Source organism: Pan paniscus, chromosome 20 (assembly GCF_029289425.2).
Source record: "Pan paniscus chromosome 20, NHGRI_mPanPan1-v2.0_pri, whole genome shotgun sequence".
In the NCBI taxonomy this organism is placed as follows: Eukaryota; Metazoa; Chordata; class Mammalia; order Primates; family Hominidae; genus Pan; species Pan paniscus.
Genome location: NC_073269.2, coordinates 11,029,978 through 11,151,873, shown reverse-complemented (window position 1 = coordinate 11,151,873; position 121,896 = coordinate 11,029,978). Strand labels below are relative to the sequence as shown.

Genomic DNA, 121,896 nt, shown 5'->3' with positions numbered 1-121,896 from the left:
GGCTAGTCTCAAATGGGGGCTCAGCCTAGCAAAGTTCTGAGTTCACCTCTGCTTAGAGACTCAAACTGGAATTGGGGTTCAGTCCAGGTCAGCACCACCGTGGGGATAGGGGATAGAGGCCAGAGGCTTAACCAGAAGGATTAGCAACCCGGTAAGGGGTCAGGTCCAATCTGGAGTCAGGGCTAGTCCAGATCGGTGGCCTAAACCAGAGATTAAGCCTCAGTGTGTGGTGTGGGGGACGAGGGGGTGTCAGAGTTTCAGGCTGAAGTTAGGACTCAACTTGCAGAGAGGGAGTTCACCTGGGGTCAGAGTTCAGCCCGGAGTCCAGTCTAGCCTGGAATCTGGGGGTGTGGCTCCAATTGCCTCACTCTGGAATAAAAGGCTTAGCCTAAGGCTGGGGTCTCAGCCTGGGGTCTTAGGTCATCCTAGGGTCAAACTTTAACCTGAGGCCAGCTTTAGGCCTCTCTGTGGACCAGGAAGATTAGGAAAACAGGTCAGGCCTGAACAGATGCGTGTGTTTACCAAAAGCCTCAGCTCTGGCTGGTAGCCACATCCCTGGGGCAAGAAGAGGAAGTCCGTCCTTGGGGATACTGGGAAAGGTAGTTTATTTAATGCTTTGTGGCCCTTGTCTGCTCCCGCTGCATTCTGGGTAATGTAGTCCCGGACCGTTAAGAGTGGGTGGAGAAATTCCGCTTCAAGGTCCATGACAATTGGTTAGATAAACTGCTCATTAAATCACATCCGGACAATCTTTATAGCGATTGGTGACAGTGAGCTGGGGGTTAAGCGTTATCGGCTCTCCCATTCGGAACCGATGCTGTCCGTCGGTGACGCAAGGAGGCGGGCTTGCGGAGAGGCAATTGCTGATTGGTTGGCGGACTGGAAACTCCGAAAGGCCGGGCCCCGCCGTGCGGCGATTGGCTCATCGGTGGGCGGGCTTGGGCGCCAGAGGCGGAGTCGGGGAGGAGGTGGCTCCAGAGATGGCAGTGAGCGAGAGGAGGGGGCTCGGCCGCGGGAGCCCCGCGGAGTGGGGGCAGCGGCTACTTCTGGTGCTGCTGTTGGGTGGCTGCTCCGGGCGCATCCACCGGCTGGCGCTGACGGTGAGGCCCGCCGCGCGAGGGTCTGGGGTCGGGGGCGCAACTTTGTCTCGAAGAAGCCCCCTGGCTTGGAGTGGTCTCGTCCGCCCTCCCCCGTCCCCGAGGCGGTGGAGTGGTCCGGCGCCCCCCTTTTCCGGGCCCGGAGTGGTCTCGTCCCGGGATCCCCTTCGGTCCTCCGGATGGAGTTGCCGGGCCCGCCTCGCTGGGGTCGGCCCCCTCCCTTCGGGGGCGGGGCTCCATCTCTTGGGGACTACACCCCCCTTCCCCCCAACTGGGTCTTAGTCCTTTAAATTCTTGGAATCACTTTTGGGGCGCTAGAGACCCTGGAGCCGCACAGCGGGGTCCTGGGGGGCTATAGAGTGGGGTCCTCTGGGCACTTAATGGGGTTTGGGGGGTTCTGTTGAAATGTTGCTGGGAGCTCCCCTGGAATGTAAAAGTTCTTCGGGCAGGTGAAGGCCAGGCACGCCGAGGTGAATAACTGTTCTCCGGGTGGTGCTCACCCCAGTGGGGAGACTTCCAGGTGCCGCAGGATCTCTGTTCCTGGGTTCTCAGAACAGAGGTGGGAGAATGCAGGACCACCCTTCCCCTGCAGGGAGGAAGTTCCTCTCAACTTTCTCTTGTCATCCTCTGGGCCTGTCCTAAATAGAGGGGTACCAGGAGGCCCTTCTGGAGGTCCTCGTGCCAGACCCCTGGGGCTGGGCAGGCGGAAAGAGGTCTGAACTGCCTCTGCCTCCTTGGTCTCCGGCAGGGGGAGAAGCGAGCGGACATCCAGCTGAACAGCTTCGGTTTCTACACCAATGGCTCTCTGGAGGTGGAGTTGAGCCTCCTGCGGCTGGGCCTCCGGGAGGCAGAAGAGAAGTCCCTGCTGGTGAGGGACCTTGAGGAGTTTGCTGGAGGAGAGCACGGTGCAATCCCCCGGTTCTGGGTTCCCAGCTCTGCCGCTACCCATGTGATCTTGTACAAGTCCCGTCATCTCTCTGAGCCTGTTTCGTCATCTGTACCTGGGAGTAATGATGTCTTACACAGGATGTGCTAGGCACTTTTCTTAAGACTTGGGGGACAGGCGGGGCGCGGTGGCTCAGGCTTTGTAGTCCTAGCACTTTGGGAGGCCAAGGCGGGAGGATTGCCTGAGGCCAGGAGTTCGAGACCAGCCTGGGCAACATAGTGAGAACCCCCGTCTCTACAAAAAGTCTTTAAAATTAGCCGGGCGTGGTGAGGTGTACCTGTAGTCCCAGCCAGTCGGGAGGCCGAGGTGAGAGGATCGTTTGAACCTGGGAGTTCGAGGCTGTAGTGAGCTATGATCCTGCCACTGTATTCCAGCTTGAGAAACAGAATGAGGTCCACCCACCACCCTAACTCTAAAAAAGAAAAAGAGCGTGTGGGATCTAGCTCATGTTAGGTGTTCAGTAAATGTGAGGTTAGGTTTCTATTGCTACTGAAAGGGATAGCTGGGAGGTCTCTACTGTCCCTCACACCCTCCCCCTTTTTTTTCCACCCACCAGGTGGGGTTCAGTCTCAGCCGGGTTCGGTCTGGCAGAGTTCGCTCCTATTCAGTGAGTGGAGGGCATGGGGAAGACGGGAGAAGGGGCTGGAGGGAGGGGGTAGGGTCTGTCCTCTGCATCTGTAACCCAAGGGCCCCTGTTCTTTGTCAGAGGCAGGAGCAGGAAGATCCCGTGGGTGGACAGGGAGGGAGACAGGGTGGAGCTGGACCAGGAGAGGAGTAACCAAGACTCCCTCCCTCCTGCCCACCCACCAGACCCAGGATTTCCAGGACTGCCCTCTCCAGAAAAACAGTAGCAGTTTCCTGGTCCTGTTCCTCATCAACACCAAGGATCTGCAGTGAGTTGGGGACCGGGGGCTCGCTCAGATCCTTCGTCTGCGTTTCCCTGGTGTGATGCCCACACGCACCTGGGCTGATCAGGTGGGATGAGAAGCAGAGAGAGGAAGCCACTTACTTTTTAGTTTTGCCTTCAAGTCTTCTGATTGTTGGAAGGAAGGAGAGAGGGACTCCGCGGGTGTTGGTGTCTCAGGGCAGAAGACCCGGATACAGAGCGTTGTTGTGAGAATGAATAACAATTGTTCGCACATGTTGAGTGCTTCCGGTGTCCCGGCTTTAATACATTAACTCATCCATTCCTTATCCTGTGATCATCTCCGCTCTTCAGACAAGAAAACTGAGTCCCAGAAACTGGGATTCTGGGGCCAGGGTCTGACAAAACCATGTTGCTTTTCTGTAGATAAAATGTTTTCTTTTTAAATAATATACTTAGGGCCAGGCAGTGGCTTACGCCTGTAATCCCAGTATTTGGGAGGCCGAGGCAAACGGATTGCTTGGGCCCAGGAATTGTAGACCAGCCTGGGCAACATGGCAAAACCTTGTCTTTACTAAAAAACCAAAAAATGTACAGGAATTAGCCAGGCATGGTGGTGCACGCCTGTAGTCCCAGCTACTCTGGAGGCTGAGGTGAGAGGATCTCCTGAGCTGGGGAGGTGGAGGTTGCAGTGAACCAAGTTTGCACTGCTGCACTCCAGCCTGGACGACAGATCAAGAGCCTGTCTCAAAATAATAATAATAATAATAATAATAATAATGTAGGGCTGGCCATGGTGGCTCATGCCATTAATTCCAGTGCTTTGGGAGACTGGCTGAGCCAGGAGGATCACTTGAAGCCAGGAGTTCAAGACCAGCCTGGGCAACATAGGGAGACCCCTGTCTCTATAGAAAATTTAAAAATTAGCCAAGCATGATGGTGTGCGCCTGTGGTTCCATCTGCTCCGGTGGCTGAGATGGGAGGATTGCCTGATCCCAGGAATTTGAGGCTGCAGTGAGCTGTGATTGCACTACAGCGCTCCAGCTTGGGCGACAGAGCAAGACCCTGTCTCTAAAGAAAAGAGAAAAAGAGTAGATTGATGTCATGGGAAATGACGAATAACTGCTGATGCAGGCAGCACAGGAAGGCGTCAGCCGCCTTGACCGGTGGGAACCAAAGGCTGAAACTCAGTGATAACTGACTCGGCTGGACCCCGCCCCTCAGGGAGGACACGCAGAGGGTCCAAGGGGCCACTGAGTCCTTTGCCGGTGCCTGAGCCAAGTTCAGCCCCCCAGCCTCATGCCCCACCCCACCCTCACCCCAGGGTCCAGGTGCGGAAGTATGGAGAGCAGAAGACGTTGTTTATCTTTCCCGGGCTCCTCCCGGAAGCACCCTCCAAACCAGGGCTCCCGAAGCCACAGGCCACAGTCCCCCGCAAGGTGGATGGCGGTGAGTCAGGCTGGCTGTGCAGACGGTGGTGGATGGGCAGGTCTGCCCTTTGCACTCCCCATCCCGTTTTCCCACTGCCCCTCTATCCATCCATCTCTTAAAATCACTGCCCGGTCTCTTACAGGAGGGACCTCTGCAGCCAGCAAGCCCAAGTCAACACCCGCAGTGATTCAGGTTTTGGGGAGGCGGGGCAGGAGGGAAGATGCACACCCCAGGGCCCTGCGGGGACCCAGAACCAGCTGATGGAGGGGCTCTGTCCCTTCAGGGTCCTAGTGGGAAGGACAAGGACCTGGTGTTGGGCCTGAGCCACCTCAACAACTCCTACAACTTCAGTGTGAGTGTTTGCAGCGCCTGCGGCCCTTCCGTCACCCCAGAGCATGGGACCCCCAAGCTGAGCCCTCCTGCAGCCCTACCGTTGCCCCAGAGCACAGGACCCGCAAGCTGAGCCCTCCTGCAGCCCTACCATCGCCCCAGACCATGGGACCCCCAAGCTGATTGTCGCCCCAGACCACGGGTCCCCCAAGCTGAGCCCTCCTCTCTCCCCGCCCGCCCAGTTCCACGTGGTGATCGGCTCTCAGGCGGAAGAAGGCCAGTACAGCCTGAACTTCCACAACTGCAACAATTCAGTGCCAGGAAAGGAGCATCCATTCGACATCACGGTGAGCGGAGTGGAGGGCAGCAGGGCCAGGGAGCGCCCCCTGCAGGCCACTGCGGGCCCAGAGCGCCTCGCCCCGCTTAGCTTCTCCCAGCCCTCCCGGGTGCGAAGTAGGAGCTGTTATACCCATTTGAGAGACGGGGCCAACTGAGGCTCAGAGTGGATGAGTGGCCCAGTAGAAAGTGAGAGAGCTGGAGACCCCCACTCGCTGCTCTCCCAGGCCAGCGGTCGGGCTGTGCCCCTGACGCCGCCCACCACTGCCCCCGCCGCCGCCCACCACTGCCCCCTCCGCAGGTGATGATCCGGGAGAAGAACCCCGATGGCTTCCTGTCGGCAGCGGAGATGCCCCTTTTCAAGCTCTACATGGTCATGTCCGCCTGCTTCCTGGCCGCCGGCATCTTCTGGGTGTCCATCCTCTGCAGGAACACGTAATGCCCCTGCCCCTGAGGGTCCCCCACGTCCCTTCACCAGACCTCCATCCCTATGCTCTGCTGATGCCCCGCACCCCCATCGCTCCCTGACCCTCCCACCAGGTACAGCGTCTTCAAGATCCACTGGCTCATGGCGGCCTTGGCCTTCACCAAGAGCATCTCTCTCCTCTTCCACAGCGTGAGAGCCTTGGACTGGGGAGCAGCGGGGGGTGGGCTGAAAGGACCAGCCGGGCCGTCCCCCAAATCTCTGCAGACCCTGGGCTTGTGGGAGGGCCATCCGCCAGCTATCCACGTGTCCACCCGTTTTACCAGTGTGGCCAGTCGCCCATCCCCTCTGTCCGCCAGTCCTGCGGGGCAGCTCTGTCCACCACTGTCCCTTGGTTCAGCTGTGACTGTCCGTCTCTGATTGTCCAACCATTCACCCCTCCAGCTGTGACTGTTCCCTCCATTTTTTCAGCCCCGATTACCAGTTTTGAGTCCCACCCACCGTCCTCGTTATTCAACTTTCTGACCACCCATCTGATGGTGACGGTCCGTGTTCCTAATCCCCCACCACCACCACCAGCCTCCCACCCCTCTGTGCGCCTCACTGTCCGTCTGTCCATCCACCCCCAGATCAACTACTACTTCATCAACAGCCAGGGCCACCCCATCGAAGGCCTTGCCGTCATGTACTACATCGCACACCTGTGAGTGTCCCCCACTCTGCTGGGCAGCTGGGGGGAGGCGGGCAGGGGAGGGTTGGCCCCCCACCTCATCATCACGCCCTCCCCTGCTCCTTCAGGCTGAAGGGCGCCCTCCTCTTCATCACCATCGCCCTGATTGGCTCAGGCTGGGCCTTCATCAAGTACGTCCTGTCGGATAAGGAGAAGAAGGTCTTTGGGATCGTGATCCCCATGCAGGTGCGGATGGAGCAGCCTCCGGAGCAGGGCGGGGAGGGCTGCACAGGGCAGTGGGGGTAAAGGGGAGCGTGCCAGGCAGTGCCCACCCACGCCCGCCGCCTGCGCAGGTCCTGGCCAACGTGGCCTACATCATCATCGAGTCCCGCGAGGAGGGCGCCAGCGACTACGTGCTGTGGAAGGAGATTTTGTTCCTGGTGGATCTCATCTGCTGCGGCGCCATCCTGTTCCCCGTGGTCTGGTGAGGACCCTGCCCCCGGGCTGAGGCTCTGCCCTGTGCACATGGGCGATGTCCGCGCTGACCGTACCCTGTGTCTTCCACTTGTCCCAGGTCCATCCGGCATCTCCAGGACGCGTCTGGCACAGACGGGAAGGGTGAGGCCCTGCGCCTGCGGGCCCTCTGCTCATGGCCCCATTCCTCCTCCGGGCCCTTCTTTCTGCCCCTTGGATGCCCCTCCTGGCCTCTCTGCCCAGCCCCCAGGCCTCTGCCTCCCTGGATGCCCCAGTCTGGCCTCTCTTTCCCCCGAATGCCTTTATCTGGCCTCTCTGCCCTGTTGGGTGGCCCTTCCCTCCTCTCTGATCTCCCCCTTCGGCCTTTCTGCCCCACCTAATGTCCCCTCGAGACTTGCTGCTCCTTGGACACTCCCTCAGATGTTCGGTTTGTCACCTCTCCCAGCCCCCAGTCCCCTCCCCTCCCTCCCACCCTCAGTCTCCCCTGACCGCCCTCTCTGTGCCCACCCTCAGTGGCAGTGAACCTGGCCAAGCTGAAGCTGTTCCGGCATTACTATGTCATGGTAGGAGCCCGCCTCACTCACAGCGGGTTTGGGGGGATTACCGACCTGCTGCACGCCCACCCCAGCCCCTCAGCTGCTGCCCCATCCCGAGGCCCCCATCCAGGCTCCCCAGCCCGCAGTCCTGCAGTCTAGCCCCATGCCTGCCCGTGCCCCTACAGTCCTGGCCCCACACCTGCTCGCACCCCTGCAGGTCATCTGCTACGTCTACTTCACCCGCATCATCGCCATCCTGCTGCAGGTGGCTGTGCCCTTTCAGTGGCAGTGGCTGTACCAGGTGAGCCCAAGGCCCAGGTGGGACGGGAGGGCGGCCACGGTGGGGGTGGGGGTGCGCCTGACGCCCCCACTCTGCCCCGTCCCCCAGCTCTTGGTGGAGGGCTCCACCCTGGCCTTCTTCGTGCTCACGGGCTACAAGTTCCAGCCCACAGGGAACAACCCGTACCTGCAGCTGCCCCAGGAGGACGAGGAGGATGTTCAGATGGAGCAAGTGTGAGCTGGGCACCATGGGCAGGGCCGGCGGCTCTGGGGGTGGAGTAGGGGGTGGGCAGCTCTAAGGGCAGGGTGGGCAGGGGGGAGGGACTGTAGCAGCCCTGGGGGCAGTGTTAGGGCAGAGCCTGCTGTTGAGAAGGGATGGAGGGGAGATGGGGGGCAGCCAGGGCAGCTGTGCAGGTGGGGACCGGACAGCTGTGGAGTACCTAAGGCCAGGCTGAGCTAGGGGTGGGGTTAGGGCCGCTAGGGAGACACCCAGGGCCGCTCTGGGGGCGGGGGTGGGCGGGGCCTAGGTAGTTCGGGTAGAACGGATGGGGCCTGGGCTGCTATGGGAGTAAGGTGGGCAGGGCCTGAGTGGTTACGGGTAGAGTGGGTGGGGCCAGGGCTGCTGGGGGCGGGGCCTAGGTGGTTGGAGTAGAAGGGTAGGGCCTGCGCTGCTGTGGGAGTGAGGTGGGTGCGGCCTGGGTGAGTCTGGGGTAGAGTGGGTAAGGCCAGGGCTGCTGTGGTTGGGGGGAGTGGGGCGGGGCCTGAGTGGTTCCGGGTAGAGTGGGTGGGGCCTGCTGCCGTGCAACGCTAGACGCCTCCTTGCTGTCTGCCCCCAGAATGACCGACTCTGGGTTCCGGGAAGGCCTCTCCAAAGTCAACAAAACAGCCAGCGGGCGGGAACTGTTATGATCACCTCCACATCTCAGACCAAAGGGTCGTCCTCCCCCAGCATTTCTCACTCCTGCCCTTCTTCCACAGCGTATGTGGGGAGGTGGAGGGGGTTCATGTGGACCAGGCGCCCAGCTCCCCGGGACCCCGGTTCCCGGACAAGCCCATTTGGAAGAAGAGTCCCTTCCTCCCCCCAAATATTGGGCAGCCCTGTCCTTACCCCGGGACCACCCCTCCCTTCCAGCTATGTGTACAATAATGACCAATCTGTTTGGCTACGCCGTTGTCTTGCCTTTTTGGGGGTTGGGGTCTACACGGAGGTTGTGTTTACAATGTAGAAACCTGTTTTCGCTGTGTGTGGCGGGGGCGCGGGCACAGGGTCCGTGTCTTTGTATATTCAATAAATATTCATTCAGTAACCGCTGCATGCAGGGCCCAGAGCCAGGCGCTGGGACGGAGCGGTCACAAAGACCCACCTGGTCCCAGCCCTAAAGGGGCTCCCAGTGCCCAGGGTGGGGGTCAGGCAGAGGGACATGTCACCTGGCAGTACCATCACTGGGCCATCAGCGCCGTGACGGGAACTGCACAGGGCTCTGACCCGGCCTTGGGGGTCAGGAAAGGTCAGTAGAAACATGGCGGAAGAGCTCATGCCCAGGTGAGGGAACCGCGGGCATGAAAGCTGGGGGCGAGGGGAGAACGGGGATTTGAAGGCCCCCAAGTGGCTCAGGCTACAGAGGAAAAGAAAGAATAGGCTGGGCGTGGTGGCTCACGCCTGTAATCCCAGCACTTTGGGGGGCCAAGGCGGACGGATCGTTTGAGGTTAGGAGTTTGAGACCAGCCTGGTCAACATGGTGAAACCCCGTCTCTACTAAAAATACAAAAATTTGCCGGGTGTGGTGGCAGGTGCCTGTAATGGCAGCTACTCAGGAGGCTGAAATGGGAGAATCGCTTGAGCCAGGGAGGCAGAGGTTGCAGTGAGCAGAGATTGCACCATTGCACTCCAGCCTGGGCAACAGAGCAAGACTCCATCTCAAAAACAAATAATAATAATAGAAGCTAACCGGGCACAGTGACAAGTGCCTGTAGTAGTTCCAGCTACTCGGAGGTCAGTGCAGGAGTATTACTCAAGCCCAGGAGTTAAAGACCAGCCAGGGCAACAAGCGAGACCCCATCTCAAGAAAAGAAAAAATAATACGAGGTAACACAGAGTGATTGCTATGCCACGCTGTCTATTAAGGCTTCTGTGGATTTTAATTTGTTAAAAAGCCTGTGAGGCACAGAGAGGGTAAGAAACCTCCTTGAGGTCACACAGCTCATGAGTGAGTGGGAGACTCCCAGCTCAAAGCCAGACACTGACTATATGCATTGCTGCTCCATAGCTAGACTCCCTGGGACCAAATCTCTCAGCCTGTTGCCATTTGCTGTGTGACCCTGGATCACTGGCTTACTCTCTCTGTTTCCTTGCATATAACATGGGGCCTCCTAAGTTTGTTGAGTATCACATACAATAGCAGGCACAGCACCCAGCTGCACAGCCTCGACCTGACTTCTAGGGAACCAGCCCTGAATCTTGAGGGGCGACTAAGGAATTGGAGATCTGCTTGCGTGCACACTTAAGGGCATGTTCCCAAGATGGGTCTCCACCCCCCACCCACCTGCCCTTCAACTAGAGCATCCAGAATGCCTTTTGGAGCTCGGAGAAGCCTTCCTCGCTGGAGACACAAGCATGGGACAGCGGCAGGGAACAGGGCTGGGGTGAAGGCTTCCTGTAAGCAGAAACAAATATAGCTGGGGCCCAGATGAATAAATAGCCCGGTCAGACAAAGAAGGAAGTGGGAGGCATTGCAGACTGGGGAAGTTACATGAACACGGCGGGGAAGGCTGGGATGGCCCGCGAGGCTGGGGGGGGCAGGAGGAGGGCGAGAGAAGCTGGCAGAGGCCTAAGGACAGGCAGGCACATGGGGCTTCATCCAGGGGTCCACAGGAGCCATGGAGGAATTTAAAGCAGGGAGGAGCATGGCCAGAGAGACTGCATGTGCATGCTGCAGTCAGCTGAGTCATGGTCCCCTCAAAGATGGGCACGTCCAGCCTGTGTGGTGGCTCACACCTGTCATCCCAGCACTTTGGGAGGCCGAGGCAGACGGATCACTTGTCAGGAGTTCAAGACCAGCCTGGCCAACATGGCGAAACCCCATCTCTACTAAAAATAAAAAATCAGCTGGGCGTGGTGGTGGGCACCTGTAATTCCAGCTACTCGGGAGGCTGAGGCAGGAGAATCACTTGAACCCAGGAGGTGGAGGTTGTAGTAAGCTGAGATCGCACCACTGTACTCCAGCCTTGGTGACAGAGCGAGAGACCTGTCTCAAAAAAAAAAAAAAAGATGTGCACGTCTGAATCCTCAAGACCTGTGGATATGGTATGTTCTGTCACACGGCAAAAGGGACTTTGTGCATGGGATTAAGGCTCTCAAAATGGGGGAGATTATCTTGGATTATCTGGATATGCCCAATATCGTCACAGGGGTCTTTATAAGAGGGAGGTGGGAGGGTCAGAGTTAAGGAGACTCAGTGACAAAGGCAGAGACTGCAGTGATTCCAAGAAAGGGGCCACGAGCCAAGGAATGCAGGCGGCTCCTAGACACTGAAAAAGGCGAGGAAATGGGTTCATCTGTTTCCTCCAGAAGGGAACACAGTCCTGTTGACACCTTGATTTTAGACGTCTGACCTCCAGAACTGTAAGATAATAAACATGTTGTTTTAACGCACCGAGTTTGCAGTCATCTTTTGCTGCAGCAGTTAAGAACTCATGCAGTTTAAGGGCACGTACTCTATAGGGCCCAGCTCTCTGAGTTCAGATTCCGGCACTTACCAGCCGCAGGATCTCGGGCAAGCAGCCAAAGCCTCTGTTTCTTCATCTGTAAAATGGGGCAATGATAGCACCTACGGCATGTGGCGTAAACAAGGGTTAAAATATGTGAAATAGATAAGTTGCTGCCACCCGCATCTTATAGGCGTTTGTGAGCGTCAGTGCGCTCATGATCGGTCAAAGGAATACAAAGGTAGGGTATTTGTTGTTGTTGTTGTTGTTGTCTGAGACAGTCTCGCCCTGTCGCCCAGGCTGAAGTGCAATAGTGCGATCTCGGCTCACTGCAACCTCCACCTCCTGGGTTCAAGTGATTCTCCCACCTCAGCCTCCCGAGTAGCTGGGATTACAGGCATGTGCCACCACGCCTGGCTAATTTTGTATTTTTAGTAGAGACGGGGTTTCACCCTGTTGGCCAGGCTGGTCTCAAAATCCTGGCCACAAGTGATCCACCCATCTCGGCCTCCCAAAGTGCTGGGATTATAGGCATGAGCCACCACGCCGGGCCCAAAGGTGGATTTTAGAAAGGAAGGAGTCCCCAAGCCAGGCATGGTGACATGCACCTTGTAGTCCCAGCTACTCAGGAGGCTGAGGTGGGAGGATTGCTTGAGCCCAGTAGTTTGATGGCCAGAGTGGGCTATGATGGCACCACTGCACTCCAGCCTGGGCGACAGGGCCATAGCCTGCTTTTAAAAGAGTAAAATAAGGCTGGGCGCGGTGGCTCACGCCTGTAATCCCAGCACTTTGGAAGGCCCAGATGGGCAGATCATTTGAGGTCAGGAGTTCGAGACCAGCCTGGCCAACATGGTGAAACCCCGTCTCTACTAAAAATACAAAAAATTAGCCGGGCGTGGTGGCTGGTGCCTGTCATCCCAGCTACTCGGGAGGCTGAGGCAGGAGAATTGTTTGAACCCAGGAGGCGGAGTTTGCAGTGAGCCAAGATCGCACCATTGCACTCCAGCCTGGGCGACAGAGCGAGACTCCGTCTCACAAATAAATAAATAAATAAAATTTAAAAAATAAATTAAATAAATAAAAGTAAAGCGTCCCCAGCTGCTGCAGAGTAAATGGGCTGGTAAGGAGGAGGCTGGGGCAGAGGTGAGGGCAGAGATCACAGGTGTGGAGAGGGAGGATAAGCTGGGAGATTCCAGGCAGGGGCTTGGCCAGCAGGTGAATTCTGGGAATGAGAGGAAGGAAGGAGTCCAGCTTGGAAGCCTGGTGGGGCCGTCACCCAAGCAAGGCTGGGGTAGAAGACACGGGTATTCGCAAAAATAAAAATACAGTTCATCAGGAGTTCGAGATCAGCCCAGCCAACATGGTGAAACCCTGTCTCTACTAAGAATATAAGAATTAGCCGGGTGCGGTGGCGGGCGCCTGTAATCTCAGCTTCTTGGGAGGCTGAGGCAGGAGAATTGCTGGAACCGGGCAGCAGAGGTTGCAGTGAGCCAAGATCGTGCCATTGCACTCCAGCCCAGGCCGACAACAGCGAGACTCTGTCTCAAAAAACAAAAACAAAAACAAAAAGTACAGTTCAAGGGTACTGAGCGCTCAGTATGCGCAGGGCGCTGGGTTAAGGATTGTTTCCTGGGTGCCACTTAGGACTTCCACTCCAAGACTAGAAAGGAGGCTGTAGGCTGTGGATCTCCAGTTGATAGATTAGGAACCGAGGCTGGGAGGAGGGGTTGGACCTTCCCAGGGGCCCTGCAGAGCTGGAATCAAAACCCATTGCTCTCCATTTTCCCAGGGCGGGAGTCTATAGGGCCCCAGCTTGTTTCTGCTGAGTGTACCAGAGGGAGAGGAGGGAAAGAGCCATTGTTGCCAGGCAGATAGATTGATTCAGTCAGTCAGGTCAAGGTTAACTTGAATTAATCAGTAATAGGGTGGAAGAAGGGGATGGCCTGGCTGTGGGTTCTGGAGAAAAATTCTAGGAAAGCAGCCACCTCAACCTGGAATTAGACGATGGGATAGGGGTTTCCCAGCTGCTCCCAGGCCTGGCTGCCCCTTTGTTGGGGAAGGGGAGGGATGGGATATAGGGGACAGTGAGTGAACTCAGGCAGGTGTGAGCCGGGGGCATCTGGGTCCCCCACCCAGAAATCATTCCCACTTCCTTCCTCTTATTTTCTTTCTTTTTCCTGTCTTGCTCTGTCATTCAGGCTGGGGGGCAGTGGTGCAGTCATAGCTCAGTGCAGCCTCTAACTCCTCCTGCCTCAGCCTCCCGAGGAGCTGGGACTGCAGGCACGCTACCATGCCCTGCTAATTTTTTTTTTTTTTCAATTGTAGAGACGAAGTCTCACTGTATGTCTCAGGCTGGTCTCGAACTCCTGGACTCAAACGATGCTCTCACCTCGGCCTCCCAAAAGTGCTGGGATTACAAGCACGAGCCACCGCACCCTGGCCCCTTCTCATTTTCCCCTTGCATCCCAGCTAGGATTGCCAAACAGAATACAGGACGCTCAGTTACATTTGAATTTCAGATAAATAACAACTACTTTTTCAGTATATGTAGCTTCCAGATAACCCACGAATGGTCAGCCCAGTGGCCGCACTCTCCCTCCTTGATTCTGGGAATGCTGGGCTGAGTGGGCCTCAAAATGGAAAGTACCCCAACACACACCCAGACCTCCTTCTCTCCCTCCCCTGCTGGCTCATCCTTGTGCACCATCCCCCTCCCAAACCTCTGGACACCAATGCACATCTCCCAGAAAAAAGTCACGAGGTTCTGAAGAATTCCCGGTCTCATCTCCCTCCCTCCCTCCCAGTAGGCCACCATCTGCTCCAGCCTCCAACCCCCTCACTTCTCATCCTGCCCCTCCCCTCTGGTCACTTCTTGGAGGTCAGGGTAGGGCCAGACCCTTTCTCGGTTCAAGTGATTCTCCTGCCTCAGCCTCCCGAGTAGCTGGGATTATAGGCACCTGCCACCATGCTCAGCTAATTTTTTGTTGTTGTTGTTTGTTTTGTTTTGTTTTGTTTTGAGACAGAGTCTCGCTCTTGTTGCCCAGGCTAGAGTGCAGTGGCACGATCTTGGCTCACTGCAACCTCCGCCTCCCAGGTTCAAGTGATTCTCCTGCCTCGGCCTCCCCAGTAGCTGGGATTACACGTGCCCGCCACCAATCCTGGTTAATTTTTGTATTTTTAGTAGAGATGGGGTTTCACCATGTTGGCCAGGCTGGTCTTGAACTCCCGACCTCAGGTGATCCGCCCATCTCAGCCTTCCAAGGTGCTGGGATGACAGGTGTGAGCCACCATGCCTAGCCAGCTAATTTTTGTATTTTTTAGTAGAAACAGGGTTTCACCATGTTGGCCAGGCTGGTCTCGAACCCCTGACCTCCAGCGATCCCCCAGCCTCAGCCTCCCAAAGTGCTGGGATGACAGGCGTGAGCCACCACACCTGGCCCCTCTGAGCCTGGTGGCTTCTAGGCATCCTGGTTTCTTTAATTGTCACAACAACCAGAACTATCTTCAGTCGCATTGTTTAGTTGGATTAACCGAGGCTCAGAGAAAAGAGGAACCCAGGCTTGCCGCTAGACAGAGGCCAGACAGGAATTCCTTCTCGAGGCTGTCAAACCACAGTGCCGAATGCTTGAGTCTAGAATGAAACCAGGAAATGGGATGGCTTGAGGAGAAAGTGGGGGATAGAAGATGGAATGGGGCAATTGGGAGATCCAGTTTTTTTCCTTTTTTTTATTTTTATTTTTTTTGGCAACAGGGTCTCTCTCTGTCATCTAGGCTGGAGTGCAGTGGTGCAATCTCAGCTCACTGCAACCTCTGCCTCCCGGGTTCAAGCGATTCTCCTGCCTCAGCCTCCTGAGTAGCTGGGATTACAGGCACCCACCACCACGCCCGGCTAATTTTTGTACTTTCAGTAAAGACGGGGTTTCACCATGTTGGCCAGGCTGGTCTCCAACTCCTGGCCTCAAGTGATCTGCCTGCCTCGGCTTCCCAAAGTGCTGGGATTACAGACGTAAGCCACTGCACCTGGCAAGGGGATGCAGTTTCAAAAGCTGAACCCCAATTCTGGAGAGCAAGCAGGTATTTTCATTCTCTCTCCTCCGCCTCCTCCTCTTCCAAAGAGTGTGTCGCAATCAGTGCAGACAGACGCCAGGTTTGTTCTCATGCTCCACGCCTCCCCCTACCCCTGGCACGGAAAAGAATGTGGTTTACAGGAAATCAGAGAAAACTCCCCATTAACCCCTTCAGTGGGGTTTCAGAAACTGCCTCTCCAGGGATAAGGGGGCTCCACCCACAGACCCTTCTCCTGCCCTCACCATCCACCTTGTATGCCTGGGCAGCAATGCTGCAGAACATCAGAGGAACGCCAGTTAAAATGACACCGGCTGCCGGGGTGTGGTGGCTCACATCTGTAATCCCAGCACTCTGGGAGGCCGAGGTGGGCGGATCACCTGAGGTCAGGAGTTTGAGACCAGCCTGGCCAACATGGCGAAACCCTTTCTCTACTAAAAATACAAAAAATAAAAAATAAAAATAAAAATAAAAATAAATTAGCCAGGTGTAGTGGCGCATGCCTGTGATCCCAGCTCTTTGGGAGGCTGAGGCAGGAGAATCACTTGAACCCAGGAGGCAGAGGTTGCAAGTGAGCTGAGATGGCGCCACTGCACTCCACCCTGGGTGACAGCACAGGACTCCATTTAAAACAAAACAAAACAAAAAAAATGACACCAAGGTACCAGTTTTCACCCATAAGGCTGGCAAAAATCTTCAAGTTTATCAACATGCCCTTGTGATGAGGCAGTGGAAGAAACTGACAATTCATTTCATGCAGGGCTCATAAGTGTGCAAATCAATACAACTTCTGTGCAGGGGAATTTGGCAATATCTAGCAAGATTACCAATGCATTCAGAGATTGACCCAACATATTTCCTTTCATTGCAACGACAACTCTATGAAGTAGGTGGTAAGGGTTTCCTTTTCCATGAACAAACTGAGGCTCAGGGCGGTAATCAGTAGCTTACCCAAAGATCACAGCTAGTTTCAGAGCTAGAAAATAACGCAGGTTCAAGCTTATTCACTGCAGAGAGCCTGGTGTGAAGCCACAGATGTCAGTCTCTCCATCAAGAAGAGGCTGGTGGCTGGACACAGCGGCTCACACCTGTAATTCCAACATTTTGGGAGGCCGAGGTAGGTGGGTCACTTGAAGTCAGGAGTTCGAGACCAGCCTGGCCAACATGGTGAAACCCCTTGTCCACTAAAAATACAAAAATTGCCAGACGTGGTGGTGCTCACCTATAATTTCAGCCATTCCGGAGGCTGAGGCAGGAGAATTGTTTGAGCCCGGGAGGTGGAGGGTGCAGTGAGCTGAGATAGCGCCACTGCCCTCCAGCCTGGGTGACAGAGCAAGACTCTAAAAAAAAACAAAAAACCCAAACAAACAAAATATCCCCCCAAAAGTAGCAGGCTGGTTACTTTCTCACAATATAACAAGAGGCCTGTAACCTGTAGGAATGAGGAAGTTCTTTGCGCACTGAGGTGAAATAGCCTCTGAGGTATATAGTTCATGAAAAAACAAAACAAAACGAAACCCAAGATTTAACTGAAGAGACCAGGAAGAATAGTATGTGCTATGTGCTGTCCACAGGGCACGGTGGTTCACACCAGCACTTTGTGAGGCTGCTACGGGAGGATCACTTGAGCCCAGGAGTTCAAGACTGGACTGGGCAACATCGTGGGACCCCCATCTCCACAAAAATAAAAAAATTATCCGGGCATGGTGGCGGCCACCCGTAGTCCCGGCTACTTGGGTGGTTGAGCCAGGATGATCACTTGACCCCAGGAGGCTGAGGCTGCAGTGAGCTGTGATTGCACCACTGCAATTTAGCCTGAGTGACAGAATGAAAAAACATTTTTTTAAAGGAAAACACAAAAAGAATATGCTGTCAACAGGGATGGGAGGAAGACCACCTTTACTGCTATACACATTTGTACCTTTTAGATGTTGATCAATATGAATATATTATACACACAGACACACACACACACAGACACACACACACACACAATACAATTTAATATCCTAAGAGGATATTGACATAAGACAGGTACAAAAGCTCTAGAAATGAGGACTTTCCTCAGTGATGACTTTTTTCACCACCAAAGTCACTCAGGCATCCTGACAAGGGTAAGTGAGGGGAGCCTCCTTGGAAAATAAACTCACTTGGATAGTGAACTCCTACACATACCTCAAAGCCCATCTGAAATGTCCCCTCCTACAGGAAGTTTTCCCTGACCCTCCAAGAAGCAGAGTTCTATTTCACTGGGGAAAACATTTCTTCTTCTTCTTTTTTTTCCCTGCCCTGCACATGAGCTAGAAAACATTTCATGAGACTGGGAGTTTCTGTGCTGGGCTCTGTCCCTCCCCCATTCTACTTCCCCTCCCTCAGCATGGAAGCCTCTGGAAGTGGGGCTCCGACTCCCAGCCTACAGAGAGATTCCTAGGAAGGGTTCGACTGATAAACGCATGGCCAAAAGTGAACTGGGGATGAGGTCCAAGACATCTGCGGTGGGGGGTTCTCCAGACCTTAGTGTTCTTCCACTACAAAGTAGGTCCAACAGAGAAAGGTCTGTGTTCACCAGGTGGCCCTGACCCTGGGAGAGTCCAGGGCAGGGTGCAGCTGCATTCATGCTGCTGGGGAACATGCCCTCAGGTTACTCACCCCATGGACATGTTGGCCCCAGGGACTGAAAAGCTTAGGAAATGGTATTGAGAAATCTGGGGCAGCCCCAAAAGGGGAGAGGCCATGGGGAGAAGGGGGGGCTGAGTGGGGGAAAGGCAGGAGCCAGATAAAAAGCCAGCTCCAGCAGGCGCTGCTCACTCCTCCCCATCCTCTCCCTCTGTCCCTCCGTCCCTCTGACCCTGCACTGTCCCGGCACCATGGGACCCACCTCAGGTCCCAGCCTGCTGCTCCTGCTACTAACCCACCTCCCCCTGGCTCTGGGGAGTCCCATGTGAGTGGTTATGACTCTACCCACAAACAGGGCTGCTTCTGGGGTGGAAGCAGACATTTGGGGGTCCAGGTCCCTGTAGAATTCAGGGTGCATTTGGGTGTTTGTGGATTCAGGGGTTAGCAGGTTGGGAATGATTATATATATTTGGGCTGCCTGTGAGTTTGGGTGTTTGTGGTTGGGTGTTTGTGGAATCCAGGTATCATGGAATTGGAATTTATATACATTTGGGCTGCCTGTGAGTTTGGGTGTTTGTGGAATCCAGGTATCGTGGAATTGGAGTTTATATACATTTGGGCTGCCTGAGAGTTTGGGTGTTTATGGGTTGGGTGTTTGTGGAATCCAGGTATGGTGGAATTGGAGTTTGGGATGTTTCTAGAATTGAGGTCATCTGTTGGTTTAGGGTGTATGTGGTGTTCATTGATGGTGCGGTTGGGGTGATTTGGAGACTCGGAGGTTTGGACTTTACAAGATTTGGGAGTTTGCAGCTCGGGGACTTGCAATTTTCAGTGTGGGTTTAAAGATTGGCTACTTCGGGTTCATGTATAGTTGGGGCATTTGGAATTGATTGTATTTATTAGGACTGGGGTGTTGGAGGTTTAGGCTGGGTTTGGGGTGCTCTAAGATTTGAGGTTTAGAGGTTTTGGCGTATGTGGGTTTGGGTAGGTAGAGTTGAGGGTGTCCAGGAGTTTGAGTGTTTACATATTTGGAGTGTTTAGAGAGGTAGAGGTTTAGGGTTTGGGGCATGTGTGGGTTTAGGCGATTGTGGGTCTGAAAGTCCAGAGACTTGGAGGAGTTGCTGACGCTGGTTGGAAGGTTCAGGGGTTGGTGGGATGTGTGGCCCCTCGTTGCCCAGGCTTTCAAAGGCCAGGCCCAGCTGGCTGAGAGTGGGAGTCATGGTGGCTGCTGTCCTGCCCATGTGGTTGAGATGGTGGCAGTGCCCAGAGAAGATGATGGCATTGGCAAGTGTGCCGGCAGTCACTGGATCCTCTCCAGGACCAGGGGCTGGGGCACACAGCCTGCCAGGCGCTGACTCCAGTGAGGACTGGCGTCTCACATCCCTGGAATGACAAGCCCACTCCCGTGCCCCACTCCGACAGGTACTCTATCATCACCCCCAACATCTTGCGGCTGGAGAGCGAGGAGACCGTGGTGCTGGAGGCCCACGACGCGCAAGGGGATGTTCCAGTCACTGTTATTGTCCACGACTTCCCAGGCAAAAAACTAGTGCTGTCCAGTGAGAAGACCGTGCTGACCCCTGCCACCAACCACATGGGCAACGTCACCTTCATGGTGAGTGCAGACTGGCGCAGGACCCGGCTGACACCCACAGCCACGCCCACTCCCCCTCCTTCTGAGCCCCTCCCCTTCTGTCTTCTCCCTTTCTAAGCCCTGCCCTTCCCTGAGACTCCACCCCTTCGGAGTCGCCTCTCCTTCTAAGCCCCTCCCTTCTCTGAGACTCCACCCCTTCTGAGTCTCCTCCCCTTATAAGCCCCTCCCTTTTCTGAGACCCCCACCCCTTCTGAATCCCCTCCCCTTCTAAGCCCTGACCTTCCCTGAGACCCCACCCCTTCTGAGGCTCCTCCCCTTCTAAGTCTCTCCCTTCCCTGAGACCCCACCCCTTCTGAGGCTCCTCCCCTTCTAAGCCCCCTTCTCTGAGACTCCACCCCTTCTGAGTCTCCTCCCCCTCTAAGTCCCTCCCACTGAATTCCTTTTCCAAGCCCCTCCCCCTCGAAGTCTCCTCTTCTGAACTCCACCCCTCTTAGTCTCCATCACTTTCTAAGTTCCCTCACCTGAGTCCCTCCCCCTTTCTGAGCCCCTCCCATGTCAGCCCCTTCCCTTTCTGAGTCCCCGCCCCTTCTGAGCCCCTCCTCCTATAAGCTCTCTCCTCCTTGTGAGCTCTTCTTTTTGAGTTCCCTCCCTGGTCCCCCCTCTCCCCTCGCACCTCCTTCACATGCCCCTCCCTCCCCAAAACGGCCACCTCGGGAGACCAAGAATAATGGGCAGGCAAGGAGGGACCCAGCCCAAGATCCGGAAGCTGGACCGTGGGCATGGGGCCTTGGAACAGACCCCTGACGATGCCCTGCCCACGCCTAGATCCCAGCCAACAGGGAGTTCAAGTCAGAAAAGGGGCGCAACAAGTTCGTGACCGTGCAGGCCACCTTCGGGGCCCAAGTGGTGGAGAAGGTGGTGCTGGTCAGCCTTCAGAGTGGGTACCTCTTCATCCAGACAGACAAGACCATCTACACCCCTGGCTCCACAGGTGAGGCTGGGGGCGGCTGGAGAGGGCGGGGCACCGGCGTGGGCGGGCTAGGGTCTCACGAGGCCTCCTTGTCTCTCCCCAGTTCTCTATCGGATCTTCACCGTCAACCACAAGCTGCTACCCGTGGGCCGGACGGTCATGGTCAACATTGAGGTACCAGCCAGAGGGGGCCCCAGGGGCAGCAGGGGCACAGGCTTAGGAGAGGCAAAGAGATCGAGAGAGACAGAGAAAGACACACCGGAAGGGGTGCAGTGGCAGAGACACAGAGGCAAAGAGATATGCAGACACACACCCACACAACACACACACATACAGCACACAACGCGCACACACACAGCACACAACACACACACAGAGGCAAAGAGATATGCAGACACATGTGCACACACAATGCACACACACAATGCAACACACACAAACACACAACACACAGGACCACACAACACACACAACACAACACACAACACAATACACACAGCACAACGTGCATGACCACACCACACACAACACACACAACACAATACACAACATACACAACCACGCAATACACACAAAACACACACAACACAACATACATAACCACACCACACACAACACACAACCACACAACACAATCACACACCACACACAAACACACACAACACACAACACACCCAACACACAACACACGCACAACATACACAACCACACAACACACAACCACACAACATACACGACCACACAACACAGTGCACACAAACATAGCACACACAACACACAACCCAACACACAACCACACAATACACCATATGGCGCGCACACACACACACACACACACACACACACACACAGGCTGAGAGACAAGGTGGAGATCCAGGGAGACCCCAGGGAGCAGTGCAGGTGTCCGTGGATTCTGCTTTCAGTTAAACCCCTGATCACTTCACCTCCCTGAGCCTCAGTTACCTTATCTGAATATCGGGATCATGATGGATAATTGTATGTCATCTATTCTACCGACGGCAGCCAGAGGACGCCTGTGAGCACCTGAGTCAGGGCCCATCCCTGCTCTGCCTACAGCCCTCCATGGCTCCCACCTTCCTATGCGTCAAAGCCCAAGTCCTCCCTGCAGTCCACAAGGCCCTGCACACCTTGCCCTGTCCCTTCCCTGCCCTCCCCTCCTCCCTCTCTCCCCCTCGTTCACTCTTCTGGAGCCACACGGGCCTCCTCCCTGTTCCTCCAACACCCAGGTGCAGTCCTGCCTTGGGGCCTTGGCACGGGCTGTGCCCTCTTCTCAAGAAAACCCTCTTCTTCCAAATATCCACACAGCTCGTCCTCTCTCCTCCTTTAAGTCTTTGCTCAAATGTCACCAATGTCTCAATTTTACAATGAGGTCTCTCTGAGTAACCTATAAAGTCGCAAATACCCACCCTGAGCGTCCCCCCTCCCCCCTACACACACTCCTCCTTCCTGCCATGTCCTGCAAATGAGATTTATTCATTTGATAATTGCTTCTCCCCTCGCCTCGCCCCCTATTGAACCTAAATCCCTCCAGGAAGGAATTGTTATGTTTGTTGAGGGTTTTATCACCTGAACTCAGCACAATGCTGGTATATAGTTGGGTTTAATAAAAAACTTACTGGAAGAAGCGAGAAGGATGGGAGGAGAGAAGGGGAAGGAGGGTGTTCTCATAGAATTATCATGAGGATGTGTTGAAATCATACAAGGCTAGGTGCAGTGGCTCACACTTGTAATCCCAGCTGTTTGGGAGGCCAAGGCGGGAGGATCACTTGAGCCCAAGAGTCTGAGACCAGCCTGGGCAACACAGCCAGACCCTGTCTCTACAAAAAAGAAAAGTTAAAAACAAACAAAAAAACAGCTGTGTGTGGTGGTGCTTGCTTGTGGTTGCAGCTACCCCAGGAGGCTGAGGCAGGAGGATCAGTTGAGCCCAGGAATTCTAGGCTGCAGTGAGCCATGATCGCACCACTGCACTCCAGCCTGGGTGGCAGAGTGAGACCCTGTCTCAAAAAATAATTGGGGCAAATGCAATGGCTCAAGCCTGTAATTCCAACACTTCGGGAGGCAGAGGTGGGAAGACTGCTCGAGGCCAAGAGTTCAAGACCAGCCTGGGAAAGCTAGGGAGACTGCATCTCTACAAAAAAATGTAAAAATTATCTAGATTTAGGGATTGATGTGGTCTGTGGGGAACAGAGACCACACATCTCTTGTAAAGGCACAACAGTTGCCCAGCTCCAATTAGATGTCTCCTGCTAACCAGAGTACACTATCCACAGAAATTTCCTTGTTTCCAACAGAAGCTAGAAAAACAGATTTTTGGCCAGGTGCAGTGGCTCACTCCTGTAATCCCAGCACTTTGGGAGGTGGAGGCGGGCAGATCACGAGGTCAGGAGATCGAGACCATCCTGGCTAACACGGTGAAACCCCGTGTCTACTAAAAGTACAAAAAAATTAGCTGGGCATGGTGGTGGGCACCTGTAATCCCAGCTACTCGAGAGGCTGAGGCAGGAGAATGGTGTGAACCCGGGAGGCGGAGCTTGCAGTGAGCCGAGATCTCGCCATTGCACTCCAGCCTGGGCGACAGAGCAAGACTCCGTCTCAAAAAAAAAAACAAAAAACAAACAAACAAAAAACAGATTTTTATGTGTTTTAATTCCTAAAGCCAGCTCACGGCCTTCAGATATGCCACTTGCCTGATCCCTGTTACCTCTGTACAATTTCTTTTAAACTTATTTATTCATTCATTCATTCATTCATTCATTATTATTATTTTTGAAACAGGGTCTCATTCTGTTGCCCAGGCTAGAGTGCAGTGGCACAATCACAGCTCACTGCAGCATTGACCTCCTGGGCCCAAGCTGTCCTCCTGTCTCAGCCTCCTGGGTAGCTGGGACCACAGACATGCGCCACCACATCCAGCTAATTTTAAAAATTTTTTGTAGAGATGGAGTCTCCCTACATTTCCCAGGCTGGTCTTGAACCCTTGACCTTGAGCAATCTTCCCACCTCTGCCTCTCAAAGTGCTGGGATTACAGGCTTGAGCCATTGCGCTCGCCCTAATAAATTATTTTTTGAGATGGGGTCTCGCTCTTTCACCCAGGCTGGAGTGCAGTGGTGCAATGATGTCTCATGATGTTTAAATGTTGGCAGCAAATGAAATGACACTACTAGTTATTAGTATTCAGAGAGACGCTGAAAAAATGAGCCCCTACTCATACAAACTATGTCCCAAGCCAACACAGTAGGTGCCATTATAATCTCCTGTTTCTAGATTTGCACATTGAGCACAGAGAGGTTAGGTAACTTGCCCAGGGTCACACAGCTTGTAAGTGGCACAGTAGAGATTCAAAGCTAAGGTTGACTGACTCCGGTCCTTGTTCTTTTTTTTGAGACAGACTCTCACTCTGTCTCCCAGGCTGGAGTGCAGTGGAGTGATCTTGGCTCACTGCAATCTCCGCCTCCTGGGTTCAAGCGATTCTCCTGCCTCAGCCTCCTGAGTAGCTGGGATTACAGGTGCCTACCACCATGCCTGGCTACTTTTTGTATTTTTAGTAGAGACAGGGTTTCATCATGTTGGCCAGGCTGGTCTTGAACTCCTAACCTCAGGTGATCCGCCCGCCTCAGCCTCCCAGAGTGCTGGGATGACAGGCGTGAGCCGCTGTGCCCACCTGGGTCCCTGTTCTTAACCACAGTAGACACTGTGCACACAGAATGTCCAGACACAGGTCAGGGAGAGCTGAGAGGCTAAGCCCAGCCTCTGAAGAGCCACTTTATCCTGTATCCTTCCCTCCTGCCTCCCACAGAACCCGGAAGGCATCCCGGTCAAGCAGGACTCCTTGTCTTCTCAGAACCAGTTTGGCATCTTGCCCTTGTCTTGGGACATTCCGGAACTCGTCAAGTATGTCGGGTTCTTGAGGAGGGGGCTCAGGGCTCCCCTATCCCTGAGGAGAGGGAGCAGGGGGGCTCTGAGGCCTGAGAGACCACTCATCCGCCCTCCTCACAGCATGGGCCAGTGGAAGATCCAAGCCTACTATGAAAACTCACCACAGGAGGTCTTCTCCGCTGAGTTTGAGGTGAAGGAGTACGGTAAGAGGAGGAGGGGCTGGGGGGAGGCAGTGCCCAGAACGCCTGGCCCAGCGCCGGCCCCACCAACGCCGTCTCTCCCCCAGTGCTGCCCAGTTTCGAGGTCATAGTGGAGCCTACAGAGAAATTCTACTACATCTATAACGAGAAGGGCCTGGAGGTCACCATCACCGCCAGGTGAGGGACTGGGGGTGGGGCCAGGTAAGAGCCAGGTAAGGGACCAGGTGAAGACCAGGTGGGGGACTGGGGGGTGGGACCAGGTGGGAGGCTGCAGGTGGGGTAAGGTGAGGGGCTGGGGGTGGAGTCAGGTGGGAGGCTGGAGATGGGACCAGGTGGGGGGCTGGGGGTGGAGTCAGGTGGGAGGCTGGGGGTGGGACCAGGTGGGGGGCTGGGGGTGGAGTCAGGTGGGAGGCTGGGGGTGGGACCAGGTGGGGGGCTGGGGGTGGAGTCAGGTGGGAGGCTGGGGGTGGGACCAGGTGGGGGGCTGGGGGTGGAGTCAGGTGGGGGGCTGGGGGTGGGACCAGGTGGGGGGCTGGGGGTGGGACCAGGTGGGGGGCTGGGGGTGGAGTCAGGTGGGGGGCTGGGGGTAGGGCCAGGTGAGGGGCTGGGGGTGGGACCAGGTGGGGGGCTGGGGGGTGGAGTCAGGTGGGGGCTGGGAGTGGGGAAGGTGGGGGGCTGGGGGTGGGGCCAGGTGAGGGGCTGGGGGTGGGACCAGGTGGGGGGCTGGGGGGTGGAGTCAGGTGGGGGCTGGGAGTGGGGAAGGTGGGGGGCTGGGGGTGGGGCCAGGTGAGGGGCTGGGGGTGGGACCAGGTGGGGGGCTGGGGGGTGGAGTCAGGTGGGGGCTGGGAGTGGGGAAGGTGGGGGGCTGGGGGTGGGGCCAGGTGAGGGGCTGGGGGTGGGACCAGGTGGGGGGCTGGGGGGTGGAGTCAGGTGGGGGCTGGGAGTGGGGAAGGTGGGGGGCTGGGGGTGGGACCAGGTGGGGGGCTGGGGGTGGGACCAGGTGGGAGGCTGGAGGTGGGGCCAGGTGGGGGGCTGGGGGTGGGACCAGGTGAGGGGCTGGGAGTGGGGAAGGTGGGGGGCTGGGGGTGGGGCCAGGTGAGGGGCTGGGGGTGGGACCAGGTGGGGGGCTGGGGGTGGGACCAGGTGGGGGGCTGGGGGTGGGACCAGGTGGGGGGCTGGGGGTGGAGTCAGGTGGGAGGCTGGGGGTGGGGCCAGGTGAGGGGCTGGGGGTGGGACCAGGTGGGGGGCTGGAGGTGGGGCCAGGTGGGGGGCTGGAGGTGGGGCCAGGTGGGGGGCTGGGGGTGGGACCAGGTGGGGGGCTGGGGGGTGGAGTCAGGTGGGGGCTGGGAGTGGGGAAGGTGGGGGGCTGGGGGTGGGACCAGGTGAGGGGCTGGGGGTGGGGCCAGGTGAGGGGCTGGAGGTGGGGCCAGGTGGGGGGCTGGGGGTGGGGCCAGGTGAGAGGCCAGCAGTGGGTTGGGGGCTCCAGTCTTCAGCACGGGCAGGAGAAGCTGGGGGAGACCCCATTCTCCAGGAGGGATGGACCTGAAGCCCTCCCTGTCTGTCCCGTAGGTTCCTCTATGGGAAGAAAGTGGAGGGAACTGCCTTTGTCATCTTCGGGATCCAGGATGGGGAACAGAGGATTTCCCTGCCTGAATCCCTCAAGCGCATTCTGGTACCACAGACAGAGGCCGCTTTGATCCCTGCCCCTGTCCCCGCCTCCTCTGAGCCCGCTCCCCTCTCTGAGCCCTCCTCTCCCTTCTCAGATTGAGGATGGCTCAGGGGAGGTTGTGCTGAGCCGGAAGGTACTGCTGGAAGGGGTGCAGAACCCCCGAGCGGAAGACCTGGTGGGGAAGTCTTTGTACGTGTCTGTCACCGTCATCTTGCACTCAGGTGAGGCCCAGTCTGAAGGCCAGGCTCAGGACCACCAAGTGGGCCGGTCTGAGAGGGGAGACCAGGTCAAAAGAGAAAGCCTAGTCTAAGGAGGGAGGTTCAGAGTGAAAGTGGGGTCCAGTCTGATGGGGTAGGCCCAGTCTGAGAGGGGAGGCCGAGTATGAAGATGGAGTCCAGTCTGATGGGGGAGGCAGGGCCAGTATAAAGGTGGGGTCCGGGCTGATGGGGGCACAGGCCCAGTATGAAGTCTGTGTCCAGTCTGATGAGGGAGGCAGGGCCAGTATAAAGATGGGTCCAGTCTGATGGGGGAGGCAGGGCCAGTATAAAGGTGGGGTCTGGGCTGATGGGGGTCACAGGCCCAGTATGAAGCCTGTGCCCAGTCTGATGGAGGAGGCAAGGCCAGTATAAAGGTGGAGTCCAGTCTGATGGGGGGCACAGGCCCAGTATGAAAGTGGACTCTACTCTGAGGGAGGAGGCCTAGTCTGAAGTTGGGGTCCATTCTGAGGGAGGAGGTCTAATCCCGAGGGGTGGCCCAGGAGCCTACACTCACAGCTGGTCCCCTCAGGCAGTGACATGGTGCAGGCAGAGCGCAGCGGGATCCCCATCGTGACCTCTCCCTACCAGATCCACTTCACCAAGACACCCAAGTACTTCAAACCAGGAATGCCCTTTGACCTCATGGTGAGACCCAGGGCGGGAAGGGGTCCCACTCCTCCCTTTGGGGACACTGGCCACACCCCTGAGCCTGCCTGAACTTCCCCCACCTGCACCCCACATCACAGGTGTTCGTGACGAACCCCGATGGCTCTCCAGCCTACCGAGTCCCTGTGGCAGTCCAGGGCGAGGACACTGTGCAATCTCTAACCCAGGGAGACGGCGTGGCCAAACTCAGCATCAACACACACCCCAGCCAGAAGCCCTTGAGCATCACGGTGCGTCTGGGCCCAGCCTCAGAACCCCATCACTGGGAAGACGGTACAGGGGTTCTGGTGTTTGCACAGTGGGGTCCTGCCATTTGCGTAGAGATATTCTCATCTGCATAGAGGGGTTCTCTCCTGCGCAGTGGGGTCCTGCCATTTGCATAAAGATATTCTCATCTGCATAGAGGGGTTCTCTCCTGCGCAGTGGGGTCCTGCCATTTGCATAGACATTCTCATTTGCCTAGAGGGGTTCTGTCCTGCACAGTGGGGTCCTGCTATCTGCATGGAGGGGTCCACAGTTTGAGGAAACAGGAATCTTCCTCTTGCATGCCCTGCTCCTTCCACTTACATGGAGAGGCGCTCCATCCACGCACAGTCTTTCCACTCCCATGGGGGAAGGAGCCTGAATCTCACAAGGAGGGTTGTGTAGTGTTTGGGACAGGCCCATTGTTGTGAGGTGGTCTCAGTTCTCCTGGCTTCTGTGCACGTGGCTCTGTTGCCCCTCACTGGGAGGGAAGCAAGTCTCACGACAGCTGCGGAGGTTGCAGATGGCCTCCCAGTCCCTCTGCAGCTCCCAGGCTGCGCACCCCACTTACCCCTCCCTGTGCTCGCATGTGCGTGAATTTCCGGTGGCTGCCATGACAAATGGCCACAGCCTAGTGATCTAAAGCAACACACATTTATGGGTCTATAGTTTGAGAGGTCAGAAGTCCTGGCTCTGGGGGAAAGTTCGCTCCCTTGCTTTTTCCAGTGTCGCCAGGGCACCCTAAAGGCCTGGCTCATGGCCCCTTCCTCCACCTTTAAAGGCAGCAGCATAGCATCTTCCAGTGTCTCTCTTTCTCTCTGTCTGTCTCTCCTTTCTCCCCTGCCCCTGCTTAATAAAGACCCTTATGATTACATATTAGCTCCACCTACATAATCCAGGATAATGATTCCATCTCCAGATCCCTAACTTAATCCCATCTGCAAAGCCCCTTTTGTTAAGAAAGGCCACCAATTCCCAGGTCTCAGGGATTCGGGTGTGGGTATCCTTGGGCGGCGACCAAGCAGGCATCCCTCTTTCCCCACCCAGGTGCGCACGAAGAAGCAGGAGCTCTCGGAGGCAGAGCAGGCTACCAGCACCATGCAGGCTCTGCCCTACAGCACCGTGGGCAACTCCAACAATTACCTGCATCTCTCAGTGCCACGTACAGAGCTCAGACCCGGGGAGACCCTCAACGTCAACTTCCTCCTGCGAATGGACCGCGCCCACGAGGCCAAGATCCGCTACTACACCTACCTGGTCCGTGGCCACCTGGAAACCTCAGCCCCCGCCTCCTCCTTGTTTCTTCCGCACCCCCGGGACTCCTTCCCCCATCCCGGATCCCTCCCTGTGTTCCCTCCCACTCACCCTCCCCAGCCTGATGCCAGCCTGTCCCCCCAGATCATGAACAAGGGCAGGCTGTTGAAGGCGGGACGCCAGGTGCGAGAGCCCGGCCAGGACCTGGTGGTGCTGCCCCTGTCCATCACCACCGACTTCATCCCTTCCTTCCGCCTGGTGGCGTACTACACGCTGATCGGCGCCAGCGGCCAGAGGGAGGTGGTGGCCGACTCCGTGTGGGTGGACGTCAAGGACTCCTGCGTGGGCTCGGTAAGTGTGCCCTGGGCTCGCTCGCCCCCTCTCCCTCTCCCTATTCCTCTCTCTCTCTCCCTGTCTCCTCTTTCTCTCTCTCTCCCTTTCTCCTTTTCTCTCTCCTTTCTCTCTCTTCTCTTCCTCTCCCTTTCTCTCCTCCCTCTCTGTCTCTCAACTGTGTCTCTTTTTATATCTCTTTCCCTCTCTCTACATCTCTCTTTCCCTCTCTCTTTATTTCTCTTTCCTTCTCTCTCTCCCTCTCTCGATCTCTCTTTCTCTCCATCTCTCTCCTTTTCTCTCTCCCTGTCTCTTTCCCTTTCCCTCTCTCCCCTCTCTTTGTCTCCCTCTCTCTTTCCCTCTCTCTCCCTCTCTCTCTCCCTTTCTCTCTCTCCCTCTCTCTCCCTCTCTCTCCCTCTTTCTCTCTCTCCTTCTCTTTCCCTCTCTCTCTCCCTCTCTCTTTCCCTCTCTCTCCCTCTCCCTTTCTCTCTCTCCCTTTCTCTCTTTCTCTCCCTCTCTCTTTCCCTTTCCCTCTCTCCCCCCTCACTCTCCCTCTCTCTGTCTCTCTGTCTCTCTCCCTCTCTCCCTGTCTCTCCCTTTCTCTCTCTCTCCCTGTCTCTCCCTTTCTCTCTCTCTCCTGCCCTCTCTCCCTCTCTCCATTTCTCTCTCTCTCTCCCTCTCTCCCTGTCTCTCCCTTTCTCTCTCTCTCTCCCTGTCTCTCCCTTTCTCTCTCTCTCCTGCCCTCTCTCCCTCTCTCCATTTCTCTCTCTCTCCCTCTCTCTCCCCCTCCCCACCCCCACGGCTCCCCCCAGCCTTTCTGTCTTTCCACTCTAGCCCAGCACCCCCTCCATCCCAGGCACTCCTCTCTCCCAGGGCTGACTTCTTTCGGCGTCTCCACCCTCCCCACAGCTGGTGGTAAAAAGCGGCCAGTCAGAAGACAGGCAGCCTGTACCTGGGCAGCAGATGACCCTGAAGATAGAGGGTGACCACGGGGCCCGGGTGGTACTGGTGGCCGTGGACAAGGGCGTGTTCGTGCTGAATAAGAAGAACAAACTGACGCAGAGTAAGGTAAGGGCCAGTGACCCAAGGCTGCTGAGAAGAGGCGGAGGCACGGAGCTGGGGCTGGGGGAGGTGGGTGGGACTGGAGAGGGCAGTGCAGTGGGGGGCATGCGCTGAAAGCAGAGATCGGAGCAGACCAGACACAGGGATGGTTGAAGCTGAAGATGGGAATGAGGTTGGACATGGGTTCCAATTGGGGATGGTCCTGAGAATTGGACTTTTTTTTCTGTTTGTTTGTTTGTTTTTGAGACAGAGTCTCTCTCTGTCACCAGGCTGGAGTGCAGTGGCGCAATCTCGGCTCACTGCAACCTCTGCCTCCCAGGTTCAAGCGATTCTCCTGCCTCAGCTTCCCTAGTAGCTGGGACTACAGGCGCCCATCACCACACCCAGCTAATTTTTGTATTTTTAGCGAAGACAGGGGTTTCACCATGTTGGCCAGGATGGTCTCGATCTCTTGACCTTGTGATCCACCGGCCTCGACCTCCCAAAGTGTTGGGATTACAGGCGTGAGCCACTGCGCCTGGCTGAGAATTGGACACTTTCAACTGGGGCCCTGAGAGGCTGGTGGCAGCACACCCAGGGTCATTCAGTGGGGAAGGTTTCCGGAGTAGGGACGAAGATGGAGATGGGGTTGGCTTGGGATCAGGAGTGAGGATGGGAATGCAGATGGAATCAGAGGGGAAATGGAGATAAGATTTGGAATGGAGGCCAGGTGCGGTGGCTCACGTCTGGAATCCCAGCACTTTGGGAGGTCAAGGTGGGAGGATCACTTGAGGCCAGGAGTTCCAGACCAGCTTGGGCAACATGGCAAGACCCCATCTCTACAGAAAAAATTTTTAAATAGCCGGGCATGATGGCGCATGCCTGTAGTCCCGTCTGCTCAGGAGGCAGAGGTGCGAGGATTGCTTGAGCCCAGGAATTTGAGGCTGCAGTGAGCTATGCCTGCACCACTGCACTCCAGCCTGGGAGACAGTGGAAAATCCCAACTTAAAAAAAAAAAAAAAAAAAGAATGGAAAGAAAGGAGAAAAAAAAAGAAGAGAGAGAGAAACAGAGAGAAAGAGCAGGAAAGGAGATAAAGAGGAAGGGAGGGAGGGAGTGAAGAATGAAGGAAGGAAAGAAGGAAGGAAGGAAGGAGGGAAGGAAAGGGGGAGCAAAGGAAGGAGGAAAGGAGGAATGGAGGGAGGAAGGGAGGGAGAGGAAGGAAGGGAAAGAAAGAAGACAGAAAGAAGAGAAAAAGAAGGCCGGGCATGGTGGCTCACTCCTGTAATCCCAGCACTTTGGGAGGCCAAGACAGGCAAATCATTTCAGGTCAGGAGTTCGAGACCAGCCTGGCCAACATGGTGAAATCCCGTCTCTACTAAATATACAAAAATTAGCTGGGCATGGTGGCATGCACCTGTAGTCCCAGATACTCGGGAGGCTGAGGCAGGAGAATCGCCTGAACCTGGGAGTTGGAGGTTACAGTGAGCGGAGATCACACCACTGCACTCCAGCCTGGGTGACAGAGCAAGACTCCATCTCGAAAGAAAGAAAGAGAGAGAGAGAGAAAGAGAGAAAGAGAAAGAAAAAGGGAAGGAGAGAGAGAGAAGGAAGGAAGGAAGGAAGGAAAGAGAAAGAGAAAGGAAGGGCAGAAGCAGGAATGAGGGAGATGAGAGTGGGATGGGGTGGGGTCATTTGGGAAGAGATACACAGGTGCATATGTGGGGATCCCAATTGTCAGCCTGGCCTCCCTGCGTCCTGCCACCCCTATGCCCCCCGCAGATCTGGGACGTGGTGGAGAAGGCAGACATCGGCTGCACCCCGGGCAGTGGGAAGGATTACGCCGGTGTCTTCTCCGACGCAGGGCTGACCTTCACGAGCAGCAGTGGCCAGCAGACCGCCCAGAGGGCAGGTGAGGTCGCCACCAGGGGCCGGTGCAGGGACAGACAGCACCTCCACCTCCCAGATGCTGGGAGCAGAGCTCTGGAATCCGGGGGCCTGGGTTCAAGCTCCGCCTCCACCACCACCTAGTAAATCCCTCCCCTCTGAGCCTCAGTCTGCTCTTCCATCAAATGGGAGCAGGAACACCCCCACCTCACACGATCATGAGGGGTGAACCGAGGACACCTAGTAGGTGCCTCATCCATCTTCTTCTCGGTCCGCCTGCCCCGCAGAACTTCAGTGCCCGCAGCCAGCCGCCCGCCGACGCCGTTCCGTGCTGCTCACGGAGAAGCGAATGGACAAAGGTGGGAGCCTTTCCTACCCACTCCTGCCCCCGAGCCCCACCCTAGGACACCCCAGCCCGGCCGTGCAGGAGCCAGAGAGGGAGGAGGGGAGGCCCTGGCGGCGGGGAAGTCCTCCCTGGGGTCCGTCCCGCGTCCCTCCTGCTGCCGGCCACCGGCTGAGGGTGCGGCCCGGGGGAACGTGCTCCCGCAGTCGGCAAGTACCCCAAGGAGCTGCGCAAGTGTTGCGAGGACGGCATGCGGGAGAACCCCATGAGGTTCTCGTGCCAGCGCCGGACCCGTTTCATCTCCCTGGGCGAGGCGTGCAAGAAGGTCTTCCTGGACTGCTGCAACTACATCACAGAGCTGCGGCGGCAGCACGCGCGGGCCGGCCACCTGGGCCTGGCCAGAAGTAGGTCCCACCGGGCGGGGACGGGGGGGGGCCGTCTGATGGGGGCGGAGACTCCTGTCTGAGGAGGGAGGATGCCCTGTCTGGGGGGGGTGGGGCTGGAGGAGGCCGCTGTCTGAGGGGGGAGGAGGCCCCTGTCTGAGGGGGGAGGAGGCCCCTGTCTGAGGGGGGAGGAGGCCTCTGTCTCAGGGGGGAGGAGGCCTCTGTCTGAGGAGGGAGGAGGCCGCTGTCTGAGGGGGGAGGAGGCCCCTGTCTCAGGGGGGAGGAGGCCTCTGTCTGAGGAGGGAGGAAACCTCTGTCTGAGGGGGGAGGAGGCCCCTGTCTGAGGAGAGAGGAGGTACCTGTCTGAGGGGGGAGGAGGCCGCTGTCTGAGGAGGGAGGAGGCCTCTGTCTGAGGAGAGAGGAGGTACCTGTCTGAGGGGGGAGGAGGTACCTGTCTGAGGGGGGAGGAGGCCTCTGTCTGAGGGGGAAGGAGGCCTCTGTCTGAGGGGGGAGGAAACCTCTGTCTGAGGGGGGAGGAGGCCTCTGTCTGAGGAGGGAGGAGGCCCCTGTCTCAGGGGGGAGGAGGCCTCTGTCTGAGGAGGGAGGAAACCTCTGTCTGAGGGGGGAGGAGGCCCCTGTCTGAGGAGAGAGGAGGTACCTGTCTGAGGGGGGAGGAGGCCCCTGTCTCAGGGGGGAGGAGGCCTCTGTCTGAGGGGGGAGGAGGCCCCTGTCTGAGGAGAGAGGAGGTACCTGTCTGAGGGGGGAGGAGGCCTCTGTCTGAGGGGGGAGGAGGCCTCTGTCTCAGGGGGGAGGAGGTACCTGTCTGAGGGGGGAGGAGGCCTCTGTCTGAGGAGAGAGGAGGTACCTGTCTGAGGGGGGAGGAAACCTCTGTCTGAGGGGGGAGGAGGCCTCTGTCTGAGGGGGAAGGAGGCCTCTGTCTGAGGGGGGAGGAAACCTCTGTCTGAGGGGGGAGGAGGCCCCTGTCTGAGGAGAGAGGAGGTACCTGTCTGAGGGGGGAGGAGGCCTCTGTCTGAGGGGGGAGGAGGCCTCTGTCTGAGGAGGGAGGAAACCTCTGTCTGAGGGGGGAGGAGGCCCCTGTCTGAGGAGAGAGGAGGTACCTGTCTGAGGGGGGAGGAGGCCTCTGTCTGAGGGGGGAGGAGGCCTCTGTCTGAGGGGGGAGGAAACCTCTGTCTGAGGGGGGAGGAGGCCCCTGTCTGAGGAGAGAGGAGGTACCTGTCTGAGGGGGGAGGAGGCCTCTGTCTGAGGGGGGAGGAGGCCTCTGTCTGAGGGGGGAGGAGGCCTCTGTCTGAGGGGGGAGGAGGCCCCTGTCTGAGGAGGGAGGAGGCCTCTGTCTGAGGAGAGAGGAGGTACCTGTCTGAGGGGGGAGGAGGCCTCTGTCTGAGGGGGGAGGAGGCCTCTGTCTGAGGGGGGAGGAGGCCTCTGTCTGAGGGGGGAGGAGGCCTCTGTCTGAGGGGGGAGGAGGCCTCTGTCTGAGGAGAGAGGAGGTACCTGTGAGGGGGGAGGAGGCCTCTGTCTGAGGAGAGAGGAGGTACCTGTGAGGGGGGAGGAGGCCTCTGTCTGAGGGGGGAGGATGCCCCTGCCTGAGGGGGTAGGAGGAGGCCTCTGTCTCGGGGGGAGGAGTCCCCTGTCTGAGGAGGGAGGAGGCCTCTGTCTGAGGAGGGAGGAGGTACCTGTGAGGGGGGAGGAGGCCTCTGTCTGAGGAGAGAGGAGGTACCTGTGAGGGGGGAGGAGGCCTCTGTCTGAGGAGAGAGGAGGTACCTGTGAGGGGGGAGGAGGCCTCTGTCTGAGGGGGGAGGATGCCCCTGCCTGAGGGGGTAGGAGGAGGCCTCTGTCTCGGGGGGAGGAGTCCCCTGTCTGAGGAGGGAGGAGGCCTCTGTCTGAGCGGGGAGGATGCCGCTGTCTGAGAGGGTAGGAAGAGGCCTCTGTCTGTTGGGAGAGGAGGCCCCTGTCTGAGGGTGATGCTGATGAGGTGATGCCCTGCCAGCGTGAGGTAGAGAAGACCCAGGTCTGAAGAGGGGAGGATCAAGTCAGAGAAGCGTAGATGCCCATCTGAGATGGAGGAGGCTCCCGTCCGAGGGGAGGGGACACTTCTGTCTGGAAGGGACAGAGGCCTTCAGATGAGGAGCCAGGAGGCCCAGGCCTGAGGGAGGAGAAGGGCCTAGTCTGATGGGGAGAAGGGCCCTTGCCTGAAGGCAGAGCAGTTTCCTGCCTGGGAAGGTCATCCCAGCCCCGCCCATCAGTCTGAATTGGACATCACCAGTGCCCAGGACATTGGAGGTCTGAGGGAAAAGTCTAGAAAGATGATGGGGCTGGTCACACACTAATTACCAATGGGAAAGCTAAGGTGAGTTCCAAGTTTGGCTTCACCAGAGAAAACTAATTTGTGTGGCCTTCCAGAAAGACCTGCCAAACTCGATGAGTGAACAGGCAGCCCTTCTTCATTCATTCATGCATTCAGTTTTTGAATAAGGTGAGACTTCAGATCTCATGTCAAATAAGTCTTAAGTGAAACAAAGAGAAATTTATCTTATAATAAGAGAAAATTGGCCGGGCATGGTGGCTCACACCGGCAATCCCAGCACTTTGGGAGGCCGAGATGGGTGGATCACTTGAGGTCAGGAGTTCAAGACCAGTCTGGCCAACATGGTGAAACCCCGTCTCTACTGAAAATGCAAAAATTAGCCTGGCGAGGTGGCAGACACCTGTAATCCCAGCTACTCAGGAGGCTGAGGTGGGAGAATCGCTTGAACCTGGTAGGTTTAGGTTGCAGTGAGCTGAGATTGTGCCACTGCACTCCAGCCTGGGCAACAGAGCAAGACTCCGTCTCAAAAACAAAACAAAACAAAAAAAGAAAGGAAAAAGAAAATTGGCCAGGCACGGTGGCTCACACCTGTAATGCCCACACTTTGGGAGGCCGAGACGGGTGGATTGCTTGAGTCCAGAAATTTGAGACCAGCCTGGGCAACATGGCAGAACCCCATATCTACAAAAATAAAATAAAATAATTAGCCGGGTGTGGTGGTGCACACCTGTAGTCCCAGCTACTCAGGAGGCTGAGGTGGGAGGATCGTTTGAACCCAGGAGATGGAGGCGTCAATGAGCCAAAATCACACCACTGCACTCCAGCCTGGGCAACAGAGCAAGACCCTGTCTCAAAAAAGAAAAAAAAAAGAAAGAGAGAGAAAAGAAAAGAAAAAGAAAAAGAAAATGAAAAGAAAAAATTCAAGCAAATTTAGAATGATCTCCTTCACAAAGAGGCGATAGTGTGAGGGCCACTGGGAAAATTAGACAAAAAGTCTGGTCTACTGAAATATGGTTTACATCCACATGGATGGTGGGTTTTATTTTTCCCCAGAATTGTGTAATTCCTTTAGCCCATTGGGGGTCAGAAAAAGAATGGCTAAATGTTACTATCCCAAGACACTCGGATTGATTATTCCAGAGTATGAGTAAATTCAGGTATCTCTTTTAGGAATTCCATCTACTTTGGGCTGGGCTTAGTGGCTCACACCTGTGATCCCAGCACTTTGGGAGGCTGAGGCAGCAGGATCGCTTGAGCTCTGGAGTTTGAGAGCAGTCTGGGCAACATAGTGAGACTTTGTACGGATGAAAACTTTTTTTTTTTTTTGAGATGGAATCTTGCTCTGTCACCCAGGCTGAAGTACAGTGGCACAACCTCGGCTCACTGCAACCTCCACCTCATGGGTTCAAGCGATTCTCCTGCCTCAGCCTCCTGAGTAGCTGAGATTATTATTATTTTTTTTTTTTTTGAGATGGAGTCTCCCTCTGTCACACAGGCTGCAGTACAGTGGTGCAATCTTGGCTCACTACAACCTCTGCCTCCCGTGTTCAAGTGATTCTCCTGCCTCAGCCTCCCAAGTAGCTGGGATTACAGGCACCTGCCACCACATCCAGCTAATTTTTGTATTTTTAGTAGAAAAGAGGTTTCACCATGTTGGCCAGGCTGGTGTCGAACTCCCAACCTTTGGGGATCCGCCCGCCTCAGCCTCCCAAAGTACTGGGGCTACAGGTGTGAGCCACTGTGCCTGGCTGAAAAATATTAAAATATATATATTTTTTAAGGGATTCCAGCTACTTTGTTGTTATGGAGATCCAGAACCCAATTAAAGCCTGTCTATCATGTTTGAGGAAAGTGCAGTTTGAGTCAAAGCCTAGTCCAGTCCAATTTCATTTACTTGCTGGTAGTGTCAAGCTGTTTTTGTTTATTTATATTTTTATTTAGAGGCAGGATCTCGCTCTTTTGCCCAGGCTGGAGTGCAGTGGTGCGATCACAGCTCACTGCAGCGTCAACCTCTTGGGCTCAAGGAGTCCTTCTGTCTCATCCTCGGCCTTCTGAGTAGCTAGGACTACAGGTGCATGCCAGCATGCCCAGCTAATTTTTAAATTATTATTTGTAGAGAGAGGGTCTCAGTGTGTTGCCCAGGCTGGTCTCAAACTCCTGGGCTCAAGCCATCCTCCCACCTTGGCCTCTCAGAGCGCTGGGATGATAGCACCACATCCAGCCTATCGAGATTTTTTTTGTGTTTTTTTGTTTGTTTTTTGTTTGTTTTTTGTTTGAGAGGGAGTCTCGCTCTGTCGCCAGGCTGGAGTGCAGTTGCACAGTCTCGGCTCACTGTAACCTCCGCCTCCTGGATTCAAGAGATTCTCGTCCCTCAGCCTCCCGAGTAGCTGGGATTACAGGCGCCTGCCATCACGCCCAGCTAATTTTTGTATTAGGTGGTTTTTAAAGGCCACTGCTTCTTCAGTGTTCTGCACCAGGTCTGGGAATGTTCTCAGCTCACCTAGTCACGTTCAGAATGGACAAATCCCTCAGAGGAAGCAGACACAGTTTCTCGGGACCGTGATCCTCTAGAGGCACGTGCACATGCTTGCTTTCTTTTATTATTATCTTTTTTTGAGACGGAGCCTCACTCCGTCACTGAGGCTGGAGTGCAGTGGCATAATCTTGGCTCACTACAACCTCTGCCTCCCGGGTTCAAGCGATTCTCCTGCCTCAGCCTCCCGAGTATCTGGGACTACAGGTGCCCACTGCCAAGCCTGGCTAATTTTCATATTTTTAGTAGAGGCGCGGTTTTGCCATGTTGGCCAGGCTGGTCTCGAACTCCTGACCTCAAGTGATCCACCCGTCTCGGCCTCCCAAAGTGCTGGGATTACAGATGTGAGCCACTGTGCCTGGCCAAATGCTTTCATTTCTTTAAAAATCAAAGGGAAAGGAATGACTATAATCCAGTCTGCATTGTATATGTCCTTATACCAGTACATTTGTGGGATATAATTTTTAGTTCTTTTTCTGGAGAAGAAGTTCCCAAGGCAGATGTGTCTGGGGCTCGTGAAAATTCATCCTGAAGTCCTCCATGTCCGGGATGTATTTCACTGCTGGGAATCCCTCCTGGGCAGAGGTAGGATCTAAAGGTGTGACCGCTGAGGAAGTAGGTCGGCTCTTTTTTTGTTTGTTTTTTGTTTTTGTTTTCAGATGGAGTCTGTCTCTGTCGCCTGGGCTGGAGTGTAGTCGTGTGATCTCAGCTCACTGCAACCTCCACCTCCTGGGTTCAAGTGATTCTGCTGCCTCGGCCTCCAGAGTAGCTGGGATCACAGGCGCGCACCACCACGCCCAGCTAATTTTTGTGTTTTTAGTAGAGATGGGGTTTCACCGTGTTGTCCAGGCTGGTCTCAAAGTCCTGACCTCAAGCGATCCCCCCACCTCAGCCTCCCAAAGTGCTGGGATTACAGGGGTGAGCCACCGTGCCCAGCCTTAATTTTTGTATTTTTAGTAGAGATGGGTTTCACCATGTTGGCTAGGCTGGTCTCCAACTCCTGGCCTCAAGTGATTCACCTGCCTTGGCCTCCCTAAGTGCTGGGATTTCAGGCATGAGCCATGGCAACTGGCCTGCTCTGTTCTAAATGCAGATCTAAACCCCCTGCAGGTGACCTGGATGAGGACATCATTGCAGAAGAGAACATCGTTTCCCGAAGCGAGTTCCCAGAGAGCTGGCTGTGGAACGTTGAGGACTTGAAAGAGCCACCGAAAAATGGGTAAGGCCGGGGTACCCCCGATACAACCCAACCCAGAGTCAGACCGTTTAATTTGCATGCACCTGTTATCTCTTGTCTTCTCTGGAATCACAGTGCAACCCCACAGCCCAACCTAGAAAAATCAGGAATCGGGTGACCTACATGGAGGCACCCCCAGACCCTTCCAGCCTGTCCCTCGGGGTCCCTCTGCACCAGTTCTTCCCCTCTACCACCCTGCTAGATGACATCTCCTAATGCCCCAACCTCTTCTCCATCCAGAATCTCTACGAAGCTCATGAATATATTTTTGAAAGACTCCATCACCACGTGGGAGATTCTGGCTGTGAGCATGTCGGACAAGAAAGGTGAGAGAGGATGCTGGCTGGTCCCCGGGAGGCAGGGACCCCAGGGTGTCTGAGTGTCATCTCATTTTATCCAAACTCAATCAACCCTATGTTTCTTGGCACTTTATTCTCTGCCCTGGTTACCACAGAGGTGTTGTTACCAGGAACTGTGGGAATCCTTAGTTCTTGTCTAACTTGGAAGAAAGAATTCAGCCAAGAGTCACATAGCAAGGGTTAAGTAGTAGAGTTTATTGAAGGAAGAAACAGCTCTGGGCTGGTCCCCCTGGAAAAATAGTAGTAGCAATGCTTATTTAAAGAGACAGGGCCAGCCTCGATGGCTCACACCTGTAATCCCAGCACTTTGGGAGGCCGAGGCAGGGGAATCACTTCAGGTCAGGAGTTCAAGACCAGCCTGGTCAACGTGGTGAAACCCCGTCTCTACTGAAAGTACAAAACAATTAGCCAGGCAGGGGGTGGCGGGCGCCTATAATCCCAGCTACTCGGGAGGCTGAGGCAGGAGATTCGGTTGAACCCGGGAGGTGGAGGTTGTGGTGAGCTGAGATTGTGCCACTGCACTCTAGCCTGGGCAACAAGAGCAAAACTCCTTCTCTAAATAAATAAAAAGTGACAGTATGCTCTGAAAGACGACACAGACATGGCTGCTCAACAGAACGAGCCAGCAGCAGATACTGCTGGTAGACTCTTTTTATGAGACTCTTACATGATTTTTCGTGAAGGGGCGTGAGTGGGTGTCACTTGTAAGCACGTTTTGGGAGGTCTCTTTGGGCGAGCAGGCTCTGTGGCTACAGGTACTAGCATGCATGTGGCATGTCTCGTTAGCATCGAAAATCTCCACCCAGGGGTGTGTTTTTTACTATGATAATGAGCAAAAGACAACTCTAGGGTGTTTTCGGAGCAGTGCACATGCTCATCATCGGGGAAAATCCCTAGCAAAGTTATTTCCAGCTAGGACCTGATAAGTCCCCTTCAGGGCCAGAGGACCCCAACCACAAGGCCATGTGTGGCTAAAGTAGCCGTCGTCCTTTTCGCTGACTGCCAGTGAGCAGTGCTGTCAGTAGGCAGCCTGTCTGGGACTTCTTTTCCCAGAAAGCTCCCCTGCCTGCTCGTTTCCGCCTATCTGCCTACTTTAACAGTGTCAAAAGCTAGACAGGGTGGGGGTACAGTCTCTAAAATTGATGCTTTTCTTTCTTTCTTTTTTTTTGAGAAGGAGTCTCACTCGGTCATCCAGCCATAATTTATATGGTTTATTATAATTTATAATAAATTTAATTATAATATTTATTTATATATTCATTAATTGTAATATATGTTTATAATTATAATATATAATTATATATTATATAATATATTTCATATCTACATATCACATTACATATGCAATATATTATATATCACATATTACATATATAATATATTATATATCACATTACATATATAATTTATCATATATTACATATATAATATATTATGTATTACATATATAATATATTACATATTACATATATAATATATTATATATAATATATTACATATTACATATATAATATATTATATATTACATATATACATATTACACATGTAATATATTATGTAAACATATAATATGTATTATAATTTATAAGAAATTTAATTATAATATAATTTAATGAATTATAATAAACCATAATTCATTATAATTTAATACATTATAATAAACCATAATTTATTATAATTTAATTGTGTTATAATGTATAATTATAATTTACTACTAATATGTCATTTGTTATTGTTGACATGTTAACATATATAATGTATATTTTATTAGATATATAATATAAATGATGTATCATTTATTATTGATTACATATCTATAATTATACCATATCATAACTTATTACAAAACATTCTATTTAATTTAAATATACCCAAAATAGTATCATTTCAACATTTTGTAAAAAGTTGCAAAACCACAACCCACTAATAATGTGACTATAACCTTTTAATATTTGATAATAATCTACTAGTATATCAAAATTACTGATGATATATTTTACTTCTGTTTGCACTAAGTCTTCAAAATCCAGCATGTATTTTACAATTCAGTGCATCTCATTTAGGATACTAGATTTTCTTTCTTTTTTTTTTTTTGAGACAGGATCTTGCTCTGTCACCTAGGATGGAGTGCAGTGGTGTAAACAGGATGCTAAGTTTTCTTTTTTTAGTAGAGACAGGGTGTCGCCATGTTGGCCAGGCTAGTCTCAAACTCCTGGCCTCAAGCAATCTGCCTTCCTCAGCCTCCCAAAGTGCTGGGATTACAGGCGTGAGCCACCGCGCCCAGCGCAGGATGCTAGGTTTTCACTGGAAATACTTTGATCTGTATTTTAGGTTTCATAAAATTTACAGTTGAAAAGGTAGATTCTCAGGCCAGGTGCAAAGGCTCAAGCCTGTAATCCCATTACTTTGAGAGGCTGAGGCCGGCAAATCATTTGAGGTCGGAGTTTGAGACCAGCCTGGGCAACATGGCAAAGCCCCGTCTCTACAAAAAAAAAAAAGAAAAGAAAAGAAAAGAGAAAGAAAAGGTAGATCCTCATACTCAAGTAGTTGCAAAAATACTTAAACATTTTCCACTCAATCAATCATCATTTTTAAAAAATTAAGATTTAATTCACTTACTATATGTCACCCTTTTAAAAGTACAATTCAGGTCGGGCACGGTGACTCACACCTGTAATCCCAGCACTTTGGGAGGCCCAGGCAGGCAGATCACCTGAGGTCAGGAGGTCGAGACCAGCCTGGCCAACATGGTGAAACCCTGTCTCTACTAAAAATACAAAAAATTAGCAGGACATTGGGGTGGGTGCCTGTAATCCCAGCTACTCAGGAGGCTGAGGCAGGAGAATTGCTTGAACCCAGGATATAGAGGTTGTAGTGAGCCAAGATCACGCCACTGCACTCCAGCCTGGGTGACAGAGCGAGACCCCATCTCAAAAAATAAATAAATAAAAAATAATAAAATATATAATTCAGTGGTGTTTCATATATTTAAAATGGGCATCAGTTGTTTGTTTTGTTTCATTGGGTTTGGTTTCACAGACAGGATCTCACTCTGTTGCCCAGGCTGGAGCACAGTGGTGCGATCATAGCTCACTGCAGCCTTGAACTCCTGGGCTCAAGCAATCCTCCTGCCTCAGCCTCCCAAAGTGCTGTGATTACAGGCATGAGCCACCGCACCTAGCTAGATCATCAGGTTTAAAGTTTAAGTCTGAATTAAATTAAATACATTTAAATACAAGTACATCAAATAAAAGTACAAATCCAGTTTCTCACTCAGGCAAACCCCATTTCAAGTGCTCAGCGCTCCCCCACAGCTTGGGGCTACCATTTCAGACAAGCAGATATATTTTGGAGATTTCTCTTCCTCCCTACACGTAGATCTCTGAGTCAAACTACAAACAGAATGTAAATCATTAAATAGTGGTAACAACGGCCAGGCGCAGTGGCTCACGCCTGTAATCTCAGCACTTAGGAGGCTGAGGCGGGTGGATCGTGAGGTCAAGAGATCGAGACCATCCTGGCCAACATGGTGAAACCCCATCTGTACTAAATATACAAAAATTAGCTGGGCATGGTGGTGCGTGCCTGCAGTCCCAGCTACTCGAGAGGCTGAGGCAGGAGAATTGCTTGAACCCAGGAGGCGGAGGTTGCGTTGAGCCGAGATGGCGCCACTGCACTCCAGCCTGGCGACAGAGTCTTGCTCTGTCTCAAATAATAATAATAATAATAATAATAATAATAAATAATGGTAACTCCCAGCCACCACCGTCATCATCTGTCATTTGTCGCCATTGACAGCGTTTAGTTCATGGGCTTCAGCAAAGACAGGCTGAGTTAGGGAGAGCTGCGGAGCGAACTAAGAGCTGAGACCCAGGAGCCTGGCCTTGTCCACTCCCCGACCTTGACACTCCGTGTTCTGTCTCTGCCCGGGCAGGGATCTGTGTGGCAGACCCCTTCGAGGTCACAGTAATGCAGGACTTCTTCATCGACCTGCGGCTACCCTACTCTGTTGTTCGAAACGAGCAGGTGGAAATCCGAGCCGTTCTCTACAATTACCGGCAGAACCAAGAGCTCAAGGTGGGTCCCGGGGTGGCAGAGGCTTCTTGGAGGCTGCAAGGGGGTAGGTAGCCTGTTGCACACACACTTGCCCGGATCCTTTCTCTCCCTGGCAGGTGAGGGTGGAACTACTCCACAATCCAGCCTTCTGCAGCCTGGCCACCACCAAGAGGCGTCACCAGCAGACCGTAACCATCCCCCCCAAGTCCTCGTTGTCCGTTCCTTATGTCATCGTGCCGCTAAAGACCGGCCTGCAGGAAGTGGAAGTCAAGGCTGCCGTCTACCATCATTTCATCAGTGACGGTGTCAGGAAGTCCCTGAAGGTCGTGGTGAGTGCTCGGGGCACCCACAAACCCTTGTCCTTCAGAGAGGGCTCCTGGTCTTCGTACTATTGACTCAGGTTGGAGATCCAGGCTCTGAGACACTAAGAATCATAGTGTCCAGCTTAGGAAATTTGGAAGTCCCAGAATTTCAGAAGCAGAGCCAGGATTGAGGTAAAGTGAGTGAGATGACCCCAGGCATAGAATTTTAGGGGGTGCCAAAAAGCTCGTCAACCATCACCAATCAATAATTTTTTTATAGTCGATTTAAAATTATTTATTTATTTATTTATTTTTTATTTATTTATTTTTTTTGAGACAGAGTCTCACTCTGTTGCCCAGGCTGGAGTGCACTGGCACGATCTCAGCTCACTGCAATATCCGCCTCCCGGGTTCACGCCATTCTCCTGCCTCAGCCTCCCGAGTAGCTGGGACTACAGGCGCCCACCACCACGCCCAGCTAATTTTTTTGTATTTTTAGTAGAGACGGGGTTTCACTGTGTTAGCCAGGATGGTCTCGATCTCCTGACCTTGTGATCCACCCACCTCGGCCTCCCAAAGTGCTGGGATCACAGGCATGAGCCACCGCGCCCGGCAATGCTAGGGTAATCCTAAGGACAGTGCCCTGCTGACCATCTGTGTGTCTGTCTGTTCTTTTATTCATCCAACGACTCCCCCCACCTCTAACACTGCGTAGCCGGAAGGAATCAGAATGAACAAAACTGTGGCTGTTCGCACCCTGGATCCAGAACGCCTGGGCCGTGGTGAGTCGGCTGCAGGGGGAGGGGCTGAGGGGCTGGCAGGGTAAGGGGGGTAAATGACCTGGGTTTAGTGAGGTAGGATAGGGCGGGAGGGAGCTAGAGCCATCGGTGTCTCTCACTCACCCTGCAGAAGGAGTGCAGAAAGAGGACATCCCACCTGCAGACCTCAGTGACCAAGTCCCGGACACTGAGTCTGAGACCAGAATTCTCCTGCAAGGTGAGACACCCTTGACCCCGACCCCATGGGTCCCAGGAGGGCATGGACGGAGCCAAATTCCATCTCATTCTGGAGGTGTTTAACCCGCACCTTTCTCTTCCCCTTCAGCTAGAACAGCCCATCTGTGATCTGTTTTCCCTCTTTTACATTTTTTTTTTTTTTTTTTGAGACAGAGTCTGGCTCTGTCACCCAGGCTGGAGTGCAGTGGCGCGACCTCAGCTCGCTGCAAGCTCCGCCTCCCGGGTTCACACCATTCTCCTGCCTCAGCCTCCCGAGTAGCTGGGACTACAGGCACCCGCCACCACGCCCGGCTAATTTTTTTGTATTTTTAGTAGAGACAGGGTTTCACCGTGTTAGCCAGGATGGTCTCGATCTCCTGACCTCGTGATCCACCTGCCTCAGCCTCCCAAAGTGCTGGGATTACAGGCATGAGCCATTGTGCCCGGCCTAAAAATTTTTTTAACCATACAGATATTATTTGCTATGATCGGTTTTATAGAAGCCTCCAGATAGCATTTAGTTCAGCAAAGAGCTTTCGCTGATACATCAGTTTATTTTAATTTTTTCTAGACCTTCTGTGCTTCTTAGATGGGAAACCAGCTTAAATGAGACTCAATAGCCTGTAATCCCAGCACTTTGGGAGGCCGAGGCAGGCAGACCACCTGAGGTAGGAGTTTGAGACCAGCCTGGCCAACATGGTGAAACCCTGTCTCTACTAAAAGTACAAAAATTAGCTGGGCATGGTGGCACATGCCTGTAATCCCAGCTACTCGGGAGGCTGAAGCAGGATAATCGATTGAACATGGGAGGCGTAGGTTGCAGTAAGCCGAGATCAGGCCACTGCACTCCAGCCTGGGCGGCAGAGCAAGACTTCGTCTCAAACAAAAACAAACAAACAAACAAACAAACAAAAAGACAAGCAACATAGTACAAGAGCAGAAATTCTGGAGGTCATTTCTTGCCCCAGGAGGGAAGACTGGAGAAAGAAAGGGCCTTGCAACCTGTAAGCTATAAGGCTTTGGGGCAAGAGCCTTGGTTTTTTCACCTTTGGTAGGGGAAGAATAATAGTGTCTACCTCCAAGGGTTGGTGTGATGATTTTTTTTTTTTTTTTTTTTTTGAGGCGGAGTCTCACTCTGTCGCCAGGCTAGAGTGCAGTGGCGTGATCTCGGCTCACTGCAACCCCAGCCTCCCGGGTTCAAGTGATTCTTGTGCCTCAGCCTCCCGAGTAGCTGGGACTACAGGCGCCCGCCACCATGCCCACTAATTTTTGTATTTTTAGTAGAGACGGTGTTTCACCATATTGGTGAGGCTGGTCTCGACCTCCTGAGCTCAGGTGATCCACCCACCCCAGCCTCCCAAAGTGCTGAGATTACAGGCTTCAGCCACCGCGCCCAGCCTCGTTGACTATTAAATGAGACACTCTGGTATTCTCTTAGAACAGTCCGGGAAGTAACATTAAGCGTGATATAAGTATTCCTGAATATTGTTACTGGAATTATTTTACTGCTGGTGAAATGAGACCCAAGGACCAGGGTGCCCCTGTGAAGCACCTCCCACTCCTAACAGTGCAGACCCCCGAACAGCCACTCAGCCATGCAGCCTCCCCTCCCCGCAGTCACATCCTCCCCAGCCCTCGCCTGTCCCTAACCCCTTGGCCCTGGCTGGTTGGGAGGCTGGAACCCTTTTCACGCCACCCCAAGGTGGGTCACCCACCTGGCTTGAGCAACGTCCTCTTCCCACCTGCTGCAGGGACCCCAGTGGCCCAGATGACAGAGGATGCCGTCGACGCGGAACGGCTGAAGCACCTCATTGTGACCCCCTCGGGCTGCGGGGAACAGAACATGATCGGCATGACGCCCACGGTCATCGCTGTGCATTACCTGGATGAAACGGAGCAGTGGGAGAAGTTCGGCCTAGAGAAGCGGCAGGGGGCCTTGGAGCTCATCAAGAAGGGTGGGCTCCCTGCCCCTCTTGGAGACCCCAGGGACCCCTCTCCGAGCACACCCCTCCCCTAAGATCCCACCTCATCTCAAGACCACGCCCTCCCCTGAGGCTCCACCTTCTCTCCTAGCCACTCCCCTCATTTGAGGCCCCACCTCTTCTCAAGGCTACGCCCTCTGAGGCCCTGACTCCTCCCAGGCCAGGCTCTTCATGAGACCCCGCCTCTCCTCAAGGCCATGCCCATCCCCTGAGGGCCCCCCACCTCTTCTCAAGGCCACGCCCTCTGAGGCCCTGCCTCCTCCCAGGCCAGAATCTCGAGACCCTGCCTCTTTTCAAGGCCACGCCCATCCCCTGAGTCCCCACAGCTTCTCAAGGCCACACCCTCCTGTGAGGCGCCACCTCCTGTCCCAGCCACTCTCATCTGAGGCCCCACATCCTGTCCAGGCCATGCCTCTTCCCTGAGACTCCACCCCCTCTCTGAGAGCCCTCCCCTCCCTGAAAGCCCCCCACCCTCAATATCCTTCTCCTCTCTGAATCCCTTGTCCTCTTGAGAACTCTTCCACCTCCTCGTTCTGATCCCCCACCCTCTTTGAGTCCTTCCTTCTTTAAGGTCCCCTCCTCCCAGAACCCCTCCGCCACCCTGAGCCCCTGTCCCCTCTCTGCACCCCGCCCCTGCCCTTTCTGGCGTGCCCCCTCTGCTCAGCCCCGGCTCTTTTGGGGGTTCCTCTCTCTTCTCTGCAGGGTACACCCAGCAGCTGGCCTTCAGACAACCCAGCTCTGCCTTTGCGGCCTTCGTGAAACGGGCACCCAGCACCTGGTGAGTCCCAACAGCCAGCTCAGGCCATGCATACTCCCCACCCTCAACCCCCAGCAGGGCCTGGACCCTGGCCAGGGGTGGTCCCTTAGGCCAGCCTTGCCCAAACAGCCCTGGACCTGCAGAGTCCAGGCAAGCGCTGGCTGAGTGGCCGGCGGTCATTAAGCATCCTTAAGCACAGACCGCATACAACAGCTGGGTCCTGGGGCCTGGGAAGGCAAACCAAGCAAACTGGGCCAGGCCCTGGTCCCTCCCCCCCGCTCATTGGCTGGTTGACATGGCAGTCTCTGGATCTCAGAGCCGATTGGCTCATGCTCTGTGTCCACTCCAGGCTGACCGCCTACGTGGTCAAGGTCTTCTCTCTGGCTGTCAACCTCATTGCCATCGACTCCCAAGTCCTCTGCGGGGCTGTTAAATGGCTGATCCTGGAGAAGCAGAAGCCCGACGGGGTCTTCCAGGAGGATGCGCCCGTGATACACCAAGAAATGATTGTAAGAGGCTGGGATTTAGGGCAAAACGGAAGAGACGGGCTCCTGAGTCTCACAGGATGAACACGAGAGAGACCCCCACCTCCATGTGCCCACTGCCCAATTCCCTTTGCAAAGATTGGGCTGGGGGGTGGGGGCAGGGAGATAAATAAGCCAGAGGCGTCACTCCAGCTTTGCAAAAACCAGAGACCTGCGAAGCCCAGCGCAAAATGAAGAGGCACGGCCCCTCGCTCAGAAATTATGAAGAATTTCATTAAACCAAGTGCAGGGGTCCTGCCTGGGAATCCCTTTCTCACATTCAATCCATCAACACCTGCATTCTCCCGTGATGTTATAAGAATCACCTCCTTCTCTCCATCCTTATGGCCAGCCCCTGGTCCAAGCAACACTCTCCCCGCCCCTCCTTATTTGGAGACCTTGTAGAAGCCACCTCCTGGTCATCATCCTGGTGTCCTCCCACTTTTGTTGGCTCTCAGACACTCACCACATAGCAGCTGGGGTGATTTTTTCAAATCCAGCTGGATCAGTTCTGTGGCTCTTAAACATAAAACTCCTTCGAGCACTGGTTCTCGAAGTGTGATCCTCAGACCAGCAGCAGCAACAGCACCCATGACTTACTAAAAATGTGCCTTCTGTGGCTGGGCTCGACGGCCCATGCCTGTAATCCCAGCGCTTTGGGAGGCCGAGGCAGGAGGATGGCTTGAGCCCAGGAGGTCGAGGCTGCAGTGAGCCATGATCATGACACTGCACTCCAGGCTGATAACAGAGTGAGACCCTGTCTCAAAAACAAAACATATTCTGAGACCGGACCCCTGACTCACTGAATCAGAAATTCTAGGGGCAGGACCCAGGAATCTGAGGGGTGTGAGTGTGCGTGTGTGTGTGTGTATGTGTGTGTGTTTGAGATGGAGTTTTGCTCTTGTCACCCAGGCTGGAGTGCAATGGCCCGATCTTGGCTCACTGCAACCTCCACCTCCCAGGTTCAAGCAATTCTCCTGCCTCAGCCTCCTCAGTAGCTGGGATTACAGGCGCCCACTCCACCATGCCCGGCTGATTTTTGTATTTTTAGTAGAGACGGGGTTTCACCATGTTGGCCAGGCTGGTCTCGAACTCCTGACCTCAGGTGATCCATCCACCTTGGCCTCCCAAAGTGCTGGGATGACAGGCATGAGCCACTGCGCCCGGCCTAGGAATCTGAGTTTTTAAAAGTGCCCGCATTCCTCCAGGTGATGCTAATGTGTGCTTGAGATGGAGAATCACTGCCTCAGTCTCACCTTTCAGGCTTCCAGACTTCCAGCCTTTCTTTTCTTTCCAGGCTCCATCCATTGATAGGAGCCTTGCTCTATTGTTCTACAGGGCCTTTGCACATGCTGTTTCTGCCACCTAGTATGCTAATCCCTGCCGTCTGTGAGAGTTGACTCCCTCAGGGACACTTTTTCTGACCTCCCCAACTGGGTCACACTCCCACAGTTCATTCTCGCTGCTATGTCCTCTTTCCCTTGCACAGAACTCATCCACTTATAAGTATATATCTCTTGGCTGGGCGCAGTGGCTCATGCCTGTAATCCCAGCACTGTGGGAGGCTGAGGCAGGTGGATCACCTGAGGTCAGGAGTTCGAGACCAGCCTGACCAACAGGGGAAACCCCATCTCTACTAAATACAAAAAAATTAGCTTGGTGTGGTGGTGCATGCTTGTAATCCCAGCTACTTCGGAGGCTGAGGCAGGAGAATTGCTTGAATCCAGGAGGCGGAGGTTGCAGGGAGTCGAGATTGCGCCATTGCACTCCAGCCTGGGCAACAAGAGCAAAACTGTCTCAAAAAAAAAAAAAAAAAAAGTGTATATCTCTTGAGGAGCTGGATGGACCATGTCCATCTTCCCTACTAGACAAAAGCTCTGTGAGGGCTAGAGCCTGTGTCTGGTTTTACAATGGATCAAACCGTTGTACCCATTGTACATTGCACATTGTACATTGACATTTGCAGAAGGAACAAATTGTTGCATGAATTAATACTAAGAAGTTTGACCTTCCTAGGGTAGCGGGGTAACACCTAGAAGAGACTCAGCCCTGCCCAGACCCCCTGATTCTGAATCTGCAGGGGGGGATGACTGCCATGTGTGGACACACCGGTGACCCCATCCTTGCTTTCTGCTCTCCATCCCAGGGTGGATTACGGAACAACAACGAGAAAGACATGGCCCTCACGGCCTTTGTTCTCATCTCGCTGCAGGAGGCTAAAGATATTTGCGAGGAGCAGGTCAACGTAAGTGCCCTCCATCTTCCCACCCTACCCTACCTTACCCGATGCAGAGCACAGCCACCTTGAAGAGTGAGAGGTTGCCTTCAGGGAATTTGCAGCTCTCCCAGTGCAATAACAGACATCACTGCAGTCATGTTAATAGCTAACATGTTTTGAGCACTTAACTCATCTAATACAGACCCCCCCTCTAATAGTTTCACATGTTAAGTCTCATAATCCTTTTAGCAGCCTGAAAGGTAAGTCACTCTTATTATCCCCAGTTTGCAGATGAGAAAACTGAGGCACAAAGAGATCAAAGGTGGGGATTCTTTCTGTCTGCCTTACAATTTTCAGAGGGTTTTCAGCCCATTTCCAAAAGTGCTTTCTACATCAGTGCTACATGATCAGTACAGTTGCGTCCTTGCTGCTTCCTTAAAGAAAACTTGGGATACAGAGCTAAGACTATTTCCTTAGTCCAGAGGATCTTTCAGGTGATTTTCAAAGGGATCCGTGACTCCAAACAGGAAACGGTGAACACTGTTGGCTCATCACTGTCTCTTTTTCCTCTGGTTTTGATTCTGAAGCAGGGAAGCTTGGAAAGATGGGCCACTGAGAGTCTGGAATGCCTTTGTCTGCTTTATTGTGGTTGTTTGTTTGTTTGTTTGTTTGTTTTTTGTGATGGAGTCTCACTCTGTCGCCCAGGCTGCAATGCAGTGGCATGATCTCAGCTCACTGCACCCTTCGCCTCCCGGGTTCAAGGGACTTTACTGTTTCAGCCTCCAGAGCATCTGGGATTACAGGCACCCGCCACCACACCCGGCTAATTTTTGTCTTTTTAGTAGACATGAGGTTTCACCATATTGGCCAGGCTGGTCTCGAACCCCTGACCTCAGGTGATCTGCCTGGCATGGCCTCCCAAAGTGCTGGGATTACAGGCATGAGCCACTGCACCCAGCCTAATTGTTGTATTTTTAGTAGAGATGGGGTTTCACCATGTTGGCCAGGCTGGTTTCGAACTCCTGACCTCAAGTGATCCACCCACCTTAGCCTCCCAAAGTGCTCGGATTACAGGCATGAGTCACTGCACCTAGCTGATCGTGGGGTTTTGAGTGGGTTAACATTTAGCTTTCCAAGTGGGAAGCCCAGGATTCTACCCCCAGCTAGTGGCTTCTCCCCACTTAGGAAAAGAGATGGAGGGGAGGGGCCAGTGAAGAGAAAAACAAACACAGGGCTGTTGCCTCTAACACCCAAGAGGGACCAAGGCAGAGAGAGAGAGAGAGAGAGGGAGGGAGGGAGGGAGGTAGAGAGAGAGAGAGGAGAGGTGGGGGTGGGGGACTGTGGGGTCAGACAAATCTGACTTCAAATCCTGACTCACAGGCACTTCCACCCTTGAGCCTCACTCAGGATGTGCATCTGTAAAATGGGGATAATAAATAACGATCTCTGTATTTTTAGGCCTCTGAGTTGTCCCAGATATAACACACATGTGACCCAGATTATACAAAAATTGATGGGGAATTTATGTGCAGGCACCAAGGCATCAAATAGAGATGAAGGTGGCCTCAGGGACTCTGCCAGGATGCTTTGCTCCCCTCTCCCGTGATCTTCATTCCGTTCTTGGCCAGTAATTCAGTTCAGGCAGAATATGGCTGCCTTCCTTAGAGAAAATATCAGATCAAGGTTAGGGCCACCATATTCCCAGGGAAGGACTCTGATTGGCTCAGCCTGGGTCAGATGACTACATCTGGACCAATCAGCTAAGGACAGGAAGTAGGTCTCAGTGGGCAGACATGGCTGTTTCCACTGTGGCCACGTGAATGGAAGGGAGAAGTTCTTACAAAAGGAGTGGATGTCAGAGAGGCAAATGGGCAGGAATAAAAGAGATTTGTTTCTGCTACAACATAGCAACATTGTAGCAGAGTATAGCACAGGCTGTGAAACCAGACTCCTGGGGTCAAGAGTGTGCTGTAATCCCAACTACTCAAGATGCTGAGGCAGGAGAATCGCTTGAACCAGGGAGGTGGAGGTTGCAGTGAGCCTAGATTGCGCCACTGCACTCCAGCCTGGGCAACACAGCAAGACTCCTTTTCCAAAAAAAAAAAAAAAAAAAAACGTGTGCTATAACCAGCTTGCTGGAGCCCAGTGTTAAATTTCCAGGAATTTTTCAAGCTGGTCATTAAATACAATTATTATTAGAAACTAAGTATTAGGCCAGGCACAGTGAGCCTGTAATCCCAGCACTTTGGGAGGCCAAGGCCAGCAGATCACCTGAGGTCAGGAGTTCAAAACCAGCCTGGCCAACATGGCAAAACCCCGTCTCTACTAAAAATACAAAAATTAGCCGGGCATGGTGGAGGGGGGCGCCTGTAATCCCAGCTACGCAGGAGGCTAAGGCACAAGAATCGCTTGAACCCGGGAGGCGGAGGTTGCAGTGAGACGAGATTGGGCCATGCACTCCAGCCTGAGCCAGAGGGAGACTCCGTCTCAAAAAAAAGGCCAGGCGCGGTGGCTCACGCCTGTAATCCCAGCACTTTGGGAGGCTGAGGCGGGCGGATCACGAGGTCAGGAGATCGAGACCACGGTAAAACCCCGTCTCTACTAAAAATACAAAAAATTAGCCGGGCGCGGTGGCGGGCGCCTGTAGTCCCAGCTACTGGGAAGGCTGAGGCAGGAGAATGGCGTGAACCCGAGAGGCGGAGCTTGCAGTGAGCCGAGATCGCGCCACTGCACTCCAGCCTGGGCAACAGAGCGAGACTCTGTCTCAAAAAAAAAAAAAAACCAACAACAAAAAACCCAACCAACGAACCAAACAAACTAAGTTATAAAACTTACAGTTAAATAAATTATATTAAACACAAAGGTTAGAAACACTCAAACTCATCGCTTCCTAAACGCCTTACTCCCATAATCTATACTCTTGGGGTTACTTATGTCTGTTGGATCTGTATAGTGAAAATACTATATAATACTGTGGTACCGCAAAGCTCTTCCCAACTCTACATTCAACGACACCATATTGGTAGGTTGAAATCAGTGATGGAAGTATTTACATCATGGAAATGAGAAAACAGTACAAATCATGTCTTCCCCCATCCCCAGAAGGCTGTGTTTGGATCCTAACTCTGCCACTTACTTCCTAGGTGGTCTTTGCAAAATTACTGCATCTCTCAGGGCTCAGTATGCTCATCAGGTTTTATGAGATTAAATGTGTGGGTATCTGAATGACACAAAGTAAGTGTGAGCTATGATGATGAAGAAGATAAAGATGATGACGACGATGATGATGGTGATGATGATGATGACTGGATGACGTGTTCACAGTGGTGTACTGAATCTGGCACATACTAGTTTATGAGTAACAATTTGGAGAATGTCTCCCCAAGACTTTGTTCAGTGACGTCACATTGACACCGTGAAATTGGCCCTGGTGGGAGTATTTACACCACAGAAATTGTAAATCATTATAAACCAAGGATCCCTCAACCCTCCCACTGGAGAGCTGGCTGTTAAACGTTTACCAGCCCACCATGGGGTACGTGGATTTCTCCAGATACATAATAGATATGCAGCAACAAGGCAGCTCATGGTGGCTAAAATATCTGGGAAATTCTCAAAAATGGACAAATCTAAGACAGTTATGTCCCAAGGACAGAAATCCCTGATGCTCAGGAAGTGCTGCTCGAATGATCCTTACTAATGTGACAGCAATGCCCACATGAGCAGAGAATCTGATCCTCTTTCTCATAGAGCCTGCCAGGCAGCATCACTAAAGCAGGAGACTTCCTTGAAGCCAACTACATGAACCTACAGAGATCCTACACTGTGGCCATTGCTGGCTATGCTCTGGCCCAGATGGGCAGGCTGAAAGGGCCTCTTCTCAACAAATTTCTGACCACAGCCAAAGGTGAGGGTTGGCCTGGAGGGGTGAAGGGAGATGCATGGCTGAAGTTCAGGGCGGGAGATACTGAGCTGGGATGCATGGCTTTTAGCTGAGCTGGGACGGATGACCCTAAGCCAAGCTGAGATGGATAGTCCTAAGGTATCAAGCTGGGATGCATAACCTTGAGCTGAGCTGGGATGCACGGCTCTAAGTTTTCGCAGGTCCTCATTGTAAACCACACGAGAAAGTTTGTTGCGTCATTTATTCAACAAATGCGTATTAAGCATTCATTTTAAAGGGAGAAGTGAGAGTTGATGAAACAAGAGAGGTAAGGCAGGAGCCAAGTAATTGAGAGCCTCGAATGTCAGCCAGGACACCCAAACACCAGGAAGTCTAGCATGCATCTCTTTCTGAGCTTTCTCTGAGCCACCCCCAGGCTGGACAGAGCAGTGAGCACTGGGGATGGGGTATCTTCTTTGCAGATAAGAACCGCTGGGAGGACCCTGGTAAGCAGCTCTACAACGTGGAGGCCACATCCTATGCCCTCTTGGCCCTACTGCAGCTAAAAGACTTTGACTTTGTGCCTCCCGTCGTGCGTTGGCTCAATGAACAGAGATACTACGGTGGTGGCTATGGCTCTACCCAGGCAAGTGGGCCCACGGCCCCTAGGCACATGCATCCCTGTCTCCTGCGGCTTCCCACTGGCCTCCTAGAGAAGACACTGAGGCCCAGCGAGGCAGTTCTTCATTCCCACGAGCCAGTGTGATTGCAGTGGAGTTGAGAATCAGTTTTTCTTAGTTGCAAACCCATCTATAGGTGCTAGAATACAATCTGGATACTCCAAGCTGTGTGTTGAGCCTTCTTCTTGCCCCAGGTGTCTAGATCATGTTCTCAGGGCCCAGGTTCAGGTCTAAGCCTCTCTCTCCACCTGGTGGGCTCTAGACCAGGTTCCCAGTTCTATCTCACGATCTTACCCTGTCTTGCTGGTGGGTTCTAGACCATGTTCCCAGTTCTACCAGGCTCCCAATGTCACATTGCCTCACTGGCGGGCTCTATACTATGTTCCCAGTTACCCTGGGGCATTACGCAAACCCTCTTCTAGGCCATGGTTTCAGTAACTTCAGGCTTCAGCAACTTCAGGCTCCAGTTGACCTCCTTTCTTTCTGGTGGTCTGTCACTCACGTTCTCAGTGTTACAGTGTCACTCTTGGGTTGTAGATTATATGCTCAGTATCCTCTGGCTACAGGTTTATTCTGTTCTTCATGAGTGGGTTCTAGACATATTCTCAGTGTCTCCAAGCCCTGGTCTAAGACTCTCTCCTCTTGATGGGTCTAGACCGCATCCTCAGGGTCGCTAGACATTCAGTCTTACATTTGGACTTTCTGATGGATTCTAGACATGTTCTCAGCATCTCCAAGTCCTGGTGTAAGTTTCTGTCCCTCGGAGAGTTCTGAACATGTCCTCAGAGTCCAGTGACCTCCAGTTATTACCCCTGCACTCTCTAGTAGGTTCTAGGCCACATTTTGATGTCCCAGCTCTGATTTGAACCTCTTTATCCCCCATTGGATTCTAGCCACTTTCCCAGGCTCCCAGATCACCATCTTTCTCTCTTGTGGGTTCTAGGCCACCTTCATGGTGTTCCAAGCCTTGGCTCAATACCAAAAGGACGTCCCTGACCACAAGGAACTGAACCTGGATGTGTCCCTCCAACTGCCCAGCCGCAGCTCCAAGATCACCCACCGTATCCACTGGGAATCTGCCAGCCTCCTGCGATCAGAAGAGGTACAGTCACCCAGCCAAGCCCTCCTCACTCTGGCTGTCTCCCCCTACACTAGCCAGGGTTTACTGGGAAGCAAGAGGGAGGGCCAGGTGACCATCACAGGCAGCAGAAGGCTTAATTCCCAACATGCTCTCTTCTCTCTTTTCACTCTGCAGACCAAGGAAAATGAGGGTTTCACAGTCACAGCTGAAGGAAAAGGCCAAGGCACCTTGTCGGTAAGGAACAGAAACCCACACCTGCCTGGCCCATGCCCCTCTGCCCCAGAGGGACCATCTCCTCTTGTCCCCAGCAGTCCTAGTGCTGTGGGCTGACATTGTATCTCCTCTCCCATCTTACCAGGTGGTGACAATGTACCATGCTAAGGCCAAAGATCAACTCACCTGTAATAAATTCGACCTCAAGGTCACCATAAAACCAGCACCGGAAACAGGTAAAAGGAATCAAGGCCTTATCTGTCACCTTCCTCCTACCCCTCTTCTAATGTCTTCCCCGCTCCTGAATCAACACACAGGTATACCCTCTCCCATCTTTCTCTCTTCTGTGTTTCTAGAAAAGAGGCCTCAGGATGCCAAGAACACTATGATCCTTGAGATCTGTACCAGGTAAGAAGCTAGGTCACCGGGGTTCATCTTGGCCATCCCTCTATCTCTAGCAAGAATTCTTGCAAATAATATCCATGATATTCAGTACTTTCCAAGTACACTGTGTATCTGATACTGTTCTAAGTATCCACCGTGAGGTAGACAACACAGACAGTCCTTGCTTTGCATGTTAATGTGAGACCACAGCAATGACCATGTAAGTTGAGACTGTCAAAGCATCTTAGTAATCAATGGAGGAAAGTACACAATCATTCCACGACCTTTAAAGTTTTCTTTTTTTCTTTTTAGAGAGATAGGGTCTTGCTCTGTCAGCCAGGCTGGAGTGCAGTGGCACAATCATAGCTCACTGTAACCTCAAACTCCCTGGCTCAAGCGATCCTCCTGCCTCAGCCACTCAAGTAGCTGGGACTACAGGCGTGTGGCCATGACACCTGGCTGATTTTTATTTTTTATTCTTTCTAGAGGCAGGGCCTCACTGTGTTGCCCAGGCTGGTCTCGAACTCCTAGCCTTGAGCATTCCTCTGCCTTGGGCTGCCAAAGTTTTGGGATCACAGGCATGAGCCACTATGCCCAGCCTAAATGTTTCTATTACAACATTTAAAATTATCATACTGCCAGTTATAAAGATACAGGGAAATGGCCAGGCGTGGTGGCTCGTGCCTGTAATCCCAGCACTTTGGGAGGCTGAGGCGGGCAGATCACGAGGTCAGGAGATCGAGACCATCCTGGCTAACACGGTGAAACACCGTCTCTACTAAAAATACAAAAAAATTAGCTGGGCATGGTGGCGGGTGCCTGTAGTCCCAGCTACTTGGGAGGCTGAGGCAGAAGAATGGCGTGAACCCAGGAGGCGGAGCTTGCAGTGAGCTGAGATCACGCCACTGCACTCCAGCCTGGGCGAAAGAGCAAGACTCTGTCTCAAAAAAAAAAAAAAAATAGAATAAAATAAAATAAAGATACAGGGAAATGAAATTCATAGTAAGATGAGTATTTGACTACACCATAATTTAAAACATTAGAACATTGAGATGCAAGGTGTATTTGTTTTTTGTTTTTTTTTTCCTTTGTATGACACTTACGGAGAGTACTTTAGTTCAAAAAATGCTTGCCTTCTTCTCTTTGTATAATTTACAACATGGAGTAAACATCTTTTCTATGCCTTAGTACCTTGTCTTGCTCCTTTCTAAGTTTGGATCAGCTTCCAATATTTTATCCTTTGAGCTTTCCATGTCACAAAATTCCTCCAAGAGTTCCTTTAAAGTGACTTGTATTCTATAATGTCCCTTCCTCTGGGACATCTTCATCCTTTTTGTCCCCATGACCCTCCTTATTTATGCTAATACATTTGCCTTCCCTGAGTTCCTCTACGCTACCTATCTCTCAAATGGCAGCAGGGTCAACATCCCCATAGTCTGCTATTCTTTGATAACTCCATTTATGCTCTCTTTGAAGTTCACTTCTGGCATTATCACTTTTCATTTCTTTGCTGCATTTTTATCTTTGTTGGCCAGTTCCCTCTTTTCGTGATACATTGTTGTAAAATCTCATGGGAGTTAACCACCTGGAGACAGGGAGGCAACAGAACTACACACTTTGCTGTCTGTGCATAAATTGAAGAGCAGAAGCTCAGTGACCAATCACTGATGGACTTTGAAAGGAGTGACAGTAATTGGCCCTCAATTATGATGCTTATCTTTTATTTACATCGTGATTTCTAGACTGAAGAGTTAGCAACAAAGTTTATACCATATGCAACTACTTGTGATCAATATACCAAGGTACTGAAAATGAACCATGTCACTGGGCTACTAGTGTTATTTAACTGAATCATGCAAAGTGAGGGCTGCCTGTATTCTTGCCTTTGTTTTCTAGAACTGAAGCATGGAGGGTCAAATAATGCATCCAATGTTATTTAGAGCTGGAATTTGAATCCATGCATTTGGGTGCAGAGTCTGAGCTCTTAATCACCTCGACCATTACATTACCTTGCTTTTTATTTCCTTTGGGGAAATGTTTCCTAAAAAATGTAACGCCCCTCTGTGCTGCTATGTGGGAATCAGAAGTCTCAGTGCCTGATCAGACCTCCTTGTCCAGGAACAGACCCTTGGGGCTGACCCCCTCCTTGGGACCCAATGCCCTTCTTTCTGCACTATCCAGGTACCGGGGAGACCAGGATGCCACTATGTCTATATTGGACATATCCATGATGACTGGCTTTGCTCCAGACACAGATGACCTGAAGCAGGTATGAAGAGCTCAGGAGCTGGGATAAGTGGAAAGGAGCCTGGGTTCTGGAAGAGGCTGCAGGGAGAGAGGGGTTCAGGAGGGATTTTTCACAGGCTCCACCTTTCCCCAGCTGGCCAGTGGTGTTGACAGATACATCTCCAAGTATGAGCTGGACAAAGCCTTCTCCGATAGGAACACCCTCATCATCTACCTGGACAAGGTAAGGCTGCATCATCCTCCCCTGGGAGGCTTCCAGGGGCACCCTGACCTCTATCTGGCTGGTCTTTCTTTTCCTTTCAGCTTTTGTCTCTGGGTCAGACTAGCCCTGGGCCAGAGGAGACAGGGTCTGTGCTGCTGAGTTGTAGGGGAAGGAGCTTGTAAAATAAAGGGGTCAACCCAGCATCTTCTATAAACATCTCATCTTCTGACCATTTGCCTCCTCCAGCTTCTTATCAGAGTCTTAAACAACCATTGAAAAAAAGCCCCTTTGGTTTTTTTGTTTTTTGTTTTTTAAGTGCTTTGTAGAGAGCAAGGTCTTGCCTCGTTCCCTAACCCAATCCTGAGCTTTGTTTCTTTGTTTGATCTATTTCTCTCTTCTGTTGTTTTCTTTCTTTCAGGAGACAGGGTCTTGCTCTGTCACCCAGACTGGAGTGCAGTGTCTTGATACTAGCTCACTGCAAAGTCAAATTCCTGGGCTCAAGGGATCCTCCTGCCTCAGCCACCTGAGGAGCTGGAACTGCAGGTCTGCGACACTGCGCCCAGCTAATTTTTTTTTCATAAATATTATGCTTTTGTACCCAGCTTTTTTTTTTTTTTTTTTTTTTTTTAACTGCAGCCTTGACCTCCCAGGCTTACATGATCCTCCCACCTCTGCTTCCTGAGTAGCTGTGATTACAGGTGCATGCCACCATGCCCAGTGAATTAAAAAAAAAAAAAGTTTGTAGATATGGGGTCCCACTGTACTGCCTAGGCTGGTCTTAAACTCCTGAGCTCAAGTGATCCTCCCACCTCAGCCTCCTAAAGTGCTGAGATTACAGGCATAAGCCCCTGGTGCCTGGCCCCAGCTGAATTTTTGCTCTTGTTTCTTCATAAATATTCTGTGTAAGTACCCAGCTGATTGTTTTATTTTTTGTAGAGATGGGGGTCTTGATATGTTGCTCAAGTTAGTCTCAAACTACTGGCCTCAAGCGATCTTCCTGCCTCAGCCTCCCAAAGGGCTGGGATTCCAAGCATGAGCCACCACACCTGCCCCCTCTTCTGTTATTTTCTCTCCATCTGGCATTCTCTGACTCTTTCATCTCTACCATGATTTGGGCTTTCTCCTCTCCCTTCTCTTATTTCTTCCCATTCTCCTATCCCCATATCCTCCCTGCTAACTCCTGATACCCACAGGGCCCCTCAATCCCATTTTAGTCAGCTTAAGTAACAATAGCTACTAAAACAAAACCCCTAAGAATATGGGGTCTTAACACAACAGACTTGTATTTCTCACTCATGTAAAGTCCAGTTGGCATGGGGGTTAAGGAAGGGTCCCTCTGCTCCATGTAGTCTCTCAGGGATCCAAGCACCTTCCATCCTGTGGCTCTGCAATCCTTAGGATCTTCTGTAGTTCTCTGCAGGATTCATTCATTCTAGATGGAAATAAGATTGTGCATGGGTTGTTTTTATGGGCATACATAGCAATCTGTTCAGCCACCTGGCCACACCTAATTGAAAGAGGAGCTGACAAAGGTAGTCTCACTGTGAGTCTAGGAAGAAAAGTAAGTGGATTTGCTGAATTGCTCATTCATCTTTGCCACTTCCTCCTTGATCCTTCAGTTTCTCCACCACTGCCTCAGCTCCCAAGACAATGCTGGACTCCCTCCCACATCACCCCACTGACCAAGCTCCTCCTTCCCCCTCAGGTCTCACACTCTGAGGATGACTGTCTAGCTTTCAAAGTTCACCAATACTTTAATGTAGAGCTTATCCAGCCTGGTGCAGTCAAGGTCTACGCCTATTACAACCTGGGTGAGCAGCCAACCTAGGGCCTGGGGTCTGATGGTTCCAGGGGCCTGAGAGTCCCAGGTATATATGAATTGTGGGGATCTGAAAATGAAGGTCTAAGGAGTCCAGGGATTTGAGCATTCGTAGTATGAAGGTCCCACGGGTCTGAGGGTCCCAAGGATCTATGAGTTGAGGTTCTGAGGTTCTGAGGGGATCTGAGAATGATGATCTAAGCAGGCCAGGGATTTCAGGATTAGTAATCTGAAGGTCCCAGGGTCTGAGAGTCCCAAGGATCTATGAGTTGGTTCTAGGGATCTGAGAGTTGGGGGTCTGATGGGTTCAGGGGTCTCAGGGTCTTAGGAATATGTGAGTTGCAGGGGGTTCTGAGAATAAGGGTCTAAGGATTCTAGATATATGAGGGTTGGAGGCCTGCGTGTCCCAGGAATCTATGAATTTGGGGTCTGAGGGTCCCAGGCTTCTGTGAGTTGAGAGTCTAAGAGACTCAAGGGTCTGAGAATCCCAAAGATCAGAAAGTAGAGGGGGTCTTGGGGTCTGAGGGATCTGAGGGGTTGAAGACCTAGCATCTCCAGGTCTGAAGACTGAGAACTGGGGATCTGGGCCTCCCAGGCATGGTCTTTGGAGGGAGGCCCTTATCCTCTCATCTTCACATCACATCTGCCCGCAGCGGAAAGCTGTACCCGGTTCTACCATCCGGAAAAGGAGGATGGAAAGCTGAACAAGCTCTGCCGTGATGAACTGTGCCGCTGTGCTGAGGGTGAGTTCCCTGGAGCCGGGAACAGGTGGGCCTGAGCAAGCCACACTTACCCAGGTCATCTATCCCATGGTCAGGGACCCCCAGACCCATACCCAGGGGATACCAAGGGGGGTAGGCTCCCAGGGTTGGCCACACCCATGGGCAGTAGGCCCCAGATAAGGAGTGGGACTTAGACCCTGTCTCCACCCCACCCTGCAGAGAATTGCTTCATACAAAAGTCGGATGACAAGGTCACCCTGGAAGAACGGCTGGACAAGGCCTGTGAGCCAGGAGTAGACTACGGTGAGTGGGTGATGGGTGGGGGTCACGCATGTTTAGCTGTGTGTGTCCAATTGTGTGGTGGGTGGTAGGTGTGGTTGTCATGGTGTGGCTTCAGGCTGTGGGTGTGGGTGACTGTGGTGTGTGTGTGAGCATGTATTGTGAGGGGCCATGATTGTGTGGGGAACCATGACTGTGAGTGGCCTAGGTATGCTCATGTGAGAAAAGGTAGACGTGGTTGTATGCATCATTGCGTGGGTGGCTGTGAGGTTGTAGTTGTGTGTGGCTGTGGTTGTGTGAGGCTGTGTGGTTGTAGATGGCAGTGAGTGTGAGGTCCTGAAGTTACGTATATGACCGTAGTTTTCCGTGGCTATGGTTGTGTGCATGGCCATGAGGCTACAGTATTTTGTGCATATGAGTCACTCTCATTGCATAGTATGAATAGTATGTTACTAGACATTGTGGGTGGCTGTGACCTCTGTGCATGCCTATGAGCACGACTGTGTGTGGATGGTGACATGGGACCCTCTATGGTTGTGTGTGTAATGAGGGGTGGGCCATAGTGTGACTGGCTGTGATTCCGCAACTTTCTGCTTGGGAGAGAGAGCCACATGCCTGGGTGCACTTGCAAACCAGGGTGCCCCTCATGGTCAACCTAGCCCACCACCCAAACTGTCTGCCTCTCCCCCACAGTGTACAAGACCCGACTGGTCAAGGTTCAGCTGTCCAATGACTTTGACGAGTACATCATGGCCATTGAGCAGACCATCAAGTCAGGTCAGGCTCAGCACGCTGCCTCCCGTGGCTCTTCCCTGGCTTCCTCCCCACGACTCAGCTTCTTCCCTCTCCCCTCCACTCCAGGCTCGGATGAGGTGCAGGTTGGACAGCAGCGCACGTTCATCAGCCCCATCAAGTGCAGAGAAGCCCTGAAGCTGGAGGAGAAGAAACACTACCTCATGTGGGGTCTCTCCTCCGATTTCTGGGGAGAGAAGCCCAAGTGAGTGCTTTCCCTGCGCGTGCGCGCGCGCGACCGCCCGACCGCCCCGCCCATGCCCCGCCCCGCCCATGCCACGCCCCTGTGCCACGCCCACACCACGCCCCTTCCTGACCTGCCATTCTTCTTCCCTCCAGCCTCAGCTACATCATCGGGAAGGACACTTGGGTGGAGCACTGGCCCGAGGAGGACGAATGCCAAGACGAAGAGAACCAGCAACAATGCCAGGACCTCGGCGCCTTCACCGAGAGCATGGTTGTCTTTGGGTGCCCCAACTGACCACACCCCCATTCCCCCACTCCAGATAAAGCTTCAGTTATATCTCACGTGTCTGGAGTTCTTTGCCAAGAGGGAGAGGCTGAAATCCCCAGCCGCCTCACCTGCAGCTCAGCTGCATCCTACTCGAAACCTCACCTGTTCCCACCGCATTTTCTCCTGGCGTTCACCTGCTAGTGTGCTGACTTCTTTAGCCAAGGAGCATGGACCTGCCTCACCTGCACGTGGCATGCACCTGCGCCTCACCTCCATTTCACCTGCACACTCACCGGCAGCTCACAACCCCTTCACCTGAGTCTCACCTCTTCACTTACCGGCATCCTCACCTGTTAATCTTACCAATTTTTTTTTCTTTTATTATTGTTACTATTTTAAGTTCCGGGGTACAAGTGCAGGATGTGCAGGTTTGTTACGTAGGTCAAGTGTGCCATGGCGGTTTCCTGCACCTATCAACCCATCACCTAGGTTTTTTGTTTGTGTGTTTGTGTGTTTTGAGGCAGAGTCTTGCTCTGTCGCCCAGGCTGGAGTGCAGTGGCACAATCTCGGCTCACTGCAACCTCCACCTCCCGGGTTCAAGTGATTCTCCTGCCTTAGCCTCCTGAGTAGGTGGGATTACAGGCGCCCGCCACCTTGCCTGGGTAATTTTTGTATTTTTGGTAGAGACGGGGTTTCACCATGTTGGCCAGGCTGGTCTTGAACTCCTGATCTCAAGCGATCCGCCCGCCTTGGCCTCCCAAAGTGCTGGGATTACAGGCGTGAGCCATCACACCCAGCCACCTATTACCTAGTTATTACGTCCAGGATGCATCAGGTCTTTTCCCTAATGTTCTCCCTGCTCCCAATGTTACCAATATTTTCATCTGAATCTTTACCTGCTCACTCCTCTGCACCCTCAGCTGAATCCATGTATGGGTTTTTGTTGTTGTTGTTTGTTTTTGTGGGTTTTCTGTTTTTGTTTTTTTGTTTTTTTTTTTTTTTTTGAGATGGAGTTTCACTCTTGTCGCCCAGGCTGGAGTGCAATGGCGCGATCTCAGCTCACTGTGACCCCTCCTCCTGGGTTCAAGCGATTCTCCTGCCTCAGCCTCCCGAGTAGCTGTGGTTACAGGCACACGGCCACCACACCTGGCTAATTTTTGTATTTGTATTAGAGACGGGGTTTCACCATGTCGGCCAGACCGGTCTCGAACTCCTGACCTCAGGTGATCTGCCCGCCTCGGCCTCCCAAAGTGCTGGGATTGCAGGCGTGAGCCTCCGTGCCCCGCCAGGGTTTTTTGTTTTTGTTTTTGTTTTTGTTTTTTAGCATCCTCACCTGGCCCCAACACCTACATCTCTATCTTAAGCTTACCTGTATCTTTACCTTAACAGCATTCTTACCTATATTCTCACCTTTTTCCACCTACATCCTCTCCGGTGAGTGTATTTTCTCTGCATCTTCATCTGGGTCCTCACCTGCATCTTTACCTGCATGCTTTTCTAGGTATTTTCTTGTGTTCTTGCCCACATTCTCACCTACATTCTCACCTGCAGATTTACCTGTCTTCTTACTGTAACTGCCCAATGGGTTCACCTTGCCCGCTGCCTAGACAGAACTGATTTATCAGACGGGGGATGCAGTGGAGAAAGAGTAATTCATGCAGAACAAGCTGTGCAGGAGACCGGAGTTTTATTATTATTCAAATCAGTCTCCTCGAGCATTTGGGGATCAGCGGTTTTAAAGATAGTTTGGTGGGCCAGACGCAGTGGCTCATGCCTGTAATCCCAACACTTTGGGAGGCCGAGGCAGGTGGATCACCTGAGGTCAGCAGTCCGAGACCAGCCTGGCCAACATGATGAAACCCCGTCTCTACTAAAAATACAAAAATTAGCCAGGCGTGGTGATGCACACCTGTAGTCCCAGCTACTTGAGAGGCTGAGGCAGGAGAATCGCTTGAACCCGGGAGGCGGAGGTTGCAGTGAGCCGAGATTGCGCCACTGCACTCCAGCCTGGGTGACAGAGTGAGACTTCATCTCAAAATAATAATAATAATAATAATAGTTTGGCAGGTAGAGGTTTGGGAAGCGAGGAGTGTTGATTGGTGAGGTTGAAGTTGGAATCATAGGGGGTCAAGGTGAGGTTTTCTGTCTTCCGTTCCTGGGTGGGATCACAGAACTGGAGGAGTCAGATTACTGGTCTCGATGGTGTCAGCTGATCCATTGAGTTCAGGGTCTGCAAAATATCTGGAGCACTGATATTAGGTTTTACAATAGTGATGTTGTCCCCAGGAGCAATTTGGGGAGGTTCAGACTCTTGGAGCCAGAGGCTGTATGGCCCCTAAACTGTAATTTCTAATCTTGTAGCTAATTTGTTAGTCCTGCAAAGGCAGACTGGTCCCCAGGCAAAAAGGGGGTCTTTTCGGGAAAGGGCTGTTACCAATTTTGTTTCAGAGCCAAACCATGAACTGAATTCCTTCCCAAAGTTAGTTCGGCCTCTGCCCGGGAAAGAACAAGGACAGCCTGAAGCTTAGAAGCAAGATGGAGACGCTTAGGTCTGATTTCTTTCAGCGTCATAATTTCCTCAGTTATGATTTTGCAAAAGCGGTTTCATTACCTGCACCTCCCCCGGCATCTGTCCTTGTAGATTCACCGCCACCGTCAACCTGCAGACCTGCTCTGCCCTCTCACCTGCATCCTCACCTGTCCTCATTTGCATCCCTTCTGCCCTCCCGCAGCCTCGCCTCACTCTCCCAGACCCCGTTTCTAGATGGGCCTGAGCCAAGAATCCATGCTTTGGGGTGAGCTGTGTCTGGTGACTGAACCCGAGAGGGGGCAGTAGGGGCTGGCAGGCAGGGCAGTGTTTCCGGCTGGAGCCCCAGGGAGGGGAAGACATGAGTCAGCAGTTAGGGAGGGAGTGTGGGGGCTTTGTGGTCACGGCATCACCAGCACTGCGTGGGGAGCAGCAGCCTTGGGTTTGGAGAGCGGGGGCGCTGTTGCTAAAGGGGACTGGGGCCCCGAGCACCTCCTCTCACTGCACCTCTGGTCCTTTGGGGACTGGGAAGGTGTCTGTATGGAGGGTGGGATGCAGCCTCCCAGCTCTGCACCACGTCATCACGAAACACCCACTGAGGCTGAAAGTCACGCCTCCACAGCCTCTTTTCCTAAGACGCCCCACAACTCCAGGGGTATGGGCGAAATAGACGCACAGCCTACCCTACTCCATCCAGCTCCTAAATGACAAAGCCTCCTGTCAAATGCCTTGCAACTCACTGGCTGTCCCGGCTGACATCTGCCAAGACCACCACTCTACTTCACATCCTTCTTCTCATTTCTTTTTTCTTTTCTTATTCATTCCTCCTTTTCTTTTCTTTCTCTTTTTTTTTTTTTTTTCCGTCCCCCAGGCTACAGTGCAGTGGCATGATCTCGGCTCACTGCAACCTCTGCCTCCCAGCTTCAAGCAATTCTCCTGCCTCAGCCTCCCAAGTAGCTGAGATTACAGGTGCCCACCACCACGCCCAGTTAATTTTTGTATTTTTAGTAGAGGTGGGGTTTCACCATGTTGGCCAGGCTGGTCTCGAACTCCTGACCTCAGGTGATCCACCCGCCTCGGCCTCCCAAAGTGCTGGGATTACGGGCGTGAGCCACTGCACCTGGCCTTCACTCCCCCTTTCTCCTGTTTGGGATTCATTTGATTCATTTCTTCAGCATATGGGGGTCTTTGGTGCTTTTGTTTGTGTTTGCTTTTATTTTGAGCTAAAATCTATCACTTGAGGCTGTGAACGGTGCAGATAGGATCTTATGAAACTTACATTCTAAAAGGGGGAGCAGGATAGGACCCATGAAAACAGCATGGGGCCAGGCGTGGTGGCTCACGCCTGTAAGCCCAGCACTTTGGGAGGCTGAGGTGGGCAGATCATTTGAGGTCAGGAGTTTGAGACCAGCCTGGCCAACATGGAGAAACCTCATCTCTACTAAAAATACAAAAAAGTAGCCAGGCGTGGCGGCGGGCACCTCTAATCCCAGCTATTCGGGAGGCTGAGGCAGGAGAATCGCATGAACCCGGGAGGCGGAGGTTGCAGTGAGCTGAGATCGGGCCACTGCACTACAGCCTGGACAACAAAGCGAGACTCCATCCCCCACACCGGCTCCCCAAAAAAGAAGACAGTGTGGAATGGATTTTGGATGGTAAGGATGTCCAAAAAGAAAAGTTCACCCACGCAGTGGGTCCAGCGGTTAAGAAGATCACTTAGATTGAGTGGCATGAGGGCTAACATATGTGATAACAAAGCTAGGCTATATGAAGTCATTTGGTAAAACACTAGTCTAAATGTTGCTAGAAAGGTATTTTAGCCAGGCACAGTGGCTCACACCTGTAATCCCAGCACTTTGGGAGGCCGAGGTGGGTGGATTACTTGAGGTCAGGAGTTCGAGACCAGCCTGACCAACATGGAGAAACCCCATCTCTACTAAAAATACAAAATTAGCCAGGCCTGGTGGCACATGCCTGTAATCCCAGCTACTCGGGAGGGTGAGGCAGGAGAATCGCTTGAACCTGGGAGGCTGAGGTTGCAGTGAGCCAAGATCGCACCATTGCACTCTAGCTTGGCCAACAACAGCAAAACTCTGTCTCAAAAAATAAAGAAAGAAAGAAAAGTATTTTATATTTCTTTACTTTTTTGTCTTTTTTCTTTTTTTCCTTTTTGTTGAGAACGGGGTCTCACTATATTGCCCAGGCAGGTCTCAAACTCGTGGGCTCAAGCAATCCTCCCGCCTCTGCCTCCCTAAGTGCTGGGATTACAGGTGTGAGCCACTGCACCTGGCTAGAAAGGTAATTTTCAGATCATGTCAACAACCACAGTTGACTTTCAGGACAGGAGATGAGCCTAGGTAATGTGAGTGGGCCACACCCAATCAGTTGAAGGTCTGAGGAGTAAACACGGAAGTTTCCTGAAGAAGGAATTCTGCCTCAAGATTGCAACTTAGAAATTCTGCCTGAGTTTCCAGGCTTTAGGCTTTAAGACGGTAGTGTCACCTCTTACCTGAGCCTCCAGCCTAACTGGCTTGTCCTGTGGACTTCAGACTTGCCAACTCCCATGATTGTGTGAGCTGATTTATTAAAATAAATAAATGTGTTACACACTCTCTCTCTGACTCTATACTTCTCTCTCTCTCTTTCTCCGTCTGTCTTTGTATCTCTGTGTCCCTGTCTCTCTAGTTTTCCATGTCTGTCTCTTCTCTGACGCTGTATCTTTGTCTGTCTCTACAGATCTCTTTTTTTTTTTTTTTTTTTTTTTTGAGACAGTCTCATGCCATTGCCCAGCCTGGAGTGCAGTGGCACAATCTCAGTTCATTGCAACTTCTGCCTCCTGGGTTCAAGTGATTCTTGTGCCTCAGCCTCCCAAGTAGCTGGGATTACAGGAGTGTGCCACCACACCTAGCTAATTTTTTATTTTTATTTTTTGTATTTTTGATAGAGACAGGGTTTCCCCATATTGGCCAGGCTGGTCTCGAACTCCCGACCTCAGGTGATCCACATGCCTCAGCCTCCCAAAGTGCTGGGATTACAGGCGTGAGCCACCGCACCCAGCCTATAGATCCTAACTCTATCTCTCTGTCTATCTTCTATTGGTTCTGTCTCTCGGGAGACACCTGACCAATTCAGGGAGGGCTCCTGTGAGGAGAAGTTTCTTGAGTCAAGACGCAGATGAGCAGGGGGAGCCTGCTTTGGAGATCTAGGGAAGATGGTTCCCAGCAGCAGGAAGAGGAAGTGCAAAGACCCAGGATATCTGCCTGGGGCAGAGTGAGCAAAAGCACGAGGGTCCAACCACAGAGGCCCCAGCAAAGGGCACTTCGTGTCTTAGCCTAAGCTCAGGGGCAAGCTGGCAGCAAACTGTATCTATAAAGGGCCAGATAAGTGTTTTTGGCTTTCAGGGCCAAGAGGTAAAATCAAGGATATTACAAAGATACTTATGAAACAAGACAGAAGCCAAGTGCAGTGGCTCACGCCTGTAATTCTAGCACTTTGGGAGGCTGAGGTGGGCAGATCACCTGAGGTCAGGAGTTCGAGACCAGCCTGGCCAACATATAGACAACATATATGTTACAACATATATAATGGCCAACATATAATACAAAAATTAGCTATGCATGGTGGTGGGCACCTGTAATCCCAGCTACTCAGGAGGCTGAGGCAGGAAAATTGCTTGAATCCGGGAGGCAGAGGTTGCAGTGAGCCAAAATGGCACCACTGCACTCCAGCCTGGGTGACAAAGTGAGACTCTGCCTCAAAAAAAAAAAAGAAAGAAAAAGGCTGGGTGCGGTGGCTCATGCCTGTAATCCCAGCACTTTGGGAGGCCAAGGCAGGCGGATCACGAGGTCAGGAGATTGAGACCATCCTGGCTAACACGGTGAAACCCCGTCTCTACTAAAAATACAAAAACTTAGCTGGGTGCGGTGGTGGGCGCCTGTAGTCCCAGCTACTCAGGAGGCTGAGGCAGGAGAATGGCGTGAACCTGGGAGGCGGAGCTTGCAGTGAGTCGAGATCGCACCACTGCACTCCAGCCTGGGCGACAGAGCGAGACTCCGTCTCGAAAAAAAAAAAATCCACGCTTGAATGCATGCACACTCATACATGGACCTCCCCACACACATGAACACACCCGTGCAAGTGCGCACACATACACGCACCAATGCACAGGCACACACACATGCACACACGTGCACACAGCACATATATGCACACCCACTTGCACATGTGATGCATGTTCACACATACACACACGTGCACATGCATGCATGTACATGGACCACGTGCACATGCACACAGATGACCATACACATATGCATGCACCTGCCCACATATGCATGCACATTTACATGCCAGCACATGTATGATACACAGGCATGCACCTGCACATGTATACATGATACACACTTGCACGCACACAACTGAATACACACATTCACTTGCACACACTGCACACATATATGCATGCAGACAAGCACACACACAGAGCACACATCCACTCCTTTATTCCACTCTCGTGTTTTTCACTGCACTTGTCACATCAAAACACAACAGAAGGCCGGGCATGGTGTGGCTCACGTTTGTAATCCCAGCACTTTGGGAGGCTGAGGTGGGTGGATCGCTTGAGGTCAGGAGTTCGAGACCAGCCTGACCGACATAGTGAAACCCCATCTCTACTAAAAATACAAAAAGCAGCCAGGCGTGGTGGCGCGCGCCTGTAATCCCCGCTACTTGGGAGGCTGAGGCAGGAGAATTGCTTGAACCCAGGAGGTGGAGGTTGTAGTAAGCTGAGATCGCGCCACTGCACTCCAGCCTGGGCAACAGAGCGAGACTCCATCTCAAAAACAAAACAAATAAACAAACGAACAAAAAAACCCACAACGTATTATTTTCTTGTTTACGAGGTTTCTTGTCTCTCTGGCTCCACCAGAAGAGGAGCAGGGACCCTTCTTGCTGTTGTTCATTGCTGCATCCCCCACACCGAGAGCAGAGTCTGGCATGGGCAGAAAGTCCTCAGTCAATATTTGGTGGCCCCAAGCGAATGAAGCATCCAAGAAGGGAAAGCTGGGGGCTCCCCACTGCACTTGCCACCTGAGTCACATTTTCAGAAGCCTCTGGAAAGTGTGAGAGTCTGTATGAGTGAGAGTGAGACAGGGCCAAGACCGGGGGCGGCGGGGACCGGAAGAAGAGGAGGGTGAGTGGGGGAAGGGGTGGGGCTGAACCCCAGCTCTAAAGGCGGCCCACGGGTGCCTGTCCGCAGCGTGCACAGCCCAGGAGTGTTGAGCAATTTCGGTTTCCTCTGAGGTTGAAGGACCCAGGCGTGTCAGCCCTGCTCCAGACACCTTGGGCATGGAGGAGAGTGTCGTACGGCCCTCAGTGTTTGTGGTGGATGGACAGACCGACATCCCATTCACGAGGCTGGGACGAAGCCGCCGGAGACAGTCGTGCAGTGTGGCCCGGGTGGGTCTGGGTCTCTTGCTGTTGCTGATGGGGGCCGGGCTGGCCGTCCAAGGCTGGTTCCTCCTGCAGCTGCACTGGCGTCTAGGAGAGATGGTCACCCGCCTGCCTGTGAGTGGGACCGGGGGGCTGAGAGCAGGTGGAGGCGAGGGGGCTCCCCTGTGTCATTGTGGGTCACTGTGTGTCTGTGTGTGTGTGTGTGTGTGTGTGTGCAGGACAGGGCACAGGCTGAGAGCAGCTGGCTTGACTGGTTGCTGCTCCCAGCCTTGGGCAAGTGAATTCACCTCTCTGAACCTCAGTGTCTTCATCTACAAAATAAGGGCAGTCTCTTCATAGAGGACGAAGTATGCTATGGCGTGTGTAGTACCAGACGATGCCAGCTCCACCCGTCGGAACTGACACCCCAACACTGCCATGCACAGCCCTGTGCACACACACATGCATTTTCTCTGTACTTTTTTATTTTTGAGACGGAGTTTCACTCTCGTTGCCCAGGCTGGAGTGCAATGGCATGATCTCTGCTCACCACAATCTCTGCCTCCCGGGTTCAAGTGATTCTCCTGCCTCAGCCTCCCGAGTAGCTGGGATTACAGGCATGCGCCACCATGCCTGGCCAATTTTGTATTTTTAGTAGAGATGGGGCTTCTCTATGTTTGTCAGGCTGGTCTCAAACTCCCGACCTCAGGAGATCCACCCGCCTCAGCCTCCCAAAGTGCTGGGATTACAGGTGTGAGCCACTGCGCCTGGCCTTCTCTGTACTCTTATTACTGTTACTGCGATTGTCATTAATTCTCTGACCATTTCCATCTGTGGAAATTTCTCGGTCTGCTTCCAGCTGGCTGTGGATGTGTCCGCCTGTCTGTGTGCCTCACCTGGGGGTCTATGTGTGCCCAACACCATACCCCTGTGGGCTTGGCCCCTTTTGTGTCCTGGGTCTGGATCCAGTGGCCACACATTCGTGTCCACATACCCATGTGGATGTATGTGCGTGTACCCACATGTCCACACACCCGCCTAGCTGCAGCTGGTGTATTCACGTTGTCTGTCTTTGTCTCTGGGTCTCTGTGTCTGTAGACGCACATGGATCCATAAACCACAAACCACATGTCCACGCATCTGAGCCCACATGTGTCTTCTCAGTGTCATGATGATGTTGAGGTCTGTGCCCTGTGGCAGGTGCTATATCCCAAGGGTGGTGTCCATGTGTCCAGCCATCTCGCTGTCTGCATTTTTTTTTTTTTGAGACAAGGTTTCTCTCCCATCGCCCAGGCTGTAGTGTAGTGGTGCAGTCTTGGCTCACTACAACCCCACCTCCCAGGTTCAAGTGATTCCCCTGTCTCAGCCTCCTGAGCAGTAGCTGGGATCACAGGCATCCGCCACCGTGCCTGGCTAATTTGTGTATTTTTAGTAGAGATGGGGTTTCACCATATTGGCCAGACTTGTCTCGAACTCCTGACCTCAAGTGATCCACCTGCCTCAGCCTCCCAAAGTGCTGGGATTACAGGTGTGAGCCACCACGCCTGGCCTTGTCCATGTATTTTTAAATATTACTTATTTATTTAATTAGTTACATATTTATTTATCTTAGAGACTGGGTCTCACTCTGCTGCCCAGGCTAGAGTGGAGTGGCACGATCATAGCTCACTGCAGCCTTGAACTTCTGGGCTCAAGCAAGCCTCCTGTCCCAGCTTCATGAGTAGCTGGGACTACAGGCACGCACCACCATGCCCGGCAAATCTTAAAAATTTTTTGTAGAGATGAGGTCTTGCTGTGTTGCCTAGGCTGGTCTTAAACTCCTGGCCTCAAGCCGTCCTCCCACTTTGGCCTCCCAAAGTGCTGGGATTACAGGTGTAAGCCTCCGCACTGGGCAATGTTACTTATTTATTAAACCCTTTTATTTATTTATTTATTTATTTATTTATTTATTTATTGAGATAGAATCTCACTCTGTCACCCAGGCTAGAGTGCAGTGGCACAATCTGGGCCCACTGCAACCTTCCGGGTTCAAGCGATCCTCCTGCCTCAGCCTCCAGAGCAGCTGGAATTACAGGCACCCACCACCAGGCCCAGCTAATTTTTGTAGTTTTAGTAGATACAGGGTTTTACTGTGTTGGCCAGGCTGGTCTCGAACTCCTGACCTCAGGTAATCTGCCCACCTCGGCCTCCCGAAGTGCTGGGATTAGAGGTGTGAGCCAATGCACCCGACCTATTAAACCTTCCTCTAGTGCATACTATGTGCCAAGCACTGTAATAATGCCTTACATATATGAATTCATTAAATGCCAAGCAGACACGATTCGTAACTCCATTTACATAGAGGGAAACTGAGGCACCAAGTGGTTGTGAGGCCGCTGGACAGGGGGTGTGTGTCTGCAAGTGAGAGTATGTGGCCCTGTGTACGTGTCTGAGGGTGGTGTCGGTGGCTATGGTCCTCAGGTCTCATAGCCGTGTGTGAGCAATGCGAGGGCGTGGCCCCCGCTGCAGGTTCTTACCGCAGGCCCCTTCTGCATTTTCAGGACGGACATGCAGGCTCCTGGGAGCAGCTGATACAAGGTGAGTCAGGGTCCTGGTCCCAGGGAAGGAGGTGTGATGATTCCCATGCCACCCCCACCCCTCGGTCAATTGCCCAATATGATTTGCACAACTGGCCAAATCCTCACAGGTGCCCCTCCCCCAGGCCTGAGAAGCAGAAGTTTGGGTCACTCCGGAAGGGGTGGGGTTGATTCCAGGAGGTGTACACGGTGGCCCTTTAGGAGGCTGGCTTTTTACCTCCACTGTCTTCGTCTCTAACCTCTGACCCTCTTTCCCCAGAGCGAAGGTCTCACGAGGTCAACCCAGCAGCGCATCTCACAGGTGAGAGGGACCCTGGATCCTGGCAAGGGGCAGGGGTCAGGGCGTCTCGGGAAGACCAGATAAACGCCATACATATCAGTGTATTCATTCATTCATTGCTTATTTACTCACAGAGTTGCTCAGAACATAGGCTGCAAGTGCTATGTATTTCCAGTTTTTTTTATTTTATTATTTTTTATTTCTATTTATTTATTTATTTATTTATTTTTGAGACAGTCTCACTCTGTCGCCCAGGCTGGGGTGCAGTGGCATGATCTCGGCTCACTGCAGTCTTCGCCTCCCGGGTTCAAGCGATTCTTCTGCCTCAGCCTCCCAAGTACCTGGGATTACAGGCATGCACCACCACGCCCGGTTAATTTTGTTGTATTTTTAGTAGAGACGGGGTTTCGCCATGTTGGCCAGGCTGGTCTCAAACTCCCGATCTCAGGTGATCCTCCCGCCTCGGCCTCCCAAAGGGCTGGGATTACAGGCGTGAGCCACCGGGCCCGGCCTAGTTTTATTAATTTAATGAACTCTCATATAGTGCTTATGCTGTGTTATGTGCTGTGACACGCTTTCTACATATTAATTCATTACACTCCAAGCAGGTGCTATTAATATGTGCATTTTACAGAGAGGGAAACTGAGGCACACAGCGAGTACGAGGTGCCGCTTTGGTTTCTTGGTTTTGCAAACTTGCATGTTTGGACATTTTTTTTTTTTTTTTTTTTTGAGACAGGGTCTTACTCTGTCAACTAGGCTGGAGTGGCGCTATCATGGCTCACTGCACCCTCAACTTGCCAGGTGCAAGTGATCCTCCCACCTCAGCTTCCCCAGCAGCTGGGACTACAGGTGCCTGCCACCATGCCCAGCTAATTTTTTTGTTTTTTGTAGAGACAGGGTCTCCCTATGTTACTTCATCTGGAACTCCTGGACTTAAACTCCTGGGCTCAGGGGATCTTCCTGCCTCAGCCTCCCAAAGTGCTGGGATTATAGGGGTGAGACACCACACCCAGCCAAGTTTTGACACTTTTGGCAAATCACTTAATGGTTCCATGCCTCAGTTTCCCCACCTGCAAAAGAGGGATGCAAAGAGTTGAGATATAGACTAAGCAAGTTAATTTGCTTCCCTGTGCCTCAGTTTCCCTCATCTGCAAAGCAGGGATAAAGCAAATTAATACATACAAACAGGCTAGGCAGGGTGGTGGCTCATGACTGTAATCCCAGCACTTGGGAGCCTGAAGGATCGGTTGAGCACAGGAATTCGAGACCAGCCTGGGCCACATTGTGAGACCCCCACCTCTACAAACACACACACACACACACACACGCACACATGCACACACACACACACAAACAGCCTAGTGGTGACTGGCCTGGAGTCACACAGCAGGAGTAAGACATGCAAGGCTGGGCGTGGTGGCTCACACCTGTAATCCCAGCACTCTGGGAGGCCGAGGCGGGTGGATCACCTGAAGTCAGGAGTTCAAGACCAGCCTCAGCAACATGGCAAAACCCCGTCTCTACTAAAACTACAAAAAGTAACTGGGTGCGGTGGCGGGCACCTGTAGTCCCAGCTACTCAGGAGACTGAAGCAGGACAATCGCTTGAACCTGGGAGGCGGAGGCTGCAGTGAGCCGAGATCACGCCACTGCACTCCAGCCTGGGCCACAGAGCGAGACTCTGTGTCAAACAAACAAACAAACAAACAAGCAACAGAGGAAGACATGTGCTGACCGGCAGCCCCCTTTGTCTCTCTCTTCCCAACAGGGGCCAACTCCAGCTTGACGGGCAGCGGGGGGCCGCTGCTATGGGAGACTCAGCTGGGCCTGGCCTTCCTGAGGGGCCTCAGCTACCACGATGGGGCCCTTGTGGCCACCAAAGCTGGCTACTACTACATCTACTCCAAGGTGCAGCTGGGCGGTGTGGGCTGCCCGCTGGGCCTGGCCAGCACCATCACTCACGGCCTCTACAAGCGCACACCCCGCTACCCCGAGGAGCTGGAGCTGTTGGTCAGTCAGCAGTCACCCTGCGGACGGGCCACCAGCAGCTCCCGCGTCTGGTGGGACAGCAGCTTCCTGGGTGGTGTGGTGCACCTGGAGGCTGGGGAGGAGGTGGTCGTCCGTGTGCTGGATGAACGCCTGGTTCGACTGCGTGACGGTACCCGGTCTTACTTTGGGGCTTTCATGGTGTGAAGGAAGGAGCGTGGTGCATTGGACATGGGTCTGACACGTGGAGAACTCAGAGGGTGCCTCAGGGGAAAGAAAACTCACGAAGCAGAGGCTGGGCACGGTGGCTCTCGCCTGTAATCCCAGCACTTTGGGAGGACAAGGCAGGCGGATCACCTGAGGTCAGGACTTCAAGACCAGCCTGGCTAACATGGCAAAACCCCATCTCTACTAAAAATACAAAAATTAGCCGGACGTGGTGGTGCCTGCCTGTAATCCCAGCTACTCAGGAGGCTGAGGCAGGAGAATTTTGCTTAAACCCGGGAGGCAGAGGTTGCAGTGAGCCGAGATCACACCACTGCACTCCAACCTGGGAAACGGAGTGAGACTTTGCCTCAAAAAAAAGAAAGGAAGAAAAAGGAAAACTCAGGAAACAGATCTTGGGGGACACTCCAGGGAACCCAAAACTCAAAGGCAGAGAGCTCAGTGGGCACCACCAAGGACCAAGAACTCAGGCATCTCGAGGGGCTGAAGCCCCAGCAGGCACCTTCAGAAGACCCACGTAGACTGCAGACCCTGCCACGGACAATACTAAGGACAAAAACCCAGAGACTTGGGGTCTGTGGGCCCCCAAACATTGGGTAAAGTTGATTTGCCTGATATTCAGGAAGAAGGGGTGAGGGGTGGGTATTTATGCTTTTGATTCAGAAGAAGTGGGACTTGGGATTCCAGGGACTTGGCTGGGGGTGGGAAACTTCATCCACTTCCCTACTCTCATCATGAGTACGGACAGGGTGGGCGGGAGACTGATCATCGGGACTCATCATGAAGAGCCCAGCCCCACCCCACCTACAGTCAGAGTCACATACTCAGATCCCACCCACAGACTGGTGGCCACACCTCAGCCTGGTCACAAAGAGTTACACTCAGATACATGAGCACGGCAGTGTGCTCATAACTGTTTAACAACCAGCTGTCCTGGGAGGGGGACAGCTTTGTAATGTTTGCCAATTTCCATGGTGTAAATGCTACCACCATGGCTGATTTCATCACTGCCAAGCATAGACATCCCTAATAGGACACCACGGATCTGTCCCCGGCATCCAGCCCAGGGCCTGGCACAAAGCATGCTCTAGGGAAATGCTTGCTGATTGAAAGGAAGGAAGAAAGAATGACTATACAGTCACACCTATGGCATCCCACAAAATCTGTCACATGGCTGCATAATCTCAGCCACTCTTTCACAACTATAGACTCATACACGCAAAGTGCCAGATTCATGCACAACCACACAATCACATGGAAGTCACAGAAGGCATCACAGACAGTCACAGCACTGTGTGTATGTTATAACACAAGCACACAAAACTCAGACAGCATCCCAGCTACACAGCCACTCCCAGAGGTGTCACCGTCACACTTGGTAATTAATACTCATTACATTAGATACAGACAGACCAAGTTATAGTCAGATCTGGTTACACACATACACACACACAATATCACAATGACAAATACATAACATCACACACACACAACATCTCAATGACACACACATCACACACACAACATCACGATGACAAACACACATTACACACACATCAAAATGACAAACACACAACATTACACACATATACACACAGCCTGAGGGCCCTCCCCAGCCCAGACTAACACATCTCGGGGTGAGGACCAGACCTTGTTCATAACCCTGGGCCTCTTAACCACTGATCTTTGAAATAAATGGCAAATACTTGTACCTGGATCTGTCTAGTTCTTAGGGGAACAAACTGAAGAAGGGTGGAGAGGAATTGTCAGGCCTAAAGAGCCCCACAGGGAAAGGGAGGAGTCGGATGGGGGGCAACCATCAGCAACAAGTGGTGGCTCCTAGAGGCAGAGGGATGGAGGTAATGACCCATGGAGGTCATTCTACAGATGAGGAACCTGGACCCAGTTGGCTCAAGTCCATGCAGGAAATGTGGGGGAAACCAGAGACCTCACGTCTGGATCTGGCTTCCTCTCCAATCCCCAATTCCTGAGGAAGTAGAGGCTACATCCCGCAAGACGCCCTTATTAGACACATCCAGGACAGAGTGACAATCCGCCAAGCCGGCTGGAAGCATAAAACACAGGGAGCTGGTGGGTTGGGTGCCGCCAAGCCGGCTGGAAGCATAAAACACAGGGAGCTGGTGGGTTGGGTGGGGGCAGATAATGATATGCATACAAATTAGAGGGTCTATGCAAATGAGCATTGCTGCAGTGTGGCTGGAGGGAATCCTTAGTTCCTAGGATTCTAGGATAAGGGTTTCGACCCCAGAGGTGAATGTATTGTTATTATTGTTTTGTTGTTGTGAATGACCAGTCAAAATTTGTGGGTTATTGTTGTTATTGCCAATAGTATTCTTGTCATTGTTGCACAGTACAGAGATGAAGGAAACAGATTTTGCAATCAGATGATCCTGGGTTCTGAGTCCACTCTGCCACTCACCAGCTATATGACCTCCAGCAATTTCCATCACCTCTCAATGCTTCAGTTTCCCCATCGGCAAAATGGTTGTGAGGGGAGAGGAACAACAGTACAGATTCACCATCCCAAATTCAAAATGCTCCAAAATCTAGGCCGGGCATGGTGGCTCATACCTGTAATCCCAGCACTTTGGGAGGTCAAAGTGGATGGATAACCTGAGGTCAGGAGCTCCAGACCAGCCTGGCCAACATGGCGAAACCCCGTCTCTACTAAAAATACAAAAAATTACCTGGGTGTGGTGGGGGGTGCCTGTAACCCCAGCTACTCGGGAGGCTGAGGCAGGAACCCTGGAGGTTGAGGTTGCAGTGAGCTGAGATCACACCACTGCACTCCAGCCTGGGTGACAGAGCAAGACTCCCATCTCAAAAAACAAAAAAAACAAAAAAATATGCTCCAAAATCTGAAACTCTTTGAGCCCCAGTGTGATGCCACAAGTGGGAAATTCCACAACTCATCACATGTGACAGATTGCAGTGGAAATGCAGGCACACACCACGAAGTTTACTCCGCATCCTCAAAGGAAATCCCCGTCAGTAGCTATATATCATTTTCTCACATGCCAGATAGGTATCTCTCATCTTTTACTGTTAAGTACTTCTGTGTTGAATAGGTGGAGGAAAATGATTGCTGGTTAGTAGTATATAAATTCAGAGTCAGGAATGGTGGTGATGTCGGCTGGGTGTGGTGGCTCACGCCTGTAATTCCAATGTGATACCCTACCTTGTGTTTCACCTGATTGACTCTCCGTTAGCTGAGAGAGCCAGGCAGACTCTATTTTGGCTTCTTCGCTTGCAGTCCCTCACCCACCCCCCTTCCTCAAGGACTTAAGCTGACTCCCAGCACATCCAAGAATGGAATTACTGATAAGATACTGTGGCAAGCTATATCCACAGTTCCCAGGAATTCATCCGGTTGATAGCACCCAAAGCCCCCGCGTCTGTCACCTTGTGAAAGATTTAAAGCCCTTGCACCTGGAACTGTTTGTTTTCCTGTTACCATTTACCTTTTTCACTTTCCTGCCTGTTTTGCTTCTGTAAAATTGCTTCAGCTCGGCTCCCTCTTCCCCTTCTAAACCAAGGTATAAAAAGAAACCTAGCCCCTTCTTTGGGGTCGAGAAAATTTTGAGCGCTAGCCGTCTCTCAGTCGCCGGCTAATAAAGGACTCCTGAATTAGTCTAAGAGTGTGGCGTTTCTCTATAACTCGCTCGGTTACAACATTTGGAGGCCACAGCGAGATCCGCCACCGGGTGAAATCTGGACCCGTTCTGGGCTCCCCTGGACAGACGGCGAGCTTATAGGGGAGGTGCCACCTAAAGACGTTCCAGGGCCGTGTAGGCGACCGTCTTCCAGAGGGGAACGGATCGGCTGCCCGTGTGCTCAACCAAATTCAACTCCTGAGTCCTCAGTTTCTGGTCCCGGGAAGGTAAGTCAGATCTGACTCTGTTTCTCTGGGAGGGAGGTGGCCCTGATGAGGGCGTCCCTCTGGCTCTGTCCATATTCCAGGACGCTGGAGGACAGAGTCCTGGTTTCTGTCAGGCATCTCTGTAAGACTAGTCTCTTTCTTTCTCTCTCTCTCTATCTCTTCTCCTTCTCTCGTTGACGTCTCAAGGAGCCCTCTGTTTTAAAACGGGTATTAAAGAATTGTAATAAACTCTGTGTGAGTGAGTGAGTGAATGTGGAGGTCAAGGGCTTGCGCTTGAATTTTCAGTTTGTAGCTCCACGGCAAAAGCTACAGAGTTCGAGTGGGCCCTCACCTGTGATTCCGTGGTGACCTCATAAGGCTTAGGGCAGCATTGAGCATAGCTGGATCTGAACCGGGCGTTTATACCGGCCTGCCAATGCTAAGAGGAGCCTAAGTCCTCACAAGGGGAGTGGCCAGGCGGGCATCTGACTGATCCCATCACGGGACCCCTACCCCTTGTCTGTCTATAAAAATTGTCATAATTGTCTATATACTCCAGTGTCTATTGTCCTGTTTAGTGTCTATTGTCCTGTTTGGTGTCTGTCTAAATTTCATGGGTCAGGTCACCCATATTGCCCAAGACGACTGGGCAAGGACTTCTTCAAAGTCCTTTAGTGCAGATTTTCTATTACAGGGGGTCTCAGGCGTGTCTCTTCGGGTTGCCAGGCCCAGGGGCCACTCCTCTGCCAGTTTACAAACGAAACAGCCTCCTTCCCCCACAGCAGGGGCTCCCCAACCCACGGATGAGGAGTGGGAGGTGACGGTGCTGGACCCTCTCCCCCAGGGACCCCCGCTCCTGCGCCTTCAGGCGTCAAAGACCCTGACTTCCCCGAGTACCAGCGCGTCCGCACCCGGCTCAGAACGCAGGGGCCCGGACTGCTGCGGTGACCTTGGTCCCGGGCCGGGCTTCTGAGCTGGGCTTGCAGCGCCTGACCGGGCCTGGAGGCGGGGCGGGGGGACTGCGGAGTAGTCCTGGCGACCCAGCGCTGCCCAGCACGGCTCCTCCCAGCCTGAGAAGATCCGAGTGGCCCCTTTTCCTCCTCATCCCCATCCCTTACCCCGCACATCTACCTCTGTTCTTCCGATACTGCAGCCCCCTAGGCCGTGAATTTCTCTGTCCGTGCTGGGTTTTATATTTCTGCTTAAACCTTGTTAATTGCCTCCAGAATGGGAAACTCTTCTTCCCGGCCCTGTAGAGATTGGAGCCCTCTCCAACGTATGTTACAAAATTTCTCGGCGGGGCGCGGTGGCTCACGCCTGTCATCCCAGCACTTTGGGAGGCCGAGGCGGGTGGATCACGAGGTCAGGAGATCGAGACCATCCTGGCTAACACAGTGAAACCCCGTCTCTACTAAAAATACAAAAAAATTAGCCGGGCGTGGTGGCAGGTGCCTGTAGTCCCAGCTACTCGGGAGGCTGAGGCAGGAGAATGGTGTGAACCCAGGAGGCGGAGGTTGCAGTGAGCCAAGATCGCTCCACTGCACTCCAGCCTGGGTGACAGAGCGAGACTCCGTCTCAAAAAAAAAAAAAAAAAAATACCAGAAGGAAGGACTCACTCCTGCCTGGAAAGGACCTCATACTGTCATCCTCACCATGCCGACAGGTCTGAAAGTGGACAGCATTCCTGCTTGGGTTCATCACTCTCACATCAAAAAGGCCAACAAAGTCCAGCAAGACCCCAAGCAAGACCCCAGCAAAGACCCCAAGCCTGGGTCGGGCCCCTTAAAACTGCACCTAAGTCGAGTGAAGCCATTGGATTAATTCTTTTTATTTACCTCTTTTGTTTGTTTCCACCTGTCATGCCCTCTGCTCCTTCCTGCGCTTTTCTCCTTACTTCTTTCACGACAGGACGTGTGTTTGCAATCACCACCTGGAAGGCGGGGACCTCCAAGGAAGTCTCTTTTGCAGTCGATTTATGTGCTTTGTTCCCAGAGCCTGCCCTCACCCGTGAAGAGCAACGCAATCTGCCGGTCATGGGGACAGGGAACGTCGACCTTGCAGCAGGGTTTGGACAAATAGGAAGCCGGACTGCATGTGGAAACTCTAAAGGTGCAGAAAAAGGACTCCAGGGCGCTGACTTTTACCTCTGTCTTGGAAATCACCCTGACTGAAGTTGTCAAGATTCTTATCAGTTTTTCTGCCCTCACTGGTCCTGTGTAACCCTAGCCACTTACCCTGGAGGATCAACCCAGTCCTCAACCCTCTCCATAACTCGCACTTCCCATCCTAGACTGTGTACTATGAGAAATTGTAACCCTCTTCCTACAACTATCCGTAACCCTGGTACAGCTCAATGGTATTATGGCATGTCATGGGGATTAAGGCTTTATATCTCAGGATTTAATGTTGGAAGTATGTTCACCATCCAGAAAATAATCCTGGTCCCATAGAGCTCTCCTAAGCCAGTCGGACCTTTAACTGATGTAGGTAATCCTATGTTCCCAAAACACCCAGACAGGGTCGATTTAACTTTCCCACCGCCGTTCCTGGTTTCTAAACCTCAGCTGCAACGACAACACCTCCAACCCAGCCTGATGTCCATTCTGGACAGGGGACAGCACCTCCTTAATCTCACCCAGCCTCAACCAGCCCGAGATTGTTGGTTGTGCCTGAAGGCCAAACCCCCATATGATGTTGGATTAGGAGTAGAAGCTATGCTTAAAATGGGCTTTCTTTCGCCGGGCACAGTGGCTCATGCCTGTAATCCCAGCACTTTGGGAGGCCGAGTCGGGTGGATCACAAGGTCAGGAGATCGAGACCATCCTGGCTAACACAGTGAAACCCCATCTCTACCAAAAATACAAAAAATTAGCCGGGCGTGGTGATGGGCGCCTGTAGTCCCAGCTACTCAGGAGGCTGAGGCAGGAGAATGGCGTGAACACGGGAGGCGGAGCTTGCAGTGAGCCACGATTGTGCCACTGCACTCCAGCCTGGGCGACAGAGCGAGACTCTGCCTCAAACAAAACAAAACAAAATAAAATGGGCTCTCTTTCTTGTCATACACGCCCCCATGCCCTCATACTAGGAGACATGTCTGGGAATACTTCTTCTCTAATTAGCACTGGATATAACTTCTCTACTTCTCCCTTACAGGCTACCTGTAATCAGTCTCTACTTACTCCCTTAAGTGCCTCAGTCTCCTACCAGGCACCTAACAATACCTGGTTAGCCTGCACTTTAGGTCTCACTCGCTGCATCAATGGGACTGAACCAGGACCCCTCCTGTGCGTGTTGGTTCATGTGCTCCCCCAGGTCTACACATACAGTGGGCCAGAAGGACAGCTTCTCATCGCTCCCCCTGAATTACATTCCAGGTTTCGCCAAGCTGCCCCACTCCTTGTGCCCCTTCTGGCCGGCCTTAGCATAGCTGGATCAGCAGCCATTGGCACGGCTGCCCTGGTTCAAGGAGAGACCGGACTAATGTCCCTGTCTCAACAAGTAGATGCTGGCCGGGCGCAGTGGCTCATGCCCGTAATCCCAGCACTTTGGGAGGCCAAGGCAGGTGGATTACGAGGTCAGGAGATCAAGACCATCCTGGCTAACACGGTGAAACCCCGTTTCTACTAAAAATACAAAAAATGAGCCGGGCGTGGTGGCGGGCGCCTGTAGTCCCAGCTACTTGGGAGGCTGAGGCAGGAGAATGGCGTGAGCCTGGGAGGCGGAGCTTCAAGTGAGCTGAGATTGCGCCACTGCACTCCAGCCTGGGTGACAGAGCGAGACTCCGTCTCAGAAAAAAAAAAAAAAAACAAGTAGATGCTAATTTAAGCAATCTCCAATCAGCCATAAATATACTGCATACCCAGGTAGAGTCTCTAGCTGAAGTAGTTCTTCAAAACCGCCGAGGCTTAGATCTGCTATTTCTCTCCCAAGGAGGGCTATGCACAGCTCTAGGAGAGAGTCGTTGTTTCTATGCCAATCAGTCTGGAGTCATAAAAGATACTCTCCAAAAAGTTCGGGAAAATCTAGATAGATGCCAGCAAAAACGAGAAAATAACACCCCCTGGTACCAAAACATGTTTAATTGGAATCCATGGCTGACTACTCTCATTACTGGATTGGCAGGACCCTTTCTCCTCCTCTTGTTAGTCTTCAGGCCTTGTATATTAAATGGGTTCTTAACTTTATAAAGCAGCGCATAGCTTCTGTCAAACTTATGTATCTTAGGACCCAATATAACCCCCTTGTTATAACCGAGGAATCAATGATTCGATTCCCCAAAACACGAGTGGGGAATGTCATACCCTACCTTGTTTTTAACCTGATTGACCCTCCCTTAGCTGAGAGAGCCAGACAGACTCCATTTTGGCTCCTTTGCTTGCAGTCCCTTACCCACCCGCCTTCCTCAAGGACTTAAGCTGACTCCCAGCACATCCAAGAATGCAATTACTGGTAAGATACTGTGGCAAGCTATATCCACAGTTCCCAGGAATTCGTCCGGTTGATAGCACCCAAAGCCCCCGCGTCTATCACCTTGTGATAGATTTAAAGCCCCTGCACCTGGAACTGTTTGTTTTCCTTTTACCATTTATCTTTTTAATTTTCTTGCCTGTTTTGCTTCCGTAAAATTGCTTCAGCTCGGCTCCCTCTTCCCCTTCTAAACCAAGGTATAAAAAGAAACCTAGCCCCTTCTTCGGGGCTGAGAGAATTTTGAGCGCTAGCCATCTCTCAGTCGCCGGCTAATAAAGGACTCCTTAATTAGTCTAAGAGTGTGGCATTTGTCTATAACTTGCCCGGTTACAACACAGCACTTTGGAATTCCAGCCGAGGCGGGTGGATCACCTGAGGTCAGGAGCTCGAGACCAGCCTGGTCAACATGGTGAAACCTCATTTCTACTAAAATACAAAATTAGCTGGGCATGGTGGCACGTGCCTGTAATCCCAGCTACTTGGGAGGCTAAGGCAAGAGAATCGCTTGAATCCAGGAGGTGGAGGTTGTGGTGAGCTGAGATCATGCCATTGCACTCTAGCCTGGGCAACAGAGCACAACTCTGTCTCAAAAAAAAATAAAAATAAAAATAATAAATAAATAAAAGGAATGATGATGATGCCAAGCAACCACAGATTGTCCACATGGGTGGCTGAGACAGTGACCTTTGCTTTCAAATGGTTCAATGTACACCAACTTTGTGTCATGCACAAAATTATTACAACTATTTTATGAAATTATCTTCAGTCTATGTGTACAAGGTATGTATGAAACATAAATGAATTTCTTTCTTTTTTTTATTTTTTTGAGGCTGAGTCTCCCTCTGTCTCCCAGGCTGGAGTGCAATGTTGTGATCTCAGCTCACTGCAACCTGCAACCTCTGCCTCCCGGGTTCAAGTGATTTTCCTGCCTCAGCCTCCCGAGTAGCTGGGATTACAGGCGCCCACCACAACCAGCTAATTTTTTTTTTTCTTTTTGTATTTTTAGTAGAGACGGGTTTTCACCATGTTGGCCAGGCTGGTCTCGAACTCTCAACCTCAGGTGATCCACCCCCTCAGCCTCCCAGACTGCTGGGATTACAGGCTTGAGCCACCGTGCCCGGCCTATTCAAGGCCTAGGCGTCTTGTGTGAGTTATACATTTATATGCATCCTTTGGCTTCGGGCAGGAGCTGTTACTGTCTGCACATCTTAGACACAGAACTGTGGACCGAGAGAGGCAAGGATGCCCTTTATCTCTGCCAAGGGTACGCAGTGGATTCAGGGCAGTTTCCTGCCTTCCCTGCCCTTGCTGGGCTGGTGGGAGGTAGGAGAGCCCCCAGCGCCTGGCCCCAACCCCCGCTGGAGTTTCCTTCACTCTCATCACAGTCTTTCTGTTTCTGTGGCTTTGATGAGGAAACCAAGGTGTGGAGAGCATGTATTGATAAAAGTCACCAGCAGCTACCAACTTCCGCGTGGGGATGGAACCTCTTGCTAAGTTTAGCCTCCAAAAATCATTCTGGGAGGCGTCTCTCAACCTGGAGGAGCTGGAGAGAGAAGAAGAAGGAGACGTGGGTGAGGAGGAGGATGGAAAGAGATGGGGAAGGGCAGATGAAGAAAGAGGGGGAAGGAGGAGGAGGTGGCAGGAGGAGGAGGAGGAGGATGGAGAGGGAAGAAAGGGGAGAGCCATAGGAGGAGTGGAGGGGGGAAGGAGATGAAGGGGAAAGAGAGGAGAGAAAGGAAAGACAGGGAGGGGAGGAAAAGATGGGAGGAGAACAAGGAAAAACCCCACAAAGACAGAAGCTGGTGCAACAAGAGACCGTACACCCGTGCTTGACCTTCAATAAAGTATAGGGACAGAGACCTCCTATACCAGGCTGCTAACCTACTTTTCACTTCTGAGAAGTTTATCTACCTCATTTCCGCTTTCCGCCTCCTGCGCTCCAGCTTCTTTTCAGATTGCCTCCTTACCGCACCCACCAACCCACCACCACCATCAGCTCTTCCTCAGGACCTGAAGTCCACCGTCCTCACCCTACCCCCACCCACTGGGCAGGAAATCCTCCCCCCTCTTCATCTCTTGCCAAGACCAAGAGGTGGTAGAAGTAAAGAAGCAATGATGAGAAAACAAATTATTATTATTATTTTGAGACTCAGTCTCGCTCTGTCGTCCAGACTGGAGTGCAGTGGCGCGATCCTGCCTCACTGCAACCTCCGCCTCCCAGATTCAAGCAATTCCCCTGCCTCAGCCTCCTGAGTAGCTGGGATTACAGGCACACGCTACCATATCTGGCTAATTTTTTGTGTGTGAGTGTGTGTAGTTTTAGTAGAGATGGGGTTTCAACATGTTGACCAGGCTGGTCTTGAACTCCTGACCTCAGGTGATCCACCTGCCTCGGTCTCCCAAAGTGTTGGGATTACAGGCCACCATGCCTGGCCAAGAAAACAAATGATTAATCTCACAGTAGGACGCTATGTTCCTCCTGCTGAATGCCACAGCATTTGAACACTTGAGACGCATCGTTGCAGAGAATCAGGATGGTTCTTATCCTGGAGCCTAATGCCCAGAATGTGAGACAGGGGCAAGAGTCAATTGATGAAGGTTTCTGAAGGCAGCTTTAGCACACATCTGGGAAAATCACCAGCCACAGTTGCCTCTGTGGCTGTTTTTCCAAAGAAGTTTCAGGAGGTTTCATATTTATACATTATTCTTTTCTTTTCTTTTCTTTTTGAGACGGAGTCTTGCTCTGTCCCCCAGGCTGAAGGGCAGTGGCGCGATCTCGGCTCACTGCAAGCTCCGCCTCCCGGGTTCACGCCATTCTCCTGCCTCAGCCTTCCGAGTAGCTGGGACTACAGGTGCCCGCCACCACACCCGGCTAATTTTTTTTGTATTTTTAGTGGAGACGGGGTTTCACCATGTTAGCCAGGATGGTCTCGATCTCCTGATCTCCTGATCCACCCGCCTCGGCCTCCCAAAGTGCTGGGATTACAGGCTTGAGCCACTGCGCCCGGCCTTTTTTGTTGTTGTTGTTGTTGAGACGGAGCTTTGCTCTTTCACCCAGGCTGGAGTGAAGTGGCATGATCTCGGCTCACTGCAACCTCCACCCCCTGGGTTCAAGTGATTCTCCTGCCTCAGCCTCCCAAGTAGCTGGGATTATAGGAGCCCACCACCATGCCCGGCTAATTCTTGTATTTTTAGTAGAGACGAGGTTTTGCCATGTTGGCCAGGCTGGTCTCAAACTCCTGACTGACCTCAGGTGATCCACCTGCCTCGGCCTCCCAAAGTGCTGGGATTACAGGCATCAGCCACCGCGCCCGGCCTACACATTTCCTTAAAGAGGGGAATGGCACTGAGGAAGAAAGGCAGGTAGGCAGTAAGGCAAACCCTTACATTCTTATGAGACTTTAGTTAGTGCCCAGTAAATCTACATTTTACATAAGATAAGGTGAATGTTTGAACAGGAAGGGAGCAATGACTAATCTTGTCTTGTCTTTGTCTTTCACCTGGGAAGATAAGCTTGTAATCCACGTTGTCACTGTGAAATGGAACAGACTTTAGCTTTAGATTGCAGACCTAAAGTTAACATTTTCATGTTCTTGTTTATAGGAAGCCAGCAAAGAATTTCCTGAGGAAAGATCTGTGGGGATTAGCCCTTCATAGATGCCTGAGGCCTTTTACTTTTGGGGGTGGGGGGATATAGCTGATACATAAAACCAGTGACAGCTATTCATTGGATGAGGGTGTGACAATGACTCAGCCTCCAAGCTTAGCCTTCCCTTTTGCACAAAGAGGTTGAGGGTTCTGATATTTTCTATTTTCCTTTACAAGCCAGACCCCCTGAGGTCAAATCCCCCCTCTGTCACTTCCCAGATGGGTGACCTTAGTATTCATCCTTGGCATCTCTGGGCCTCAGTTTCCTCATCTTTAAAAGACGATGAAAAGTGGCCTCTACCTTACCCTGCTTATTGTGAGATTGCATGGCTTGAACCCTTAGGTACTTTTACAGAGCTTGGCCCACAGTGAGCTCTTGAATCCTTCATAGCTATTCTTTTTGTAAGCATGCTGTAATCATGTGCACATTTAAATTTCTGATTCTTTTCAGTTATTACATCAAAAGTGGCCTTACATTCACAGGCCACATCTAGTGTGTTTTTTAAATGGGAATTGGTAACCATTATGTAAATATTCAAAAATTTTGCACGTGGGTGGCTCACACCTGTAATCCCAGCACTTTGGCAGGCTGAAGTGGGTGGATCCCCTGAGGTCAGGAATTTGAGACCAGCCTAACCAATATGGTGAAACCCTATGGGTGTTTCACCCACAAGCCAGGCATATTGATATGTGCCTGTAGTCCCAGCTACTCGGGAGGCTGAGACAGGAAGATTGCTTGAACCCAGGAGGTGGAAGTTGCAGTGAGCCAAGATTGCACCACTGCACTCCAGACAGGGAGACAGAGCAAGACTCCATCTCAAAAAAAAAAAAAAAGAAAGAAAATTTTCACATAGAGATGGACAAATCCAGATTTCTGGGTTTTCTTGGGGAGGTAGAAGCTGTGACAACAGCCCAGGTTGGATAGTGGCTGTCTCCTTTGGATAGGGCATGGGCTCAGCAGCTCACCACAGTCCCCACCACTCCCAGTTGTCTCTCACACTGAGGCTGAATGCCAGTCGCCTTTCATCATCATACTTGTGCTGTTGTTTTTAAGTAGTAGTAATATTAATTATACTTCACATTTCTGGAGTACTCACTATGTACCATGATAAGTGTTACTCATTCACTTTAACTTATTTAATTCTCACAATAACCTTGCAGGGAGGTACTATTTTGACTACTATTTTATGGATGGGGAAATCCAGGCACAGAGAGGTTAAGTCACTTCTCCATCAAAGGTGAGAAAATATATAACAGCCTGAGATGACCAAAAGTTTTAAGAAAAATGAGAGTTCATCGTTTTATTAGTTCCCTGCTGCTGCTGAAACACATGATCCAAACTTAGTGGCTTAAAACAACACTATTTTATTTTCTTACAGGTCTAGGGGCCAGAAGTCCAAAATGAGTCTTAAGAGGCTAAAATCAAAGTATCAGCAGAGCTGTATTTTTTTCTGGGAGTTCTAGGGAATAATTCATTTTCCTGACTTTTCTTTTCTTTTCTTCTTTTTTTTTTTTTTTTTGTTTGAGATGGAGTTTCACTCTGTCACCCACGCTGGAGTGCACTGGCATGGTCTCGGCTCACTGCAACCTCCGCCTCCTGGGTTCAAGTGATTCTCCTGCCTCAGCCTCCCGAGTAGCTGGGACTACAGGTGCCCACCACCACGCCCAGCTAATTTTTGTGTTTTTAGTAGAGACGGGGTTTCACCATGTTGATCAGGCTGGTCTCGAACTCCTGACCTCAGGTGATCCACCCACCTTGGCCTCCCAAAGTGTTGTGATTACAGGCGTGAGCCATTGCGCCCAGCCTTTTCCTGCCTTTTCTAACTTCTGGAGGCCACCATCCATCCCTAGTTCATGTCCACCTTCCTCTGTCTTCAAAGCCAGAAGTATAACGCCTTCAAATATCTCTCTCTCTCCCTCCACTGCTCCCATTATCACCTCTTTCTTGGACTCTGATCCCTTCCTGCCTCCATTTTATAGGAATCTCTGACTGGGAACTGCTATAATCCCAGCATTCTGGGAGGCCAAGGAGGGGAGGCTCACTTGAGGCCAGGAGTTCAAGACCAGCGTGGGCAACATAGTGATACTTCATCTCTACGAACATTAAAATTAAAAAAACAAAAATAGGCCAGGCATGGTGGCTCACAACTGTAATTCCAGCATTTTGGGGGACTGAGATGGGAGGATCACTTGAGGCCAGGAGTTCAAGACTAGCCTGGGCAAAATACTGAGACATCATCTTTGCAAAAATTAACATTAAAAAAAAAATTAGACTGAGCATGGTGGCTCATGCCTGTAATTCCAGCACTTTGGGAGACTGAGCTGGGAGGATCACTTGAGGCCAGAAGTTTGAGACCAGCCTGGGTAACATGGTGAGACCCCATCTCTACAAAAAAAAAATTTTTTTTAATTAGCCAGTCATAGTGGCATGCACCTGTAGTCTCAGTTACCCAGGAGGCTGAGGTGGGAGGATCAGTTGAGCCCAGAAGGTGGAGGCTGCAGTGAGCTGAGATCACACCACTACACTCCAGCCTGGGCAACAGAGCAAGACACTGTCTCAAAAAAAAAAATAGCCAGGGGTGGTAGTGCATGCCTGTACTTCCAGCTACTTGGGAAGCTGAGGCAGGAGGATTGCTTAAGTCCAGGAGTTTAAGATCAGCCTGGGCAACATAGTGAGACCATGTCTGTATAAAAAATCAAAAATTAGCCAGGTGTGGTGGTGCATGCCTATAGTTCCAGCTACTTGGGAGGCTGAGATGGGAGAATTGCTTGAGCCTAGGAGTCCAAAGCTGCAGTGAGCTATGATCGCACCACTGCACCCCAGCCTGGGCAACAGTGATACCCTGTCACTTACCAAAAAAAAAAAAAAAAAAAGGACGAAAAACAAAAATCCTTTTGACTAGGTTGGACCTACCCACATAACCCAGGATAAGGTCCTTTACTTAATCACATATACTAAATCTCTTTTGCTGTGTAAGGAAACAAACATATCCATAGATCCTAAGGAGTAGGATGTGGACATCTTGAGGTGTGGGGTTGGGGAGAAATTGCCTTATTCTGTCTGCCATAACTGTCCTTTGTGGCAAATAAAGAATGTTTTCTACATTTTAAATAATCAAGGTGTGTGCCTATGAGTGTTAAAAACAGAATCCAGCTTACTTTACATGTTTATACCAATTACTTGGCCCCTGTAAGCATTTGAGTTTGGAATCCTTGAATATCCTTAGATAACATGGCTCGTGACCAGGATTTGGGAATGCAAAGGATTCTGACATTTAACCTTTGAGTTGATAAAACAAAGAGTGGAGGGCCGAGGGCTCTAGGCAAAGGGAGCAGCTTGTGCAGAGGCTCTGAAGCAGGAAGGAGCTTGAAGACATTCAGGAATCAAAGGAAACCCAGAGTCTCTGGAGTCCAGAGGTGAAGAGTGAGGAGGAGGGCAGGGTGCAGTGAGCAGTGGCCAGAGGGATGGAGGAGACAGAAGAGGAAGGACTTTGTATAAGCCATTAGAATTTTATTTTAAGTGTAATGGAAGATTTCTAATGGAAGACCATTAGAATACTTTTTAAAAATTGTTAATGCCTAGAGATTTTTACAAAAACTTATTAGGGCCGGGCATGGTGGCTCACATCTGTAATCCCAGCACTTTGGGAGGCCAAGGAGGGTGGATCACTTGAGCCCAGGAGTTCAAGACCAGCCTGGGCAACATCGCAAAACCCTGTCTCTACAAAAAATACAAAAATAAGCTGGGTGTGGTGGAATGCACATGTAGTCCCAGCTGCTCGGGAGGCTGAGGCAGGAGAATCGCTTAAGCCTGGCAGGGGCGGAGGTTGCAGTGAGCCAAAGTTGTGCCACTGCACTCCAGCCTGGGCAACAGGGGTGAAACCCTGTCTCAAAAAAAAAATAAATTATTAGGGCAATTTATGAACATGCACAAAAAAGAGGAAAATTGTCTAAGAAACTCCCATAAATTCATCACTTCATTTCAATAGTTTCAGTGTCCTGCCATGCTGACTTTATCAACTACCCTCTTTCTAAATTTGATATTATTTCAGATATCATCCCATTTCACATCCCCCCTTGAATATTTTGAATGTATCTCCAAGGGATAAAAGGTATATCTCCTCCATGTACGTATAAAACCATGCCGCCATGATCACATTCAACGAAATAACATTTCCTTAATAAAACCAATTCCCCAGAGTCTAGCTTCACCCACAGGGCATTTTAATCTCCCTTACAGGGTATTTAAATCTCCCTCTGTCTCCCAGAATTGAACCCGACTCTGATCAAGTCTTATGTTCAGATTAACAGCTTACAGCAGGGGTCAGCAAACTGGCCCATGGACACAATCCTGTCCCACCTCCAATTTTTGTACAGCTCACAAGCTAAGAATAGTTTCACATTTTCAAGTCAAAAGAAGAATAATATTTTATAACACAAAAATTATATGCAATTAAAATTCCAGCATCCATAAAAATTTTTATTGGTCTACAGTGACTCCCGTCTATTTGTATACTGTCTATGACAGCTTTTGCACTTAAATGGAAGGATTAAGTTGCCGTGACAGGGCCTGCATAACTCACAGAGCCAAAAGTATTTAGTATCGGGCCCTTTATAGAAAATATTTGCCAAGCTCTGGTTTACAGGGTTAGGGGATAGAAGAATACGTGCAATGACACTGCAAGGGTGAAATCACACTGGAAAAATCTACAGGACAAACAACCTAGTGTATCCAATAGCTTAAGAAAAAACAGCAGTAGGAGTAGAGAGTGTAAAGGGAAAATATTTATTGATTTTTTTTTTAGTAGGAAATGCATCCAACAAATCCAGTGTGCAAACTTTCCTCTCCTTCCAAAAGGAGAGGACAATAGTCTAAGAAATACCCATAAATCCATCACTTAAATTCAATAGTTTCAATGTCCTGCCTTGCTGACTTTATCAACTACCCTCTTTCTAAATTTGATATTGTTTCAGATATCATCCCATTTCACATGCCCCCTTGAATATTTTGAAGGTATCTCCAAGGGGTAGAAGGTATATCTCCTTCACGTATGTATAAAACCATGTTGCCTCAAGTGATTCTCCTGCCTCAGCCTTCCAAGTAGCTGAGATTACAGGCATGCGCCACCACACCCAGCTTATTTTTGTATTTTCTGTAGAGACGGGGTTTCGCTATGTTGCCCAGGCTGGTCTTGAACTCCTGGGCTCAAGTGACCCGCTCTCCTTCGCCTCCCAAAGTGCTGGGATTGCAGATGTGAGCCACCATGCCAGCCTCCCAAAGTGCTGGGATTACATTTGGATCCAGATTCAAGCCAGTCGTGTTAGTCAGGGTTCTCCAGAGAAACAGAACCAAGGAGGGGAAGGTAGAGGCCTTTCCAGCGGCAAACAAGACTCAGAATTTAGGTGCTCCATGTCCTCAATTTCATCCTTGTCTTCCCACATATCCCAATTCCAGTTTCCAGGATACTATTCTTACAGGATACCATTGATACTAATCAATGCCCTCAGTTTATCAGTAGACATCCTTGGAAGCTGGGAGTCCAACTTGCACTGAAATCCGGCCAATCACAGAATAAGATTCTGTGTTTGCTTTTCACCACTCTCAGCCCTGAGGCTACAGGAGATAAGGATGTCCTTTAGGGCACACATAGAAGATGTCAGGTTACTTATGCAGTGCTTGAGCTGGGAATTCAAATCCCTAAGTTCATCCTCTTCTCTCAACACTCTATCCAGTGACATTAGGAGGAGCCAGCCAATCTCATTATGTTCATTCGATTTTCAAAACTTCTCAAAAGTATCAAATACACAGTGACAAGATGTTTTCTTCTTCTAGATAGTTAATTAGGAGTATACAGTGGTGATATCTGCATCTCTCTATTGCCAGATCATGCCATGGACCACCAGTGCTCTCTTACTACTGTAAAGAGTCATTAGCCTCTTTCAGTTTAATCAGACTAGAGAGCCAATTTCAGAAGAACGAGAAGCAATTCAGAAAGCTCATTCTTCCTCTAGAACCACTTTTTTTTTTTTTGAGTTGAGGTCTCACTCTGTGACCCAGGCTGGAGTGCAATGGCATAATCATCGTTCACTGCAGCCTCAAACTCTTTGGCTTAAGGGATTCTCCCATCTCAGCCTTCCAAACAGCTAGAACTACAGGTACACGCTTCCACACCTGGCTAATTTTTTTTTTTTTTTTTTTTTTTTTTTTTTTTTTTTTTTTTTTTGTGAGATGGAGTCTTGCTCTGTTGCCAGGTTGGAGTGCAGTGGCATTATCTCGGCTCACTGCAACCTCCACCTCCTAGGTTCAACTGATTCTCCCTTCTCAGCCTCCCAAGTAGCTGGGACTACAGGCACGTGCCACCATGCCCAGCTAATTTTTGTATTTTTAGTAGAGATGGGGTTTCATGATGTTGGCCAGGATGGTCTCGATCTCTTGACCTCTTCATCTGCCCACCTCGGCCTCCCAAAGTGCTGGGATTACAGACATGAGCCACTGCACCCAGCCACACCTGGCTAACTTAAAAAATTTTTTTGGAGATGAGGTCTCACTGTGTTGCCTAGGCTGGTTTGAACTCCTGGCCTCAAGCGATCCTCCTGCCTCAGCCTCCCAGAATGCTGAGATTTCCAGCATGAGCCATCACACCCAGTCTAGAACAACTCTTGGTACCAAAATCTGTATTAGTCAGGATTCTCCACAGAAATGGAACCAATAAGTTTCATGTATATATATATATCTCAAACATTGGAGGTCTTTCAGCAGGAGACTGATGTGGTTAGATCACATCAGTGACCTAATGGTGGGGGCCAGAAGAGTGGATTCATAGCACCCCTGTTAGGACAGGGGTGAGACATGAAGAGAGAGGATTCTCATCAGAAAAGGAACAGCAGGCTCCAGCATCAAAGTTGGGAGGGAGGTTTTGGGGTAAGGAGACAAAAAGATAAGCTCAGCCTTCCTCCATAAAGCTTTTTCTGAATCTCACCCACATCCCGTCTCCTCCGTTCCTGGTCTCCATCCCTGGGGCTCCATTCTTCCAGCCCTGACCACACAGAACTAAAAGCATCTTGTCCAGCTGTGACTCCTCCACCCATCCCAGAGGATCCTCAAAAAAAAGAGCCTGGACACGAGTTATTCTGGGGTCCCCTACACCCAGTAAGGGGTCCAGGAAAAATGTTCTGCAGGATTTCTGCAACGGGAGAGAGCTCAGTGGTCTGAGGCCATGGAAGGCTGGATGAGGATCAGGAAGATCTCAGTGAACAGGGAGGAAATTCAGGGCCATCGCTGGTCTAAGGCTGCAGTGGAGGGTGACCATGGCAGGGGTCACAGAGGAAAATGAGGCAGGGCAAGGGGAAATTGTAAATGCCATGGTAAAGAATTGTGGTGTCAGTTATAGGCAATAGGGAGTTTCCATCATTAACACCACAAGGAGCAGCATGTAACCAATGATGGATGGGATTTAGTGGCTAAATACCCGGCTTCCCTGTCCCCAGGGTGGGACAACTCCAAGGCATAGTCTACACAGTCACCCCAAAGTCCCCAGTGGGATAGCCCATAGCAGACACCTGTGCACTAATACACCCTGTATTAGTTCCTACCCATACCTCTTCTCACATTTCCTGGGGATGCCTTCGTGGTGTACAGACCCTGGGGTGATTTCCCAAAAATTCCTACCTCCCAGCATCCATGCCTTTGTATAATCCCCTCTCCTTGAGTTCCAGCAGAACCTGACTTGCTTCTAACCAATACAAGATGACAAAGATGGCCAGGTGCGTGGTGGCTTGCACCGGTAATCCTAGCACTTTGGGAGGCCAACGCGGGAGGACTGCTTGAGCCCAGGAATTGGAGACCAGCCTGAGCAACATAGTGAGATCGCATCTCTACAAAAATTTTTTTTAAAGTTAGCTAGACATGGTGGCGCATGCCTGTAATCCCAGCTACTCAGGAAGCTGAGGCAGGAGGATCACTTGGGTTCAGGAGTTCGAGACCAGCCTGGGCAACATGGCAAGACCCTGGCTCTGCAAAAAATTTAAAACCTTAGCCAGGTGTGGTGGCACACGCCTGTAGTCCCAGCTACTCAGGAAGCTGAAGCAGGAGGATCGCTTGAGTTCAGGAGTTCAAGACTGGCCTGGGCAACATAGCAAGACCTTGGCTCTACAAAAAAATTTATTTTATTTTATATTTTATTTATTTTATTTTATTTTATTTTATTTATTTTATTTTATTTTATTTATTTATTTTATTTTATTTTATTATTTTATTTGAGACAGACTCTCACTCTGTTGCCCAGGCTGGAGTGCAGTGGCATGATTTCGGCTCACTGAAACTTCTGCCTCCCAGGCTTAAACAATTCTCCTGCTTCGACCTCCCGAGTAGCTGGGATTACAGGCATGTGCCACCAAGCCCAGCTAATTTTTGTAGTTTTAGTAGAGACGAGGTTTTGCCATGTTGGCCAGGCTGGTCTCAAACTCCTAACCTCAGGTGATCCGTCTGCCTCGGCCTCCCAAAGTGCTAGAATAATAGGTGTGAGCCACTGCACCCGACCTACAAAAAAATTTTTAAAATTAGCCAGGCATGGTAGCACATGCCTGTAGTCCCAGCTACTCAGGAGGCTGAGGTGGAAGGATGCTTGAGTCCAGAAGTTTGAGGCTGCAGTGAGCTATGATCACACCACTGCACTCTAGTCTGGGCAACAGAACGAGATGCTGTCTCAATTTAAAAAATAAAAATAAAAATTTAAAAGATGGCAAAGGTGATGGGCTATCACTCCCTTGATTAGGTTACATTATATAGGACTATCAGACTGGAATGAGAGGTTCCCTGATGGCCTTGAAGAAGCACATTGCCAGCTGTGAACTGCCTATGGAAAGGGTCATATGGCACAGAACGGCAAGAAGCCTCTAAAAGCTGAGGGCCTCAATCTTACCACCACAAGGAACCGAATTCTGCCAACAACCAGCTGAGCTTGGAAAAGGACTCCAAACTCCAGGAAAGAATGTAGTGCAGTTGACATATGAACTGTAGTCTTATGAGACCCACGGCACAGTGCCCAATTAAACTGTCCCTCTACCTGAACTTTTTTTTTTTTTTTTTAGACGGAGTTTCACTCTTGTCGTCCAGGCTGGAGTGCAATGGCACGATCTTGGCTGACTGCACCCTCCACCTTCCAGATTCAAGTGATTCTCCTGCCTCAGCCTCCCCAGTAGCTGAGATTACAGGCACCTGCCACCACGCCCACCTAATTTTTGTATTTTTAGTAAAGACAGGGTTTCACCATGTTGGCCAGGCTGGTCTCAAACTCCCGACCTCAGGTGACTCGCCTGCCTCAGCCTCCCAAAGTGCTGGGATTACAGACGTGAATCTGTACCTGGACTTCTGACTGAGGACACTGAGATAATGATAAAGATGTGGGCCGGGCGCAGTGGCTCACGCCTGTAATCCCAGCATTTTGGGAGGCCGAGGCGGGCGGGTCACAAGGTCAGGAGATCGAGACCATCCTGACTAACATGGTGAAACCCCATCTCTACTGAAAATACAAAAAATTAGCTGGGTGCGGTGGCGGGTGCCTGTAGTCCCAGGTACTCGGGAGGCTGAGGCAGGAGAATGGTGTGAACTCAGGAGGCGAAGCTTGCAGTGAGCCAAGATTGCACCACTGCACTCCAGCCTGGGCGACAGAGTGAGACTCCATCTCAAAAAAAAAAAAAAAAAAAAAAAGATAAAGATGTGTTGTTTTAAGCTGCCAGGTTCTTGATAATTTCATTTCTTACACAGCAATAGCTAGCTAATAAACCTCTTGCCCCCACATCTTTTTCCCAGGGTCTGCTTTTATGGGAACTCAAACTAAGGCACAAAAGCAGTTTATATAAATCTCAATCCAGGCCAGGCACGGAGGCTCACGCCTGTAATCCCAGCCTTTGGGAGGTCGAGGCAGGTGGATCACCTGAGATCAGGAGTTCGAGACCAGCCTGGCCAACGTGCCAAAATCCCATCTCTACAAAAATTAGCTGGGCGTGGTGCCACATGACCGTGGTCCCAGCTACTAAGGGAGCTGAGGCGGGAGGATCCAGTGAGCCTGGGATGTGGAGGTTGCAGTGAGCCAAGATCATGCCACTGCACTCCAGCCTGGGTGACAAAGCGAGACCCTGTCTCAAAAAAAAAAAAATTAAATCTCAATCCACAAGGAGTGCAAAGTTAACTTTATTTTTTCATTAACGTAACGTTATTTATATTTCAAGACCCCTTTGTACCAGAATGCTGAGAACCTGCCAACAGTCCCTCGGAAACTGTCTCTCCCTACATCCTGCTTTCCCAAGACTGTAAAGTTCCAGGGAGCTTTGGAAGTGCAGAGGCATTAAGGGTGAGGAAAAGACTAATTCTCAAAATGCATGTCCATAAAGTCCCCACCATCCATCTGCTCCTGGCCTATCAGACCTTCTTTCTCGTCCTTGTTCCTTAGAAAGGCAGCGCCTTGGCTGAGCGTGGTGGCTCACGCCTGTAATCCCATCACTTTGAGAGGCCGAGGTGGGTGGATCACAAGATCAAGAGTTCAAGACCATCCTGGCTAACACGGTGAAACCCCCGCCTCTACTAAAAATACAAAAATTAGCTGGGCGTGGTTGTGCACACCTGTAGTCCCAGCTACTGGGGAGGCTGAGGCAGGAGAATCGCTTGAACCCAAGAGGCGGAGCTTGCAGTGAGCAGAGATCGCACCACTGCACTCCAGCCTGGGTGACAGAGTGGGACTCTGTCTCAAAAAAAAAAAAGAAAGAAAGAAAGGCAGCACTTTCTCTACTACTCCTATACCTTGCTCGTGAGGCCGATTTTCAGCTGAGTTGAGGCACAGGAAACTTTTTGAGGCTTTCTGTGGCTTCAGATGCCCAAAGCCACTATTAAGTCACTTCCTTTTTTGGAGACCTGCCGCTTCTCTGGTCTCTGTTGTGGTGAGCAGAGTCCAAGCCTTCTCTATCTTTAGGTTCCTCTAAAACTCCTCTGGGGAACTTTCCATGTTTCTAGATCTCTACCTAAAAAGCAGGGTGTAGGAACTTTCCTCCATGGTACGGGCCTCACTATGTTCCCCCGAAATTTACACACTGAAGTCCTCGCCCCCACCACCTCAGAATTTGACTGTATTTGAAGATTCAATCTTGGAAAAGGTAATTAACTTAAAATGAGGCCCTTAAGATGAGCTCCAATTCAATAAGATTAGGGTTTGTATAAGAAAAGGAGATTAGGACAGGGATACAGAAAAAGGGACCATCTTATAAAGACACAGGGAGGGCAGGGCGTGGTGGCTCATGCCTGTAATCCCAGCACTTTGAGAGTCTGAGGCAGAAGGATTGCTTGAGCCCAGGGGTTCAAGGCTGCAGTGAGCTACGATCATACAACTACACTCCAGCAGCCTGGAGTGCATTTAACCCTGGATTAAAAAATCACAGGGAGAAGCCTGGTGAAACTGATTTTGGAGTCTGGGCTCCAGAACTTTAAGATAATAGACTTGTGTTGTTGTTTTTGTTAAGAGACCGGCTGTCAGCCAGGCTGGAGTGCAGTGGTGCGATCACAGCTCACTGCAGCCTCAAACTCTTGGGCTCAAATGATCCTCCTGCCTCAGCCTCCCAAGTTGCTGGGAATACAGGCCCATGCCATGGCACCCGACTAATTTTTTAATTTTTTGTAGAGTCAGAGTCACGCTATGTTGCCCTGGCCGGTCTTGAACTCCTGGCTCAAGCGATCCTCCCACCTTGGCTTCTCAAAATGCGGGGGCTACAGGCATGCACCACCATGCCTGGCTAATTTTTTTTTTTTTTTTTGTAGACATGGGTTATCACTATGCTGCCCAGGATGGTCTCAAACTCCTGGCTTGTCACTACACTCCCACCTCGGCCTCCCAAAGTGCTGGGACTGCAAATGTGAGCCACTGTACCCAACCAATCTGTGTTGTTTTAAGCCATTAAGTGTGTGGTAATTTGTTACAATAGCAATAGGAAAATGGTGGGGATTGGGTAGCACACCACAGCATCCACTATAGCCCACCCCTTACGCCACTCAGATTCATTTGGGGTTTGTGTGTGTGTGTGTGTGTGTGTGTGTGTGTTTGTTTGTTTTTGGCTGGAGTGCAGTGTCACGATCTCGGCTCACTGCAACCTCTGCCTCCTGGGTTCAAGCGATTCTCCTGTCTCAGCCACCCGAGTAGCTGGGGTTACAGGCGCCCCCCACCACGTCCAGCTAAGTTTTGTATTTTTAGTAGAGATGGGGTTTCACTATGTTGGCCAAGCTGGTCTCCAACTCCTGGCCTCAGGTGATTCGCCCAACTCAGCCTCCCAAAGTGCTGAGATTACAGGTGTGAGCCACGGCACTTGGCCCGGATTCATTTGTTTTATAAGGAGACTCACTGCATTTGAGGACAGCTACTTAGGATTCTTGGTCTCTATGCCAGCCAGAAAATGAAGGTTGGTGGGATGAGCCACAGTTTACACTGCAGGAGTGGAGTCTAGCAGCCCCCGTGAGTGTTCACCCTCTCCCTCTCCCACTGTCCCTTTTAGAGTCCCTTCATCTTCAGGTGGCCCTTCTGTTGGTGTAGGTGGCTCACCTGGTGGGGTCACCTAGATCCTCATCCCTGAGGGATCTGAGACCTTACTCACCATGTCTTTAGGCCCTTAAGGGCGACATTAATCTCTGCTATTCCACTGTGATGCAACCTTGCATTTGTTTTTGTTTTTGTTTGTGTTTGTGTTTTTGCTTTTGCTTTTTTTGAGACAGAGTCTTACTCTGCAGCCCAGGCTGGAGTGCAGTGGCACAGTCTTGGCTCACTGCAACCTCTGGCTTCCAGGTTCAAGTGACCCACCTGCCTCAGCCTCCCTAGTAGCTGGGTCCACAGGCACGTGCCACCAGGCCCGGCTAATTTTTGTATTTTTAGTAGAGTCGGGGTTTCACCATGTTGGCCAGGCTGGTCTCGAGCTCCTGGCCTCAGGTGATCCACCTGCCTCGGCCTCCCAAGGTGCTGGGATTACAGGCATGAGCCACCGTGCCTGGCCCAACCTTGCATTGATTTACTGTCTTGGTCAGTGAGAGGTGACAAGGAAAGTGATTTTAGAGGTCTCCATTGGTCTTATCCACAGGAAAAGTTTGCTGACACCTCATCTACTGAGTCATTTCCACATGCTCAGTGCTTAACCCAGATCATCTCACCAACACCCTACGATGTTGATACTATGATTGTCCCCTAATTACAGATGAGCTAATGGAGGCACGAGGGAGTGAGGTCACCAGTGCAAGGTTCTTCAGCTAGGAAGTGGTAGATCCTTCTGGCTTCAGAGCCCTTGCCCTAAACCACTCACCTATATCTTCTGGGTAGATATATGGGCTGGTATCAGCCTATGCATAGACCCCATTTTATTATCTGCTCTCCTACTGATGGACACGTAGCCTGCTTCACAGTGTTATACGCAATGCAGTGATGAACATCCAAATGAGTGTCTTTCTATGCAGGTGGCCCCCGTCACAGGTGCTGGGTGACCTCAGATGAGGGTTTGGAGAAGGGTTTTGAGCCTTTGGGTGTTGACCTCTATCATCCCAGGATTTCAAATCCAGCCCTTTGCACCTGCTTCCCTTCATCTCCCATCTTTTCTTTGTTGTTGTTGTTGTTGTTGTTGTTTGTTTATTATTATTATTATTTTTAGATAAGAGTTTCTCTCTGTCGCCCAGGCTGGAGCGCAGTGGTGCAATCTTGGCTCACTGCAACTTCCGTCTCCCAGGTTCAAGTGATTCTCCTGCCTCAGCCTCCCGAGTAGCTAGGATTACAGGCATGTGCCACCACACCAGGCTCATTTTGTATTTTTAGTAGAGACAGGGTTTCTCAGTGTTGGTCAGGCTGGTCTCGAACTCCCGACCTCAGGAGACCCTCCTGCCTTGGCCTCCCAAAGTACTGGGATTACAGGCTTGAGCCACTGTGCCCAGCTGTTTGCTTTTTTTTTTTTAGATAGGGTTTCTGTCGCCCAGGCTGGAGTGCGGTGGTGCAACCTTGACTCATTGCAATCTCCGCCTCCCAGGTTCAAGTGATTCTCCTGCCTCAGCCTCCCGAGTAGCTGGGATTACAGGTGCCCAGCACCACGTCTGGCTAATTTTTGTATTTTTGGCAGAGATGGGGTTTCGTCATGTTGGCCAGGCTGGTCTCGAACTCCTTTCCTCAAGTGATCCGCCTGCCTCGGCCTCCCAAAGTGCTGGGATTACAGGCGAGAGCCACTGTGCCCGGCCCTCCCACCCTTTCTTCTCCATGTTCCTCTTTACCCCGCCCTCGCCCCACTTCAGGACACTCTTACCAAAACTTGGCCCTGAGAACTGAATTGCCACAGTTTAGGGGCTCCTGTATCACTCTGGTCAAGTCCCTTCACCTCACTAAGCCTCAGTTTCCCCAGCTGTACAATACAGAAAAAAAATAGCTCATTCCTCACTAAGTCACTGGGAAGATTCAAAGAGATCCTGCATGGAAGGATAGTGATTTTAAAATAATTTAAGATTTTTTTTTTCCATTCTTTCTTCTGATCCAAATCTCCACTCTGTCAGTTACTGGTTGGGTGACCTTAAGTGACTGACTTAACCTTGCTGTGCCTCAGTTTCCTCACCTGTAAAAAGCGATAAAAGCATCCCCACTATGTCATACCTCATATTTCCCCCTACTATCTGGGTATCATTAAAACAGCACAAGTGCTTAGGTTTTTTTTGGGTTTTTTTTGTTTTTGTTGTTGTTTTTTTGAGACGGAATTTTGCTCTTGTTGCCCAGGCTGGAGTGCAATGGCACAACCTCAGCTCACCACAACCTCTGCCTCTCAGGTTCAAGTGATTCTCCTGCCTCAGCCTCCGGAGTAGCTGGGATTACAGGCATGTACCACCACACCCGGCTAATTTTTTGTATTTTTAGTAGAGATGGGGTTTCTCCATGTTGGTCAGGCTGGTCTCGAACTCCTGACCTCAGGTGATCTGTCCGCCTCAGCCTCCCAAAGTGCTGGGATTACAGGCATGAGCGACCACACCCAGCCCACATGTGCTTAGTTTAGCAGTTCTTGGCACAGACTAGATGCTCAATAAATAATGGCCACTAGCTAGGCATGGTGGCACCTGCCTGTAATCCCAGCACTTTGGGAGGCAGAGGCGGGTGAATTGCTTGAGCTCAGGAGTTCAAGAGCAGCCTGGGCAACATAACGAGACCTTGTCTCTACAAAAAATAAAACTAAAAAATTAGCCAGGCATGGTGGCACCTGCCTGTGGTACCAGCTACTGGGGAGGCTGAGGTGGGAGGATCACCTGAGCCTGGGGAAGTTGAGACTGAAGTGAGCTGTGATCACACCACTGCACTCCAGCCTGGGCAACAAAGAAAGACCTTGTCTCAAAAAATAAATAAAATTTAATTTAAAATTATTTTTAAAGCCGGGTACGGTGGCTCACACCTGTAATCCCAGCAATTTGGGAGGCCGAGGGAGGTGGATCACTTGGAGTCAGGAGTTCGAGACCAACCTGGCCAACATGGTGAAACCCTATCTCTACTAAAAATACAAAAATTAGTCGGGTGGTGGCGGGCGTCTGTAATCCCAGCTACTCCATAGACTGAGGCAGAAAATTGCTTGAATCCGGGAGGCAGAGGTTGCAGTGAACCAAGATTGCACCACTGCACTCCAGCCTGGGTGACATACTGAGACTCTGTCTCAAAAAATAAATTAATTAATTTATTTATTTTTGCACTCCCCGGGGTTGGAGTGCAATGGCATAATCTCGGCTCACTGCAACCTCTGCCTCCCGGGTTCAAGTGATTCTCCTGCCTCAGCCTCCTGAGCAGCTGGGATTACAGATGCCCGCCACCACTCCTGGCTTATTTTTTGTATTTTTTAGTAGAAACGGGGTTTCACTATGTTGGCCAGGCTGGTCTTGAACTCCTGACCCTATGATCCCCCCACCTCGGCCTCCCAAAGTGCTGAGATTACAGGCATAAGCCATCGCACCCGGCCAATAAATTTAAATTTTAAAAAGTGAGGCCGGGCACGGTGGCTCACACCTCTAATCCCAGCACTTTGGGAGGCCGAGATGGGCGGATCACGAGGTCAGGAGATCGAGACCATCCTGGCTAACATGGTGAAACCCCGTCTCTACTAAAAGTACAAAAAATTAGCTGGGCGAGGTGGCGGGCGCCTGTAGTCCCAGCTCCTCAGGAGGCTGAGGCAGGAGAATGGCATGAACCCGGGAGGCGGAGCTTGCAGTGAGCCGAGGTCACGCCACTGCACTCCAGCCTGGGCGACAGAGCAAGACTCCATCTCAAAAAAAAAAAAAAAAAAAAAAAAGTTGAAGGAAGGAAGGAAGGAGAGGGAGGGAGGGAGGGACAGAGGAAGGAAGGGAGGGAGGGAGGGACGGAAGGAAAGGAGAGGGAAGGAGGGAGGAAGGGAGGGAGAAAGGGAGGCAGCATATTTTTCCTTCCAGCAGAGGGGAAAAAAACATGTTTCTCCTTCCCCTACAGCTGAAAAAAACAATTATTCTGCACCATGAAACTAGACTTGCAAACATTCTTTTATAGAAGAAGATTTCTATATTCCATACACCTGACCTTCACAGTCAGATGGTGTGTTCTGGTAAAGTAACTGTCAGTCTCTGAAATCTCTATAATTCTGCTCGATTTTCTTTACTTGTTGCCCTGGAAACACCATTGAAACTAAAATCTCTGTTTCTAAGAAAAGGCAGCAGGGCGCTGTGGCTCAAGCCTGTAATCCCAGCACTTTGGAAGGCTGAGGCAGGCAGATCACCTGAGGTCAGGAGTTCGAGACCAGCCTGACCAACATGGGGAAACCCCATCTCTACTAAAAATAGAAAATGAGCCGGGCATGGTGGCGGGCGCCTGTAATCCCAGCTACTCGGGAGGCTGAGGCAGGAGAATCACTTGAACCCGGGAGGCGGAGGCTGTGGTGAGCAGAGATCGCGCCATTGCACTCCAGCCTGGGCGACAGAGCGAGGCTCTGTCTCAAAAAATAAAATAAAAAACTGCAAATACTTGTCAGTTTTGATTTCTAAGCCTCAGCTCTGTGGATATTTGGAGCCAGATTGTCCTCTTGGGTGGAGCCATCTGGGCACTGCAAGGTGCTGAGGAGTGTCCCTGGCCTCCATGCCAGGATCACCCCCAGTTGTAACAACCAAAAATGTCTCCAGATGTTGCCAAATGTTTCCTGGAAGGACAGAATCACCCCAGTTGAGAACCACTGAATTAGATCATAAACACAGGCACATTTTTTGCCTATTTAAAGAGTCTGAAAGGCTCTGCTTCATTTAAATTAAGATTCCAGGCTGGATGCGGTGGCTCATGCCTGTAATCCCAGCACTTTGAGAGGCCAAGACAGGGGAGTCACCTGAGGTCAGGAGTTCGAGACCAGCCTGGCCAAAATGGAGAATCCCTGTCTCTACTAAAAATACAAAAATTATTCAGGCATGGTGGTGCGTGCCTGTAATCCCAGCTACTCAGGAGGCTGAGGCAGGACAATTACTTAAACCCGGGAGGTGGAGGTTGCAGTGAGCCGAGATCACACCATTGCACTCCAGCCTGGGCCACATAGCGAGACTCTCTCAAAAAAATAAAAATTAAAAATAAAAATAAAGAAACTAGATACTGTCCTAATTACATTTTTATTCCTCCTCTGATCCTCCATGAGTAACTTAGAGAGAGTATATGATATCAGTTCCTTTGATAGCGATGTGATTTATCACTCAGTATAAGGCCAAGCTTTGGAAATATTCCCTAAGCATTTTAAAATGCATCTATTTTTAATTATGGTAACATATATAACATAAAATTTACCTGTAATCCCAGCACTTTGGGAGGCCAATGTGGGTGGATCGCCTGAGGTCAGAAGTTCGAGACCAGCCTGGCCAACATGGCGAAACCCTGTCTCTTCTAAAAATACAAAAATTTACCATTTTAACAATTTTAAGTGTACTCTTCACTGATATGAAGTATATTCACATTGTTGTGCAACCATTACCACCGTCCATCTCCAGAACGTTTTTCGTCTTGCAAAACTGAAACTCTGCGCTCATTAAACACTCACACTCACTCGCCATTCCCTCCTCCCCAGCCCCTGACACCCACCTTTCTCCTTTCTGTCTCTATAAATTTGCTCCATCATTTCCTCATATAAGTGGAATCATAACAGTATTTGCCCTTTTGCAGCTGGCTCATTTCATTTAGAATAATGTCTTCAAGTTTCATCCATGTTGTAGGATATATTAAAACGTCATTCCTCTTCAGGGCTGAATAATATTCCATTGTATGGATATACCACATTTTGTTTATGCATTCATCCATCAGTAGACACTTGGGTTGTTTCTATATCTTGGTTACTGTGAATACTGCTCCTATGGCCACAGACGTAACAATATCTGTTCTCATCCCTGCTCTCAATTCTGTTGGGTATGTACATAGAAGTAGAATTGCTGGATCACAGTAATTCTATTCTAATGTTTGGAGGAAGTGCCATACTGTTTTCCATAGCAGCTGCACAATTTACATTCCTACCAGATCCCTAAGTGTTTCTTTTTTCTTTTTTCTTTTTTTTTTTTGAGATGGAGTCTTGCTCTGTTGCACAGGATGGAGTGCAATGGTGCCATCTCGGCTCACTGCAAACTCCGCCTCCTGGGTTCAAGCGATTCTCCTGCCTCAGCCTCCCAAGCAACTGGGATTACAGGCACCTGCCACCACGCCAGGCTAATTTTGTATTTTTAGTAGAGATGGGGTTTCACCATGTTGGTCAGGCTTGTCTCAAACTCCTGACCTCAAGTGATCCACCTGCCTCAGCCTCCCAAAGTGCTGGGATTACAGGCATGAGCCACCACGCCGGGCCACTAAGCATTTCTTAATGTGTTTGTTTGTTTGTTGTTGTTGTTTGTTTGTATGTTTGTTTGAGATGGAGTCTCCCTCTGTCATCCAGGCTGGAGTGCAGTGACTCGATCTCAGCTCACTGCAACCTCCACCTCCCAGGTTCAAGAGATTCTCCTGCCTCAGCCTCTCAAGTAGCTGGTATTACAGGTGCCCGCTACCATACCCTGTGGGCAGCAAGCCACCCAGGTGCTGAGGCAAGAGACCGAGGGCACGAGCTGTTCCAGTATAATAAAGAAAATATAGAATAAGAATAGTTATACTAGACATAGATCATAGATATGATTATATATGAATATCATTAATTATTAGTTTGTAGCAATTACTCTTTATTCCAATATTATAATAATCCTTGCTCTACAATCATAACCTAGGAAAAACCAGGCCATACAGAGATAGGAGCTGAAGGGACATGGTGAGAAGTGACCAGTAGATAAGAGTGCGAGCCCTCTGTCACGCCCGGACAGGGCCACTAGAGGGCTCCTTGGTCTAGAGGTAACGCCAGCATCTGGGAAGACACCCGTTGCCAAGTGGCCCGTGGTCTAGCGGTAGCGTCAGTGCCAAGGGAAAACACGCGCTACTTAGCAGACTTGAGGCCAGGAGTTTAGAGAAGATTCTGCTCCTCCACCTCTTGTGGAGGGCCTGACATTAGTCAGGCTTGCCCGCAGTTATCCGGAGGCCTAACCGTCTCCCTGTGATGCTGTGCTTCAGCGGTCACACTCCTGGTCCGCTTTCATGTTCCATCCTGTACACCTGGCTCTGCCTTCTAGATAGCAGTAGCAAAATTAGTGAAAGTACTAAAAGTCTCTGATATGATATGCAGAAATAATGGCGTAAGCTGTCTCCTCTCTCTCTCTCTCCACCTTGGCTGCCAAACAGGGAAGGGCCTCCTGTCCAGTGGACACGTGACCCATGTGACCTTACCTATCATTGGAGATGGCTCAAGCTTCTTACCCTGCCTCCTTGTCTTGTATCCAATAAATAACAGTGCAGCCTGGCATTCGGGGCCACTACCGGTCTCTGCGTCTTGGTGGCAGTGGTTCCCCGGGCCCAGCTGTCTTCTTTTATCTCTTTGTCTTGTGTCTTTATTTCTACGATCTCTCATCTCCTCACACACACAGGGAGAAAAACCCACCGACCCTGTGGGGCTGGTCCCTACATACCCTGGCTAATTTTTGTATTTTTAGTAGAGACCACGTTTCACTATGTTGGCCAGGCTGATCTCAAACTGCAGACCTCAAGTAGTCCACCTGCCTCAGCCTCTCAAAATGCTGAGATGACAGGCGTGAGCCGCCGCGCCTGGCCACAACAGGACATTTCAGTTCAGAGCCACATTCCAAGTGCCATATAGTAACATATGGCTATTGACATGGAATAGCATGGTATTGAGTAGCACAGATTTGGACCATCTGCATTAATTGCAATTCTTCATACATTTTGAATTTTTTGGAGGAATTATTTGCCTCTTCCGTATTTCTGTTTCTCTCCTTCCTTGCCTTGTTTCGGATTTTTGTCTTATTCCAGTTTTTCTTCTGAGTTCAGAAATTATGCATTTTATTCCTATACTTTTAGAAATTTTAATTTACATATTTAATCTATCAGAGTCTAACACTAAGTCTCTTGTCTGCAAAAAGCCTCCTACTCGGTCTCCCTGTATCCACTGGCTCCCCCTACAGGCCATTCTTCATACAACAGTCAAAGTGAGATGTTTCGTAAACGTTTTCTTCCACAGACAGTTGACGTTTGAACAATGTGGGGTCTTAGGTGCACCAACCCCTGAGCAGTCAAACGGCCACATATAACTTTTGACTCCCCCAAAGCCTAACTCAGCAGACTGTTAACCAGAAGACTTGCTGATAACATAAGCTGTGGATTATCACATATTTTGTATGTTACATGTATTATATACTGTATTCTTACAATAAAGTAAGCTAGAGGAAAGAAACTCTTATTAAGAAAATCATGGCTGGATGTGATGGCTCACGCCTGTAATTCCAATACTTTGGGAGGCCGAGGCAGGCAGATCACTTGAGGCCAGGAGTTCAAGACCAGCCTGGGCAACATGGCAAAACCTCATCTCTATGAAAAATTACAAAAAAAAATAGCCTGGCATGGTGGCATGGGCTTGTAGTCCTAGCTGCTCAGGAGGCTGAGGAGGGAGGATGGCTTGAGCCTGGGAGTTCGAGGCTGCAGTGAGCTATGATGGTGCCACTCCACTCTAGCCTGGGCAACAGAGCAAGACCCTGTCTCCACAGGAAAAAAAAATCTCCACCTGGGCAACAGAGCAAGATCCTGTCTCCACAAAAAAAGAAAGAAAGAAAAAGAAAGAAAGAAAGAAAGAAAGAAAGAAAGAAAGAAAGAAAGAAAGAAAGAAAGAGAAAGAAAGAAATTATCTCCACCAGCCAAATGTGAGAATTTCTGTTGTTTCTCATTCTGCCAAATCTTATTATTTCCCATATTTTCTCCAGTTTTATTTAGGCATCACTGGCAAATAAAAGCTGTGTATATTTAAGGTGAGAATGTGATGCTTTGCCGGGCACAGTGGCTCACGCCTGTAATCCCAGCACTTTGGGAGGCCGAGGCGGGTGGATCACGAGGTCAGGAGATCGAGACCATCCTGGCTAACATGGTGAAACCCTGTCTTTACTAAAAATACGAAAAATTAGCCAGGTGTGGTGGTGGGCGCATGTAGTCCTAGCTGCTTGGGAGGCTGAGGCAGGAGAATGGCGTGAACCCGGGAGGCAGAGGTTGCAGCGAGCCGAGATCGCGCCACTGCACTCCAGCCTGGGCAACAGAGCGAGACTCTGTCTCAAAAAAAGGAAAGAAAGAAAGAAAGAAAGAAGGAAGGAAGGAAGGAAGGAAGGAAGGAAGGAAATGTGATGCTTTGATACACCTATATGCTAAAATTATCACCACAGTCATATCTCGCTGTGGTTTTAATTTGCATTTCCCTGATGATTAATGACGTTGGGCATGTTTTCACACACCTGTTAGCCATTCGTGTGTCTTCTTTTGAGGAATGCCTATTAAGATCATTCGCCCATTTTTAAATTGAGCTATTTGTTATGTTGCTGTTGAGTTATATGAGCTCTTTATATATTTTAGAGATCTCAACCCCTTATCAGATATATGGCTTACAAATATTTTCTCTCCATCCATACATTGCCTTTTAATTTCCTTGATTGCTTCCTTTGCTTGGCAGAAGCTCTTTAGTCTGTTGCAATTCCACTTATTTTTGCTTTTGTTCTCTGTGCTTTTGGTGTCAAATCCAAAAAATCATCACCAAGGCTGGGTGTGGGGGCTCACACCTGTAATCCCAGCACTTTGGGAGACCAAGGCAGGCGGATCATGTGGGATGGAGTTCCATGTACCCAGGCTTTTAGGCTGCTGTTCTTTTTTGTTTTGTTTTGTTTTGTTTTGTTTGTTTGTTTGTTTGTTTTTGAGACGGAGTCTTGCTCTGTCGCCCAGGCTGGAGTGCAGTGGTGCGATCTCGGCTCACCTCAAGCTCCATCTCCCAGATTCATGCCATTCTCCTGCCTTAGCCTCCTGAGTAGCTGGGATTACAGGCGTTCGCCAACACACCTGGCTAATTATTTTGTATTTTTTTAGTAGAGATGAGGTTTCACCATGTTAGCCAGGATAGTCTCAATCTCCTGACTTCTTTTCGGCCCGCCTCGGCCTCCCAGAGTGCTGGGATTACAGGCGTGAGCCACTGCGCCCGGCCTGGGCTGCTGTTCTAAGCAGGGTTCAGCCTGGTTAATACGTGATGTTCTTCTGTTTGACCCCAATGTTTAAAGGTTTGACTTCTAAAAATCAAACTGCCGGGCCGGGCGCAGTGGCTCACGCCTGCAATCCCAGCACTTTGGGAGGCTGAGGTGGGCGGATCACGAGGTCAGGAGATCGAGACCATCCTGGCTAACACGGTGAAACCCTGTCTCTACTAAAAATACAAAAAATTGGCCTGGCGTGGTGGCGGGCGCCTGTAGTCCCAGCTACTCGGGAGGCTGAGGCAGGAGAATGGTGTGAACCCGGGAGGCGGAGCTCGCAGTGAGCCGAGATCGCGCCACTGTACTCCAGCCTAGGCGACAATGTGAGACTCCGTCTTACAAAAAAAAAAAAAAATCAAACTGCCGTGGAAACTACTTTACCCAAAATTTTGGCTCACAGCTGATATGTTTTGGCTCTGTGTCCCCACCATAATCTCATCTCGAATTGTAATCCCCCCATGTCAAGGGTGGGACCTAGAGGGAGGTGATTGGATCATGGGGGCAGTTGCCCCCATGCTGTTCTCATGACAGGATCTGATGGTTTTAAAAGTGGCAGTTCCCCCTCTCTCTCTGTCTCTCTCTCTCTGTCTCTGTTTCTTCTCCTGCTGCCATGTAAGACATGCCTGGCTTCCCGTTCGCCTTCCACCATGATTGTAAGTTTCCTGAGGCCTCCCAGCCATGTGGAACTGTGAGTCAATTAAACCCCCTTTCTTTGTAAATTACAGTCTCAGGTAATATCTTTATAGCCGTGTGAGGACAGACTAATACAACAGTCTTCATTGGATTACCTATCAGAGCAAACAAAATGCAGCCATGTGAACATGTTCATAGATAGGTGAGTTTGTATTGCTATCTCATGACTAGAATTCTTTTTTTTTTTTTTTTTTTTTTTTTTTTTTGAGATGGAGTCCTGCTCTGTCGCCCAGCCTGGAGTGCAGTGGCACAATCTTGGCTCACTGCGATCTCCACCTCCCAGGTTCAAGCAATTCTCCTGCCTCAGCCTCCCAAGTGGCTGGGACTACAGGCGCCTGCCACCACACCTGGCTAATTTTTGTATTTTTAGTAGAGATGGAGTTTCACCGTGTTGGCCAGGCTGGTCTCAAACTCTTGACCTCAGGTGATCTGCCTGCCTCAGTCTCCCAACTAGAATTCCAAAGTAAAAGCTATTGGATCTTTGTTTCTGTGTGTGAGTACATATTTAAATGTGTGTATATGTATGTATATTTATTGTTATATGTTATGCCTACCAATTTGGCTTATAAATAAGAGTGCTCATTAATTAAGTCCAAAGTATTTTTCAAGTTTATATGACTTAAGTAAGTCTTTAATGAGCAAGCTTTTTTTTTTTTTTTTGAAATAGAGTCTCATTCTGTCGCCCAGGCTGGAGTGCAGTGGCATGATCTCCACTCACTGCCACCTCCACCTCCTGGGTTCAAGCGATTCTCAAGTCTCAGCCTCCTGAGTGGCTGGGACTGCAGTTGTGTGCAATTATGCCTGGCTAATTTGTGTATTTTTTTTAGTAGAGATGGAGTTTCTCCATGTTGGTCAGGCTGATCTTGAGCTCTTGACCTCAAGTGATCCACCTGCCTCAGCCTCCCAAAGTGCTGGGATTATAGGCATGAGCCACTGTACCTGGCCAACAAGGTGGTTTTTAAATTATTGGTAAAATAGGAATAGAAATGTCTTCAGAATTGTCAGCATATATTTTTCTCTGGGTTTCATATTTGTCTCTTCTAGATATTTTGAGGTATCAGGGTTTGGCATAGAAGGTTATAAAACCATAAACCCAGCCAAAACAAAATGATCTTTTTGTGTTTTTTTTATATAAGTAAGACTATTTAATGTTATTGGTTTAATGAAAACACCTGAGTCTACTGAGTTATTGGTGAAAATGCCCATGCAGTTAACTTTAAGGTTCTTATTTAGGTGAACATCTGATATTCACAAGTTATAAAAGGGTTAACAAGAAAATAATGTGTAAATAATCTATATAAACTGCTAAAAATAAAGTGTAAATGGGTTAAGTGCTGCAGGTGAACTTATTGTGTAACAAAATCTTAAAATTATGTTTAAGAATAATATTTAAAATTATGCTTATTAGATGTCTGGGTCATTTCTAATTAAGGAAGGGTTATGATATGGGGAAATATGTTTCTAAAAATTATGGAAGAGTTCTCATTATAAAATGCTAATATCTGATAGGTAGCTCAGGATTTCTTTCTTCCTACGTTTTCACTAAAATTTGAGGTTACTAAGGATAAGAATTCTAGTTAATATATAATTCTGCATATAAAATATGCCAAAGAAGAGATGTTCTTATTGAGAAAAAAATTATTATCAAATTCAGAAGTTATCTAAAGGTTAATTCAAATTATGGACTTGAAAAGAAAGGAAACAATAAGTAAAGGAGCGAGATGTGAAGAAAATTATGGATATGAAGATGTATTTTTGGTAAGGAAGGTTATAAAGAAAGAATAATTTTGTCAGGTGCGGTGGCTCACGCCTGTAATCCCAGCACTTTGGGAGGCCAAGACGGGCAGATCACGAGGTCAGGAGATCGAGACCATCCTGGCTAACACAGCGAAACCCCGTCTCTACTAAAAATACAAAAAAAATTAGCCGGGCACAGTGGTGGGCACCTGTAGTCCCAGCTGCTCGGGAGGCTGAGGTAGGAGAATGGCATGAACCCGGGAGGTGGAACTTGAGGTGAGCCAAGATCGCACCACTGCACTCCAGCCTGGGCGACAGAGAGAGACTCCATCTCAGGGAAAAAAAAAAAAAAAGGAATAATTTTATATGAGAAAGGATCTTGTATGGTGAATTTCTGTCCTAAAGTAAAATAACTGGGAAGGAAGGAAGAAAGGAAGGAAGGAAAGAAAGAAGGAAAGAAGACAATGGGAGGGGATGCAAGGGAGGGGGAGACAGAGAGAGAAAGAAAAAAGAAAGAGGAAAGGAAGAAAGAAAAGAGAGAAAGAAAGAAAGAGAAAAAAGAAAAGAAAGAGAAAGAAAGAAAGGAAGGAGGGAGGGAGGGGAAAGAAGGAAGGAAGGAAGAAAGGAAGGGGGAAGGAAGGAAGGGAGGGAATAAGAAAATAAATTTAGAACAAACTGAAGGTTCAAGCATGTCATAGATGGTCTGTGTATGTCATATGTAGTTTTTTTCCTCTCTCTCTGTATGTCTGCCTTTATGCATACATAGAGAAAACAAAGTTTAAAATATTTAGATGTAGAATATCCTTTAAAACCTGATAGAAAATTGGAGAAGTTTGGCTAATTAATGTTGTTCATAGTTAAAGCTCTTAGTCTTGATGAAGGAAAATTAAGAAATATTATAAAGAAATACATTGGCAATTTGGCAATCCGTTTTTCATATAGTTAAGTATGAATCCAGATTTTCTGTGAAGCCAAATTTTCTGTAAAGACTTGCTTTGCTTCTCACTGTATTTGCTCTTCTGCATAGATAGCACTAGCACTAAAGTACTTACTGGTCATGAGCCTAAAGTGAATTTCTTAATTGCACAAAACATACAGTGGTATTGGTGGACTTAAAGACATTAAATTGTGTGTCAGAAACAAAATATTCATCACTTGGGTTTGTTTTGGGGTATTTTTTGTTTGTTTTGTTTGTTTGTTTGTTTGTTTGAGACAGAGTTTCTGTCACCCAGGCTGGAGTGCACTATCACCATCTTGGCTCACTGTAACCTCCACCTCCTGGATTCAAGCAATTCTTATGCCTCAGTCTCCTGAGTAACTGGAATTACAGGCACATGCCACCATACCCAGCTAATTTTTGTATTTTTAGTAGAGATGGGATTTTGCCATGTTAGCCAGGCTGGTCTTGAACTCATGGCCTCAGGTGATCTGCCCACCTTGGCCTCCCAAAGTGCTGGGATTACAGGCGTGAACCACAGTGCCCAGACTGTTTTTGTTTTTGTTTTTTTTAAGGTTCTGGATAACACTGTAGCCTCTGAAGTAAACAGAGTAGAAGAAAAATTTAAGGTTGATTTCCTGTTTATTTGTTTTTGCTTTTAGTTTTCATTTATTCATGTACACACACATAAAACCAGTCATGTTTTTTAGTTTCTAATGGAAAGCTTTTATTTGGTTTGATGAGTAGTCATTTTGTTTCCTATGCATTTCCAGCAATTCATCATTTGTTCTATTTATCTAAAATTCGTAAGCTACCTTTGCCAACCCTGCAAAAATTGATAGACATGACAGTTATTTAAAATTTCATTGGTTTTGCTTGCCTCTGTGATGTAGACAGTTATAAGTACTGTGGTTTTTGCAATTACTAAATGAAAGACTTATTTTTGCAAGTTCTGAGCAGAAATAGTACATTATTTATTGTGTTATCTGAAAAAGTGAGAATAAAAATGTTTAAATGGTATTTATTTCCAATATATTTCAATTCAATCAATAATTTGAGTTGGTTTCAGATCTTTTCCTTTAGGTAATGGGAAAAAGCTGTCATATGGGTACAAAGTTTTTGTTTTCTGTTTTTTGTTTGTTTGTTTGTTTGTTTGTTTGAGACAGAGTCTCACTCTGTTGCCCAGGCTGGAATGCAATGGTGCGATCTCAGCTCACTACAGCCTCCACCTCCCGGGTTCAAGCAATTCTCCTACTTCAGCCTCCTGAGTAGCTGGGATTATAGGCTGCTGCCACTATGCCCAGCTAGTTTTTATATTTTTAGTAGAGACGGGGTTTCACCCATTTCGGTCAGGCTGGTCTCGAACTCCTGACCTCAGGTGATCCACCTGCCTTGGCCTCCCAAAGTGCTGGGATTATAGGCGTGAGCCACCATGCTTGGCAAGCACAAAGTTTTAATGTTCAGAAAAGATTGGCCTTGTCCTTGAAACAATTATACTGATTGAGATTTCTCTCACACAAATTTGGTTGTGTTGACCATTATTAAAATTAAGTGATGTTCACTTGGATTAAGTAGCAATTAAAAAATTGTAAGACATTCTAGTGATTTTTTATTTCAAGCCATTTATCACTGATGGGCCTTCCTGTGTGTACTTGAAAACAAAATATGTACAAGTGTTGCCACTGGTTTGAAGAGTCTAGTGGTGAATTACCTAATCAGTTGTCAGTACTGTATCTAGAAACCAATCTTGAAAATGTGTAATGATGCTCTTTTAAAATTAGCTGAAAAGAAATTATTGTCAGCTTATTCTTACTTTTTCCCTGTGTTTTTATATAATATTTAAGTGAAAGGATTTTATAGTATAAAATTTAACTTAAAGGATAATATTTTCCTCATATTGAATTTTCATAGCTGATATTTGCATTTACTTTTTTTTTTTTTTTTTTTTTGAGACAGCCTCACTCTGTCACCCAGGCTGGAGTACAGTGGTGTGATCTTGGCTCACTGCAACCTCCACCTCCCAGGTTCAAACGATTCTCCTGCCTCAGCCACCCAAGTAGCTGGCATTACATGCACCTGCTACCACACCCAGCTAATTTTTGTATTTTTAGTACAGATGGGGTTGCACCATGTTGTCCAGGCTGGTCTCGAACTCCTGACTTCAAGTGATCTGCCTGCCTCAGCCTCCCAAAGTGCTGGGAATACAGGCATGAGCCACCATGCCTGGCCTGCATTTACTATTTTTTTTTTTAATGATGGGGAAAAAAGGTAGTTGTCTTACTTTGATAAGTTTGACTTAGCACCTACCACATTTTTTATGCTTTTGGTCACAGTTCTGTCACTAGAATGCTAGCAATTGGACATATGCAATGAGTAACCTGATTACTTTAATACAGTGGTTTGAAGAGCTGCAAGCAGTAACTCCTAGACACCAAATCACAGCGTTTCAATGTGTGGCATGTTAGAATGACAGGCCTTTTGGTAGTATAAATACCCTATTAACTAATCCTTGTGCTGTTAAGTTTCACAACTTTGACTCCTGGGTCTGAAAAAGGCACTGACCCCTGCTAAGTCTTGAACATCAAAACCAGTGGAAGTCTTGTCTTCAGATCCAGGGAAAAATGACAAACAAAATGAACTGTTTTCATGAGACACAGGGCTAGAAATTAAAACTATTCAGCCAGGTGCGGTGGCTCACACCCGTAATCCTAGCACTTTGGGAGGCTGAGGCGGGCGGATCACGAGGGCAAGAGATCGAGACCATCCTGGCCAACATGGTTAAATCTCGTCTCTACTAAAAATACAAAAATTAGCCAGGAGTGGTGGCGGGTGCCTGTAGTCCCAGCTATTCAGGAGGCTGAGGTAGGAGAATCGCTTGAACTGGGGAGGCAGAGGTTGCAATGAGCCAATATCGTGCCACTGCACTCTAGCCTGGCAACAGAGCGAGACTCTGTCTCAAAAAAAAAAAAAAGAAAAAAACCCAAAACTATTCAATCCCTCTAGGCCCAGGAACTATCACGGACGAGGTGGGTGTGCGAGATTATAAGGGCCAATTTTGAGGGATAAAATTAGTTCAGAGTTTTTCTTATAAATTAAACGTTAATATCAAAAGCACACTGATGCAAGGTGAGGGTCTGAGCCCATGTGTCAGGAGTAAGGGTTTTTGTGGAGCATTGATCTGTTCTTTTTAATAGAAAATCATGAAAGCTTATAAAAAGTTTATCCAAATCTTACCCTATGGTCAAACCAATGAAAATTAGATAGATTTATTCATAAAGTTTTATTAAAATTAGCTTTAACATTAATAAATACACCATATAAAGGTAAAATTTGGGTTTTCTCTTTTGAACAAAATTTGTATAATATTAATAAGAGAGAAAATAGTTTTGTTTATCTTTTAAGTAAACTGGAGGGAAAAAATGGAGTGGAGAGGGACAGATTTGTTTGGTCTCATGCTGTCTTATTGTTTGAGAAACTGCGTCTCCTATTAAAAGGTAAATATTTTTGTTTTATCATTTTGGCTAAATAAATGACTTGTTTTTTCCTTTTTTTCTTTTTCTTTTTTGAGACAGAATTTCATTCTTGTCGCCCAGGCTGGAGTGCAGTGGCCCGATCTCAGCTCACTGCAACCTCTGCCTCCAGGTTCAAGCAGTCCTCCTGCCTCAGCCTCTCAAGTAGCTGGGATTAACAGGCACGTGCCACCACACCTGGCTAATTTTTGTATTTTTGGTAGAGACAGGGTTTCACCATACTGGCCAGGCTGGTCTCAAACTCCTGACCTCGTGATCCGCCTGCCTCGGCCTCCCAAAGTGCTGGGATTACAGGCGTGAGCCACCACGCCTGGCCCTTAGGGTTATATTTATATAGATGAGTTGTTAATATATGTTCTAGGATTGTATGAGATTCCTAAAATTCTGATATGTGAATGTGTTTGTTGGCATAATTTCAGTAAGAACCTATTTTCTTTTATAATGGAACACAGTGTGAGGTTCCAGCAAGGCCAATTTAGAAGGATCTATGTGGACAATGATTTTTGCTGCACTTTATGGGGGTAATCAGGCCAAGTGTATGGGACCAAAGCTTTTTTATTTTTTATTTTTTAGACAGAGTCTCACTCTGTCACCCAGACTGGCTCACTGCAACCTCCATCTCCTGGGTCTCCAACTCCTGGCCTCAAGTGATCCACCTGCCTTGGCCTCCCAAACTGCTGGGATTACAGGCAGAAGCCACCATGCCCAGCCATGGACTGAAGCTTATTTTGCAGGTAGGTTCATCCTGCTTTGACTTGTCTTTGGTGGGGGCAGTGGTGGCTGGACAGAGAATGATTGTGTTTCAGAAGGTGGCCACATGGTCACCTCCTCAGCATGAAGCAGCCAGAAAGATCAATGGTCAGATTCCCCATGATTAAAAAAATTGATAAATAGAGGGGACTGAAACTGACCCAATAGTCCCATAGATTGTTTTGTTTTTGATAAATAGAAATCGACACTTCCAGTCTTAAACCTTGAAACTTATGTTTGTTTTATCTGAATTTCTTCTTCTTCAAAAGGAACCTCCCCACCCCAACCCAGGCATCTCAAAAAATATCAAAGAACTGAAACTCACCAGATCATCACATCCAGACCCCTCATTCATCATGATTGCTTCCTTATGCCTCCCAAGTTCCCATTTTCCCACACATCATTACATTTCTTCCCAGCTACATAAACCCCTAATTTTAGTCAGTCAAGGGGATGGATTCAAGACTGATCTCCCACCTCCTCAGCTGCAGCACCCAATTAAAGCCTTCTTCCCTGGCAATACTCATTACCTCAGCCATTGGCTTTCTGTGTGGCAAGCAGCAGACCTAGACCATATATCCCTGGTGTTTCAGTAACAAGATGAGGGTCTAATTTCATTCTTCTGCATGTGGATATCTATTTTTCCCAGCACCATTTATCAAAGAGCTCTCCTTTTCCCATTGTGTGTCCTCAGCACTTTTGTCTGAAATTCATTGACCGTACATGTGTGAGTTTACTTCTGGACTTTTTATTCTGTTCCATTGGTCTGTGTGTCTGCTGTCATTCCAGTAACATATTGTCTTGATTACTATAGATTTGTAATATAGTTTGAAATCCAGAACTGATGCCTTCAGCTTTGTTTTTCTTGCTGAATTATGTTTATTATTCAAAGTCTTTTGTGGTTAAATTTTAGAATTTTGTTTCTATTTCTATGAAAAATACCCCTGAAATTTTGATAGGGATTTGCATAGAATCTGTGGATCACTTTGTGTAGCATGGACATTTTAACAATATTAATTCCTTCAACCATGAACATGGGATATCTTTTCATTCATTTGTGTCTTCTACAATTTCTTTGATCATTTTTTTTTTTTGTAAACGGATCTTTTACTTCCTTGGATAAATTAATTCCTGAGCATTTTTTATTCTATTTTAAATGGGATTGCTTTATTGATTATTTTTTCAGATAGATTGTTGTCAGTGCGCAGAAACACACTGAATTGTCTACGTTGATGTTGTATCTTGCAATTGAATTTGTTTATTAATTCTAAGAGGTTTGTTTGTGGCATCTGTAAGATTCTCTAGGTAGGGTGCAATGGCTCACACCTGTAATCCCAGCACTTTGGGAGACCGAAACAGGCGGATCATTGAGGTCAGGAGTTCAAGACCACCCTGACCAATGTGGAGAAACCCGGTCTCTACTAAAAATACAAAATTAGTCGGCGTGGTGGCGCATGCCTGTAATCCCAGCTACTCGGGAGACTGAGGCAGGAGAATCACTTGAACCAAGGAGGTGGAGGTTGCAGTGAGCCAAGATCATGCCATTGCACTCCAGCCTGGGCAACAAGAGCGAAACTCCATCTAAAAAAAAAAAAAATCTATACATAAGATTATGACATCTACAAACAGAGGTAGTTTTACCTCTTCCTTTCCAATTTAAATTTCTTTTCTTTCTTTCCCTTACCCAAATGCTCTGCCTAAAACTTTCAGTACTATTTTGAATAGAAGTGGTGAGAGTGGACTCATTTGTCCACCACTGAGTATGATGTTAGCTGTGGGCTTATCATATATGGCCTTTATTATGTTAAGATACCTTCCTTCTATACCTACCTTGTTGCTAGCTTTTATCGTGAAAGGATGTTGAATTGTGTCAAATGATTTTCTGCATCTAGTGAGATGATAATATAATTTTTATCCTTCATTCTGTTAATATGGTATATTATATTTATTAATCTCTGTATTTGGAACCATCCCTGCATCCTAGGGATAAATCCCACTTGATCATGGTGAATGAGCCTCTTAATGTGCTGTTGAATTAGGTTTGCTAGTACTTTGTTGAGAATTTTGCATTTGTGTTTCTAAGGGATATTAGCCTGTAATTTTCTTTTCTTCTAGTGCCTTTTCTGGCTTTGGTATCAGAGTAATACTGTCCTTGTAAAATTAGTTTGATAATATTCCCACCTCTTCAATTTTTTGAATAGTTTGAGAAGATTAGTGTTAATTTTTCTTTTAAAGGTTAGTGAAATTCACCAGTGAAGCCACCTGGCCACAGACTTGTCTTTGTTGGAGCACTTTTGATTACTGATTCAATCTCCTAATTTATTATTGGTCTGTTCAGATCTTTTTTAATTTCTTCATGATTCAGACTTGGTAGGTTTGTGTTTCTAGGAATTTATCATTTCTTCTAGGCTACCCAATCTGTTGGTGTATAACTGTGCATAATAGTCTCTTATAATCCTTTGTATTTCAGTAGTATCAGTTGTAATGTGTCCTCTCATTTCTGATTTTGAGTCTCCTCTCTTTTTTCTTAGTCTAGCTAAAGTTTTGTCAATTTTGTTTATCTTTTTATAAAACCAGCTCTTAGTTTCATTGATCTTTTCTATTGCATTTGTAGTCTCGATTTTATTTATTTATTGCTCCATTATTTTCTTTCTCTACTAACTTTTGCTTAATTTGTCTATTTCCTTGAAGTATAAACTTAGGTTGTTTATTTGAGATCTTTCTTTTCTCTCTCTTTCTCTCTCTCTCTCTTTTTTTTTTTTTTTTTTTTGTGAGATGGAGTCTCACTCTGTCGCCCAGGCTGGAGTGCAGTGGCATGATCTCAGCTCACTGCAACCTCCGCCTCCCGGGTTCAAGCAATTCTTCTGCCTCAGCCTCCCAAGTAGCTGGGACTACAGGTGCATGCCATTACCCCCAGATAATTTTTGTATTTTATTAGAGACAGGGTTTCACCATATTGGCCAGGCTGGTCTCAAACTCCTGACCTCATGATCCACCCACCTAGGCCTCCCAAAGTGCTGGGATTACAGGCGTGAGCCACCCGTGCCTGGCCTCTCTTTTCTTAATGTAGGCATTTATTGCTATAAACTTCACTCTTAAAACTGCTGTTGCTACCTCCCATAAATTTTGATACGGTCTTTCTCCATTTTTGTATTGTCAAGCTACTCTTTTATTTCTCTTTTTATTTCTTCTTTGACTCATTTATTGTTCAGGAATGTGTTGTTTAATTTTCATATATGAGTGCATTTTCTAATTTTCTTCCTATTTTGATTTCTAGTTTCGTATCATTGTGGTGAGAAAACATACTTGATACGATTTCAGTCTTCTTAAACTTGTGAAGACCTATTTTGTGACCCTAACCCTTGATCTGTCCTAGAGAATGTTCCATGTGTATTTGAAGGAAAAATGTGTATTCTGCTGCTGTTTGATGAAATGTTCTATATATGTCTGCAAGGTCCTTTGGTCTGCAGTGTTATTCAAGTCTACTGTTTCCTTATTCATTTTCTGTCTGGATGTTCTATCTATCATAGAGAGTGGGGTATCAAATTCCTCTATTAGTATGTATTGCTATCCATCTCTCTCTTCCCATCTGTTAATATTTGCTTATATAATAGAAACTCCAATGTTGGATGCAAATATATTTATAATTGGCAGATCATCTTTATGAATTGACCTCTTTATTACTATATAATGACCTCCTTTGTCTCTTGTGACAGTTTTTTACTAAAAGCTAATCTTGTCTGATATAAATACAGTTACCCCTTCTCTCTTTTGGCTACCATTTGCATGGTATATCTTTTTCCATCCTTTTACTTTCAGCCCATATATGTCCTTAAAAGTAAAATTAGTCTCTTGTAAGCAGCATATAGATGGCTCTTGTTTTTTAATCCATTCAGCCACTTTACATATTTTGGTTGGAGAATTTAATCCACATACATTTGAAATAATTATTGATAGGTAATTACTGTTTCTGTTTTCCATATCATTTTCTGACTGTTTTTGTAGTTCCTTCATTT

At 50.1% G+C, this 121,896-nt stretch overlaps 3 protein-coding genes across 8 annotated transcripts; all 3 read left to right on the top strand.

The window, feature by feature from the left end:
- The first annotated feature begins 786 nt into the window (after nucleotides 1–786).
- GPR108 (G protein-coupled receptor 108) lies at nucleotides 787–8,629 on the top strand. Of its 5 annotated transcripts, none has more exons than XM_003819346.5 (18): nucleotides 787–1,100; nucleotides 1,846–1,965; nucleotides 2,600–2,650; nucleotides 2,854–2,936; nucleotides 4,233–4,357; nucleotides 4,482–4,531; nucleotides 4,623–4,691; nucleotides 4,912–5,016; nucleotides 5,307–5,440; nucleotides 5,546–5,621; nucleotides 6,059–6,132; nucleotides 6,228–6,345; nucleotides 6,453–6,583; nucleotides 6,674–6,717; nucleotides 7,087–7,136; nucleotides 7,327–7,410; nucleotides 7,498–7,622; nucleotides 8,225–8,554. In XM_003819346.5, the coding sequence occupies exons 1-18, from the start codon at nucleotides 981–983 to the stop codon at nucleotides 8,295–8,297; spliced, it is 1,632 nt and encodes a 543-aa protein (XP_003819394.1). In that variant the 5' UTR covers nucleotides 787–980; the 3' UTR covers nucleotides 8,298–8,554. The 5 variants fall into 5 exon arrangements, with proteins under 5 accessions (XP_003819394.1, XP_034801109.1, XP_054960136.2 ...); XM_034945218.3 differs by having other exon boundaries at nucleotides 940–1,100; nucleotides 7,375–7,410; XM_055104161.2 differs by having other exon boundaries at nucleotides 940–1,100; nucleotides 8,367–8,554.
- Nucleotides 8,630–17,909: 9,280 nt separating this feature from the next.
- On the top strand, nucleotides 17,910–62,623 carry C3 (complement C3). The gene is made up of 41 exons (XM_034946877.3): nucleotides 17,910–18,099; nucleotides 19,197–19,389; nucleotides 20,194–20,359; nucleotides 20,442–20,512; nucleotides 24,157–24,251; nucleotides 24,357–24,439; nucleotides 24,523–24,613; nucleotides 26,006–26,108; nucleotides 26,200–26,326; nucleotides 26,892–27,007; nucleotides 27,109–27,258; nucleotides 28,319–28,528; nucleotides 28,670–28,876; nucleotides 29,765–29,923; nucleotides 31,677–31,806; nucleotides 32,069–32,140; nucleotides 32,331–32,528; nucleotides 38,474–38,582; nucleotides 38,841–38,926; nucleotides 42,894–43,036; nucleotides 43,132–43,344; nucleotides 44,033–44,099; nucleotides 44,227–44,313; nucleotides 46,064–46,267; nucleotides 46,997–47,072; nucleotides 47,401–47,560; nucleotides 49,722–49,820; nucleotides 53,544–53,700; nucleotides 54,159–54,322; nucleotides 55,300–55,458; nucleotides 55,612–55,671; nucleotides 55,796–55,886; nucleotides 56,007–56,058; nucleotides 58,216–58,303; nucleotides 58,415–58,504; nucleotides 60,189–60,294; nucleotides 60,956–61,045; nucleotides 61,244–61,327; nucleotides 61,997–62,080; nucleotides 62,165–62,300; nucleotides 62,435–62,623. The coding sequence occupies exons 1-41, from the start codon at nucleotides 18,026–18,028 to the stop codon at nucleotides 62,574–62,576; spliced, it is 4,992 nt and encodes a 1,663-aa protein (XP_034802768.1). The 5' UTR covers nucleotides 17,910–18,025; the 3' UTR covers nucleotides 62,577–62,623.
- A 7,732-nt stretch (nucleotides 62,624–70,355) lies between these two features.
- Nucleotides 70,356–77,339, top strand: TNFSF14 (TNF superfamily member 14). 2 transcript variants are annotated; one of them, XM_055103175.2, is made up of 4 exons: nucleotides 70,356–70,533; nucleotides 73,047–73,083; nucleotides 73,342–73,383; nucleotides 75,133–77,339. In XM_055103175.2, exons 1-4 carry the CDS (start codon nucleotides 70,423–70,425, stop codon nucleotides 75,555–75,557), a joined length of 615 nt encoding a protein of 204 aa, XP_054959150.1. In that variant the 5' UTR covers nucleotides 70,356–70,422; the 3' UTR covers nucleotides 75,558–77,339. The 2 variants fall into 2 exon arrangements, with proteins under 2 accessions (XP_054959150.1, XP_003819398.1); XM_003819350.7 differs by having other exon boundaries at nucleotides 70,356–70,641.
- The last annotated feature ends 44,557 nt before the right edge of the window (nucleotides 77,340–121,896 follow it).

Excerpts from the sequence above, each read along its gene's own strand:
- GPR108 (XM_055104160.2), top strand. The coding sequence starts at position 981 with ATGGCAGTGAGCGAGAGGAGGGGGCTCGGCCGCGGGAGCCCCGCGGAG. Across the intron at positions 4,692-4,911 it reads ACAACTCCTACAACTTCAGT|TTCCACGTGGTGATCGGCTC; the intron begins GTGAGTGTTTGC and ends CCGCCCGCCCAG. Across the intron at positions 5,622-6,058 it reads TCTCTCTCCTCTTCCACAGC|ATCAACTACTACTTCATCAA; the intron begins GTGAGAGCCTTG and ends ATCCACCCCCAG.
- C3 (XM_034946877.3), top strand. The coding sequence starts at position 18,026 with ATGGGACCCACCTCAGGTCCCAGCCTGCTGCTCCTGCTACTAACCCAC. Across the intron at positions 24,252-24,356 it reads GACATTCCGGAACTCGTCAA|CATGGGCCAGTGGAAGATCC; the intron begins GTATGTCGGGTT and ends CCCTCCTCACAG. Across the intron at positions 55,672-55,795 it reads AAGGCCAAGGCACCTTGTCG|GTGGTGACAATGTACCATGC; the intron begins GTAAGGAACAGA and ends CCATCTTACCAG.
- TNFSF14 (XM_003819350.7), top strand. The coding sequence starts at position 70,423 with ATGGAGGAGAGTGTCGTACGGCCCTCAGTGTTTGTGGTGGATGGACAG. Across the intron at positions 73,084-73,341 it reads CTGGGAGCAGCTGATACAAG|AGCGAAGGTCTCACGAGGTC; the intron begins GTGAGTCAGGGT and ends CTCTTTCCCCAG. Across the intron at positions 73,384-75,132 it reads CCCAGCAGCGCATCTCACAG|GGGCCAACTCCAGCTTGACG; the intron begins GTGAGAGGGACC and ends TCTTCCCAACAG.